General features: G+C 31.6%; 11 protein-coding genes across 34 annotated transcripts; 6 read left to right on the forward strand and 5 right to left on the reverse strand.

Moving 5' to 3' along the window:
* The first annotated feature begins 12,547 nt into the window (after positions 1 to 12,547).
* LOC106772889 (protein mago nashi homolog) lies at positions 12,548 to 16,652 on the forward strand. Its single transcript, XM_014659510.2, has 3 exons — positions 12,548 to 12,892; positions 13,000 to 13,176; positions 16,270 to 16,652. Exons 1-3 carry the CDS (start codon positions 12,674 to 12,676, stop codon positions 16,327 to 16,329), a joined length of 456 nt encoding a protein of 151 aa, XP_014514996.1. The 5' UTR covers positions 12,548 to 12,673; the 3' UTR covers positions 16,330 to 16,652.
* A 2,091-nt stretch (positions 16,653 to 18,743) lies between these two features.
* Positions 18,744 to 26,519, forward strand: LOC106773027 (probable serine/threonine-protein kinase cdc7). 3 transcript variants are annotated; one of them, XM_022786360.1, is made up of 16 exons: positions 18,744 to 19,249; positions 19,340 to 19,401; positions 20,864 to 21,745; positions 21,853 to 21,913; positions 21,997 to 22,059; positions 22,325 to 22,388; positions 22,479 to 22,572; positions 22,864 to 22,947; positions 23,056 to 23,145; positions 23,235 to 23,262; positions 23,653 to 24,165; positions 24,249 to 24,310; positions 24,546 to 24,655; positions 24,732 to 24,819; positions 25,648 to 25,934; positions 26,372 to 26,519. In XM_022786360.1, the coding sequence occupies exons 1-15, from the start codon at positions 18,748 to 18,750 to the stop codon at positions 25,915 to 25,917; spliced, it is 2,973 nt and encodes a 990-aa protein (XP_022642081.1). In that variant the 5' UTR covers positions 18,744 to 18,747; the 3' UTR covers positions 25,918 to 25,934; positions 26,372 to 26,519. The 3 variants fall into 3 exon arrangements, with proteins under 3 accessions (XP_022642081.1, XP_014515188.2, XP_014515189.2); XM_014659702.2 differs by lacking the exon at positions 26,372 to 26,519 and having other exon boundaries at positions 25,648 to 26,086; XM_014659703.2 differs by lacking the exon at positions 26,372 to 26,519 and having other exon boundaries at positions 19,343 to 19,401; positions 25,648 to 26,086.
* A 904-nt stretch (positions 26,520 to 27,423) lies between these two features.
* Positions 27,424 to 31,574, reverse strand: LOC106772960. The gene is made up of 5 exons (XM_014659612.2): positions 31,140 to 31,574; positions 29,279 to 29,692; positions 28,731 to 28,823; positions 28,476 to 28,615; positions 27,424 to 28,021 (listed from the first exon to the last, which is right to left on the reverse strand). Exons 1-5 carry the CDS (start codon positions 31,521 to 31,523, stop codon positions 27,577 to 27,579), a joined length of 1,476 nt encoding a protein of 491 aa, XP_014515098.1. The 5' UTR covers positions 31,524 to 31,574; the 3' UTR covers positions 27,424 to 27,576.
* Positions 31,575 to 36,761: 5,187 nt separating this feature from the next.
* On the reverse strand, positions 36,762 to 40,500 carry LOC106772915 (pentatricopeptide repeat-containing protein At1g02150). Its single transcript, XM_014659548.2, has 2 exons — positions 40,050 to 40,500; positions 36,762 to 38,195 (listed from the first exon to the last, which is right to left on the reverse strand). The coding sequence occupies exons 1-2, from the start codon at positions 40,419 to 40,421 to the stop codon at positions 36,939 to 36,941; spliced, it is 1,629 nt and encodes a 542-aa protein (XP_014515034.1). The 5' UTR covers positions 40,422 to 40,500; the 3' UTR covers positions 36,762 to 36,938.
* Positions 40,501 to 41,894: 1,394 nt separating this feature from the next.
* On the reverse strand, positions 41,895 to 57,433 carry LOC106774197 (dol-P-Man:Man(7)GlcNAc(2)-PP-Dol alpha-1,6-mannosyltransferase). Of its 4 annotated transcripts, none has more exons than XM_014661099.2 (19): positions 57,034 to 57,419; positions 56,900 to 56,941; positions 56,734 to 56,779; positions 55,912 to 55,998; positions 55,293 to 55,348; positions 54,834 to 54,951; positions 53,934 to 53,992; positions 52,454 to 52,525; positions 51,008 to 51,071; positions 50,782 to 50,885; positions 50,215 to 50,286; positions 49,348 to 49,434; positions 49,190 to 49,257; positions 47,396 to 47,464; positions 47,242 to 47,324; positions 44,614 to 44,710; positions 43,101 to 43,166; positions 42,291 to 42,384; positions 41,895 to 42,198 (listed from the first exon to the last, which is right to left on the reverse strand). In XM_014661099.2, the coding sequence occupies exons 1-19, from the start codon at positions 57,160 to 57,162 to the stop codon at positions 42,118 to 42,120; spliced, it is 1,494 nt and encodes a 497-aa protein (XP_014516585.1). In that variant the 5' UTR covers positions 57,163 to 57,419; the 3' UTR covers positions 41,895 to 42,117. The 4 variants fall into 4 exon arrangements, 1 of the variants encoding a protein (XP_014516585.1); XR_002669590.1 differs by lacking the exon at positions 41,895 to 42,198 and adding an exon at positions 44,087 to 44,186 and having other exon boundaries at positions 42,308 to 42,384; positions 57,034 to 57,433; XR_002669589.1 differs by lacking the exon at positions 41,895 to 42,198 and adding an exon at positions 44,034 to 44,186 and having other exon boundaries at positions 42,311 to 42,384; positions 57,034 to 57,433.
* A 304-nt stretch (positions 57,434 to 57,737) lies between these two features.
* Positions 57,738 to 61,043, forward strand: LOC106772978 (pentatricopeptide repeat-containing protein At1g71460, chloroplastic). 5 transcript variants are annotated; one of them, XM_022786172.1, is made up of 3 exons: positions 57,738 to 59,555; positions 59,829 to 59,968; positions 60,074 to 61,043. In XM_022786172.1, exon 1 carries the CDS (start codon positions 57,870 to 57,872, stop codon positions 59,358 to 59,360), a length of 1,491 nt encoding a protein of 496 aa, XP_022641893.1. In that variant the 5' UTR covers positions 57,738 to 57,869; the 3' UTR covers positions 59,361 to 59,555; positions 59,829 to 59,968; positions 60,074 to 61,043. The 5 variants fall into 5 exon arrangements, with proteins under 5 accessions (XP_022641893.1, XP_022641894.1, XP_022641891.1 ...); XM_022786173.1 differs by having other exon boundaries at positions 59,890 to 59,968; XM_022786170.1 differs by having other exon boundaries at positions 59,829 to 61,043.
* A 1,763-nt stretch (positions 61,044 to 62,806) lies between these two features.
* Positions 62,807 to 66,912, forward strand: LOC106774341 (pentatricopeptide repeat-containing protein At1g11290, chloroplastic). Of its 7 annotated transcripts, XM_014661298.2 has the most exons (4): positions 62,807 to 65,519; positions 66,089 to 66,183; positions 66,305 to 66,462; positions 66,587 to 66,912. In XM_014661298.2, exon 1 carries the CDS (start codon positions 63,056 to 63,058, stop codon positions 65,189 to 65,191), a length of 2,136 nt encoding a protein of 711 aa, XP_014516784.1. In that variant the 5' UTR covers positions 62,807 to 63,055; the 3' UTR covers positions 65,192 to 65,519; positions 66,089 to 66,183; positions 66,305 to 66,462; positions 66,587 to 66,912. The 7 variants fall into 7 exon arrangements, with proteins under 7 accessions (XP_014516784.1, XP_022641972.1, XP_014516785.1 ...); XM_022786251.1 differs by having other exon boundaries at positions 62,807 to 66,183; XM_014661299.2 differs by lacking the exon at positions 66,305 to 66,462.
* Positions 66,913 to 68,379: 1,467 nt separating this feature from the next.
* Positions 68,380 to 74,373, forward strand: LOC106773744 (elongator complex protein 4). 7 transcript variants are annotated; one of them, XM_014660488.2, is made up of 9 exons: positions 68,380 to 68,459; positions 69,438 to 69,603; positions 69,733 to 69,953; positions 70,037 to 70,112; positions 71,571 to 71,727; positions 72,743 to 72,821; positions 73,068 to 73,227; positions 73,314 to 73,405; positions 73,820 to 74,372. In XM_014660488.2, the coding sequence occupies exons 2-9, from the start codon at positions 69,474 to 69,476 to the stop codon at positions 73,985 to 73,987; spliced, it is 1,083 nt and encodes a 360-aa protein (XP_014515974.1). In that variant the 5' UTR covers positions 68,380 to 68,459; positions 69,438 to 69,473; the 3' UTR covers positions 73,988 to 74,372. The 7 variants fall into 7 exon arrangements, with proteins under 7 accessions (XP_014515974.1, XP_022642087.1, XP_022642088.1 ...); XM_022786366.1 differs by having other exon boundaries at positions 68,382 to 68,459; positions 69,394 to 69,603; XM_022786367.1 differs by lacking the exon at positions 68,380 to 68,459 and adding an exon at positions 68,471 to 68,557.
* A 1,262-nt stretch (positions 74,374 to 75,635) lies between these two features.
* Positions 75,636 to 79,525, forward strand: LOC106774340 (pentatricopeptide repeat-containing protein At1g15510, chloroplastic). The gene has a single exon (XM_014661297.2). The coding sequence runs from the start codon at positions 75,783 to 75,785 to the stop codon at positions 78,414 to 78,416; it is 2,634 nt and encodes an 877-aa protein (XP_014516783.1). The 5' UTR covers positions 75,636 to 75,782; the 3' UTR covers positions 78,417 to 79,525.
* Positions 79,526 to 80,524: 999 nt separating this feature from the next.
* LOC106774304 (tryptophan--tRNA ligase, cytoplasmic) lies at positions 80,525 to 86,229 on the reverse strand. 2 transcript variants are annotated; one of them, XR_001376731.2, is made up of 12 exons: positions 85,888 to 86,229; positions 85,695 to 85,814; positions 85,201 to 85,386; positions 84,615 to 84,732; positions 84,137 to 84,223; positions 83,775 to 83,867; positions 82,503 to 82,583; positions 82,151 to 82,222; positions 81,804 to 81,872; positions 81,590 to 81,700; positions 80,917 to 81,129; positions 80,525 to 80,735 (listed from the first exon to the last, which is right to left on the reverse strand). XR_001376731.2 is itself a non-coding variant. In XM_014661253.2 (11 exons), exons 1-11 carry the CDS (start codon positions 86,106 to 86,108, stop codon positions 81,079 to 81,081), a joined length of 1,209 nt encoding a protein of 402 aa, XP_014516739.1. In that variant the 5' UTR covers positions 86,109 to 86,229; the 3' UTR covers positions 80,525 to 81,078. The 2 variants fall into 2 exon arrangements, 1 of the variants encoding a protein (XP_014516739.1); XM_014661253.2 differs by having other exon boundaries at positions 80,525 to 81,129.
* Positions 86,230 to 87,766: 1,537 nt separating this feature from the next.
* On the reverse strand, positions 87,767 to 98,173 carry LOC106773016 (lysine--tRNA ligase, chloroplastic/mitochondrial). 2 transcript variants are annotated; one of them, XM_014659678.2, is made up of 14 exons: positions 97,893 to 98,170; positions 97,241 to 97,459; positions 96,673 to 96,784; positions 95,826 to 95,934; positions 95,342 to 95,399; positions 94,281 to 94,349; positions 93,310 to 93,417; positions 92,780 to 92,872; positions 92,250 to 92,354; positions 90,200 to 90,406; positions 89,924 to 90,018; positions 89,550 to 89,640; positions 88,702 to 88,872; positions 87,767 to 88,111 (listed from the first exon to the last, which is right to left on the reverse strand). In XM_014659678.2, exons 1-14 carry the CDS (start codon positions 98,112 to 98,114, stop codon positions 88,019 to 88,021), a joined length of 1,752 nt encoding a protein of 583 aa, XP_014515164.1. In that variant the 5' UTR covers positions 98,115 to 98,170; the 3' UTR covers positions 87,767 to 88,018. The 2 variants fall into 2 exon arrangements, with proteins under 2 accessions (XP_014515164.1, XP_022642022.1); XM_022786301.1 differs by lacking the exons at positions 87,767 to 88,111; positions 88,702 to 88,872 and having other exon boundaries at positions 89,550 to 89,632; positions 97,893 to 98,173.
* Between the last annotated feature and the right edge of the window lie 3,284 nt (positions 98,174 to 101,457).

Consider the following 101,457-nt stretch of genomic DNA (forward strand, 5'->3'; position numbering starts at 1 on the left):
AATGAAAAACAATGTGTAAACCAAAATGGAAAATCTTCTTTATATAATATTCTTATAATACCCCAAATATTTTTATTAATAATTGTTCTTATTAGAACGTGGTCTTCACGACAAGTGAAGAGATCTGAGTGAATCGAAGAATTTGATATGTATTTCTTGAGAGTTAAAACACACGAGAAATTCACCTATAAAAGATTTTTTAATGTTCAAATTAATAAGAAAGTTTGAATATTTATAAGTAATAATAGGTATAAGTTTGAGGATGAGTATATTTGGAAAATATTATATGTATTTATAGGGTCTTTGGACCAAAAAGTCCATGTTGTAAAATCAATAATGTGCTATTAAATAACATCAATAAAATAAAGACTTAATTGAAATATAAGAATAATAATAATAGTAACAATAACTTGGTATCTTACCACAAATAGCAATAATAATATTGTGATATAATTAAACTAGCAAGATTTTTCATGGTTATTGTTAATATGTAAATAGTATTGGATATGTTCCAGACGATGAGACTTATTGGTTCTTATTGAGCTACATTCTTTAACATATCTATTGGGCTGGATAGGTACATAAGCCCCAAAGTCTTGAGAGTTTGGTTAGTGTATAAGAGGTGCTCGTCATGACTGTGATTAACATCTTAGTTGGCCTATGGTCGACTTTTAAGATTTGTAGGTGGATTGGTTGTTTGGCCAGACTATATGAGTGTTACTGACTTAGGCAAGGTTTTATTTCATGTTGCTAGCTTGGGTGGACTTTGCTTCGTGCCATAGGTTTAGGGCAAGTTTTCTTTCATGATGTCACCTTAATGATCACTTTATTGGTGATAATGAAATATTAATGAGGGTTTTCTTTTAAACGTCGCAATGATTGTCCTATTGTGCGAAACGTTGTTTTGCATTAAATGGTTCCGATCAAGGCTAACGTGACTATATCTCAACGTTTAAATTCAGAGAATGAAATGTCGAGAGTTTACACACGAAGGGAAACATGACTGAAATTCATTTCAAACTTCTTGCTTTTGTACTTTATTTGTTGTCTTCATTCTCGTTTCATTTCGAGCATTCTTCACGCTTGTGTTGAACTTGTGTTCCTTGCCTTCTTCTTCAGCTTCTTCAAGTCTACTTGCTTGCTTTAGGTATGTTTTCTTCTTCTCCCAATATTGGTCACGGTCATCTACCTCCATGAATGAGGGTTTTTCTTCTACCTCTTCTGACGAGAAGGTTTCATATAGAACCTCTCATTGTTGCTCTTCCTTTAGCGGTTTCCTCAAATACCACCTTTGGGGCTCTCCAAAGAAAAAGTAAGTGATGTGAGATAAAGATATGATGCTATAGTTTCTATTTGGAGAGGAGTGAAATTATTTAATTTAAAAAAAAATTGAAAACAAAACAAAAATATAGGAATCAAATTGAAACTAAAATAATGATATGTGACATAAAAATAACATCACACTATCATTACCACACATGACACAACATCAATTTAACATATAGTTTTTTTTTTAATTTAAAAAATAAAAATAAAAATAATTAAAAAAATATTTAAAAAAATCATAAAAATTAATACGTGACACTTCTTTAACTGTGTTATAATATTTACGGGAAGAATTTACTTCAATTTTTTTAAATAAGAGGCAAATAAATATGGACCGATTTGCGATTTCATTAAAAAATGATAACTGGTGAAATGATGTAACTGTAATTATTTGATTATAAAAGCTTGATATAATTTTAAATTTTCAAAAGTTAACAAATAAAATAAATTTATAAATAGTATAATAATTTAAGTTCACATGATTAAAATGTGAATTCTAAAGCATACCTACATATATTCTGTATCTCATTTCAAACAACAATAAAAGAACAAATAGCAAAGGTAGTAAGTGTAAACACGAACATCCCAGAACTTTGTTGTTTTTGTCCACACTAATTTGGAACATTCTATTACTTATATATTATATTATATTATATATATATATATATAAGTATATTAATTTTTAAGAAATTTTTAATTGATTTATCTAGGAAGCAATTTTTATAGAAAAAAGTCAATTAAGTATGACTGAAATTTAAACTGAAAAAAAAAGTATTTATTATTATATGTAACATTTTATAAAAGGTAAAAGGATAAAAAATAAATATGTTTTTCCAAACCCACGATGGAAAGAAAAGCTTGATTGTTTTTATATTTAAATTTCAAATATCTTTATCCCTAATTTAGAAAAGAATGAAGTGGAAGACAACTAATATGATCTGTTTGTACATGAAAAACTATCTTTAAAAATTATGAAGTTTAATATATATTATTTCTTACTCATTTTATATTAATAAGTAGTTCTTTAAAATACTAAACTATTAATTTACTTTTAATCTACTAAATACTTAAACGAATATGTTTTTTTCTTGCCAATTACTCTTCTTCAAACTTATTTTTATTTCTATATTATTTATTTATTTATTTATGAATAAGTTGGTTAGGAGACTTTTGAAACACATTATCATTCTATAATTTTAACTTAATTCTACAATTATAGAAATACTATTTGAAGATATTTGTGTTGAAATTTCCAATAAAACTTAAGTTATGAATATTATTTTGAAATATTACTTTGTATAATTAAGTTATATTAATATATATATATATATATATATATATATATATTATTTTATACAAAACTTATCTTTTATATATAACTTTGAAATACTATTTTGTATTAGAAATTTCAACCCAAACAATGCACTATAGGAGGAAAATTTTCCTCCAATAGCACACTCACACACAACTCTGGCTTTCCTTTTTCTGGTTAGAATCCAGAAGATTTTCAAAAATTAAATTTTTTATTTTTTTTTATCCAACTAATATATGGTATCAAATAGTTATCCAAATAAAACGATTTACTATAACATTTTGGAATTCCATCTTCAAGAAATTGAATTTTTGACGTGTAATTTGGTAAAAAAAAATCAGTTCAAAAACTTTTTTCATTTAAAAATGGAACAAGAATTTATACTCTTGAGTGCAAAGAATTATATTATAAAGATCAAGTATAGTTTTATACGTAGTGATAAATGATTGATTTAACAATTTTAATTTTAAAATTTTAAAAAAAATCAAGAAAATTAAAATTTTAAAAAATATAGTGAAAAGTGTTCTATAGAATTTAGAGTATTGATTCGTAAATATTAGATACAATAATTAAAATATTTATAAATGTAATAATTATTTTTTAAAATAATTATTAAAAAATAATAAACTTATAAAATACTTTTTTTACAAAGAAAACTATTTTCTATTTTTTATCCAAGTTTTTATTATCATGTGCATAATTAAAATAAATTTCAAATTTGTATTTAAAAATTGGGTTATAATTATTTGAATATAAAAATTATTTTAACATTTTCCTATTTTTTATTTAGTATTTTTTGTATAAAAAATAAAAAATCTTTTAAAAATACTGTCTATACAAATATTTGAGACAATATTGTTGAAATTATTAACCTTGTGCTCCATTCTCAAATGAAAGGAACTAATTTTAACATGTTTTTTTTTTTTTTTATCTTATTTTGTTATATGTCTTCTTTCACATTAGATATCTCACATTTTTAAGTCTTTCTTCTTCTTCGACATATTATTACTTAAATTTAGTGAATTCAAATATGAATTTTGTTACAAAATATACGTGTGTGATTTCCTATTAGCTAAAGTTTATTGAAAACACATATTTTGATGGATTTTACTTTTTATTTAATAATTTTATTTTTATTTAAATTTTTTATAGATAAAATAAATTTAAAATATATAAATAAATACAAACATTATTTTATAAGTCAATTATTTTTTCTTGTAATGTTCCTATCTACCTATTATCTATTCTGTACATAGTCCAACCATGATTATTTGTCTCAACTATTTTTCATTATATAGTATTATGCTGCCATTGTAACTCCCATCATGGTTTTGGAAGTTCTTGTTTGGCCACTTTGTCTTCTTAGATTCCCAAATCCAAGCATATCAACATTTTTGGATACTTCTATATGTCTCATTATAAGAATTCAACTCAACACAGTTATGGGAAGTGTTTGGTTAAAAAATAACTATGACGGTTTGGAAGAGCTTTTTTGGTTGCATATCTTCCTAGATTGTTTCGTGTAATTAACATGAAATTAAAGCTTATTTTTTAATTTGACATTAGAAGGGTTAAATATGTTTTTAGTCCCTATACTTTAGGATGATTTTGGTTTTAGTCTCTCTTTCAAATTAAGGTATAATTTAGTCCTTCAACTTTAGAAAACTCTGATTTTAGTCATTTTTATCAAATTTTTTTAATTTTATTTGTTGTTTCAAACGCGTTTCTCAGTTAACATTGAAGCAAAAATGTGTCAAACAGTGTAAACAATCCAAATGCTATAATGAAACGTGCTTGAAACAGCAAATAAAGTTAAAAAAATTTGGTAAAAATGACTAAAACTAGAGTTTCCTAAGGTTGAAGGACTAAATTGTACCTTATTTAAAAGAGGGACTAAAATCAAAATCACCTCAAAGTATAGGGACTAAAAACATATTTAACCCATATTAAAATAATAAGTTCAAGTATATAAAAATTCACTAAGTGAAAAAAAAATTATACTTATTAAAAAAAATTATACTTGATAAATTTCAATCGATATAAAAATTGCTATAAAAAAAAGTGCATTTTTTACTAAAATGATTATGTATGGAAAGAAACTAAATTTTATTAGTGTTTTGTTTTCTTTATTATTTTAAACCCTTCAAAAATTATAATTTTTGTTACTTTATGTTAACAATAACAAATGTTTACTTTATTTTAATATTTTTTATTTCTGCACCGTTTGCAAATATTCACCCTGTTTGCTAAGCTAGCTTATAGTCCTAGTCTTTCGGTAGGAGGAATTCAATTAGCAATTCATTTTTTTAATGAGTTAATTTTTAATTTTATCTTGTAATTTCATTCGAATTTTAAAAAAAAATAATAATCATTAGTTTCTTTCAATTTAGTCCTATAATATTTTTAAAATATCAAATTTTTAGTTTTTTAAAAGTATCAAATTTAGTTAATTAATATTTTAAAGACATCTAATTTGATTTTTTTTTACCTAATATAGGTTCTTTAATTTTCAATTAATCATTTACCATTTCTCTTTTCCATTCACCAAAATCTTAAGTTTATTTTTTTACCATATGAAAAATCATGTCTTAGAAGAATTTAAAATGACGACACTTGATTATTTTAATAATAAAAATTTAAAATATAAATAAAATTTTTATAAACGAGTTTCATTATTAAAAATACATAATTTTTTTCTAGATCATTTTTTTTCTAGAGATCTCTCTATTCTCTCTAGATTTTTTCACTCTCAGTTCATCTATTGAAGATTGAAGACTACTAAGGTGATTCTTAAGGTGCGCTCTCCACTTCCATCCGATCAATTTTTCAAATAAAGTGTTTCTTTTCTTGGTTGGTATGTTCTATTTGCGTGCATGTGGACCATCTTGGTTCTCATGTAGTGTTTGAGTCTTTTATAAGAATTTTTGTTGATCACTAGTCGGAATGGTGTGTCATGATCATGTTTGTGTAGTTCATGTGCATTTGGAGGTGCTTATAGAATTCTTAAGTAGTTTAGTCTGTCTTTCAGGTAAAGAAAGTTAATTGCACTGCTTTTAATTTATAGATAACTTGTAATTGTTAATTGCATGCTTGTACAATATTTGGTTTGTATGATTGAAATGTCTAATGAAATATGATGTGCGAAGTTGAGTTAGTATTCAATTTGGCTCAAATGAATTGTACTTTGATATTTGGTATGTTGTATGGTTGATATTGCAATTGAGAAGAATTAAGTTATTGAGTTGTGTATAATTTGATAGTTGGTGTGTTTTGGCATGTGGTTGTTGTTGGACTAATTTGTCGGGCTGGAATGGCATAAATATGTAGAATTATGTTTTATAAAATTATGCAGACTCACAGGATAAGAATATACTTGTTGGAAGTTAAAGTCAGAGATCTATTGACTTAATGGTCGTTGGACAAGAATAATCTCATTGGACGCAACCAAAGTTAGAGAGTTCACTGACTTGACAATTGTTGGACAAGAATAAACTCGTTGGGCGAGTCTAAAGTCAAAGAGCTACTGACTTGGTGGTCGTTGAGTGAGAATAATCTTGTTAGGCACAACCAAAGTCAAAGAACTCATTGACTTTGCACTAGCTAGGCGAGACAACTCTCGCTTGACAACTTTTGTGAGAATTTAATATGTAAGTTCTGGTAATATTATGATTGGACGAGTGTGTTTTTGTGCACTACTTGCTAAACGAGTAGATTTTCTTGTTAAACGAAAGTATTAGAGTTTAACTCAATTTTCATATGTTTTTTATGGTATGTTTAATGTGTGTGACTTTTTTGGATGTTAAAATGATTGTTGTTTTATAATGTATTATGAGAATGGTTTGTACTAATTTAAGGAGGGTTAATGGTGGTTAAAATAGCGTGTGTATTGATATATGAATTATGTATTGAGAGTTATCATATCAATCTAAATAACCATCCAATATTAAGTAGATAAGGGTTCGGTACGTGGTGAGGAGAGCAAGAAGTCCTAGTCTAGGGGTTTATCTTGATTAAAGATATTAATTGACTAACCTTATGTGTGCTAGGGTGAAACTCATTGACAATGCTCTATATAACAGTAAAGATCATTACAAGTGCATAACTCGTCAGAGTTTGATATCAATACACGTATGCAAATCGTCAAGTCTTATACAAGTCTTTTGTATGTGATATGTTTGTGATTATGTGTGATTTATATGTGATAATATCTCTATGCTTGTCTTATGATTTATACTTTTTTACATTAGCTTACTCATTTTTTTGTGCTTATTTTGCCTTTGTTCTCTTTGTTTGTAATGATCATCTTAATGTATGAATAGATGAAGATGTCATAATTGATCAATACATAATGATGGTGATGCAAGAACATAGTTTTAGAATGATTTTGTTTTATATAATTTCCTTCTTTTGACAAATTCTAATTATGTTAGTTTAGTAATATTACTATACAATAAATAAATAAATATATATATATATATATATATATATATATATATATATATATATATATTTGTATGAATGATTCTAATATAATAGTTATAAGTTAGTATTCTCTATTTATTAATTATCATATCTATAATGTTTCATTATCAAACAGAAAACCAAGGAAGAATCAAATTTGATATTTTTAAAACTCTAAAACTAAGAAGCAAATTAGGAATTTCCTTTTCTAATTGTAGTAAAGTTCAAGAAAGATCTCTCAATTTACTTTTGCCTTTCCCTCGTTTTCATTTTTTTTTTTTGTTTTATCTTCTTTCGCTTTTAGTTTTTGTGTGTTTCCGCATGTAAGGTTGAGATTTCTGGGAGCAGAAAACGTGATTCGAGTGTGAGTTATTGATTTGAAATTTCTCCATGTGACCTATTCTTTGCTTTCATCGTAAAACAAAGGTAATTTTCTATTCAACTTAACTATTTTCTACTCAGTATCAAAATTTCTAGTTCCATTGATTTGTCTTATTCTTCCACCAAAACCCTAATCATCCTGGCAACAGTAAAATGTTGTTGTTGTTCTCTGTTTGGGTCTTATTCAGCAAGGTTCTACAAAATAGCTAATAAACCTAATGACATTCCAGCAGTAATATTTGTCATCCCCATGGGAAAGTATTAATCAATTTTTAGTTTTATGGAATTATAATCCTTGTGTAGAGATTAATTAACATTTATCTATCTTCATTAAATGACTACGAAAAACTTCAGTTTAAATCCAAAATTGATCTGGTATGCTTTATTGGAATTTGAAGTTCTTTGTTGTTGGCATTTGGAAATTTTTGGTGTTGTGAAGTAGGTCATGATAATCTCCTTTTGTAGATTGCACATGGTTTTCTCCTCACCAAGACATTTAGTAGCAGCTGGTGCATGCATCTTCATAATGGAGAATGCGTACAACTCTTGCAGGTTTCACAATATGCTGCTTAATATTAGGTCTTGGTATGTTTAGCAGTTCATTTTGAATATTAATACTCTCTTCAAATTTTATTTTTCATTGATTGTTTGTCCAACTGAACTTGGAGCTGATAATTCTTTGTCAAACCTTTCTAAGTTTTTTTATTTTATTTTTATATATTAGGATTGCAATTTGACTTTCAAAGAAACATGTTAGAAATAATCACTTAAACTAGTTAGAAAAATATAACATCATAATTTTAACATCTTACAATTGATAAAATAAAATATTATATGATTGATAAATAAAATCGATTGTCTCAAAACATATAAATATATGATATTAATATAGTTATCAAAATCAATAATCGTATAATAAAATATATCTAAAGCAATTAAGAAAAACTATTAGATGACAAGGAATGATTCATCGCAGTATCACTGTCTTTCACCAGAGATGCTTCAACACCTACTCTTTATTTGCTCATACCAATAAGGAGATAATTACAAAAGAAACAAACAAACACACAAGAAACACCAAAAACAACATGGTAAGTTAATGTGTAAAAGAGTTTTAATAAAAATAAACATAAATATATTATCATACATCACTCATTCAAACAAACAACCATATCAAATATAAAGACTCATACTAAACTCAATTATCTAAATACATATATTGATTTAAGATTCTAGTAAGTTAATTATGTACTTGTGGTGGTGAAACAACTCACTCACCTAAGCTACCACACACAAGGTTGGTGAATTGATTAAGTTTGTTATAATTTGAAAACTGACTTACGCTTGTCATAGTTGCTATAACGATCACATTTTTAAATGTGTTTGACCAAACATTTAATGAGAATCAATTCTATTAATTGAACATTCAATTATGTGTTTTGACTATTGTAATCCTGTTACATGTGTTTAATGTAACCAATTACACTAGTGTAGTAATCGATTGCTTTGCATCATGATTGATATAAACTATATATTGACGCATTGTTTGATTTTCTGTAGAATGATTAAACATACATACATTTTAATATCTGATTGATTTCATCTGAGAGATTTTACAGATTACCAAAAGCTCCAAAGAATCAAGAACGAGAAGAGTTTAATAAATCTTGAAGCATTATTGAGAAGCAATTTGACTGGACTACATAGACTGACCGTTTCTGCACAACTGAAGGTGCATCTTGTTTGATCAGGAGAGAAGACTTGCAATCTTTAATTTGTTGTTCCCTGTACGTGTGGCATCAGGAAGAAGAGTGGTGTACTCTTGACTTTGAGAGGGGATATCTCAAAGGGTTTGCTACGATAAGGATAGGGTAGTTCTGTGTTGGTAGGTTTTATTGTTCTTTATTTGATTGAGAGTTTACGAGGTGTTTACATTTGAGAGTTGCTCTGTAAAGCCTTGGTTGTAATACTCTGATCATTATAGTGAATTACTCTTCAATTTAAGGTTGATTGGGAGAGTGATTGAATGTAGGCATTGAGGCCGAACTAGTATAAAAACTGAGTTTGTTTTTCTTTTCCCTATCTCCTTACATTTGCGCTTATATTTTGCATTGTCATATACGCATACTGTTTCATTGCACACAATTGCTTACTGCACAAGAAAGATTTCAAGAACACTATCATTTGCGAAAAAGATTTGAAAAGTGCTAGTTTTTATAAAACACCAATTCACCCCCCTCTTGTTGTTGAAAAACAAAGTCCGTCAATTCTAACACTTCGGTTCCTCTGCACCCGAGGTAGTAAGGAAGAAAAAAGAAGGGTGGAGGGGTTATTACCATGGTTCAACTAAGGTAATAATGTGGTTCTATGGCAACGGTTGAAGCTAGAATCGATGCCAAAGCGCTTTATTTTATTTTTTTTAAAGAAATCACGTGCACCATATGGCACTGATTGTGGTTGAACCGAAGCCATAGACAGGTTTTCTACATCGGTTTTTGCCACAACCGAGGCCTATACTTCGAGAAATGTTTTTAATAGCGGATCTATTTTTGTGATATCCACTATCACAAGAACAGACCTGCATATCAAATAATATAATAACAACACAGATTTAACACAACAGTCAATAATTACATCATATAAAGTTTAAAGCATAATGTAAAAAGTCTAATAACTAATAACTATAAATCAACTAATGTTCTAATGTATAGGACATGCGTTATGACCCTTGACATATAGGACATGTTTCCTTCCGTGTTTCAATTGACGAGTTGTAGTGTTTTCTTCACATATAAGGCGTGCTTTATCAAACCTATCCATAAACTCCAACGTACATGTTATAGTTATGAAAAATAATTTGTTCAAATTGTCTGATCGGACAATTCGATATTTAATACAAACGATTAAAAGTTTAATCGTTTGTGTTAAATCTCAAACGGGAACTAAGTTTCACTTAATGATTTCATAATATAATCATAATTAACACATCAAACTTAATCAATCATTCATGCATACTCAATAAACAATGTGTAACACAAAAATGACATCACCAACAACCAATATCCATTAACTAAAATTCTTATATTCAAATTCCAATTACATCTCAAAACTAAAATTAACATATAAAATAACTCATAACTAATAACCAATATTCAATATAATATTCTATAACTTAAAACAAATAATCAACCAAAATGTTAACCTTCTTGAACGGTTGAAAATGGAAATCACCAAATGAGAATGAGCACAAGCAATGCAGAATGGGCACAAGCAAGCAATGTAGAATGGGCACAAGTAAGCAATGGAGAGGGAAAACGGTCATCATGGAGGCTCGTGAAATCGTGCACCAGAACTACATCAAAAAGCCAACAAAAACAAATTTTAATTGGTGCAAATGATATTAAACGTAATATAATCGGTGCAAAATAATTTTAATTAGTGAAAAGTGAAAGAAAACGAACCTTGGCGTTAATGGCGAGAGGAAGCAGCGAGCGGAAGAAGATGAACAATAGCAGGGAGTAAAAACGTGAAACTGCTGTTCGTGTTTGTGTTTGGTGTAAAAGTAGAACATCAGATCCCCCCTAGTCGACGTCTAAATAGTTTAACACGTCGGACCCCCTACCCAGCCAACGTTTCAGTTAATAAAAAATTAAATTTTGGCGCTTAAAATGAGGCATTTTTGAGGCTATTTGGCGTCCAATATAAGGGTAGTCGACTTCTATATTGCATTTAGACGTAGGGGGAAGGGAGCGGACGTCTAAGTGCAATGAAACAGTGTCTTTTTGGTTACTTTTGTAGACTATTAGGTGTCCAATGTGGAGGGATCAACATATATATGGCATTTAGACGTCGGGGAGGGGAGCGAATGTCTAAATGCAATGAAACAATGCCTTTTGGGTTACTTTTCGCAGACTATTTGACGACCGATGTGTATATGGCGTTTAGACGTCGGGGGAGGGGAGCGAACGTCTAAACGCAATAAAAAAAGTGTCTTTTGGATTGCTTTATTAGACAATTTGGTGTCCAATGTGGAGAAGTCGACGTCTATATGGTATTAGACGTTGAGGACCCCCTACAGTCGATGTCTAAAGAGTAATTTTATTTACAAAACTGTCATTGATCATTTTTAACATTGAATTTTGTTTGATTAAACATTAAACGTGTGAAATTAGACGATGACGTTAAACGTTATTTCTGAACTATGATTATCTTTTTATATCAAACAAATATTAAAAGGATAATAATAATATAACAAGCTAATAAACAAGTTAATAAAGATAATAATATAACATTCATATTACATAATTAAGAAAAAAATTGAACAAAACTTACGCAGTTAAAATATAAAAAGTTTTAATACTCAATAAATTAAAAGAATTAATACAAACTTAATAAAAAAATAACAAAAGAATGTACATACAAAAGAAAATGTGAAAATTTTTTGTTTCATTAATTTATACAATATCATAACTACTTAATAGAATCACTCAAATTTATCATCATATTAATTCTGTAATATATATATATATATATATATATATATATATATATATATATATATTATAATAAAACCTTTTTAAATTAAAACAATTATTTTACCTTTTTTTAACTGGCATTTTTTAATGTTAACTATTTTTTCAATTTACCCGTCATTTTAAATTTAATTATTTTTAATTAAAAATTACTTACAAAATAAACAAAATTTATTTATAATAGAATTATAAAAATTATTTATTTTTAATTTTAAATTATAATAATTACTATAAAAATAATTTTATTACTTTTTATTGTCATAAAAAAATAATGTATGTATTTTCACTAGTTAAATAAATAAGGTTGACAATTTAAAAAAAAAATATTAAAAGCACATGTTAATTTTACTTTTGTTTATGAAGTTATAATATAATTTAAAAAAAAAGTTAAATATATTTTTAGTGTTTAAAGTTAAATTTAAATATAAGATTAATTTGTAAATTTGTAAAATTTAATACATTTGAATTTATAAATTTTAAAAATTAATTTAAAAAACGTGACAAAAATTGAAATTCATTTGAAATGGTTCAGAAAAGGGGACCCTAAAAAACCCTTCTGCAGTTCTTCTCTTTCTACAGAGACCCTCCGTAGCTTCTGACGCTCACAATTTCTCTGTTCTCCGCGAAACTCAGAGCTTCGTTTCGATTCGCGGTGGTTTCAATGGGGAGCGAAGAGGAGAATAACGAATTCTACCTCCGCTACTACGTCGGTCACAAAGGGAAGTTCGGTCACGAGTTCTTGGAGTTCGAGTTTCGCCCCGACGGGAAGCTTCGCTATGCTAATAACTCCAACTACAAGAACGACACCATCATCCGCAAGGAGGTTTACCTCACTCCCGCCGTTCTACGCGAGTGCCGTCGCATCATCTCCGAAAGCGAGGTAACCCTAATTTACAGGCTCACCAACTACGTTAACCCTTTGTCTTTTTTTTTTTGTGTGTGAATTCGTCGTTGTTTGGTTAGTTTGCTTATTTGTTTGGTGTGTAGATTATGAAGGAAGATGATAACAACTGGCCGGAACCGGACCGGGTGGGGCGACAGGAGCTGGAGATTGTTATGGGGAATGAACACATATCGTTCACGACCTCGAAAATTGGATCTTTGGTGGATGTTCAGAGCAGTGCTGACCCGGAAGGACTTCGTATCTTTTACTACCTTGTTCAGGTGAAATTGTGGTTTTAAGTTTTGATTGATCTATTTAAGGTTTTGAATTGTGCATGCTCAATTTGATGGATAATAATTTGTCGGCCATGGAAAGATGTTCTCACAATTTTCTCACACAATGCCAAGAAGCAGTGGTATTTGGCTTACCTTTTCAGTGAAGAAGCATGAGTACTGAAATTTCCAGTCTTTCTTTTTCTCAGTTCATACTAGTTGTATTCACTACTTGATAAGTTGGACTACTATGTTGAAACAGTTATTTGATGACAGCACGTAAATCCAAATTAAATATGCCAAATAACCGTGATGCTCTGTTTGTTGTGGGGTGAAATGGTCATTGGGGGTGATTGTTGAGAAAAACAAATAGGTGTATCTTCGTTAAGGATCTAAGGAACGAGGTAGTTGTTGAATATATGATTTTATTACATTAAATAGAGAAATATGACTTCATTACTTCAAATGAGGAAATATCTTAGCAAATATTTCCTATTATTAGTTATTATCTTGATTATTTTTACAGTATCTCCTTTTTAACATAAATAAGAGTACTCATTTGTGTACAAGATACACAATTACAAGTAAAATTTTCAATAGCAATCAGGGTTAAAACTATGGATTGGAGACTTCAATTAGGTCATGGAAACTACAGCTGATAGAAGACCCTTATTTGGCCTGGAACAAGTTTAATAAAGTAATACATGGAAATACTATATTAGTGTGTTTCAACAATTTTCTATGAGTGATTGCACAACGGTTCATTGTTTCTTTGGTTGACTTATTCTTCTATAATATTTGATATGTGATTTTCTTATCTTGAAATACATGAATATAATCTACCTAGTTAACTCCAATAAAGAGGTTATTATAGATTTTAGGAATTGTTATTCTTTTTTTCTTGTAAGAGTGCAATGCTCATTTCACACAATACACATGGCAGCAATAGGCCTTAGGTATTGGCCACACATGCCACTGAGACAAGGTTGTATGTTTAATGTTTCAGTTAATAGCATCTTTGTCCGACTTGGAAGAAAAGGATATACGCTGAAGTTTGTTGGGATTATTGCATCCCAATCTCTTCGAAATTGTATAATTCATCATTAAGGTCTTGTTCACTTGAGTGGATTTGGGAGAGAGTAATTGAGAGGATTTGATGATAAATTTTTTTGTTATTTATTTGAATAGATTTGGAGGTAAATGAGAGTGAATTTGGAAGTAAATTTTTTTAATCTGTCATATAAATTAAATCCTACACTAATTCTCACAAATTTTACTTCTAAATCTACTCTCACTTACCTCCAAATTTATTCAAATAAACAAAAAAAAATTACTTTCAAATCCTCTTAATTACTCTCTCCCAAATCTACTCAAGTGAACAAGACCTAAGTGTAACAAAATACCGGATGATGTTGGAACATGGCCTAAACCCTGTACATTAGAATGAGTAACAAAAGTTGATATGACTTAGTTTGACTCTTGTCCTGTCTAAGGAAGCCTGAATGTGCTCTCTAGTTGACATGATTCATACCTTAAGCACTGCAAATTGCATTGCCCAAAACCATTTTTTAGAGCTTTGAATCTTTGACAGATTGGAGTGATCTAGGTGGCTGTGAAGGAGAATAGGAAATTTAGTAGTAGTCCAAACAATGGGTGGTGATGACCTGAAATAATGAAGTCCGCCATACTCATGGCCCTGGGTAAATATGTGTGCCTTGTGGTTTGGGATCAACTTTAGAGCCATTTGCTGAGGCGATAGAATGAGGAAGATTGTTTATTTTGCTAATGCAGGCAGTGGGCCCAACAGAAAACCAATTACACTATAAGTCCGTTTAGCTGCCTTCAAAACCCACTTTCTGAAAGTGCAAAGTGTTGTTTCCCTGATAAAATTTCAGTAATATTCTTGACTGGGTTCATATTGGGCAATACTAACCATATTCTGTAGGAACCAATAAGTGATGTGTCTTGATACTTGAGGCATTGTTGTATGAAATATTAGGAACAACCTCAATAGAGAATATGAATGAAGTATATCTATAATCCCTAATTCATAGGGATACAATGATATCATATCAACTAAGATTTTGAAAACCATACTGCCTTTGTTCAATGTTCTTGAGCTGTTTGATTGTTTCTTATACAGGCCAGTTGTAATTTTATGCAGAAGCAGATAAAACTTATGTCTTCTATTACAATACTTCATCACTTCTAATAATTAATGGTGATAATATCAGAGCATCAGTTACTCTTGATGGTCCTGTTCTTTGTTACATCCTTCCAGAATGCTTTCTAAATTATCCTGAGTAATTACTGTTATTTATTTATTTTTGAGTGAGGAAATATATCATCATGAATCATTCTGAAATGCTGTTCTTGGTCATAGCTTGAATTTTGCATTGGGCCAGTTTTATGATGTGTCCAGTTGAAGGCAAATGAAGGACTCTTCTTTGGTGTTGTGAACTTACTTAAAGTGGTTTTAGGTTAAATAGAAAAACAACTGGCTTGTGGTTACGTAATTTGTTGTATTAAATGGTCAGTATTGAGTTAGAAAATAACTCTCTAGTTATCAAGATGAAATTCTTTTGGCCTTAAAATTATCCTTGTGCTGAAAATGTGTGGTGCATTCTCATGGATCCCTTTTTTGGGTAGGGAGAATTAATATAGAAGTTAAAATTATTCCATTCGTTTGGGAGAAATTTTACATTGACTTGGCTTTTTATAAGCCTATGGAAGAATTTCTTTGCATATAGGTCAGATTTATGACTCCTATTATCATCTTAAAGCCTTTCTAAGTACAGTAATGAGAAATTAAACAGCTTCCTTGACCAGGGTCCATGAAAATTAGAAAAATATTATATAACACTATAAAGAAAAATGAAGACAAAGTGACCTAATAAAGATCACCAGAGAAAGTCGCCAATAATGTAAGAATCTCATTTTCAAAACTCCAATGTTGTTTTAACTGATATTTGAAAATCCCTTTTTCTGATTATACTTCACTAAGTCTTAGGAAGGTTAGTGTTGTGATTATTAGCAGATGTGAATGCCAGATTTTGTCAACGAATGCCTTTTTTTGTTCTGATTTTTATATACTGTTTACAGGATTTGAAGTGCTTTGTCTTCTCTCTCATTTCACTTCACTTCAAGATCAAACCTATCTAAGGTGCTTTCAGTATCATGCTTTCTTCCTCTTGGAGTCTTGCTAATGGAGTTCAACATCTGATAGAGTGACTTTATAATCGTGAGTATGATTTGGTTCTATATGTTCACATGAAATGGAATTTTGGATTCGAGGGTGAAATCCCAGTACTAAAAGTGATGATTGGATTGGATCGGATTTTATGCATGACTAAGTTATTATTCTTTCATCGCCTTGCTTTCACAGTTGAATCATCCCAAATGTTATATTCTGGAATTATTGTCAGCATGAGATGCGTACATGCTACTTTTATGACGATTTCTGAGATGGAAAAATATTTTACTTACACAGTTTATTTCAAAAATGTGAGAAATTTAGGATAAAAAATATTTTGTTGTGGCAATGATAGGAAATAAAATCCTTCAAGTTACAACAAATATGAGAATGAAAAATAGGAAAAATATCTATTGATACGTGCAAAAGTTTAAACTGCCATTTCCTTATATAGTGTTTTTGAGTTTATTCTTTTTGAACATATTTATAATAGTTATTCTTTTTACAATGATTTTTTGTTTTTACAGAAGATGGTTTCGTACTAATAAAGGAAAAAAAAAACAAGCAAATAGTCATCCGTGGACTAAAACAGTTGTTTATAATATTTTACTTCTACACATTAAATTATAACTTTTAAAATAAAAACAAATTAGAATGTGTCTAGGAAAACATGGGTGAACAATTCCTCTGTTCTTTTTTTTCTATATTAAAAAATAATTTAAGTCATTATTAAACTTTATAATTAAAATTATAAGAAAATGTTTTTTAAATATATTTAAATTATTTTTTATGCTTGTTTGATGTAAAATATTGAAAAATAAAAAATAAATCGAGTTACTATATGCTTGAAAATAATTATATTTAAGGATAATTTTAAAGTATCATTATATACACTAAATGAGAATCTTTTTCAAAATATGTTATAAATTATTTGAGAAGATACATATTTTGAAACTATTACTAGTTTGAGACTCGTCGCTAGTTTGTGACTTTTTTTTTTCTTCAAAAACTTGTATTAAAAATTAATATAACTATTATTATATTTTAAAAATATTTACATAATTATGTTTAAATATTAATATTATATAGTTATAGATATAATTTTTAAATAAAGAGTTTCATAATAAAATAAATAAATAATCAATCAATTTTATTGTAACATATATTAAAATATTTAATTATAAATAAACCTGTGAATATTAAAATTTATAATAATAATAATTAAATTGATGTATATACATATGTAATGTTGAAATAAATGGTTAAATATACAAAATATTTGTTCTAATTAGAAATTATATATTTTTGAGATTTAGTATTTACTGTATGTTGAATGTAATATTTGGTATGATAGTTATAGAATTAAAGTTTACAATTAAACTATTGAGTTATATATTATATTAAATTTAAATGTGTATGTATGAATCGTTGTTAAACTAAAAGACATTTCAAGCTTTTATGAATATTATCATATTTAATTTTAATGCTAATTTTTAAAATTTATTATTAATTATAATTAATTTAATACTAAAATGTAAATTATTATTTAATATATTAATAAATATTTTAAACGTGTATATATATATATATATATATATATATACACATTATTTTAGACATAAAAATGGATTAAATGATTCTTTATTATGTTTATTTTAAGGTGATTACATAATTATCTAGTTATTATAAATTTAAATATTTTTATCACTTTAACTATTTTGGTTACGATTTTACATTTTTAGTGTTAAATTAACTATTATTTTCTTAATACCAACACATTTTTAAATAGTTACCATTTAATAACAAATAATAATTAAGACAAGAACTAAAATTACACATATTACCGTTTGAAATAAAAAACATTAATACAAACCTAAATATGTTTTAAAGTAAAAGGTAATTATTTTATTCTGAAGGAATTTGAATTCTAATTTGGTAGTAAAATATTCAATTAATTAATACAAACCTAAATTATCTTAAATTCTTATATTTCTTTATTTGTACATGTAATGTAATTTTTTTGTCTTAGTATTATATACAAATCCAATTATAATTTTTATTTTAATGGAAGAGTAGTAAAATCATTTTTTAATATTTTTTTTGAACTTATCGTAGAAAAGTTGCTTTTAAAACGATAATTAATTTTTAATTTTCATAATTTAGAGTTTTTTTTCTAAAATTTTAGATCTTAAATTTAATATTATGGTACTACAATCTCGATGAAATATTTTATAGAACTCAAATTTAAAACTTATAATCTACTACAATAATTTATTATAATTTTTTGAGAAAGTTGACTAAAACTGAGTAAGCATCTTACTCTTAGTTTATCTTATCATCACTATATCGGTGGTTACGATTTGAGTTACAGGTGTGCCTCAGTTCTCATGGTCTACACAGGATTCTTTCCCAAAAAGAGGCGGGAAACTTGGTCCAAACACAAAACCCCCAATCAAAGAATCCAAAACACTCTTTTCTTTACTTCTCTTCCCGCTTCTCTCTCCCTTTCTCCCTCCAAACCAAACCTTGTTGCACCACATTGCATTGCAAACACGGAGAGATCCGAATCTGGATCCATGGCTGAGTGCGAATTCGAACTCGATCTCGAAGAGAAATCATGGCATCTCTTTGCAGTCCTTCTGCGAATTGGCCACGCAGTCTATCCGTCACGCCTCGCCTCAGAGTGTCGTTTATTTGCTGCCTCGCCGGACTTTGTCTGCTACGTCAGTTCTCTCTCTGGTTCACCACTCTCTGTCACTGACAATGGACTCGTCACGCCCTCTTTTAGTGCGGTTTTTGCACTTGGAAGCTTCTTCTCTGTCCGTCTCTCCCCTGAACCGCAAACGCACCGTTTTAGGAAACGCAAGTTGCTATTAGACTCGGCGGAAGGTGTATTTCTCTAAATGTTTTTCAATTAAGATTTTGATTTACTGTTTAATTTTTATGATTCATTTGATTTGATTGAAATTTTGGTGATAGCAGATGGAATAGAACATAAAAGGTTAGCAATTGGAAATGGAATTCGGGAAATATCGTTCCAGGTATTTCATTCTCATTCTTATTTCATTTTTGTGTGTGAGAAATCTTTTTGGTTGAAACTAATTTTAAAGTGGTTTGAATTATGTTGATTCTGCTAACAAATTAGTATTGCACCCAATAAGGTGAACATTATAAAAAATAGCAAATACCTTATATTTATTTTAATGACATATTTGATAATTTCACGCTCTGTTGACTGTTATATGCACTTGGGACAAGTTATTTTGATTGACTGTTATGTGCCTGTGATATATGAGAGTAGTTTGATCAAGCATGAGATTCATTTTCTTGCACACAGGAGGCATAATAATCAGCTGAAGAAAGTAGAGATACAATACAACCATATAGGCTGAGGGTCAATGATTACTGTGTTCGCCTTTGTATAATAGATTCTCAAAATAGTTGTTTGATAGACATAAATTATTGTTGAATGTTTTTATTTTTATTTTGAAAGTTAGTATATATATAGTTTTTATCAATGCAAAAACTGCTTATACATTACTCAAATCATAACCAAAGTTCGACCCAGGACAAATATGTAATCACATATGATACTCTAACTAAAAATCACCACGTTAGGTTGTATTTCAGTGAGAACTTAGAGGCTCTTATACGAATCTAAAGACACTAATAGTTCTGTTTGTAGATAGTCGTATGCACGTGGAAATGGTAATTTTGATTTCATTTTCTTGCATTTTGAACTATTATTATATAGTCAGGAGAATAAAATAGAAATAGAACCTGTGTTTAGGTCATAATTTGTAATGTTGGTTTTTGGTTAAAATTTATTTTGAAGTAATGTAATTTATGTATGATAGCTACATAAAATTGTTTTAACACGAAAATCAAACATGCTAACATTTTTTAATCAAATTAGGTTAAGTGATATTGTAATGTTATTTGAGATGATTCGGCATTAGTATTGTTGGTAAATTTCAGTTTCTGTGTATATAAATTGGTTCCCTTTAGACTTGTTGCGGGCATGTATGTATATACAGTTTGTTTGAATGATAAATTATACATTGTTAATGTGCTTTAGCTAGTGTGTCTTTGAAATTCAACAGTGACGTTCATTTTCTTGCATTTAGGATGCATTAGAGTCAGGTGATAAAACTATAAAAATAAAAGCTTGTTATTAATTAGTATATAAATATTAACGAAGAAATAGTTTGGTTGTCTTTCGTCTTTTATGAAAAAATAAATCAATTGAAAGATTAAATATCATAATAATCAGAGAAGTCTATTTTTTATTTTAATAAAAAAACTATTTTATACTAATTATATTCCATTTCTCATTAGTTATAAGTAAGTAATAGTAATTACATATTAATAAGAGTTGTTGTTTAAAGAGATTCATCTTTAATCATTCTTATGGAGTGATATATCTTTTATTTAGCAATCATTGTATTTCTTGCTGAATGCTGAATTTGGTGCCAATCTCTGGAAATTTTCATTTGTGTGCAGAGTTTTGCTGATGCTACAAAGACTCTGAAGAGAAGAAACTTCCCTATATTAAAATTTGAATCACAGAATATAGGTAGTGGGAATTTTGTATTCCCCTTGCCGGTTGATAAAATTGAAAAATGTTCAGGTTGTCTAATGCCAAATTTTAAACATAGGCATGGTGTCAGCCCAACCATGTCTAGTGAAGAGGTTTCTAAATCAATTATCAAAGACTTAAACCGTCCAAAGCTAGTTGACGTAAATAGATTCATGGCATGTAATCTCCGTGTTGATCTTGCCATGTTAGAACCCTCAATATGCAAGAACGGCATTGATGTTAAAAGCTTTGGATTTGGAATGAAAATGGATTGTTTTGATGCATTTGGCAGAACTGAACTAAATAGTATTAATCATGTGGCAAGTGGTACGGGTGAAAGTAATGTATGCAAAAATCAACCAGGAAGACCTAATGAAGATGATGAGGTGCGAAATGGTTCAAAGAAGGAGCTTATTGATACTAGTTCAAATAGAGACAAGGAAGATATTACTCAGATGGTCAATGCTGCACTCTGTGGAGAAGAATTAACTAATGGTTTGCAACAAAAGAACCCATGCCTTGCAATAAATTTGGAAATAATGGAGGGTGAGAGAAACATAATAACTTATAAAAGAGCTAATTCCTCTTTAAATCCCAAGCGGTCTTTGAAATCTTCTAGCACATTAAAGGGGGGGCAGAAGAACGGTATAAATCCCAAGTCACAGATTCTTAAAGAGTCACCAGCCAGTAACAAATGTAATAATGTTCCACAAAATGTTGATCAATTTAAAAATGATCAGAAACTTACAACGAGGAAGCAAAGTCATAAAGAGAACAAGGCAGAAAATATTCCTGCCACTACTAAGGTATCCTATAGTTTGACAGCCTGTGCATTTTAGGATCATTTGGACCATTAGATTAGAAATTCATTGTATGTTCACTTTGTGCATTTTGGTTACTTTTTCTGAATCAGGTGGAGAAAAAAGCATATCCATCCTTTGAAGCTTTTATAATAGAGGAAGAAGAAGGTTCAGGTATTTGGACTCTTTATATCTCCTACAGTTCCTTCTTAATGAAAAGAAATATTTAAATTGCTGACAATTTTTTTTACATATAGGTGGTTATGGCACTGTTTACCGTGCTCAAAGAACTACTGATGGAAAACGGGTTGCAATAAAATGTAAATGACACCTGTCCTTTATATTAATTAAGGAAAATGGGGAAGTGTCCTTTATTTGCAGAATACTAGAAAGTGACACTACTTAATTTTCATCAATTCAGTTCATATAACGTTCATTTTCCCACTTATAATAGAAACTGGATGTTATTCTTTTGTATGTAATAATTTCGGTATTACTATACTTATACTATTTTACTATATAATTGGCATAATGGATTTTAATATATTGATATTGATGGTACAATATATGTCTGTGATTTTACAGGTCCTCATAGCAATGCTCATAAAAATCACATAACTACTGAACGGAATATGCTCGAGCGTTTTGGGTAAGTATAAGACACAAGAGTACAATATTTTTTTATATTTAAGCCGCAATGCTTTCTGTTATTTGTTAATATTTCTTTCTCATGTTACAGTGGTAAAAACTTCATAATAAGATATGAAGGTTCTGTAAAAAATGACAACACGGAATGCTTTGTTTTAGAGCATGTTGAGCATGAGAGACCTGAGGTAATTGTTGAAACTTTGTAAAATTTATATTTTCTCGTACAATTTAATTTTTTTTTATGAATTTCTCTTTTAACATTTCCCAACATAAGGTTGATTAGCTTAGCTCGTAAGAAACCTGATTTTTTTTGTAATTCTGCTTTAATAGAGCTTGTTTTTACTTCTTTAGGTTTTGAAAAAATATATGCAACATATTGTGTCCTTTTCGATCTTAATTTAATGGGTTGATTTGAATACTCTAACCTGCTCTACATTCATGTTTAATGGAGATAATTTTTCCTTCTCAATTTGCAGGTTTTGAAAAAAGAAATTGATTTATTCCAGATTCAATGGTACGGTTATTGCCTGTTCAGGGCCCTTTATTGTTTGCACAAAGAGGTATTTTCTCCTTTGCACAATTATTATTTATTTCATGTGACTTTGAAAAGTTTGAAAAGGACTGTAAGTACAATTGTTTTTGAGAAATTCAAACTCTTTAAAATGTAGGGAGTTGTTCACAGAGACGTTAAACCTGGAAACTTCCTTTTCTCTCGAAAGCAAAGCAGAGGTTACCTTATTGATTTCAACCTAGCCATGGTAGGTGCTTCTCTTCTCGCTTCTTGTCTAGAGTATTGACCACGATTCTTTTAATCTTGACACTGATGGATTTCATATTTTTTCTATAGGATTTGAAGCAGAAGAACAAAGTTGGAAGTAAGATTCTTTTTCACTTATCAGTTGCTTATTTTTTGAGCAGTAGAAAAACTGACTGAATATTTGGTTTTCTCGTTATATTTGTAATTTTAATAAAATAAAAGGTTGCGTGATTCATTGGTTACTTGGTTAGTTAATTTCAAGATTAAAGATGACATATTCTTAGATCATAACTAACATTTTTCTTCTTTCCACCCAGTTATATTTGAAGTTTATTTAGATAAATATTCTTATAAGTACTTGTAATAGTATTTTAACTTTTCTGAAGTTAATTCAAATTTGTACAGAAGTTTATCTAAATATAATTTTTTTCTTTCAAATATTCTTTGGTAAGTTTTACTGTCTATGTTCTTCATTATATAATCTGCTTAATTAATTTGCTTATTTCAGGTAAATCAAAACCTAACCTGGTTGCATCATCCCATAATGTTTCTCTTTCTTCTCGTTCTGCTCCTTTGGTCCGAGGCAAGAACCTTGGAGGCAGCAAGTCTTTAACATCCAATAAAAGGGCTTTGGCGGATTATAAGAATTATTCTGAACTTAATAGGCATGTAAAACAAAAGGCTTTTACTGGTCTTCAGAAAAATGGTCCCGACATGATTGGTGGGAGTTTTCCTAGAGCACAAGGAACAGACGGCTCGGGTATAACTTCTGCTAGAGATGCTAGCACTAGGACTGCTTCTGCAGAGAGGCGCAGAGAACCTTTACCTTCCTATGGAAGAAAGGAACTTATCAGCTTTGTTAATACTATGAAATGTACAAACAACAGTTCAACAATAGGTCCTTCTTCTCAAAGGAAAAGGATTACTGCTCCCTCAAGTAGAGTAGATGGCAAGATTTTTCATATTACCCCAATGCCTCTGCATTCATCTACCGCTGGTGCTGTATTATTGAGAAGCAAAGGTATGCCTCTAATTACAACAATTTTTGGTTCCGAGTACTGTTATTGCTCCCCTAAGCATATTAAACGTTGATGTGTTTTTTAGGAGATGGAAAACAGAAAAAAGAAGGTCCGTGTGTTGGAACCAAAGGATTCCGTGCACCGGAGGTAAGATAGTGCTGTCAATTCCGTTGACTTGCATATCTTTTCACCCAATTAGAGGTTCAATTTTATGTTGATCCAATTGTGGATAGTAAGCTGTCATAGGGAGTGCTATTTTCAGTTGCTTATAGGAAAGAAAATATGCAACATAATTAAGTTTGCTTACTTTCTGTATGCTTTGCAATTATGAAAAGTTTTGTTTTTCAGTAAGTTTCTATTAAAGGTTCTATCTTTTCTTCAGGTTTTGTTAAGATCTCAGCATCAGGGACATAAGATTGATATTTGGTCAGCTGGCGTCACTCTACTCTACATGGTGATAGGGAAAACTCCTTTCACTGGCGATCCGGAACAGTAATACTCACCTGTCAAATTCATTTTTTATGATTTTGTTTGTTAGTCTTTTCTTGCTAACTGAGTTTTGTTTCAGAAACATAAAAGAAATTGTAAAATTGCGGGGCAGTGAAGAGTTTTGGGAAGTGGCCAAGCTACATGACCGTGAAGTGTCTTTTCCAGTGGTAATGATCAATAATTAAATTATCCAGTGATATATACATGACCATTGAAATTAGTCTTTTTATTAAATTATCAATAATTAAAAGTAACGAAGAATAATAATAATTAAGAATGGTATATTTTAATAATATTAAAATAAAAATACTTATACAACAAATATTTTTATGAATTATTACAAAGTTATAATTACAGAATATTCTAGTATAATTATTATTTACTATAGTTAGTTTTTTTGAATAATAAAAATAGTAAAATGAGTTATATTTATAAGGATAACATCAGTAATAAATAGAATAAGGAAAAAATTATGAATTATTAGAGAGAAAACCCCTTTACTAATAGTTATGCATTTTAGCTATAGATTATAAATAATTACAAAATGTTTGAAGATAATTATTATTTGCTGTAATTAGATTTTAATAAATAATAAAATTTATAAAATAAATTATATTGATGATGATATAGTAATAAATTGTATACTCTTCATTATTAATAATAGGAAATTAGTTTTTTTATAAATAATAACATCTATAAAATAAATTATATTGATGATAGTAAAATTTATAACAAATTGTAAAATGGTCATAGATAGTAGTATGTTAATAGTGATAGATAAATTTAGAATGAATATATATGATTTACAAATTTTAATTGTATCATAAGTAATATTTTGAAAAGTATTATTTATTATAATTTTTAGTTAAACAAAATAAACATTTATATAATACCATGCACATGCTAAAATACTGGAATCTTATTATGGTAAAGGAAGCAAAATAATTGGGATTGTCTATTACACAACTTAATTGATAATATCCTCTCTATTGCAGGAGTTACTTGACCAGCGATACTTGCAGTCATGGGACTTGGAAGCCTGGTGCAAAACTCACACAAAGAGACCAGAATTTCTTGAACAGATCCCGAAATCGTTGTTTGATTTGATAGGCAAGTGTCTAACAGTTAATCCAAGAAATAGACTTAGTGCTGAAGATGTTCTTAGACATCAATTCTTTGACTCACTAAACGACTCTTTGAGGAAGCAAAGGATGATACAACGTGCTATCAGATCAGAGGCTGCAGCAGCTTCTGCTGCAATCTGACACTTGTTTCATAAAGTGTAAGTAGTTGTTGTTTTAACTTTTTTTTACATGAAGGTGGTTTACCTTAAGAGAATTTCTGTACTTGTTGATGGCTGTATATATTTTTGACATGTTTTTTTTGTATTTATTCTTTTATTACTGTAAAGTCTCCATCATCTTATTTAGCTTATTGTCATCCTCCAGTAGGTTTAGACTATTCTTTATTTATTTTTCTTATCCTTTTTATATGTTTTTTAATCTAAACAACAAAATTTAATGTATTTATATGTTTGTTTTCAAATTATTTAAAAAAGCTGTTTTATTTTTATATTAAATTATAAGTTTGTTTTATTAATGAATTTTTTGGAAGTCATTAAAAACATTTTGTAGACTTTATGTACATTTATTGTTTTTGTGACAGACAATTGACGGTAAATTATAATATTTACGTGCCATTCTACTTTTGAAAATGCAGTATTGTTGTAGAAGCGAGAAACATATAGACAAGGAAAGAGAGAATTAGCTTATGCGTTTTGAAATCAAATGGAGAAAGGTGTGGTACGAAAAATGGAGTAAAAGAGTGCATAAACATAAACATATGATTAATTAGGTTGGTCATAATTTATTATGTTGGCCTGAATTCACATGTACTTTTAAAAATAATTTATTATATCTTTTCAAATAAATAAAAAATCATATTATCATTAACTGTTTTTTTCATTTTCATCCTTGGACAATTGACATGTTCTCTTACTGTACAAAAATATGAAAAGTTAAACATGCACTTAAAAGCATTTTATATATATAATTTTCCATATTAAAGCGTTTTAATCATAAAATTTTCGCAGCTATCAACACTAAAAAAATGTGCATTACAACATTTCATGTATATAAATTTTTATTTTAGATCACTATACGGTCTCTAATTGAAAATATTAAAGTAATAATGTATTTGCAATTTTTTTTTATACTTCACTCAAACATTCTCATTTTTATTTAATATAAGTCTTGTTTCATACCCAAATTCATTTATCACAACTACGTTTTCTTCTTTATTTTTTCCCGTTTTAATTTATCAAATTATCTCTTAATAATACCTTAAATTAATATGTCAGGTCTAAAGCTTGATTAAATCAAAATAAAATAAGTATTGAAATCACACACAAAAAGACCAAAGTAGCTGATTAACTATATTTTAAGTAAATCAAAATTGCATTCATCCTATAATTATTTCTCTAACCCTAACTATATGGTCAACATCTATACTAGCTATAGCCAAATATTGAAGATTTCAATTTGAGTTTGATTAATTTAAGTACTATTAGTTCTTATGCATCAAAAGTCATATTGCATTTAATTTTGGTTTTGTAAGTAACCAAAAGTAGGGAAAAAAATGTATAATTTTTAACCAAGAGAAATGTATAAACCTTTTTCATTTAGCCATGAATATAAACTTACCCATCTTGCTATAATCTAAGATAAACAAACCATTGCAATGAGCTAAGCAAAGCTCACTGAAAAAGAAAATTATCAGAAAAATAGACCAAAATGACAATGGTAAAAATGTACATGCAATCCATTCTCTTGAACATCATTGTACTCAGATTTAGGTATACACCATTGAATTTTCTTTGTATTTCTCATGCAACAAAAAGTTTACAAGCATCTAATTCTAACAGTTTATTCAATGGGAGGAGGACTTGACCACCTTCTCTTCACCTCTGATTTCCATCTCACCTCTTTAAGCTTTCCATCCAAACCATAGTCTCTCTCCATCACAAGATTGATCCCTTCATCTGAATACCAACCAACTCCAATGCAAAGAATGCCATCCTTGTTGATGTCAACATAGCATGTCACACCTCCAGGAAGCCACAGCATGGTCACATCCTGCATGTCAAGCCGCTCCTCTTCGCCGAAGTAGTTCGTGTTCTCAGGGAGGTTCCTTTTCTTCAGATTTTCTGTACAAAGGTACACATACGGTGTCTCGGTACCTTCTTCGGCCATGCTCTCCTCGCCGTACACCGGAGTCGCACTGATCTCAAAGACTTTCCATGACCCTGTCAAATCTGATGGCTTGGTTCGTTTTCTTTGTGACAATGGCTTCACATCCAACTCTATATCACTGCTCCAAATGTAGCAGGTATTAGTTACTTTCTTGAAGACAAAGGAAATGTTGAACTATTATGATCTGTTGTGATGAACTTCACAGTAAGTACTTATAAGAACAGAAAATACAAAGGTAAAATGACTTAATTTTATTCCTTCAACTTTTACAGAAACTCTCTTTAACTTCTCCAGAAACTAATTTTAACTTACGCTTAAGTTAATCTTATTTATCAAAGAAACTTAATTCATTTATCTTTTTTTATGCCTTCTTTGATTTTCTTTTCATCTTACAGCTTATGATTTCTAGTTTCTTATAGATAGGCTGATTGGTAGATTAACAATTTGATTCTAAGTATACACAATAATAGGAAGGAAGAATAACAGATTTCCATGACTACGATTTATGTATTTTCTTGTTAACAAGAAGTGCCATACTCAAACTGGTACACATGTAAACAAAGCACAAATACCTTAAGTCATCGATGGAAGCAGGACTGGACCATTCTTCTTCATACACAGCGACTCTCATTATCTGTATGTCAGAACCACCATTACTGAATTCTATGGTATGGACGATTCGGATTCTTTTGTGACAGCCTTTAACCAAACACTGAAAAAGGTGAAATTGTGGCAAAATTAACAAATGCATGATGAGTGTTAATAGTAACTTAAACGAGGGAAAGATCTATAGATATGATATCTTGTAGGAAGCATGCCAAACTTACTTGTTCAAACTTGAAAGTTGGTGAGATATAGTACTTTGTATCATCGGATTCACCCACTGGAATATCCATAGGACCTCGAGAATAAGACCCATCCTGAAGTTTATAAATCATAGTAACAAATGAAATACAAATGGAGGAACATAAACAAACTATCATGTGATTTAGGATAGTTCATTCATACACATGACTCTAGCAATATTAAACATTATATGGTAAATGTTTCAAAATAGTTGACATATATGTCAGCAAGACCAAACCAATTATTTCTCATCTAGTTTAATAATTTTGAATTGCATCAGAAAACCTAAAGCAACTATACAAAGTTGTTCACAACAGTTACTGTGAATGTAGTCCTATGAGTTATCTAGCTATAGCAAATGACCCAAATGGGAGGAATTGTGAAAAAAAGAAGTGAGAAATGTGAAATATGGACCATAATAGTTCAGTGAGAAAAACTACAAAATAAATACTTCAAAAAGTTATGACATACCTCAAATAATAACTCACTTTCCACGAATCAATTTATACTAGCATGAAAGGAATCTTACTTCAAAGTAAACAAGGCCTGGTTCACAGCCCATGACATCTTCTTCCATTACATCACCCCTTTTAAGGTCAAAGGATTCAAACGTAGGCAAAGCATGATTTGTCACATTTTCGCCGGTTTTGTGCTTTCTTTCTTTGGTTGCATTGATTCCTTTGGTATGCTGTTGTATTTCTCCATAAGGGTTCAAAGTCACCCAGTTAACCTTTCTCTGGATTTGAGACGTTCGATCACCTGAAACTGATGGTACTGCCTCTATACGGGAAAGAGTATAGCAGTCATATAGATTTTCATTCTTGCTACCTATTTCCATTGGTTCCATTTCAGCTGTTATGGGAGAGAACACAGCACCTACGCCCTTCCATATTCCACTGACACTGCTAGCGAATGTATTCCAAACTGGTTTTATCACCGGTTCCTTAAAGATTGTCCACTCTGTCAGTGTAATGTTCATTGCAATTTGAAATAGAATCATGTCTACAGTTTAGCACAGATATAGAAAACATATACATATAAAACAGTATAAGAATAACAATAATAGAAGCAATTTTATTAATAAAATAATTGATGGAATTTATTCTCTCAGAGATTCTTCCACCAAAAAGTTTTGAAATGGAAGAACCATCCATGTCATAAGAGCATTCCTTACTATCAAAACTCAAAATTATTCTGCTACACAGATAAACAGAAGTTCCAAGCAAAACTTTTTGACATGAAATTTGAGCAAAACTAACCACTTATACTAAATAAATGAAAATACTAGACTTCACAAAGCAGAAGTTCTACCACATGATTGTCATCTTCGGTATAGACTTCCTAAAGTACTAAAGCAAGACATCATCATACACAGAACAATACTTTGTAAGATAAAAGCAGAGGAAAGCATCTATAACCACTTTTGTTTCATCCAATTGGTGTGATTCATGTACTGTTAATTATCGCCAGAAACACAGCTAGTTTTATACCATACATCACATTAAATGATTCCTATTAATGCATTTGAATAAATTTACTTGTGTTGGCATATATCCTTTGGACACCATTCACCAAAATCACCCTAGGACCTTGATCTTGTTTTCTTCCCAATCACTTACACCAGAAGAATTGTTCATTCTCAAGTCTCTGTGAGGACTTATTCATTACATTCAATTTAACCCTACTTAATCAATTTCTAGTCCACAGCTACCAGCCTCACACAATGTCGCCATCTTCTATTAAAGTTAGAACAAACACAGTACAAAGGACTAGGAGTAGAGAAAATAACCTATACCTCATGGAAGCACAATAATACGAGTGTATTTTGTCGTAAGACACTGAATCATCAAATTTTTTATTCACCGAGAAGCCACAAGCATAAAATACCAACCGCCATTCATGTTTCTATAATCATATACCATTGTTTGTTCCTTTCATGTTAACGTAAATATCACCATTCGTATACAATCATATTTCATTCAACAGTTCCAGCACAATTTCAGAAAAATAAAAAGTTTCATATTCATCCACGAACCTACCCAATCCCAAATCACTACATCAATTCTCTTCCCTGGACAAAAGGCCTAAAACTTTGCGTCAAAATTTCAAATTCAAAGAGACCCAACGAAGAAAAGGAGTGCCTGAGACTGAAAACATTCTCAACCTCCTCGAATATAACATTGTTAACAAAATCTCAGAATTCATATGCATATACAGACCATTCACAAATTCAATCACAGTTTCAGATAGAACAAAAGGTTCCATTTTCATCGATAAACCTACCCAACTCCAACCCCCCACATCATTTCTCATCCCGAAACAAACCAAAAGCTAACAACTTTACATCAATATTAGAAATTTAAAGAGACCCCAGACAAGGAAAAAGGTACCTGAGTCTGAAGAACAGTCTCAACCTCCACCAACATAGCCCCAGAAACAATGATCCTTCCACCCTTTTCCCCCTTCCTCTTCACCACTCTCCTCTTCCTCCTCTTCTCCTTCTGAGAAGAAGCCACCTTGGCAAGCTCATTGTCAATGCTCCACACATTCTCCTTGTTGCCCCTCACCCTCACACCCCCTTTTGGACCATTCCTCTTGTGATTGTTGGGCTTGTGAGCCTGAGCTGTTATGAGCCTTGTGGAACATGGCTTGAGGAGGGTGGAGGAAAGACAGGAAAGGGAATTGTGGGTGGAAGAGAGGGTGTGGTTGAAGCCAAGGTGGTGGTGTGTGGTGAAGAAGGACTTGCTGAGGTAAAGGGAAGAAGAGGATTGCATGTCTGTGACTTGAGAACGGTACACAAAACCAGTTTTTTTTGGAACTTTCCCTAATCTAAACTAGTACAGTGTCCTGTGTAATTAATTTTGTCCTGAAAATCACGTAATTGATTAATGTCTCCTTTGAATTACTCGGAATGAATGCTTGTTTATATATAATCATAATTAATGATAAATATTATTACATTTATAAATACCATTTCATTATTTTTTATTTCTAGAACTAATTATACTTAAGTCTTTGCTATTATTTAAAGAGAGTTCATCATTTTGTAATTTTATTTGATTCAAATAATTGTTTTTGGTTTATTGAATATTCAATAAATTTATATTTTTAGTGATTGTTAGTTTTTTTTTTGTCGATATACGGTGACTATAAGTGACTGGCGTATTTATTTTCTTTCCATATTATCAATGTTATTTTTGTAACGGTTTTGGTAGGATTTGGAAGTCCCTTGCTCAAAACATTCCATGTTGCTTCTAAGACTAGACGGGCGTAATTTTTATACGTGGCTCAAAGTGGACGGGCATTATTCAAAGTGCTCCAAGTCGAAGACCGGGCAGACCTTTCTCATTGTCTTTAAGACCGGTCGGGTTCGTTGAAGGCTAGACAAGCTCCCTAGTCTTCTTCGTACTCCCAGTTGTATCCATCGTTCTCTCTCCTCCTTCTCCAAGCGGGGTATCTGTCAAAGACACTCCGACACTCAAGTCAGTAAAATGACCAAACGACATTCACAACAAGTGATGTGTGTGGTGTGCATAATGTGCATCATGGTCTAGAAGTCATACCTGAAACTTTTATTTATATTAGTTGTAATGAGTTTTTACCTTTTGTAGGCCTGATGACGACCCAATCACACATAAACCTCCATTAGGGGCTTTAATGAGCTATTATCGCTTATAATCTAACCATGTGGTCGGTCAGGGTGGTTGGCCTAGTGGTCGGTCAGCTTGGGTGGTTGGCCTAGGTGGTCGGCCTGGTGGATAGCCGGGAGACCGTATGGTACAGTAACATTTCATTGTATTTAACTATTATAAGAATTAATCACAAATTCAATAACAAGAAGCAATTCACTCAAAGAAACCTACATCATGTTATTAAAGTTATCCTGGTATAACAATAACACCAAAATATATATACAAAGGTACTTTGGTACTAAGAGTTATATTATATTGAAGTCAAAAGTCCAATAGAGTTTTACAAAAGAGCTAATATGTACATAAAACTAAGCATATTATCCTAGGCTTCTACACCTTTGCCATCCAACATATGATCAACATAAACATTTTCTTCTAGTTACACAATTAAGGCGATCATTGCAAAAGAGAAGGAAAACATACAAAGAAAGAATGGTAAGCTAATTTACCAAAAAGAGAAATCATACAACAAAAACAAAGATATTGACACATATACAATTTATATCAACCAATCCTAAGTTATACAATCATTCATTCTAGACTTGACCATCTAGATACATGTATCGATGTTAAACTTTAGGGGTTATGCACTTGTGATGGTGAAACAACTTGCCAACCCATGCTACCACACACAAGGTTAGTCCGTCAACCATCTATGACTAAGGAAAAACTAATATAGACTAGGATCTCGTGCTACTCTTCACGATATATCTCACCCTTCTCAATTTGAGATTGAATGATTATTAGAATGTCAAGATAATTCTCAATACACAATCCTAACATCAATACATACACTACTTGAAACCATTACAAGAATTTCTCCTTGAAATTCTTATCACATCATATACCATCCATACTCACAACCATGTTTACAATCCATAAAGCATCAACAAATTCCAAATAAGCATGCATGGAATCCATATAAACCACTTCAAAACAAGCAAGAATAAAAAAACCATAGAAAACATGCATTGGCTTCGTACTAGGTAGCGTTTAACGCTAGGTTTAGCACTTAGTGCCTAAATTGTCGCATTGTCTTGCAGAGTGTAAACAACCTCTCACTCAACGAATTAACATAAATTTAGTTCCAGGCCTAAAATGGTAACTGCTTAATGGTGTCCTGTCACCACTCAATGCCAGACCATTTGCATTTGGCCTGCTTAGTGGTGAAACTAAATTTCAATGCCATAGCAAAAAACTTGCAATAGCCCAATTTTGATTTGATGAACTAAAGGCTTATTCAAATGACCAAATTGATATTCTCGACTCAGAGCTTGGTCCAAAAACATGTTTTAATGTCAAACTAAATACCAATTTGCTCAAATGACTATAGACTTAGTTTATCAAGTCAACACCAAACCAAACAAATCAATCACACACAATGATATTACACAACATAAACTTCAACAACCATATTAATCAACTTCAGATTGACATTTTCATCCATACTATACAAATAAAAAATAGGTACATTCACATATCATCCAAACAAAATTTCTCATACCCACTTACGATTCCAAATAAAATACAATATACATCATAGACTAGGTATCAAAGACTTTTAAAATGGGTAATTAGCTTCCCTTACTCGTTAGAAGCTCAATATGCTCTAAGGTACCGAGAATGACTCCCTCAGCTCAAAGAGCTCTATCTGCTCTCTTCTACAAGAATTGATTAGACAGACTTGAAAACCCAACAACAAAGTTTTTTACCTCGAAAATTAGACTTACCATATAACATATGTGGATATGAATTCCTCATATCCTCCTCAATCTCCCACGTAAAGTCACCTATTCTCCCATCTGAGACTACTTTAACTAAATTGATGATCTTTCTCTAAGTTTCTTCATTTTACAATCAACTATACCAATAAGTTGCACCTCTACGAAGAGTTCTTCTCTGACCTACATATCTTTCACTTCCAGCACATGAGAGGGTTCAAGCACATACTTCCTAAGATGTGAGACGTGAAACATCAAATAAAGATTGGACAATTGAGGAGACATAACTATCTCATAAGCTACTGATCCAATGAGTCTCAATACCTGATATGGACCAATAAACCTAGGAGACAATTTCCTTAAGTTAATAACCCTTCTCACACCAATAGTCAGGATTACTCGAAAGAAGACATGATCCCCAACTGCAAACTCCAAAGGTCTTCTCCTCTTATTAACATAAGACTTCTGCCTACTTTAGGAAGCCTTCATCCTCTCTTATATCAACTTCACCAACTATGTGATCTATTGTAACAATTCAAAACCTACTAACACAAATTCTCCATCCTGGTACCAACACAAGGGAGTTATGCATAACTAGCCATATAGAGCCTCATTCGATGTCATACTTATGTTCTCTTGAAAGTTGTTGTTGTAGGTGAATTCTATCAAATGTAAAACTTTATCCTAACCTCCCAAGTGATCCAACACACAGGTTCTCAACAAATTTTCCAAAAACTTTATTGTTCTCTCTGATTGACCATATGTTTGAGGATGATAACCAAAACTCATCCTCAACTTGCTTCACATTGTTTTCTATAATGTTTGCCAAAACCTAAAAGTGAACCATGAATCTCTATCTGACAAAATACTAGAAGGCACGTCGTACACCTCACTATCTCCTTGATTTACAATTCTACCAACTTTTTCATAGATATCTTTAGATACACCATCAACAAATGAGCATTCTTTGTCAATCTATCTACTATAATCCAGATAGGATAATGACTTCTAATTGAATGTGAAAAATGAATAATAAAGTCCATATATATGTTATCTCACGTGCCGAAAACTCAACAAGATGACACAAGAAAGGAACAACTACGTTAGTCACTTAACAACCACATCATTCATTTTATAAAAAATATAAATTTATTGAATATTTAATAGATCGTACAAATTTTTAGAGAATCAATTCAAAGTTCACAAATTTATAAGAGACGCAAAATAATTAAACTTTAAAAAATAACAAAGTAATATGCCATGGTTAATTTTAAAAACAATGTCCTTTGTTTTTGTTCAATTTGATAAAAGTACGAAAATAAAATAAAATTAAAGATTTCAAATTTTTATAATTTCAAAATATGTTCACAAATAAATTTAACAATCATGTTTTTTAAATTCTTATTATATATATATATATATAATAATAATAATAATAATAATAATAATAATAATAATAATAATAATAATAATAATAATAATAATAATAATACACATCCTTCATTTATCAAAATAATTCATACATTGAATAGATATATACATTAATTCACATTTAAGCTAATTATTTTGCCTCCTAAATGCAAGAAATATTTAAATTACAACAATAAATATTTAATTTTAAATAAAAATCAAATTCGTACAATAATACATCCATTGAGACCAAATATACAAATTAGCAAATGCGACAATAGTATTTACAAAATAATTTTCTTACCTTTGAGATAAATAAGTCAAATAGCATTTATACCAATTGTACATATGAAGAAAAATAAGAATTGATTTGTAGAACAAAAAATAAACATGTTTTCATAAACTAAAATTAGTTTATGATATATAGATTTTCGACTTAATTTTTAATTTTAACTTCTACATAAATTAGTTAGTTTTTTCTTATGAAAGAGTTTATTTTATTTTTTACTATTGAAATTCTCTAGACAAATTTGTTTCCAAGAGACCCAAAGAGTGGTTCAAACTCCATCATTCATGATGAAAACATTAAAAAATGAGATTGAAAAAGACAAAAACTAGGTTATTGGTTACTGTTACATAAGAAGAAAAAGAGTGGGATAATGCAGGAGAGGAAAAAGAGATAAAATATGAAAAAAAAAAACTTAGTTCAATTTTTTTTAAGATGTATTTCATGTATTTCGAAAAACTTTGTCAAATGTATTTAATGTGTTTTGAAAAACTCTTTGTAGAACATATTCATGAAGGAGTATTTCGGAAAACTCATTAAAAAAAACATTATATATGTTTCGAAAAGTTTATTCCAGAAATCTCATTCCAGAAAATATATTCCAAAATACATTTCATATAGTTTGAACATTCTGTTCTGAAAACTACAATTTGGAAATCTTATTCTGGAAATTGTGTTCTGAAAATTTCGGTCCAAAAATTCAGAAAAGCTTTTTCCACAGAATTTCCAAAAAGATGTATTTCGAAAGTGACTTTTCCAAAGGGCAAAATGGTCATTTTGAAGATCTGAGGCGATGCGTGATGAAATTGTGGAGGTGTACGAAGTAAAAGCCCAAAAATAATACAGATCACATAAGGCTGACCCCCCAAGATCACATATACCATTGATATCAACATCAATTCGTAAGAAAAGCAAAAACATCACATATCATTTTAGCATAAAAATTCCAAAAGCAGCTACACTTTCTTACAGTTGCAATGAAACAGAGAATCTATGAAACTTTGAGATCATACTCATCAAAATCCCCTGCATGTTCTATCAAGCCATTTTCTAATACTAGAAAGAAAAACAGTTGAAGTATCAAAAGCTACTTTCTAGTTCATTCAACAACAATTCGGAGTCACCATCCATGTTTTCACTGCCATGCATATCATCAGTTCTATCTACTGTATTAATCTTGCTTGATAATTCATCATCAGATGAACCAATGAATGATTCATAAGCTTTATATTTACTAAATTTGGACAGCTTCAACAGTACAGTTAAAGTCTCAGCACTTCCCAAGTCACCTTGCTCTTGGCAAAGCTCTAGGAATGCAGACAAGTTCAAGGGCTTTGGTCTCCAACTCCTTGAATCATTAGCAACCATAAAAGCCTCTTTCAAGCAGGACAAGGCCTCAGAAATCCTCTTATCTGCAATGTAGCCCTCCGAGAGAATCTCCCATGTATTTGAATTTGGAAAACCACCATCCTCCTTCATCTGCTTGAAGAAACTCAGAGCCTTGTGCATATCACCTGCCTCAACATACCAGTCTAGGATAAGGTTTCCTACTCTAGGATCATAACTTAACTTTACTGAAACCCATTCCTTATAAAGTTTTTCTGCACCAGCAATATCATCCACTTTAACCAGAGAAGAAATAACAGCATGGTATCCCAAGTTTGGTGTATTTTTTGGAAAAACTGATTTGTATGTATTCCAAACTCGATAAACTTCGTCTTTGTTTCCAATACGTCCATATAAACTCAGGAGATAATGAAAAGGTATTCTATCACGACCTTTAATTCTATTCTCAACATTTCTTAAGCACTCTTCTGCTTTTTCAGTCTGATCCATCCTAATGTACATTGAAGCCATTGTGCTGAACGTAGACCAGTTAGGGATAATGGTAGGGTCCTTTTCCATCTGTTCAAACACTTGTTCCATCTTCTCTATTGATCCTTGAGATCCACAAGAAGATAACCAGATATTATATGTGTAGATATCTAACTGTATCTTTTTTTCCAACATTTCAGAAACCAGCATATCAACTTTATCATATTCCTTTACGTTCATGTACAGGGTCATCATTACATTAAATGGTAGTGGATGTACTACATACCCTTTACCCCTCATTGTGTCAAATAAAGATTCTGCCTTTTCCTTTGATCTGGAATGCACATATACATTCAAAAGGGCACCGTAAGTTCTCTTATTTTTTAACTGATCTTCCAGACTCAGAAAAAATACTTCTGCACTAGGAAACCCACGAACTTTTGCTATTAGATCTAACTGAATTGCTGCATCACTCTCAGAAACTCTAAACCGCTCTGGTCTATTGTTTATCCAATCATATACCTGCACATTTGTTCGTTGATTTAAAAAATTGTACATGGCTAATATTAAGACCATTGAAGCAAATAAGTAAACATAATCAGAAACAGCAAGATTTTTCATAATTCCACTCATTCCAAGGAAAGCATGTCAATAAATAGAGTGGTGGCCCAAAAATGGTTTCCCAGATTATGCAAAAATTTTACTGACGGTATCTGCAAATATGGAATTAAAAATCAAGAATTTTGTTATTGTATATTTATCCCACAAAACCAAGTGCCGTAAGTAAAGTGTAGAACGGAACATTTCTTATATAGTCACTGGAATAGCACTACCATGGAATCAATCAGGTCTTGCTCTAGTCTCATATAGCTCACTGCTCATCCCTACTCCTTTCTTAGGATTATCTGTTAAACAGACTTCATTTACGCATAGTTTAATGGAAACTTTGCAAGAACAAGATTCTTCATTTTGCTGTTCATGCTCTGGTATACCTCGGAAAGTTTGTGAATAGGAAAAGAAAACATGCACAGACTGACTAGGTCTTCTGTCTACTACATTTATTTTTTACGACATTTGTATTTTTTTAGCAGTTTGGATTTGAATTAGAGTTTTGGTAGTATTTGTGTGTTTAGGAGATCGTGGAACGTGCCAACTGTTGTTTGGTGTTTATATTCCAACTTGAATCACATGCAAAAATGAAATAAAATGGCATCAACAAATTACAAAATCCCTCATTAGGAACAAATGGCAATGCTCTATATTTCAACTCATGCTATGTAAAGCTGGTTATCAACTACTGAACATGAAGAATGCTACCTATATACACAAACAAATCTGTAGAATCGTACTTGGGTAGTGTCACAAGGAAAAACCAAAATTGAACCAAGTGGTTAAGCAATCTCAAGGAGCATGATTTGCCAAAAAAGAATGTTGTGTCACAAACAAATCTGTAAAATCTTACTTGTGTCATGTCACAAGGAAAAAACAAAAGTGAACGTTGTTAACCAATCTCAAGCAGCACGATTTACCAAAAAAAAGAATACCATTTAAACTGGTGAGTTCAATGAATGTCAAACTTCTCAACACAGGAAAGGCTAAACTATGCCTAAAATCTGATGAAACAAACTCAAACAGACAACACTCTAACCTTCCACTAATAACACATTCCACCACTAACAACTACTTACCAAAATCTCTTCAGTAAAAAGCAAAACAACACAAACACACATAGATAAAAGCACCCCACATGAAAAAGTGGATAAAAGATAAAGTTTTAAGCTCGTGTACAATTTAAAACCCTGGACCAAATAGTTAGCTTAACTAAAAAACAAAACCAACAAATCACAATCTCTATAGTAAAACGTAAAAACACACAGATAATAGCACCCAGGTTGGAATATAGAATTTTGACCTCAAGTGAAGGTGCAATTTGAATCCTTAGAACAGACAAAAAAACTATTCAGTAAAAAGAAAAAACAACACAAAAACAGAGACAGTGAAGTATTATAGACCCCAAATGAAAAAGAGGTTGCAAGATAGAGTTTTGACTTCAAGTGAAAGTGCAATTCAGATAACCAGTTTCACAAAATAAAATAAAAAAAATACTATTATCACTATCTCTTCAACCAAATGAAAGAGTAAAAAACACAAACACATAGAGAGCTAGAGCTTAAATCACCCCAAATGAAAAAGAGGTTGGAAGATAGTGTTTTGACTTCAAGTGAAAGTGCAATTCCGATAATTAGTTTCCCAAAAAAACCAAACTAATATCATTCCTCTCCTCAGCAAAATGAAAGAGTAAAAAACACAAACACATAGAGAGTGAGGGATTAAAGCACCCCAAATGAAAAAGATGTAGGAAGATAGAGTTTTGACCTCAAGGGCTCTCCGAAACTTCTTGTACTTCCTCAACTCCTTGACAACTCTGGAGAGCTCCCACTTGGTAAGGTTTCTGCCTTCGTTCTCCCACCGGTTGAGCACCTCGGCGGAGCCCATGTCGGGGTCCGGGTTGAGCGATATCCGGCGGTACAAGTCGTTCCACCGCACAATGGGGCGGCGTTCGTAGTCCACGGTGCCATAGTTGTGGACCTTGGAGACGGAACACGTTACCAAGGGGAGGCACGTGGCGCGCGTGCGAGCGAAGGGGAGAGTGGAAGAAGAGGGCTTGAAGGGGAGAGAGTAAGAGAGCGAAGAAGAGAGAGAAAGGGTTTGGTTGTGAAGAGAAGATTCAACTCTAAGGAGACTCATTTTTCTCTCTTTCAGTCAGTGAAATGAAGTAGTTGCAGGGAAATGGTGGGTTGAAGATAACCGTAAACTGTTCTATATGAGTTTCAATCATCACTATAAATATATATTTAAAATTATTCTTTTTTATAACTATGATTTGCTTTTAATAATCATCCATGTGTCAATTTTAATAGTTCAATCTATTTTATACTAACTAGTGAAAAAAAATATTATTATTATTATAACTATAAAAATAAATATAATAACTTTTATTTGTTTTATAAATATTTTTTATCATAAATAGTTATTTGAAATTTAAAAATATTTAAATTTAAAAAAAAAGATATAAATAAAAAACAATCATTTAAAGATAAAATTAATGAAATAACTATTTTAATTGAAAAAATTTATATATTTAAATATATTTTATTTATTACAAGTTTAACTATAATATACTTATAAATTTAATAATGACAGAGTTGGGTAAAACTGGGTGTGAAACCCTAGCATCAGGAAGGAAAACTTTTTAACCGTTAGATTTACAAAAAAACAAATTCACCAATGTTGAGAAATTTTTTACCTTATTTATTTATTTTTCTTTCTTTTGCTTATTTATCTTTATCTTCCTTGTTAAACCAAAACGCCTTTAAGCTGAGATCACTTTTTTTTTTTAATAATTACTTTTTGATAATTCCCATTTTATATGTAAGCATTGAGTTATGTTAATTATATTACTATCAAATTAAAATAATCATATAAAGAGAAGTGTTAAAATAAATGGTAAATAATTTATATTTTAAATGGATTGTAATTTTGAAGTTTAATTTAACTTACTGGTTATTTTCACTTATTTAAAGAAATATTTCCAAAGACAAAGGAAAGAAATAAAAGGCTTAAGACTAAAGTATATTTTAATAATTAGCAGTATGCATAATTATGTTACTAATGAAAATGTTTTTGTGGCAGCGAATGCTTTCGAAAGTTATTTGTCATTTACTTTAATAATAAGAAATGCTTTGTTAACCAGTCTCATTTAAAAGCTAGATTAATACATTCATTTAAAAGCTAAACAGAATTTAATTTAATTAGCATCATGAATTTTCTGAGACGAATAAACAAATTAATGCCCATCACATGGTCACTGTAAACAGAAAACAATAATTCTCTATTGAAATATTTTACAAAAATAATCTGTTAGAAGAGATCAACCCCTTGAAAGGATCTCAGTATCTTAAAAGAAAAAAGTAGCTTAGAACATTGAATGCCCATAGGATCTATATGTACATGCAAAGGGCTTTTTATTTGCTTTAGCAATAACCAAAATGCATAATGCTTTCTAATTGGAAAAGGAGCTACTAGACTTCAATCCAAATTATACTTCCTTAAATAATATTTAACTGCATTAACTTAAGCCAAAAAGGTTTTCAAGTAATTCCATATCAGACTGTTGAACCAGTATGATCTACTGTAAATGAAAAATCAGATATAGCTACCTCAGAGGAACCAATGTTTGAAATGCTACAAGAAAAATATTATACCCGTATGTACATTCTCATTAGTGCTGAAAAAAACACAACAGTTAGAACGGATCACAATACCAACTTTAGTCAAACTTGCTCCCCACTCTTCCTCTTAGGTAACTAAGAGAAAAAAGGTCAAAAAGGATACCACACCCTTCAAACCTGTCAATCTCAAACAAACTATACTACCAGACAAATTATGAACAGCCAGACAAATTTTGGCTGACAATATTCTGATTTCCTAAACTTCCATGGACATAAACTTTAGGCTCTTTTACCTGCAAAGGGTGAAAACTAGGATCAATAATTCAGGAATGAACAAAGCATTCATTGTTTGAGCTGGCTGCGAATACTAATAGCAACTACCAACCAGTGAAATTGGTGGAAAGCCAGATTTCAAGCGGACTCTTGAGAACCCATCTTCAGTAAATAGGCACTTGAATCCATTGATCACAGGATGTTCACTGTTAAAAGATCAAGAAGGAGGTCATATAAAATGGAAAAATTCTTTCAATCAGCCAATGCACTGAAATCCTGTATAAACTTCCAGTTCAAGATTTCCAAATGAAATGTTCATTTCATTCCTCCCAGTGCCTAATGTTAAATATGACCGAAGTCATCAATAAAATTTATTCATCTAAGTGCCTAGTGTTAAATATTATGTCTCTGAAAGATGTAATACAAAATCATTCATGCATCTTCACATGATAGCTTAAGCTTTTGGGATAGTAGGTCCATAACAGGGTATCAATATTTCCATGACCAAGTGTTACAGATTCCAATCCATGCTGAAACGCTCTTGTAATAAAAAAAATAAATTTCAGCAGTGTTGCTGGGATTTTCAAGCCAAAGGACATGATACACGAGGTGTAATCTAGATGTAATATACAACTATTAACATGTCTTCAAATTATAACAAAAGCTTCAAGGATAGTTTGTTCATGGCAATGACCATTATGAACATAGCATATGCTGAAGTCCTTGACAACACACATACTCTTCATGGGGATCTAATGTATCAAGTTCATCAATTTTATTTGACAAACTTGCTCCCCTGACACTACTATCTTTTGCAACACTTTGTAGGATCTCTCGTCATAAGATATCATGTGCCATACACTTTATGTTTGTCTAGTAAAGTACTGGAAGTAATATAGCAATCTGTTAATATATAACTCACTTTATAAGGAAAGTAAAATTTCTCTGTTGAAATTCTTCCAAACTAATTTGTTCTTCTTTAGAATACCTGCAGCAAGAATTCAAGATAAGCAACTTAGAGTTCGAAAATAGTTGGGAAGCAAAACAGTTTGGTCATCGCAAATTGCAAGCAATCAACAAAGCTATAATGAAATTATTAACACTTAAATCTTCCCCCGTGACTAGGTATTTCATTCATATTTAGTCATATGTATGTCTAGTATTTCCACAATTTTCCATGTGAGCATCATAGATCATGTCAACACCATTACAAACAAAAATCTGCATAATCATCATGAGTTAATGAATGTTAGGAGGAGTCCCCCTCTTAACATTCTAATCCAGAATTGGACTTCTTACAGCAACAAATAGCATAGAAGGCACTCCCAATTAAATGTTTAAAAATGAAAACCCTAGAACAACAATGATGGCTCATTTCAACTATACATAAGGTGCTAACTAATAAACTTGAAATGGTGAGGATAAGGAAAAATAGATCAAGGTCCATTGTGTTTTCATTAGTGCAATGAGAAACACATTCACTAATCATTCTCACTATGCTCAGAAAAAACCTGCAGTCAACTAAATGTCTACATACTTCAGCAACGTTATCAAGGCCTCCATCCATTACATGCCTACGCAACAAGAAATTACATTTCACATACTGGATTACAGTTTCAAGATCTAGAAGCAGCTTGATATCGGGGTCCGCATCAGTATCACTTGGATGACAATCAAGCATACTAGTCTTAGTAAAGATGTCCAATGCATATTTTCTCAAGGAAATGACAACGTCATCATCTATGATGCTGTTATCAACATTCACAATCAGGCAAAGAATGTTTGGAAAAGCAGAATAATTAATCTACAACAACTCATACCAAAATGGACTAAGGTAGAGCTAAAGCGATCAAACCAGGTATTGGGAGACTCTTTCAATTCATATAGAGGGTGACAAAAGTGGCATACAAGGTGAGATCCACCAGAGCTGATGAAACACAGAGGTTGTTACATGTAAACATCTTCTACCAACTCTCCGTGTAAGAAGGAATCCTTATGTAATAGATGCCTACCATTGCAAGAAATAGATGCACGATAGTTGTTTGGCAACAGGGAAAAGATGTTGTTTACAAAGATATAAGTATAGCACTAAGCCACAAAGCAAGTTTTGTGCTAATCAATATTGCCATCTAGTCCAACCTTCAGAGTATACACCTAATTACAACCAACAACAGTCTTCATGGGAGGTAAGGGAACCAACTCCCATGTGCTACATATAGAAACATTTACAGCAATTGTGTTATGAGACACACATGATTCTCTATTTAAAAGGAATAGAACTACACAATGAAAGGAAACAAAAAAAATATAAAACGTAATCCCTAAATAAAATTAATGCTATGCAATATTTCGTATTACATAATATCTTTAATAGGATCCATGCAATTAACTAGATGCATTATTAGTACAGTGCAAAGAAAAGAAACAAGTTATACCTCCATGGCAAATCACTTTCACAAAAGCGAGATATCCCATTCATGGCTGAAAATGTATCAATGTGCACCCACTCTTCATTTGTTTCATGATGAAAATCTGCAACAATTAAAAAAATCGACACACATCATAAGTAATGACAAAGAGCAGTATGACAAGAACAAAAACAAGAAGCTTGTTACACTATCATCCATGTAACATTCAATTGTTCATCTTTTGTTGAAATTTCCTTTTTTTATAATTTAAATGAGGGGGTTTTCTGGATTGGAGTTATTTTAAATCTCCACGACTGCTCGTTTGACTTCTAATTAAGATGAAAGGAGTTATGAGCAAGAAAAGCAATTGTATATATGAAAACAAATCGTGTTACATCAACCAAACACCAGAAAAATATGCTCACATGATACTTTGAATGTAGAAAAAATTAGTTTCTAACACACCTCGTCAGGATAGAGCATTAGCTTATATGCGACAAGAGGTAGTTTAAGAAGATAACACGCAACAACTTGTCAAGTGCCAAGGAACTCTAACAAGACTTGGTGAATATTTGTTTGTCGAGCATTTGGATTGACAAAACAAGTTATGATGTCTTTAGAATGGCTATTTTCTTATAGTGACATTCTACATAATTGTGCTAATTCATACCCTAGAAAACAGGACTGGGAAATGTATCTTTTGGTTATCACAGTAAGCATTACAAACACAGCCTTTGTATTTTCCTTGAGAGAGTGAGAAGGATGAGAGCCAACCAGTATTGCTTCTTGGTCCATAAATAAATTACCAGAAAATAACTCATGATCCAAACACCCAGAGTAGGCATATTTATTGTCACTAGAAATGTTAAATATTTTGCTCAAACCCCAGACCAAAGAACCATACAATTTATTCTAAATATCCTTTTGAAAATTGGGATAGAGATCATTATTTTTTTTTTGGAGTACTGGTAAGAGAAAAAGTCTAAATAAAGCACCTCACATCACTTAATTTAATCTAGAAATGTCACATACAAGTGTACATACTGGAATTGTGTGTCGGATCACACATATGATTCTCCATATTTACTAGTACTATACAATTAGGTTAAAAAAGAAGTACGTAACATAATCCCCAAATTTAAGCAATACAATTTTTCCATATTTACATAATCATAACTTTAACATCATACAAAATGAACAGTACAGTGAATAATTTTTAGAACAATAAACTGTGACCAAAATATGAAGCTCAGTTACCCATATTAAGAAAACGATATTTAGAATATGTTGTTAGATGGATATTAAATGCAATACTAAAAGTTGTTGGCAGAATATTAGATGTGTTACTAGAAGTTGTTAGGAGTTGTTAGAAGTCGTTAAAAGGTTCTAGAGATCTCATGTAATTATTACTTTAGGGTTTGAGTTCTCTATATATATAAAAGTTGATGTACTGTTTCAAATGTACCAATTGAATAAAATCTTATTTCTTACATATTAATTCTTTCAAGTGAATCCAATGAGATCCTATAATCCAACAATATTAACAACTTTTAACAAAACTTTCCATTGTTAATTGTGAAAAATAGAAACTACAACTACAATATTTTACCTGTTAGAATAAAACCAGCAGTTACAGATTTCTAAGGAATTAGGAGCGTAACATTATATGGGAAATTAGGATTATTGATTCCTAATTATTAGGTGTATTTATTATAATTGATTTTGTATTATGCTATAAATACATGGTGTGTAGTCTGCATTAGACACAATTCATTCAGAACATATACAATTCTATATAGTTTAGGTTCGAGATCTGGTTTCTCTTTTCCTTTTCTCTTTTTTTCGTGTGAACAGTACCTCCAGCCACTGTGTGCCCGTCAACCTGACACACCGTGCTCCAACCTGGCAAACAGTGCTCCAACCTGGCGGACTGTGCTTCAACCTGGCGGACTGTGCTTCAACCCGACTACCTCACAGCCTGGCAGTGCAATTGAGTACATTTGTAACATAGCTTGGTACATGACATATATGCTCTAACTTGAAGCGGAATGTGTTAGAGTAAAATCAGTGTTATAATTGATTTTGTATTATGCTATAAATACATGGTATGTAATTTGCATTAGACACAATCATCCAAAACATATACAATTCTATAAGGTATTAGTAGTTTAGGTTCGAGATCTGGTTTCTCTTTTCTTTTCTTTTCCTGTTTTTCCGGTAAACAGAACCTGCAGCCACTGTGTGCCCCTCAACCCGGTATACTGTGCTCCAACCCAATAGACCGTGTTTCAACCCAACTACCTCACACTCTGAGCGGTTAAGTACATTTGTAACAAGATTGGTACATATGACATATATGTTCCAGCTTGAGGAGGAGTATTAAAATAGAATCAATTGTTACTAATTTCTAGGGAATTAGGCATTACATAACCTGGGAAGTTAAGATAATTGATTCCTAATTATTAGGTGTATTTATTATAATTGATTCTGTATTATGCTATAAATACATGTTGTGTGGTACACAATTCATTCAAAACATATACAATTCTATATTACCAAATCAAAGGTCAAACAAGGAACAAGTTTTTCTCTAGGCAAATTCCAGTAAAGTACTTCACAGCCAAGGCATGGATATTTCAAGACTCGTCTACTCACCAATTCCATGCAATTCTTTTAAGGCATATCCACTAGGATAGTTCCAGTATGATGCCATGAAACTTGTGATGGTGCCTGCAAGACTGTAAGATAGACAATGAGTACAAAAAATTATATACCCACTACCAATGAAACAAATGACTAGTGAACCAACCTCACTAAAAGTAATGCCAATAAAGTGAGGAAAAGCAAGTTCCAAATCATCTTTTTCCTATTGTTGTAACTGAAAAATTTGTAGAAGATTAGCAACTGAAAAGGATAAGAAACCAAAAAAACAGGTACAACTATTGAAAGAGTGAAACATCTGAAACTTTCATCTCTGTTTATAGAATGTAAATACAGTTCAGCTCAATCATCACGCTTCAAATCTACCCTGCATTTCTGATTCTGTTTAGGACTCCTCCTTTCATTCTTCAACCAATCTCATCAACAAGGTACACAGATAAGAAAAGCCATGTGATTTACTAATATATTGAACACAAACTTTTGGCACTCAACTCCCAAACTGCAGTAGCTTCAACAGTTTGTCTTGCATAGAAAAATTGACCACCTGTGCTGCATTCTAAATTTTCTCTTTCCTATTCTCCTTTGGTTTCAGAATTCGAGTTTTGTATCTAGTTAACTTTTTTCTCTACAAAAATGGCTAGACGACAATGATCATAATAATGTTACATTATTATGTTGCAGCAACCGCATCGTGCACGCTTCCATTGCGAATCCGTGTCCACTTTCGAAGTGGGAAGTGTGTGGCTCAAAGGCCGTGCCACAACTTCATAGCATATATGTCATATGTGCTCAACTTGCTAAGAATGTGATTGATCCTTGCTCCTCTTAGAGAGATAGTGAATATGTCAGTCACCAGAGTTGACAGATCTAGTAGTGATATCTCCAAGCCTAAGTTTTTCCTTCTGAAATGATAATCTATCTCAATATGTTTGACTCTTTCATGAAAGACAAGAATAGGCAATATATAATGGTGTCCGCTTGTCACAAGATATTAAATTACCTCCAACAAACAAGAACGGAATATCTTGAAGTAGACTGTCTATCACTAAGTGAGCTTGCTCAGTTAGCTTCAAAATGCCCTACAGTTTGAATAGTCCTCTTATCTTCATAAATAAGGCATTTTCTAAGGTCATTCTAATTATATCTTAGGATACATACAACTACATCTTGACAAAGAGAATTAAAAGAAAAACGACTTGCTTCACTCATTGCAAAGGCAATGTCATGACAAGTCACATTGAGATAATTTAGCTTACCAACTAACCCTCTGTATATCATAGGATATAAGGTTCTCCCTAGTCTAGTACTAGTTTGACACTTCAATTCATTGGTGTGTCTACTGGTTTAGTATTTAACATCACTCTTTCTTCTAAAATATCTCGAGCCTATTTCCAATGTAATGGTGTCTGGTTGTCACAACATTTAAAGATATGATTCTGACTTCTGTAATTATCAGACTCGTGTTGAATTTGAAACTAAATTACCTATATGCAAAATGAAATTTCACACATAGATGACCTCAACCCACCTAATGTTATAAGTGCCATCGAAATGTCAAATTCTTTTGGATCATTCAATGATGTTACTTGTCTTGTTACATTCACTTGGTAGCTAAAAAAATGAATAAATATCTATATTGTATGATTCGAACACTACCGATATTGTATTGTTGAAGGACTATCTGTGAAGCACAAACACGGCTCAAAACATACACTTTCGCCATGTAGTGTCTGAACTCATGCTACATAGAGCGATATACCAAGCCTAGTCCCAAAGAACCAACATATATAGAGAGGAGTGAGGAAGATGCTTTGTAAATTGGAATAACTTGCTCCAATATATTCTAGCAATTGCTAGCTATTCAATGCAATAAGTTTAGAAAATAAAAATAGAACCCAATTCAATTTTAAAGACATGTATAATGCTCATAAAGAGAACTTACATTCTGTTAGAAGCAATTGAAGCGGAGACATTAAATATTGGAACTGAACTAATGATAAAACGAAGCTCCTGCAATATCAGTCGGAATAACACTGAATACATGCATCGGGTTTAAGACAGACAAATTAAGCATCAGATTTCTCGTTACAATTATAGTACCTTGTGAGGAAGCTTAGAATAAAGCAAAATGAAGGCAAGAACTGGAAAAGTGAAAGATCGTACCCTTCTGTCTAAAAAAAGGCCAAACTGCAAACAAGAACAGCATGTCAAGAAACTCAAATTAGGATGTAAGAGAGGCTTTCTTCTTTTTCTTTTCCCAATTTTTTTTCTTTTTATTGTTTCAATTTGAGGAAGGTAGAAAAAGTGGTCTTTTCTGAAGGGCGAGTGATATCTGTAAATAGGGAAACTTGTAATTAGGATATTTGTCAGATTTTCTTCATGTATTCTTATTTTCCTATGATTATAAATAAAGATTTAATGTGTGTAGCAATCATACAATTGTAGTCATTCTTTTTTACACACCTAAAGCACTCTTTTAAGGCTACCTCTGATTGGGTTTCAAATATTCTCTAAACTAAAGAAAATAAAATCTCAATATTGTTCCAAGTAACATAAGAAACTCAGAAGATATTATAACCCAAAGATAATTAAAATCTAAGTTATATATAAAATCCTAGCTATATACAAATGAAATATTAATTTCCTAAAATGTTAAATCCTAATCTAACAAAATTAAATAAGAAATTTTAAAAAGACAATACTTAGTTAAGAACAAGTAACTTGGAGATAAAATCCCTAAAATAGAAATCTCTCAAATAAAAGAAAAAATTAGCCTTTATGAGAATAACATAAAAAACTAAATATAATCAACATTGTTCCATTCTGCATCAACAAACTAATTGAAAAATAATTAAAAGCATTTTCCTTAACATAACAATGAAAGTAGAAGAAACCACTATGTCAAGCTTAAAATCTACATAAGTAAAAATTCAATCATTAGAGGATATTGGACAATCCAAGACTTACCAGTGAAAGTGGATATGCAGCAAGTAGTGAACGAGGAAGAGCTGAAGTGAAGTACCAATGGAAAGCATTTGTCTAACAATAATTGTCAAGGAACGTAATAATTTATGAACTACAAATGAGACAGTGTTATCAAAGGAAGCAAACAGCATGCAGATTTTATGTGATGATGAACTCATTATGCGTTGTCCCAAGGAAAAAACAGAGAAAATTCACAATGATCAATGAACATCAAAAGCATTAGCCACTGAACATCCAAACATCCAAACCCTAATCCCTATACACCAAATTCCTCCATCTCATATAGAAGATAGAAAAAAAGGCCTTCTTGGTAAAAATGTTTTATGCAAGAAATAGTGAAAATGGGCTTTTGTTCTCATTTTTCCTGTAGAAACAAATCTTTCCAAAAAGAAAAGAAAGTGAAAACAAGGTGACCATTTTGTAATTATTCCTGAAAACAAAAAATGGTTTTTCAAACCAAACAGAAGCAGAAGAAAATTGAAAATACCCTGGTCATGAAATATGTATAAACATATATTTCCCATATTGAATAAACTTGGTGAAGGATACTCCCCATTCAGAGCTTTTGTTTAGTACAGAATTAAACCAAAAGACTTCAAATTCAGGCCACAATAATCGTTTCCACATAACTGAATCAACTAATATGGTTAGACCTGTATTCAGAAGACCATAATGTTAGAATCAAATTTTAACCGCACAGCATCCTAGCATTCATAATTTTATTTTTATTTAAGTTACATGTTAAATTTAAAATAAAAAAATGTACGTCACCAACCTATGCAGGAGAGGGCCATCCCAGTGCAGTGTTTCAGAGCACCCCATACTGAAATTTGTTTTGTCTTCCCTTCAAGAGACGAATTTTATTAGACACAAACCATGATCATGTTACCATGAGATTGGAATTGTCAAAATGAAAATTTCAATTTTATAATAACTCAACCAAAATAGCAAGGTCAGAAAAAGAGGATAGAAAATTCATCAAACAGAACAATTAACTTCAAATGCCAAATATAATAAACACTGTTCTCAAAAACATTGATAACCGAAGCATGGTTAACCAATTAAGTTAAGTAATTAAATGTTAAATGAACATTAAATAATGTATTGCAGACTGGACTCAGAAGAACCTAACTTCACTCTACAAAAAAGGCTAATAAGGTTAGAGCTGTACAAGCTTTATAAGCTATATTTAAGTAATCTCTAGTAAATGTGGGATTAAGTACATCCCAAGGCTGCAGCTACGGCAGCCCAAAGAGGCCACAAATAAGGCAGGCCGGGAGTGACTACAATTAAGGCATTTCCCAACATAGGAATTATATGGTGACCCAAGTGAACATTTCAAACACCTTGCTGATTATGAAATAACCTTTAAGACAGTGAAAAAGCAACAGAATTCCTCACAAATTGGAAGCCTTAAAATTGAAATACTTAATAAGATAAAAATCCAAATCAGATTTAATTTAAATTGTGCTTGGAAATGTTGACATCAATATTAGAGCTGTTGCCAGGACAACTCATGGATTACATTCCTAACTATTAGTAATTAAGGAATCTGCTTCCCATTATTTGCTCTATTTCATCCAATGCTACTCAATATTTCCTAACTATTAATTAATTCTTATATCTATTTCCAACTAACTATTAGGCCCATAAATTTAGAGAGCAATTTTAAGACATATATTATGTATATATTAAAGTGACATAAAAAATATAAATCAATAGAATTTGTTCTCTATTTTTAGAGGAAATGAGATTGTTTCATTATCAAGATATTGACATTAGAAGTTCAGAGATAATGTGTTAAGAAGTGAACTTTAAGCCTAATTCAATCCTACAAAACTAGATTGTAAAGTAAAATTTGCACTCACTTATATATTATAAATTGTTCTTATCTCTATCCCAATACCATGGAAATATTTTCTTCAGTTGTTAAATTTAAAGCATTATGAAAAGCAAGACAAAGACTAGGATGCAACAGAAAATAATGAACATAGCCAGACTTTTTCCTTCCTTTTTTTTAAATATATAGAAGAAAGTTTGACATAAAAACAACTGTATAAGTAACATGAAGCATCATAACTCATTGGATATCCTTCAAACCAAACAAATTTAAAAAATTGACCGATATCTCTTACATGGAGGTTAAGCACAATGGAAACTTGACAAGATCTATATCAGTAGCTCAAGCATTTAAGGAGAAAAAAAGCAAAAGCCAACATACCAAAAGAAGTTGCATCCCAATGGAACAAAGAAGTAACAGCATGTCACATCTGAATACAGTTGTAGCAAAGATCTGATAATCCGAAAGTGCAAAGAGATTATTCTTAGACAAGGCAAAGTATATCAAGCATAAAGTAATATTTAGAATTAAAAGGGGCAGCCAGAGAAAATATTCTAGGCATCAAAAATCAATGGTAAAAGGATTACATTCCCTCCTGTTCCACTGTGCGTGAATGCATACATGAAAAGATGATAAATTAAACTAGTAATAATATGAAAAAATATATTACCATTTTCATAAAATGAGTTAATTTCATAAACAGTGGAAACAAAAATGGTCCTAAATAATAATAACATAAATAATGTAAATAATAAATGAGCTATTTAACATATCATAAAAGCTTGATCACTTGAATCAAAGCATGTTTCCAGAATTTGCATAAACTTTGTGGAGGGTTATAATCACTGATAATTCTCATGTTTCAGCTAAATATGCATTTAGAGAGAAGGAGGGACGTGGGTTTTGTTTCATTCTTGAAATGGAACATATAGAGACATCATAGATCATTCATTATCAATTACCCCTCAACCCTAATCACACACCACTGCCACTGCGCTACTGTCTTCTCACCACAACTTGTACTGCTCTAACAACCCTCCGTCTTCAGCAACACGATTTTTTTCTCTCAAAGTTGATTAGGGAAAGAATAGCATACATAAATATATTCTCACAAGATATTTGTTGCCTTATTTTTAGAAAAATGTAAGACCCATGTACATTCACTTTTACCAACCATAAAAATATTATAAAATTGTTGATAAAGTGTATGCTTCCCTCTACTCTGGTCAAAATGGACCAAGAACATCTCATTCTCACCTTAACTGTTCCTTCACTCCTTTCTTTCTATTTTCCCTTTCCTGTAAAAAGTTTGGGCTAAGAATTTGCATATATTTATATGCTGAAGAAATTAATTCCAAAACTCTTTTATCAAATTATAAGAAAGAGATCCATAACAAAAATAATCAAGGGCACTTAACTTGTTTCTTTTAATCAAAAAATGACAAACATACATGTCCATGGAATTTCCATGTGTTATTACATGAGCAACACATTCTCATACACATACAAACGAGAAATAAGAAATCCCCTCATAATAACATAATAGGTTCAAAATCCATTATTAGGCCCATAATAGGTTCATAAAGAAATAACATCTATGTAATTGGTCCGTTTAATAAAAAATAAAAATACAAAAATAAATAAAACTCTTTTTGCAAACTTGATAACAAGAGAAGTTGAAATTTTCTCTTTGAAAAGAGCAATTTTACAGTGAGACTGGTTCAAGAAAATGATTCTGGCATCTAGCATGGCAAAAGATGTATATGATAAAAACTGGAAAAAATAATACAGTGGAGCTCATAATATTCAAAAGAAAAATATTGTATAGAGATGAACCTTATAAAAACAACAGTATACATACCAGAGAGTTTAGAGCTGCATAAACGCGTCCTTCAAACCAGTATCCATATGCCAAATTCACTGCAAAAGTAAATCCAGAGAAAGTCAAGCACCATGACATGACTAGCAAGCAAGAAAAATCCTTCATAAAAATTCTATATGTAAGACAGAAAATTAGAATAGGGTACAAAATAAAAAATTCACTGAATTAATTGAAAAGTTGTCTTTAGTAATTTATAGAATTTTCTCACTGTCCTTCTAATTTACTTCCCTGTCATGTTATAAAAATTTCTTATTAAATTATTGAAAAATCAATCTAATTTTTTAAAAATACACATCAATATTTTGCATATTTGAAAAAAAAAGTTCTTATTAGGGTCATTTGTACCTGTTAGAGTACATCAACGTGATGTCAAAGATTAATCAAAGTGTACTCTGTTAGTCCTTGGTTTTACCATCTTTCTGTTTGTATTAAGTTAGGATTATTTTTTTATTATGATTCAGTTACATTAGTCGTGTAACCAACTGCGGAGTCAACAGCTGGATAATCCCTGGGCAACATTTATCAGAATTTACAGTTTATAATTCTCTCTTTCTCAGCTCAGAATCTATCCTCTCTCTGCTTTCCACTAGAATTGTAACAATGTTGTGCACTTCAACTTTATTCCATTCTATATTGTATATATCATTTTTTCTTTGATTGAAACAGAAAATTCTCTGTAGAACCATTATGCCCTTTTCTAAAATTAGATAGCGACCAAGGCAATGATTCCCTTCCTTTCTGAGCTAAAGCTCCCCATATATAAATCCAGCATTCTGGGTCTGCCCCCTGGTGTTATCTATTTTCACACTGTCTTTCATCATTAAAAACAAGAAAAACACTATCAGGAATATAAAGAAGCAAGGCAGGCTAAGTACTTACCTAGGCCCAATGCAAGAATGTTAGGAAGTGGACGGGTACAATAGAACAGAAAATGAAACTGAATAGCAGTAAATATTACAAAGAAGGCTTCTACTTGATGCCCAAATTTATTCCTTATCTGCATAGCAAGATTATTATTAGAATATTGAAGTACTGGTGAAGTTTTGGAAACACATTTCATAATTTTAATTTTGTAAATATTACATGCCAAATAAACTGAGCTAAATTATCTCTACATTTGAATTAATTTTTTACTTGATCAATAGTTAAAACACTTTAGTACATCCATGCACCAATTATACAATGGTGCATGATAGAAGAAGTCATGAAACTGGAACTTCAATTACATATATATCAGAACGTTGAATAAACACTAGATCATAAATAAATTAACCTTTCTGGACTCTTATTTATTGATCATGATAAGAGGTCAATAGAAAAGAGCCCAAAGGTACATACCTGACGTCGGAAGAATCTTAGTGTGTATAGTGTGATGCACCCTAGGGCCATTCGAACTAGACATCAACAATAAGATACATTAATGTACTTCCCACCACATACTCAATAAACAGAGTGTGAGAATGACAATTGAAGGCATTTTGAGAAATTTGAGCATTTTGAGATTACAAATGATAATAGACTCAGCAAAGAACTCCAAATTAATTTATTTGATATGTCAACTCAATTATGCACATATAACACACAGATTCGTCTGTAATAAATGCTCATAGACTAACAAAATTATGCTCTGAAATGAGAATTTTATCAGAACTACTTTTCAAGCTTCTATTTTCCAGCTATAGATAGTGTTTTATACTTCAAATTCTTGTAGTGTGTTTGTTTTCTCATCCACTCAATTTCCAGGCGTCCAAACAGAAAACTAATAACTAATTGCTTCTTCGCAAACACACTTAATGCACTTCCCAGTAGGAATCAGTACAAGTCTATTTCAATTTAAACCAAAAGGAGGGCAAAATTCAGAGAAAAGGAAAAAGATAAACAGCATTCACCAAAATGAGGAAAAGTATGATGAACAAAAATCATAACGCAGTGATTGTCATGTATGAAAGAAGGATACCAATGACAAGAGCATAAAACTTTGGCAAATGAAGCAAACTTGCAGTCAACACAAAAGGAGCTGCAACGATTGACACAAGCAAAGCACCTAAAACAAAATAACAATAATAACATCAATATCAGATAACATATAATATTATAATAAAAAGACATCTACACTAGTAGAAACCAGTTTATACTCACAAGGCATGGCCACTGCAAAAACTCATTTCAAACAATCCAACTCAAAATCGGAACTGTTAAATTTCCACAGCTAAAACTAAACAAACTTCAATGGCGTTCACAACTCATAGCAAATGCCATTCACAGTCTCAGATTATTAAATGGAACCATTCTCATTAGGCACACAGCCAATGCAACTGTATAAACAAGTCCTTAATTCTCATTTGTTTAATTCTACATAAGAATATTATTATCTTCCATGATAAACCACAAATAAATGGCTAGTGTTAAGGGTCTCCTTCGACAAGATTCTCCATTAACTAAAACTAACTTATGTGCAAGAAAATTTGTCTAAAAAATTAAAAAATTAAATAGGTGTTTCCATAAGTTAAAATTAGTTTACGTGTAATATAAGCTAATTTATACAAATTCTCTGAAATAGTTTCTCTAAATTTTTATTTTTAACATGGACATGAGCTAAACTTAGCCTGTGAAGAAGTTCAATACTCATTTCATTTTTTTCTATCTTAAAAATGTTTATGAAAAAATTTGTACAAACAGAGCCTAAATGTGAAAGCATAAACGAAAAATCTTTATGAACAAGTAAACAATACACATATTTTGAAAGAAATTGCCAGAAAATGGAAAAAAAAAAAATTACCAAGGAAAGTGCGAGGAACCACCCCAGGGAATTCCAGATGATCATACTATTATCAGAAACGATAAAAAAAAAATATATATCAATTGAGTCCAATAATATACTAATTAAAAAATTTTACGAAGTTAACAAAAAAATTTACGAAGTTAACAACACAAAATAAACTCACATTGTCTAGGTTAGTCCGGTGATAGAGAATATCGTGCATTGCCTTAAAGAAACACAGATAAGTAATAAATAAATAAAAATAATCAAACAATAAACAAAATAAGCAAACAAATTGAGGAAGAAGAAGAAAGAGACCTGAACATTGAAACTCTCTTCGACCTTTGTGTAAGGAACGGTGAGAACGTATAAAGCAGCTATTGATGCCAACAGCAAATCGTAACCATATCGCTGTAGAAAAGTCTCCGATTTCGAATTGGAAGCCATTGTTGTTCGGTTCGTTGCAGAGTGAATGCTCTATACCAGAGACTAGAAGAACACGAAATGGGTTTGTGGGCCTTTCATAAGAAATATGCTCGCTGCTCCTACAACTAAGCTATTTCTTCCTGTACTCCCACAATTACTAATTGCACCCATAACAGTAAAAGACTCACCACCTCAACATGTTACCGCACCACTTCACCACCGCCAAAATGTCCACTTCACCTCAGTATCAGCATGCATATTATAAAACAAACTTCCAAAGAAAATGAAAATAAGTAATGAGTTAAATATGTTTTTCATTTTCAAAAATTGTTTTGTCCCTCTATTTTATATAAATCATGTAAAATATCTTTCAAGTGAACGACACGTAAAATATTTACTATATGACAAATAAAATTATATAATAAATTATAGTATAATCTTTACATATTTGTTGAGAATAATATTTCACGTGACTTTTATAAAATGTAGAGACAAGATAAATATATATTTCAAGATGAAATATAATTTTGAAAATAACTTAAAACAAAAAATATATTTAATCCATAATCCATAATTTTTTTTCTTTTTAATTGGGTTTATTAGGAAAATAAAATTTCACATGGAATATCTGACCTAATATATATAATATATTTTTTTTTTCAAACAAAACAAGGCTAAATATTTGCAGCCATTGTTGGTCTTAACAAGGTTGACCCAAAAACGCGACAATGTTCAGCGCGCGTCTAACCAACGCGGCGACGTCTCCATGCTTCAAACATTCTTCTGAAATTCAATCCTCCGTTTCACTCCCTCTCTCTCTTCACCCTCACTCGTTCATTCTAAACTCCGCCACGCGCCACACTCTCTCACTCTCCACGCCACAAAACCACGCGCTTCCCTTGCAGCCGCCGCGTTCGGATGACGCCCCTCCCAACGAGACGCGTCTGAACAAGCTATACCTCAACCGCAGGAAAACCGAGTTCTCACGCCAAGTGTTTGATAAAATTCCCAAACGAGACGTCAAGGCATGGAAGTTTAGTATTATGATTGCCAGGTTTGCGCGCAATGGCATGATAAAAGAAGTTTTGGACTATACTAGGTTGATGTTGGTGGAAGGAATAAACCCAAATTTGTTTTTAATGACAGTTATTCTTGACGGTATAGGGAAAGTTGGTGCACGGAACTTAGGTAGAGAAGCACATGGCTTTGTGGTGAAGAATATGTATTACAAGGAATTGTCGATTCTATCAGCATTGATCGATATGTATCGCAAGTGTGGCGATGTTGGGTCGGGGAGCCTAGTTTTGTTTAGTGTGATGGAGAGGAAGGGAGATTTTTGGATTGGATTGGTTTCCGGGAGACTTGAGATTCAAATGAGGTCCGTGATTCGGTTGAAGAGGTTCCGGCCAGGTGCTGCTGCGGTTGCCTCTTTACTTCCCATTTGTGCACAGTTGAGGGCTCTGAAGCAAGGGAAGGAGATTCATGCTTATTCTTTGAGACATTGGCTTCTGCCTAATGTGCCGATAGTGTCTTCTTTGATGGTGTTGTACTCTAAGTGCGGTGTGATTGAGTATTCCATCAAACTTTTTGATGAAATGGAGAGGAAGAATGTGGTTTCTTGGACTGCCATGATTGATTCATACATTGAGAATGGGCGTGTGTGTGAAACTCTTGGAGTGATGAGGTCAATGGCATGGACGACGGAGCATAAGCCGGATACTGTCACCATGGCTAGGATGCTACATGTGTGTGGGGAGCTGAAAGTTTTAAAGCTTGGGAAGGAAGTTCATGGACAAGTGTTGAAAAGGGGTTTTGCATCAGTCCATTATGTTGCTGCTGGAGTCATTGATATGTATGGGATTTGTGGAGATGTTGATAAAGCAAAGTTGGTATTTAGTCTGGTTCCTGATAAAGGTTCAACGGCATGGAGTGCTCTTATTAGGGCCTATGGGCATAAGGAATGGTATCAGGAGGCAATAGATATTTTTGATGACATGATTTCAAATGGTTGCTCTCCGAACCGCTTCACTTTTGAAGCTGTTCTATCTATATGTGATAGGGCTGGGTATGTTGAAGATTCTTTTAGGATCTTTGATTTGATGTCGAGGTATAAAATTGAAGCATCCAAAGAACACTGCACTTGCATGATCCGACTCCTTACCCGCTATGGTAAACTAGATGAGGCTCAAAGATATTTAGAAATGAGTTCTTCCTTATAGCCGAGGACAAGAGATAATAGGACTTTCTGTGAATGTTTCTATAGATTGTTAACATTTTTAGGCTATGCTTATTATTGACTTACCTAACAGCTGTTATCTCGGCAAAACCTGTTTAATATAAGCAATGACCACAAATGCGGGGAGTACTTGAATACCTTCCATCAGAAAGGGAGTCCTCTTTCCCGCAGCAGGCAGGTACTTGCAAAAGAGATTTTAGTGCATATATATATATATATATATATATATATATATATATATATATATATATATATATATATATATATATATATATATATATATATATATAATGTTTCTAATTAGATAAATAAAAATATTGTTAATTTTATATATTAGGTTACTCAATTACAATCTATATTTAAAATTAATTTAATTTGTATAGTGTTCATCGTTCTGTTTTCTCATCCATCATTTGTCGTGGTTCTATCTGTGCATTGGGTACAAGTGCAGTGCACTCCTTCGTTAGCTCTTCCTCGTGCACTCTGATCTCGATGTTTTAGCTTTGTTGCAGAAACTGTTCAGAATTTTGGGTTCAAGTAACAACCACCAAAAGGGGTCTTTATAGCTTCTCTCAAAGAAATTACCAACGGGTGATTATCTTTCGGAGCACTGCTTTCTTTCATTTACCTAACTTTTGTTGAGTTTGGGATCTTACGATGTTGTATAATTTGCTGGCCTGACATTTTCATGCTCAGGATGCAAGCTGCCACTTCTGACGATTGATTTTTTGTCCGTTGATGGACTTCTCAATGCTATTACCTGTTAACTAATTCGCTCTGGCTTTCGAATCTCAGCAATATAAGTGTAGTTTTTCAAGTCATGGTGTTCGAATTTGAAGTTTAGCTCTCGCCAGCAGGATCATACGGCGCAATATAGTGTAGACGATCTTATGATCATATGGAGCGTCATGGTAACAGTGCTATGCATCAACATACAGATGGCAGAATTGGTTATTTTGTTATATTGCAAGGATATTTTCTGCTATTCACCAATACTATTCAATTTTGGACCATTGGTGAGAAATGATCATATCTAAGCGACTCTTGTGTTTCCATGTCCACTAGGATGGTGAGAAATGAGAATATGCTACCCTTGTGTTCTATCTCCACAAGACCTTTTATTTTTGGAATTTACATGCAAATGAGTTGCTTCATTCATTGTATCGGCTTATTGTAATACTACACAAAGAGGCAAATTCCCAAATTCATTCACGATTTAGGACCATTCCCAAATTCCCAATCGTGTTGAAAGTTATGACTCTGGACCATATCCAACATTTAGGTTCTCCATTATTTCATGTTCTGTAGAACAATAACTTATGCAACTTGATGAATTTTAATTAATGCAGTGTAAGTTAGCGTTTGCCCCTGTTTGTCTCCTTAAAACCAGCACTATATAGGATTTTATTAACCCTAAAGACCACATTATATTATTAGTCAAAGCTAACGGTTAAAGCAATAGTATTTTACGAACCCAAACAACTCAGCAAAAACTCAGAAACAGAGTTGACCTAAAAACCTCTTATAATCAATCAAAACAACACTCCCACAAAGCCACCCATTTTATCTCAACACAAAATCCAAAAGAAATTGAAACAAAGATGCATCTTTATGTAGATTAAACCCGAAAAATTGAAAACCAGATGCATGTGCACATGTAAACTAACCCACAAAAAGAAAAAGAAGCATGTGTAAGTGAAAACAAGTCGAAATTAGCAGCAACCAACCATGATTAAAATTTGACTAGAAATAAAAGGCCTAACACTAGTGGGTAAGCAGTAACATAGCATTTGCAGTGATTGATTACACACCAAAGAAAAAGCCCTTCTTTCTTGGATCCCTGGTTTCATACCACCAAAGGGTTTCGTAAAGCTGTTGGAGTTGTGTCATTCATGAGTCCTTGGAGGAAGGCGTGACCTGATCGGAGGACTTGGTGGTGGCGTTGACGGTGGCGGGAGGAGGAGGATCGCGGCGGAAGCGGGTGGCCAAGATGTTTATGAGACTGTAGAAGTGGTAGAACAGCTGCGCACTAACCAGCAGCACCAAGATAAAAACGATGAAGTCCATTTTCGAACAAGAGGAACAAGAATATGCTACTATCGATGGAAGACGAAAGGAAACAGAGGACGAAGATGGTATGGAAAAGCACGAAGCTTCCTCCTGTAAGCTTTTTTTATTTGTGAAATTACATAATGGGGACTCTTTTTCTTATAATATTTCTTCGTCTAGTAAGTAAAATCCATGGTGCTTTTTTTAATTTAACAATTAAAATAAAAGTAATTAAAAATTTAATTATGGTATGGGTTAAATATATTTTTTATTTTTTAACTTTAAGTAGAAATTATATTCTTTAAAATTTTAATTTAATTTATTTTTTTAATTTTAAAAATATGTAAATTTAATTTTTTTAATTAAATTTGGTTAAATTTATGTGACATTTTTAAAATATTTTATAATATATGAATTATTTATAGTGTTTGATAATTATTTTTAATATTAATTAAAAAACACATTTAAAACTTCAAATAAATTTAATAAAAATTAATTAAAAAACTAAATTTACATACTTTAAAATTAAGAAATTAAATTAATTAAACATTTAGAAAATAAACTAATTTTAATTTTCATCCTATATAATTTATCTAATTAAAATTTAATTAATTAATGTAAAACTGATCCGTTTTTACAAATTAAAAAATATCAAGCTAAAATAGACTAATTTTATGTCACTTTCATTTCTAAAATAATTCTTAATTATTATATTTAAATATTATTCTAATTTTATTACGATTACATAAATAATTACATTATAATTAATTAAAGAGCTTTATTCAATCAAGAAATTAGTGAGGAGGAAATGTAAACTTAAGATTGAAAAATAGTTTCTTTTTTTTATTAGTAACTTAATTCTATTTAAGATTTATGATCTTAATTTTTTTTTTTAATTTTCTTATAGCATTGTAGAATGATTTAAAAGAGGTGCTTTATATATTAAAGCTTTAAATTTACAATCTTGACTATAATTTTTGCATTAAAAATTTCCTTTAAGTAATTCAATGACAATATATCTTTCATCTTCATTTCAGAAAAAAAAAATCTTAATTATCATACTATTAGTTTTTTCCACACCTTTATTTCCACCAAAGATAATACTATTTTGGTATTGTTCATTGAGATTTTAATAAAATGTTTCGCAATCACACAGTAATAAAAGTATTTTCCAAAATCATCTTGTTCTAAGGCAAAAAGTGAAACCAAATTTAAAAAGACTGTAAAACGAAATATGTTTTTATAACTACTAAATTAATTCAAGAGAATTTTCCAAATTTAAAAAGAGAAATATCAAACCTTAACAAAATTATATAATATTATCTACATGATGTCACATAAGAAGTGTTTATCCTTCCTTCCTTATCTGTTACATAACATGATAACAACCACATGAATGAACCTATGAACCAAACACTGATTCTTCACTCTGTGTTACTACAACTCTCTCTTTTTCATCTTCTCCTTTGGCCTCCTTCAAACTCCCTTATTGAACCAACTCCACCAAGCATCTTCTGTAGTAAAGTTTAGCTCTTTCAGCAGATTGTTCTATAGGGTGAATGTTCATATGAAGCTTAAGTTTCAGTGTTCAGTGAAAGCAATATGCAAAAACCGAAGGGTTAAACTGAGATGGCTACAAGCAATTCCTACCCCCCTAGTGCTCCTTCTTCTCTTCTTCCAATCTCAATTCACAAGTTCCAAATCACTCAACTCAGACCAAAACCAAATGTGTCTTCCATCAAACAGCACATCAACCTCAGTGAAACACAACAACTCCAAGGTCACTTCATCAAAACCAGTTCCAGTTGGAGTTTTAGAGTCCCTTTTGCAGCACTGGAAAGTCATTCTAGCAATGAAGCAATTTACAGTTTTCTAATTTCATCTTACATAAAAAACAACAGCCCTGCAGATGCTGCAAAAATCTATGCCTATATGCGTAGAACAGACACTGAAGTTGACAATTTTATCATACCCTCGGTTCTCAAAGCATGCTGCCTTATCCCTTCAACTTTGCTAGGACAAGAGTTGCATGGTTTTGTGGTGAAAAATGGTTTTCATAGGGATGTTTTTGTGTGTAATGCTTTAATCATGATGTACAGTGAGGTTGGAAGATTGGCATCGGCACGGTTGTTATTTGATAAGATTGAGAACAAAGATGCTGTTTCTTGGAGTACTATGATTAGGAACTATGAAAGGAGTGGTTTGTTTGATGAAGCATTGGACCTTTTGAGAGATATGTTTGTAATGGGAGTGAGGCCTAGTGAAACTGCAATGTTAAGCATCACACATGTCTTGGCAGAACTTGCTGAATTGAAATTGGGAAAAGCCATGCATGGTTATGTGATAAGGAATGTGAAGTTTGGGAAATCAGAAGTTCCTCTAAGTACTGGTTTGATTGATATGTACGTTAAGTGTGGAAATTTAGGTTATGCAAAAAGAATTTTTGATGGCTTGTCTGAGACTAGTATCATTTCATGGACTGCTATGATTGCAGGCTACATTCATTGCAATAACTTGAATGAAGGTGTAAGACTCTTTGTCAAAATGCTTGAAGAGGGTATGTTTCCAAATGAGATTACAATCCTTAGTTTGGTCAAAGAATGTGGCATGGCAGGTGCTCTAGAACTAGGAAAGTGGCTGCATGCTTTCACATTAAGAACTGGGTTTACCATGTCTTTGGTTCTTGCCACTGCTTTTATTCACATGTATGGCAAATGTGGTGATGCTAGAAGTGCAAGATCTCTGTTTAACAGCTTCAAGAGCAAAGATTTAATGATGTGGAGTGCCATGATTTCAGCTTATGCACAAAACAATTGTATAGATGAAGCCTTTGATGTCTTTGTGCACATGACAGGTTATGGAATAAGGCCAAATGAGATGACCATGGTTACCCTCCTTAAGGTATGTGCAAAAGCTGGATCACTTGAAATGGGAAAGTGGATCCATTCTTACATAGATAAACAAGGAATTAAAGAAGATATGATTCTTAGAACAGCTTTGGTGGACATGTATGCCAAATGTGGAGACATAGATATAGCTCACAGATTGTTTGATGCAGCAATGAATCGTGACGTTTCAATGTGGAATGCCATGATATCAGGTCTTGCAGTGCATGGTCATGGTGAGGCAGCATTGAAACTGTTTGAAGAAATGCAAGCATTGGAGGTTCTCCCTAATGATATTACATTCATTGGTGCTCTTCATGCTTGTAGTCACTCAGGATTGTTGCAAGAAGGGAAGAGGCTGTTTGACAGAATGGTTCATGAATTTGGACTTGTCCCAAAAGTTGAACACTATGGTTGTATGGTGGATCTTCTTGGTAGAGCTGGAATGCTTGATGAAGCACAAGAATTGATTAAGAACATGCCTATGAGGCCAAGCATGGCTGTGTTTGGATCTCTTCTTTCTGCATGCAGGCTTCACAAAAATCTAAAAGTAGGAGAATGGGCAGCAGAACAGTTTCTCTCATTGGAACCTGACAAAAGTGGGTATAACGTTCTGATGTCAAACATATATGCATCAGAAAGCAGATGGGGTGATGTTGCATACATAAGGAAAGGTATGAAGGATGAGGGAATTGTTAAAGTTGCGGGTGTTAGTTCCATTGAAGTGAATGGATCACTTCATGAATTCATAATGGGAGATAGGGATCACCCAGATGCTGAGAAAATTTATGAAATGATCGATGAGATGATTGAAAAACGGAAAGATGTTGGATACACCCCAGATGAATCGTCTCCTCGTGTCCGACATATAGGACAATAACACGCTTATAATACTCGTATGATACTAATAAGTGAATAAGTGAAGTGTCTCCTTTGAAAGACATTTTCTTTTGTCTCTGCAGCATAATTCTACTCCAACACAATCTTAATAACCACAAATACTAGAATTTTTTAATGATCCATAAACTTATAATCTTATCACTTTTGTAACATCTTAATTATTCAATATTCAACCATCATGAGATTTCCCACATCTTCGATATCACAAAACAGTCAACAGGCTCACTCCTTTATACTCAATGATGGGGATGGACATAAATTACATCTCCACTCCAGGCTATGATGGTGGAAACCGAAGTGGGAGACTGGTAATAGCCATTTCCATTCCCTCGAATAAATCAATGCTTTGTCATTTTTTAAGTTTTTATATCTTCAAGAATTGAATTCCTGACATAGGCCTACTTTAATTGCAATACTTATGTCAATGACAATTTTTCCATGTTTGATAATTCCATACTTTAATTCTGCAGAAAGTTGTTTTCTTTTTTATTTCTTAGGTAATCCAATTTTACAAAGATTTTGGTTATTACCATTTTGATTGAATCGAATGCAAAAAATTTAATCTAGCCTAACACGTTTGTTTGTTCAGGCCAAGGTTGATGGATTTCTTCCTGGTAAACATCATCATTTGTACATATATATTCATATTTACTAAATCTAGTAAACATCATCATTTGTACATATGCTTCTCTGCAAAAGGCCAATCTTTTTGTTTAGTATTTTAAAATGGAATCATTAAATTTAACAGTATATTCAATATTGAAAATGGTTAACTTTTTGTTATATATTATGTGCACTTTTAATAAACAGTTGATGCTAAAACTTGATTCTATTTTTGTGCATGTTGAATGGGGGTGTGATGCTGCTGTGATGCTAGCAACAAGCCACACATCTGAGAAGGATAATCCTATAAATCTTTCACTAGCTGGTGATAGATTTGACACAGATCAAAGCCAAGGCTGCCAGAATAAGGTTTCCTGTTCTGACATTTTGGCAATGGCAACTAGGGATGTCATAGCTCTAGTAATTATAATAAGCTATATCTTTTGCAATACAACTTCTGATCAAAATTCATAAATTGTCTATACAATAGGTAACAGTACTATATAAAGGTCACTAGAGACATAGTAAGAAGAGTTTATTACATTGTATAAAGGAAGAGAGGGAGATTCAAGAGGGCAATTATTGTTACTTTTGGGATTGAATTAGACAAGCATTTTGAAAGATTGGGATCCCTGCATAATCCATAGAGTATGATATTTTCTTTAAATTGTCTTAATAGTTCTTTTTTGGTTACGTGGAAAATGATGTTTGACATTTTATTCCTTGTACAATTAGCTGAACAGAAAATGAACATTCACTTGGTTTCAAGCAGGAGGACCATCTTATGCAGTAGAGCTGGGAAGGCTAGATAGGAGAGTTTCAACAAAAGGAAGTGTTAGACACCATATACCTCATCCTGATTTCTAAGACCATATTCATGGTGATGGAGTGCAACAAGATCAACGCCCAGATGAACAAAATCCTTAGTGATTGAGTATTAGAAAACTCTAGACTTATCATTCTATGTTGTTTGACATCTTATGAATTGTAAAATTTATTTTGTTTGGCATCTTAGGAACAATACAATCTATTTGTGAATATTAGACATTTTGTAAACATATTTTGACAATGATTTTTATGTAATATATATCTATTTTAAACGTGAAGTGTTTGATATGGTTTTGAAAAAATGTTATTATGATATGCATATTACAAGTTTGTGATTAATGTATGTAAGTGCTGAATAATTTTTTTTTTCTGTAAACAATGTTATACGGATTTTTCTATATATAATTATATATACTTTTTTATTAATTATATATAAATTTTAAATTATTATAATTTTTAAAATATCATTTTCTAAATCTTTACAACTTTAAAAAAAATCCTTTTTTTATTGTAAATATTAGTATAAGAAAAGAATGTACAAAATATCACATAGATTGTTTTTTTGACGAAATACACTAATAAGAAAACTTAATATCCATGTATATGATTTCAACTTATACTAAAAAAATATACTATTTTTCAATCTAAAAAAGTAAATTTATAAACTTTTTTTCTTTATAAATTGTTCAACCTTTCTTCGTTGTAAACTTATATTCACCTTTTGAATTTTTAATTTATACATTCTAAATTAAAAGTGATGTTATAATCTTTTGTATAGATTATGTCATGAGCTTGAGTATAATCATCCCAATATAATAAAATTTAAGCATTCCACAAGAGGTTTTATTAAAGATCTTATTCTCATACTTATACTTCACCAAAATAAAATTATCAACAACTCACAATAGGGGATACTTGTGCAACAAGAGTACACTTTTTCTCATAAATTATGCCACATTAATTCTTAATCCAAATATCATGAAATTTTAAATATATATTAACCTTTTTTTTTCATAATATAAAAAAATTAGGAGCATGAATAAGTAGCTGCCATTGGCCATGAAGCAATTCCTTTAATTTTTGTGAGTATAATCATTTTCATTTTTTCTAATATTAGTCTAAGCAAAATGAAAAGAGTGGTCTTGGATTTACCTTAAGCTACTAAGTATTTATATTAATTACTACTTTAACAAGTTGTATTGATTATTTTACTTTTAGAATTGATTATCATTTTGGTTTTAGGTATTATTTTTGGTTATAAGTAAACCGATAAAGTTAAATAAGTAACTATCAAACATTGAATATCAATTTAATTTTAAATTGATATACTTTACTAGTGTTTAAGAACTGCTTATTTCTAATAGTGGAAGATTATTTATGTGAATATTTTTTATTCCAGAAAATTTTTAATTATTTTTTTTTTCTGAAATTTGAAGTACATTTAGCTCTCCAATTTAAATAAATAGTTCTTTAAAAAAGTAAAAATGTTTAGTCTTTATGTATTAATTTTGATATATTAAAAAGGTATATATATATATATATATATATATATATATATATATATATATATTTTTTTTTTTTTCAAATTTAAAGAATTTAAATAATTTTGTTTTCAATTTGAAGATCAAAATTGAGTTAACCTATAATTTTAGTTAATAGAAACTTAATCAACCCTTAATTAAAGATGATGAAATGAAATTATTGGTTTATTATTACATATAAAGAGTGTTAGCGATTCTGTTAGAGTGAGACCCAACGAAGCCAGAAACTCCTTGGCGTTGAACAAAAGCGCGAACTCATTGCTTTCAAAATTTAAAGTCTCTCTCTCTCTCTGTCTCTCTCTCTCTCTCTCTCCATCTTTTACGTTTCATCATTACTTAATGATTAGTCTGTGTTGCGATTCTTCAACTGCTTGGTATTTGTATGTTTGTGTATATCTGAATTGAGAAATATAGATTAGTGTGCTACGTGTAGGTAAAACTGAAGTGTATGTTGCTTGCGCGCCACGTGTTTGATAATATGCCTGCACAAAGCTTCAACTCGTAGCTTTTGAATTTTTTGTTTCTGAAGTTACGTCTGACTTGGAAGTTGTTGGATATGTCTGTCCATTTGAACTTACGTGGAATTGCTTCCTCACATTTCTTTCGTGTTGTAAGATGTGGATACTACTGCTAGTGCTTGTAATAAATAATAGTGTCTGTATACTGTTTGTTATATGGTTTAGGAGGGCTTTTGTTTACTTTTTTGACTGTTGTTGATTATTTGTTGTATTCAGGGTTAAATGGGTTTTTGTGGTTCCTTCTAAATGTTACTGTTCATTTTTCTTTTTATCTGTAATTTTTGAAAATGTTGTAATCTAGGATCGGGAAAAAAAAGAATCTTTCGCATATAGTCCTTTTGTAAGAAATGCATCCCGTAGGTTAAAGTTTCCCTAATCTTGCTTGGACAAAAGCACTATTGAGTTTGGTCCCTTTTCGTGATTGCAATTTGGAGGCTTCAATTTCTTATGTGTGGTTTAGATTAGAATTTTGGTTTTGATAGAAATTGAAATTCTAAGCAAGCTCACTTGTGCATTTAATATTTTTAATTGAGTTTGAGCCTTCATATTAGTTCCACTTGTTTTTTTTTTGTTTTTTTTTTCGGGTTAATATATTTGTTTGATTTCCTTTGTTGCATTATAAATCACAATTTTTATGATGTTTGCAATTTGCTCATGTGGTCTTCGGAAACCTCTTTTGACATGAGTTGCAGCCTACTCAGTGCACTCACGTAAACACGTACCCTTTCTTCCTCAGGTCTCAGAGTGGCATATTATAAAGTTTTGAGGCAGAATGGCTACAACCAGAGCTCGAGTTAGTAGCTTCTCTCGCAATGTATCAACAGTGACATCTCAGAATCCTGGACTTAAGCATGGCCCTAATGGAACAATGCTCATTTCATCTGGGATTCCCGATCTTGACAGTAATTATCCCTTTGACTTGCTTTTAAGTGGCTGTTAGTGAATGAAGGAGTTATATTGTTTTATTTGATTCATGTGGAGTGTCTTTTCAGAGAAGACTCTCATGCTTGCTTTTTCCCACTTTTGAGTAGAGATTTTAGGTGGTGGTTTTCCATTGGGTAGCCTTGTCATGGTTATGGAAGATGAAGAAGCACCTCATCATATGCTTTTATTGAGAAATTTTATGTCTCAAGGACTTGTACAAAAGCAACCACTCTTGTATGCTAGTGCATACAGAGATCCTAAAAGATTTCTTGGTACTTTGCCTAGTCCAGCATCGTCCAAAGGGGACAAATCTTCAGATCTTAGCCATGTACTTTTGTTCATCCTTTGCTATTTGTGTTATAATGACTATTTTATGATAATTTGTTTTATTTATTGCTCTTATAATTACAGGAGAAGGATATAAGAATTGCTTGGCAATACAAGAAGTACTTTGGTGAGCCTCAGCTGAATCTCAACACCAATAATGGTACGTTTATTATATTCCTTATCTGTTTCTCTATTCTCAACATGGTACTAGAGTGGTACCATCCTTTATGTTATGTATCCTTGTGTCATGGTATCAAAGCCTGACAAGAAGGCAACCCTAATCTGAGTTTTCATAGGTGTAATTTTTATTCTCAAAACTGTGTACATTTCTGGTTCTTTTTCTTACACTATTCATCATTCGTGTTATTGTTCACCATTGATGTTTTCCTGGGGAGTTATTTTTTATGAGATCTTTCTGGTCCACGACAGCCTCTACTAACATTTCCTAGTTGTGCAGTGACCATCTTTTGCTTTTCAACTGTCAGTGTCCTTTGACCATTTTTTTCCAGCAACTTCCTTGTCCTTTGTGCAATTTTTTTGCTTTCCGGTAACCACTGTGCCCTCTGATCATTTTTGCTCTCCAGCAGCCATAGCAGTATTGAAGAAGCTTTTTTCTCGACAACAACAATTGACATTTGTAGCAAGCTTGACTCATATACTCCAACATGAAGGGGAATGTTAAATATATTGTTTTTCATCAATCATTTCAACATGGAATCAGAGCCTAACAAGAAGGGTACCCTGATCTGAGTTATCCCTGTGGACCCACTGCTGCTGGGTGTAATTCTTTTAGAAACTGTGTATATTTTTGGTTTCTGTCTTTTAGAAATTGTTTAAGTTTCTCTTTTTCACTATCCAGTATCGGTGTTACTGTTCATTGTCGACATTTTACCAGTTATTTTTTTTTTAGGTGTGATTTTTCTTGTCAGTGACCACCATCATTGACATTGCCTAGCTTTGCAGTGACCATTTTTTTTGCTTTTCACCAGTTGCTGTACCATTTAACCATTTTTGCTTTCCAACAGCCTCCTCCTTTTCTGTTTTTGCTATTCAGTAACTTTCATGTCCTCAGATCATTTTTTCTCTTTGGCCGCTCATGCTCCAACTTGTGGGGATTTGTCATTATTTACTTTATCACCTCCAACAAACAACCAATTGGACGACATGATTCTCTCCAGGGTTCTTGTGTTAATGACATTTATAACAAGCTTGTCTCAGATGGTAGCTCTCTCCCAACTCAAGGCGGATAGTTAGAGATATGATTTGATTACATTAAATTGGGAGATTTGATGGGGGTATATCTTATCAAATATTTTCCATCACTAGATATTGACTTTGTTTCTTATTATTGTATCTCTTCTTCATTACCAATAAGAATACTCATGTATGTACATAACGTACAAAATTCATTTTATTCCTTCTTGGTTTCTCATTTCTCAACATGGTACCAGAGCAGTACCATTCTCCTTGCCCTCTTTTGTCATTAATTCTTTCAACAATTAATATGTATTTGTGATCAAATTTTATAGCATCTTATGAGAAGGGAGCAATTTGCAAATTGATGAATATGCCAATCATGTAATGTTAATTACTGAGTTGAATCTTACTTACATTTTAGGTGGTCAGCAGGAATACTGTAATGATTTTGATTTGAGAAAGCCCCTGGATCGGCATTTTTTTAGTGGCAGCAATGTAGATTGTGTTTGCTTCAAAGATTCTCCAAACCTTAGTGCTCTTCAAGACCGTTGTGCTGAATTTCTAGCTAAACTCTCAAGGTGAAGTGATCTACACCCACTATGTTAGAAATGTATTCTTAAAAATATAAGATGATTCCTCCTAGGACTCCACCTAATAGCTACAGATTTTAGGAGAACAGGATCTTGACAGTATTGAACTGTTTTTTCATATTGCCGAACCTGGTTGAATCAAGTTTTTCTGAATAGAATAAAATAAAAAGAGATTATAATGCTCCTTCTAGGCAAAGGTTTATTAAATCTTTTGATAGATATTTTTTAGCACAAGCACTTTAAGATTTGATAGAATACACTGGTGTCATTTGGCCAAATAGAATAAAATAAAAAGAGATTATAATGCTCCTTCTAGGCAAAAGTTTGTTAAATCTTTTGATAGATATTTTTTAGCACATGCACTTTAAGATTTGATAGAATACACTGATGTCATTTCGCCAAGGTTGCTGTCTCCTGCCAGTGGGTAAGGGCCTTACTAGTTGTGTGCAATTTAGAACTTATTTTCTCTATTTTTATGCTATAGTTGGAAATAGTTATTATGATTGGATGGTCTTACGTAGCTAGCTGTGAGTTATTATTATTTTTTATTTTGATGGACACGTAGTAATGATAAATACAATATAGGGATTACGCATCTCGGACGCAAGCAGTGGTTGCGAGTTTTGCAAATGCATGCAATTGTCATAATTGGCTTTGAAGAATATATATATATTTTTATCACTATACCACAAACTCCTGCAATCTCATTATTTTGAATGCTGGATTAAAAGGGATGATTAAGATTGCTGTATTGTTTATTTTGAACTATATTTGTTGTTGCTTCTGGAACCTTACATTACATTAGAAACTTTGGCGCATGATCAAGGTAATTAGAGTTTGGCTATTTCTTTAGGAACTTTCTTAATTCCCTCCGAATTTCTTGTTTTGTATCGATTAGGTTGCGATAAAGATTGTGTTGATGATTTCTTATGAATTTTTTCTTAAAGATATTCTTCTTTCTGCCCACTTTTTCATTTACAAACATTATGGATGTCATCAACAGAAATGAAGGCAACATTTCCTCTGCTGGTCGTATTGCTATTCAATCATTATGTTCTCCACAGTGCAAGTATTCAAATGATGTGAGTTAATATATTTCCTCTGGTTTTTCTCATATTATTTTGAAATAAGTTTCTCCTTTGTCTTTGAGCTGGAGACGTTTCTTTATGACTTTTATATAGCCTTCCCTCTATGAATTAGGAAACAGTTTACCTGCTTGCAGATACTATCTTGCGATCCTAGTTGAATCTCAGACATTGATACCGTTCTTCATTCTATGAAAGTTTAACATTTTTCTAATAAGAAATGTGTTCATATCTTTATTGTAGGAGTGGCATATGCTTTCCTTTATTAGGTCCCTAAAGAGCATGACTCAATCTTCAAACGCTGTTGTTGTTGTAACCTTTCCACCTTCACTTCTTTCTCCATCTTGTTCACTAAGATTGCAGCATATGGCAGACACCTTGCTTTCTGTCAGAGCCATTCCAGGTTTATTGTCCATTCTCAGGTCTTGTATTTCATGCGTTTATTTATGAATTATCTCAAATTTCAGTACTAGACTATATTTGTTTCAGATGAGGACAAGGAACTGGCAAAACTCCTCACTGGTTACCAGGATATGATAGGGCTTATAAACATACACAAAGCTGCACGGTTAAATACACAGGTTATATTCATACTTCTTTTTTCATTTATCTTTGAATTACTTCTTTTGTGCATCCATAGTTCCCAATATGACATGCATACAACTGTTCACATCCGTTTATACAATTTTTAATAAATGTGTGCTTGAGTTTAAATGGAAAACCTGCATAAGTCTATCTTTTCAATTCAATTGCACTAAATCAGAGAAGCTTCTTCTGGGAGCTGCTTTTAAATTTGAGAGTATGTGAATTTGATCAGAAGACGAAGTAATTCGTTTGATAACTATTATTTTTTGGCACATGCTTTAGATCTTGCCCGTCTCCTTGTAAAGTTCATTGGATAGAAAATTTCATGGGAGGAACAATGAATTTCTAGAAGCTACTTTTTTCTTTCATGCACATCTGCCTTTGCCAATTGTGTGATTTTCATCATGCAGGTTCCAGTGATTCTGGAGGCTACAACGTTCTCAATCAAATTGCAAAAGCGGAGGTTTTTGGTCTTAGAATGTCTAAATCAAGCCCCAGTTGATGGATCAAGTGGAAGTTCATATGGTACATCTGGCGGTTGTTCTGGGTCATCTAAAGTTGGGACACTTGATTTTTAGATCATACCTTATTTATAACTGAACACTTGTAACAACCAAACAGGTGCTAGCAGTAGTGATTCAGGCTCAATCTTTTTCTTAGTGCTTGAAATGTCTTCAAATTTTTTTGTAACTTATATCTTTTTGTTCTTTAGATAATCAAATGGTTTCACTATTGGTTCGTCTGCAATGTACAGGTTTAAAAGATAGTGTACAATTGAAAATGGTGAGTGTTAAGGAGAAAAATAGCAGACTGTACTTTTTTTATATTTTTTTAATTTGGTTGCAAAGAAATAGTAACTCTGCATTTTCATGCTTTTTTGTACTGTTTTAACTTCATATTAGGAATCATGGATGCTTTTTACGAACAGGAATAAGAATAATGCTCTCAGTACTGACCATCTAGTTTAAATTATCAGAAATTATTCTCTCAAAAAGTTAATTTTTTCGTTATTTTCAAATGGGTTAAATATGTTTTTCGTCCTCCAACTATTGGTCGTTTTTGTGTTTAGTCCCTCTTTCAAACTATAATACAATTTAGTCCTTCAATTTTAGAAAACTATGGTTTTAGTCTTTTTTACCAAATTTTTTAAACTTTATTTACTGTTTCAAGCACGTTACATTATAACATTTGGATTGTTTACACTGTTTGACACATTTTTGCTTCAATGTTAACTGAAAAATGTATTTGAAACAGCAAATAAAGTTAAAAAAATTTGGTAAAAAGGACTAAAACCAGAATTTTCTAAAGTTGAAGGATTAAATTGTACTATAATTTGAAAGAGGGACTAAACACAAAAACGGCCAATGCGAAACAAAAAAACATATTTAACCCTTTCCAAATTTCAGATTCGCATATCAGGCCAAAAGTGTTAAATTAATTATCAGAGTTGAACCAAACATCATTAATTAATTTTAAACCTTAGTCTTTAGTGGAAAGATAACTTATCTGCATCCTATTTTTGTTACATAGGTTGCAAAATAACTATATTCCTGAGGAAATTAAATAAAATGTTTGAAGAACAAGATCATTATAAAATTAACTCGATCTACTTATATTTACATCAGTTATCGTAACAACCTTTTACTACATTATAAGACAGTTAATTTCCATTATTAATATAACAATTGAGTTGCAACTTGCAGGCATGGAGATCGCAAAAAATTCTGAATGTATCTCAACCATAAGAAAAATGATACTATGAAAAATATAAATTTTTTATATTCATTTGATATAATATTTTCTTACTTTTTACTTTTTTTTCTTAAAAAAATACAAAAGTTCATTATTTAATAATTATTTTCTTATTATATTTAAAAAAAATGTATTATCCTACCATTACTTTTAAAATAATAAGTTAATTTTTTTTCACTTTTATAGAGTAATTTATTTTTTTATTTTTATTTAATGTAAAACTTAAATTACATTTACATTCCCAATATTTTTATCCTCATTTAATACTTTCTTTTAAAAATAAAAAATTAATTTCGTTAAAATTATTTTAATCTTTATAAAAGTTTATCAAATGGAGTGACATATTTTCAAATATCTTTTTCCTTTTACCAATATTGAAAGGAGATGTTAAAGTCTATTTGAAAAATGTGATGAATTATATAATAAACATAAGAGTAGATTGTGTCTGAAGAAAAAACAACAGAAGATATTAAACTAAGATTTAGCGAAAGATGTTATGGATAAGACGGTGGTTATGGTTGCCAATGGCAAAGACAACACAACACAACACAGTTTAACATTTTCGTGTCGTGTTGAGTTTGGTTTTAACGATAAACCCTCCTTCATGTTCTGTAACTCCCAATGGCGGCGTTTGCTAAACCCTCTCAACTTCATGCTCAATTGGGCAATCTCCTTCTTCCTCCTTCTATTTCGACCAACTTCAACCTCAAAACTCTCACTTTTACGCACACCCTTCATTCCCCTCTTAGAAAAGATAAACATGTTTATGTTTCAAGTTCTTCCACTGCCGCTACCTCCCTCAGCAACGACCACAGCAGCCATAGCGCAAACTCTGATATTTCCCAACTGTGCCTTCTTGGGAACTTGGACCGTAGCATGAGCTACTTAGACTCAATGCACGAGCTTCGAATTCCCGTTGAAGATGATACTTATATTGCCTTGGTACGACTGTGTGAGTGGAAGGGAGCAAGGAAGGAAGGGTCTCGTGTTTATTCATATGTTTCCAAGTCCATGACCCTTTTGAGTCTTCAACTGGGGAACACGCTTTTGAGTATGTTTGTGAGGTTTGGGAACTTGGTGGATGCTTGGTATGTTTTTGGGAGAATGGAGAAAAGGAATTTGTTCTCTTGGAATGTTTTGGTTGGTGGGTATGCTAAAGCTGGCTTCTTTGATGAGGCTCTGGACCTCTATCATAGAATGTTGTGGGTTGGTGAGAGGCCTGATGTTTACACTTTCCCTTGCGTTTTGAGGACTTGTGGTGGCATGCCTAACTTAATGAGGGGTAGAGAGATTCATGTGCATGTTTTAAGATACGGGTTTGAGTCAGATGTGGATGTGCTTAATGCATTGATAACTATGTATGTGAAATGTGGAGATGTCGGTACTGCCAGGTTGGTGTTCGACAAAATGTCTAATAGAGATAGGATTTCGTGGAATGCCATGATTTCCGGGTATTTTGAAAATGGGGAGTGTCTGCAGGGATTAAGATTGTTCTGCATGATGATAGAATATCCTGTTGATCCAGATTTGATGACCATGACCAGTGTGATTACTGCATGTGAGCTTCTGGGTGATGAGAGATTGGGGAGGGAAATTCATGGTTATGTTCTGAGATTGGGGTTCGGGAGTGACCCTTCAGTTCATAATTCGTTAATTCAGATGTACTCTTCAGTTGGGCATATTCAGGAAGCGGAAACAGTTTTCTCTCGAGCAGAATGCAAAGATGTGGTGTCATGGACTGCAATGATATCAGGCTACGAGAATTGTTTGATGCCTCAGAAAGCACTTGAGACATATAAAATGATGGAAGCAGAAGGTATCATGCCAGATGAAATCACCATTGCCATTGCACTATCTGCTTGTTCTTATATATGCAATTTAGACATGGGGACAGACCTGCATGAGACAGCCAAACAGACTGGGCTCATCTCTCATCTGATAGTTGGAAACGCACTCATTGACATGTATTCAAAGTGTAAATCCATTGACAAGGCTTTGGAGGTTTTCCACTCTACTCTTGACAAGAATGTAGTATCTTGGACATCAATCATCCTAGGTCTTAGGATCAACAACCGGTGTTTTGAAGCTTTATTTTACTTCAGGAACATGATTCTTAGACTGAAGCCAAACTGTGTTACTTTAGTTTGTATTCTGTCTGCATGTGCTGGAATAGGAGCTTTGACATGTGGAAAAGAGATTCATGCCCATGCATTGAGAACTGGAGTAAGTTTTGATGGCTTTATGCCTAATGCAATTTTGGACATGTATGTGAGGTGTGGAAGAATGGGATATGCGGGGAAACAATTTTTCTCAGTTGATCATGATGTTACTGCATGGAACATTTTGCTTACAGGATATGCTGAGCGTGGGAAAGGAGCACTTGCTTCTGAAGTTTTTCAGAGAATGGTAGAATCAAACATCAATCCTAATGAAATAACATTTATTTCCATATTATGTGCTTGCAGCAGATCAGGTATGGTAGCCGAAGGCTTAGAATATTTTAACAGCATGAAGTATAAGTACTCTATCACACCTAATCTGAAACACCATGCATGTGTGGTTGATTTACTTGGCCGTTCTGGGAAATTGGAGGAAGCTTATGAATACATACAGAAAATGCCACTGAAACCAGACGCAGCAATCTGGGGAGCTTTATTAAATGCATGCAGGATTCACCATCATGTTGAACTTGGGGAGCTTGCTGCAGAGAATATCTTTCAATACGATACAACAAGTGTTGGATACTACATTCTTCTCTCTAATCTTTATGCTGACAATGGTAAATGGGACAAGGTTGCAGAAGTAAGAAAAATTATGAGACAGAATGGGCTAATAGTAGATGCTGGATGCAGCTGGGTGGAAGTCAAGGGCACAGTGCATGCTTTCCTCAGTGGTGATAACTTTCACCCTCAAATAATGGAAATAAATGCACTTTTAGAGCGGTTTTATAAGAAGATGAAGGAAGCTGGTGTTGAAGGGCCAGAAAGCAGTAATATGAACATAATGGAAGCTTCTAAGGCTGACTTATTTTGTGGGCACAGTGAGAGACTGGCCATTGTGTTTGGACTTATGAATTCTGGTCCTGGGGTGCCTATTTTGGTGACAAAGAATCTGTACATGTGCCAAAATTGCCACAACATTGTGAAATTTATCTCTAGGGAGGTTCGCAGAGAGATTTCTGTGAGGGATGCTGAACAATTGCACCATTTCAGGGGAGGCATCTGCTCTTGCATGAATGAAGGATACAGGAGTTAACCTGATTACCTAGAAAACTGTAAGATATGTAGCATCATGGTGAGAAATTAGAATTGAAAGAAATTGCTTCAATATCCATGCATATAAGATTTGAACATGTCTTCACATATATGGCAGGGTTTATTCCCATCAAGTACCAAAATGTCTTTGACATTTAGTTAAATGAGACGAATGTTCATTATTTTGTAAAAACACGATAAAGAACTTTCAGATATGTAGAAAGACGAATGCCTTTTTTACGAGAACTTTCAGATATCTAGCACAAGGCAAAAATGGAAAGTAGAGAAATTGGCTTTTTGCTGTAAAAATGAGCTGCTTTCTCATATTTGACAGGTAAATAACCTTGTAAGCAAATTGAATAATATAATGCATGTATTCTACACACCCATTCCCTCTCTCATTTTTATTATCTTCAAAAGAAAATTTTCAGTCCATCATCCAGCATCAGTTAATATTGTAGAAGTGTCCAAAAAACTCTTAAGATATCTGTTCATAATTTCACTACTTTCTTGAAGTTGATTGGCTTGATAGATGATAGATGAAACCAGTTGTTGTTGGATTGAGCGTTTGTCACTAGGCCAAAAGTTATAACTATTAGTCAAAATGCAATTCTTTCTATTTAAGAGCGTATTAGTTCAAGCATTACGATTCAATTGTGACTCGGTTCACTTGATTTCGATCACATGACAATTGATGCCATTTACAACACTTAAGCTTCCTAGCTACTTTCTCAAGACACATAATTTTTTTGTCATCTTATAGATCAGATGGATTTCTGTACCTGTTATCATGGTTTACTGTCTAGTGATCCGCATTTGTTTTCTATGAAAGATAGAAGTCATCTCAGTGTACTGTAATCTGTATTTCTCTCTTTCTTGCATGCCCTTCATTGGGTTTCTGGTGATAAAGATCAAGAACTTGGTACGGACTTTGCTTGGTTTCGGGCTTCATGAGTTGTTTGCAGCCAACAAGAATGCTATATACAAATTATTGCATGAAGAGAAGACAAGAAATATACGTGCATATGAACAAGCTTGATATTACATTGTCTCTCTTTCTTTATATCATCTAACACTTTTGTTTAAAGAGAAAAATTTTCCAAGTCTTTCAGATTTCTTTTGTATTGAAAACTTATCAAATTTGTATCTTGTTAAAAACATTTTTGGTTGTTTTGTAAATTTATAAGTGAATTAAAACATTATGTGTTTAGTTAAGTTGAGTTAAATGATCCAGTCAATTGACTAGTATTGAGACCAAGAGTAGTTGATACTCTTTGTAAACCAGAAATGATAAAACTTGTGTAATCTTTATTAAAGATTAATAAAATCCCTTAAAAGGTCTTAAGCAAAAACTAAAAAAAACTAGATAATCAATATAAAAATGTGTTATTATTTTGCCTTATAAACATTTTTCTAAACACTCTTTAAAAGACACAAGTGCAACTATTAGACACTGTCTAACTCCAGCAAAAATCATTTACAAAAGTCATCCTCCTTTCTAATATTTTGCCGTGATTCAACATTAACATTTTAGTAAATAATTTGATTTGCGTTATATTTTAAAAATAATGTTTTATTTAATTTTATATTTATTTAAAGTAATTTTATTTAAAATTAATATAATATATATATATATATATATATATAAATATAAATACTCAGTTTTTTCTATACCTGTAAACACACAGAGGATGTTTATATATATATATAATATATACATCCTATGTGTATTTACAGATATAAAAAAAACCGAATATTTTTTTATTGACCTCCAAAAAGTAATGAGACAAGTAATAAAACAAATTTTTCTTTTATAGATCTTATACATATTCAATCCCTTCTCATCTCTACATTTAATTTATTTATCCTGTATCAACTAAAATGTCAATTTAAAACTTTTATAAACAAATTACATTGTTAAGTTAAAAAAATTATATCTATTCATTTTTAAATTTTAAAAACAAAATTATATCATAGTTTGAAATACAAATAAATTCTAATTTTCTATTGAAATTTAAAAACTACAGACATATTTATCTTATTCAAATTAACTTAAATTTATCGATCATAACCCTAATCTACTTGCATCTAAATCTACTTACATATAAATCCATGAATCGTAACTTTATTTCACTTAAATTTGAATCGAGAAAGTGTGAATCAAAATCAAAATATTATACAGACACATTGTAACGATGGGGATACAAGAAACAAAATCAATCTTTTACTGGTGGGATCATAAAAAGTTCCGAATGCATCTTGTATCCATAAAACTGTGCTGTGGTCTTCGACTCTAAATTCACGAACACTTTTCAATCGTCTTGCAGTTATAACAGAAAAGATAATGTTAATTACAAAATCTATTATGACATTTTATAGAACTTCATTCATACGTTAACCAACTCGAACCCAATTAAACTGCAAACTCGTGATGACAAAGGTTTTCCAATGCTAATCAATTTTTTTCCTTTCATATAACTTAAAAGAACCAAGTTCCTTACCATTTTAATTGTCAGATGGTAGTAAAAAATGGTACAAATTTTGATGATAGCAAGTCTATGCAACAAAATCGTAGTAGAAAACCCCTTTTCATGGTGAGAAAAAGCCCCGGTTGGCAAACAAGTGGATCTCAGCAATTTTGGGCAAACAAATGCAGGATGACTTCAGTCAAACATGTGGGGAAGTGGTCTGACAGCCATAAATGCATCCACCATCTGAAAGAATTATGGAAAAAGAGAATATGTAAGTTTTGCACCATATACATGAATACAGCCAACCATGTTTTCGTAAAACAATTCCACCCAACCAAATATGTAGTGCGAATATTGACCATATTCCGTCAAAATTTTGAACACTAATAAATGCTACTTTTTCAACTGTGAACACCCAGACACAAATACACACATATATTGGTGGAATGGAGGCATTTTTTCAGTAAACAAAATCTAATCTAAGAGTAAACAAGTTTCAGGTGTTCTAGCAATATTCAACAGTAAGGGTTTTCTTAATTCCACCCAAGACTTTCCTCTCACCCAGGTTAATAATTGGTTTAGGCAATACTCAAGATTATGCAATTAACAATCGAAATGTCAACTTATTTTTCCCTTGTATTATTATTTCACTCTTGTAGCATAGGCATCTATGCAATGACATCCATTATTGTTGAATGCATACCTCTTCAGTCACAGAAGCCCGAGCCCTACGATGTCTCTCCACTATTTCAGTCAAGACTTGAATTAGCCGTTGCTTTACCTCACCCGTTAGCATGCGCCCTTCTCCATATTCCTACAAGAGAATAACAGAACAAGTTAGGGGAAAAAAATCAAAGGGTTCCTCCTTGTGCTATTTGTATTATTAAACAAATTGGGGAAAATGATAGAAACCGGACCTTTTTAATGTGTTCAAGTTCAGCATCATCTTCTAAGAAAAAAGTTAGGTATTTGATTGGTATATCTACCTGAATCATGCTACAAAAGGTCAAAATTCTTGGACTGTAACAGGATGTAAAGACGGGAGCACTAAAAGAAAGGCAAAACAATTTATTAGACAAAAAAGAGTTTAATCTTTCGTTTCAATTTTACTAGGAATATTATAATACTCGTGCCTTCTTAATCCTTCTTCATTCTATCACTTTTCATAATTTAGGTAAGGGGGAAAACATTAAATAAACGATGAGGTTTATACATCTAATACATGTAAACTGCATTATTTATGAACCGGCAATAATTCCGTTACCTCAAGATTTGCCCCCAATTGCCTATGTTTCTCAACCGAATCTTGCCCACCAGAAAATGCATGCTTGTTTACCTGAAGAGAGCGACACATACACTTGGTGAAAATAACCAAACGAGGGCAGAAAAAATCACACAGATGTTGCTTAGAAAAATTATACACAATACACAAACACCAATGTCAACAAGTAGATTTACCTTGTCACCCAAGATTCCTCAACAAAACAAGCAATTAAAGAAAGAAGAACCTACTGCTAACTTTTGTCACAATGAACAAATAAATCTACAAGACTTGTATATAAGCAACAAAATTAACAGATAAAAAAAAACTTTAAATAGAGTAATTTCAGTAGCACCTTGTTCTTTATATCTTTTGCAGAATCAGTCACATATATTGCAGAATTGGGATCACTGGCAGACATTTTTCCTGTTTCCCCCTGAAAATAATTATATTTTAAAGATGTGAGATCATGGTTGACAGAACAAAATCCCAACCCATCATGCAGAATATTATATGATTCTGGCTCCCCTCTCCATACTCGTTCATGAACAAAGACACCATGGGGCATTGTGGGAGCAATGTCTCTTTTTTGTGTTAGCATACGTTTATGTTATTAGATAGTTTTGGGGTTTTGAACTCCAAATGACCCAAAAGTCACAACTAAATTTAGGCTCCTTCCTACTCCCGTGGACTGTGTGTAAACACCAAAACATCCCTTTGCCCAAATACAAAACTAAATAAACCCTATTCTCTTTGCTGTCTACACCTCCGTACACATTGCAGTCCAAGCTTGTGCCATATGCATTAACCCTTCTGACCACCATTGCCTATTTTGGTCCAATCAGTGCCACCTCCAGAAACATGGAAGAGATAATAAGCTTCTGTGCATCGTGAATTCTTGTTGTTTTGGTTTTGTCGAGAGACACTCCAGATTGCTCAATCTTAAAATACATTCCAGATTGTGTAATCTAAGATTAGAAAAATAAATTGAAGGTTTTGAATAGGGTTTTGTAATCTGGAAAATTACTCCGTGTATTTTTAATGTTTTAATTACCTGCATTGAGTGCTTTTCCTAATATGCTTGTCTTTCTTATATGTGCAAATTGATATGACTAGGACAAGCGATGGTGGTTCTCAATTCAATGAACGCCAAAGACCTGCTGCCTGACCTAGTAACTCCAGTCATGAAAGATTATGAGAATGTGCATGCAGAGATGCACAAGCACGGTAGGTAAGCGTTGACAAAGCCTAGGGACCCGAAGATAACTGTTTGTTGACAATGTAAACACATCAAGTTGCGAGATGTAGTAGTAAAAACTTATATTTCGTAAATTTATGTTAGCATAATGTTATATTTTGAGTTTGTTTGCAAGAAGGTATTTATTGTGGGCATCTGAAGTTGGTGTCCCATAGGCCAGAGAATGTGCATTGTAAAAGTTAGCCAAGAATGCTTATGGCAGCAGAGTACTTAACCCAACAGCTTAGGCTTTTGTAAAACACAGTTCATAATAAAACAAAGCAAAAATTGACTGGAGAGAATTAAGAGCTCAATTAGGTTAGTAGAATGATGAATATCAGCAGCTCTCTTAATCAATTTGATAAAGTAGCATGTTTTGCAACGCAATACCTGTAATGCAGGGAAGAATAAAGATTCTATCAAGGCTGGCTTGTTGAAACCCATTCGAGGAGCAACATCACGTGTCATTCTAAAATAGGGATCCTGAATATGTCATAAAAAATGCTATTACAAAGAATAAGATGAACACTAGAAAGAAAATAACAGACCGAGATGTTCACATGCATTTGAGAAATGTTATATGCTTTAAGTTGGAACAGATCCTTTTTATGACATTTTTCTTTAAATATTTACAGGAATGAAGAGAATTTGGACAAGAATAAATTTTCACAGTAATCACATCTGACCATTGCCATACACGTTAATCTTCAGCCAAATCAACTAGCATATATTTGCATTGATGTCCAACTGACCTGGTCAATCGCACAAGGAATTAAACAACGGAGATTCTCTTTTCCAGAAAATAGGTGAGGAAATGAACTGGGAAATGATGGAACGGCCTACATAGACAAAAGAAGCACATACAGTCATCACCATGTAGAAAATTCAAAATATGTACTATTATTAAATTAAATGGATTCAATTATAACTAGGAAAAACAAACTTACACAGCATTATACGCACAGAAGAATATATATAGTTTCATCATCATGATGTTAAAGTTCCATTGTCAATAGATCACAAATATGTTCAAATTATTGTTAAGGACAAACTTTCATGAACCTATTAAGAACAAAATATGAATAGTGCCGCTATTGCATGTAATTGATAACAGTACATTATGTATCAGCAAATAAGAGAAATGACTCAGGAAGCCAACTAATAGCCCAACTACAGTAACCAAAATGTAAAGTTAGGGATCATTCTGTAAAGAGAAGACATGGACCATACCTGCACAGGAGGAAAACTAACTTTTCCAATATGATCTTCCCCAGCAAAACCAAAGATACCAACAGCCTGGTTATAAGTCACACGTGATGCAACCTCACACATGTTCTTGTAAAAGGAACTGAAAAGGAAAATTATCCTTATACGACAGAAGATTTACTTTACGTAATTCAAAGTAAAACAGTAAAAGAGATTGGGAAATTTCTCACGCGACAGTTTATTCCAAAACATAAAATATTTACTCAGTATTTTCTCTTTTAATTATGGTATGATAAAAGCTCCAAATTAGTTTAAACAGTCATTCACTTTTAAATATAAGAATGAGACTCAAAAACATTAAAAATGCTCGCACATTAAAGGTTTCTGAACTTAAAATTTCTATGAGAAAACTTCATCTTGGAAAGAAATTCTGTGCAGTGTTCTGGATAAACTGGAGAACTTTTTGCTGAATAAGAGAAAACCATGCCTGAGATTCAACTAATTCTAATAATGTATAACTAAACATTCTCAATAAAATCCCTTAAACTTTAACTAATCCATGATTTAATAAATCGGCATATATCAGGGAAATACTGCATTTATCACTCACCCGCCAACATAATTAAAATCAGAGAAGATGAACGTCTTTGAAATGTCAAAACCACAAGCAATGATGTCCTTTGCATTCTCCCTTGCAAGTCTTCGGCACTCCTCTACAGTAAGATTTTTCCAGAAGAACTTTTCATCATCAGTGAGCTGTATAACCAGAGGAACCTTAAACACATCTTGCAAATACCTACATACCATTTTCCGCCAAATCAAAAAAACATCCAGAGCAATCACAAGAATTGAGAATTCACCTCCCTTTTCAAGCTTGACCCACAACTTAAACATCTAGTTTCAATCAATTATCATGGTAAAACTCTCTTAACCTATCGTTTATGAAAATGACTACATCAATACAAAAAGCAAACTACACTAACACGGAAATTCTAATAGATATTGCCTACACAATATATTTACAATCTTTCGTCAAATTTCCACTTAAATAAAAAAAATGAAACCCAGTCAACCTATAAAAAAATGACAGGCGAACTCACTCACTTAGTGAACATGAAGGGAATCAAATGTCCCAAGTGCAACGATTCGGAGGAAGGTCCGCGCCCAGTGTATAAGTAAAACTTATCGCCTCTCTCGTACGCATCCAGAATCTCCGCGAAATCGCTGCAACACTTAAACGATACTCTCAAATCACCGTTTAAGCAAATGAAGGAGTGAACGAAGGAAATGGAGGTACCGGTGGGCGAAGAAAACGCGGCGTCGTAGAAAAACGTGAGGCGTGCGCGAGGTGAGGCGTTCGAGACGCGAAATGAGAGCGTCGTCGAGCTTCTGGCAACCAAAACGGTCGATGAGTTTGTCGTAGTCGATTTTGCCTTTTGAAGAAACCTCCCATGGATTAACGACTTGTTCGGCCTCCTCTTCTAGATTCTTCTTCTCAACCTCTGTCGTTGCTGCCATTGAATTTCTTCTTCTTCTCTCTCTTTGGAAATGGAAATGCAGTGCCTCTGCAAAGACTTAAACAGTGTGTGTGTGCGGTAGGGTTTTGATCTTTCAGACCTTTCTTGTTTAGTTTATCCTTAGAAGGTTTTACTTGTCTTGTCCTTGACAATTAGATTCATACAGTATTGTATTATTTTGAAATATTAAAAAAAAAAATCATGATAAATTTAGTTGTATATATAGTTTGTAGAAAAAATCATGATAAATTTAGTTGTATATATAGTTTGTAGAAGCATAAGTAAAAATATGGGTTAAATATGGGTTAAATATGTTTTTAGTCTCTATATTTTTGGGACGATTTTGGTTCTAGTCTCGTACAATTTAGTCCTTCAACTTTAGAAAACTCTGATTTTAAAAATGACTAAAATCAGAGTTTTCTAAAGTTGAAGGACTAAATTATAACTTAATTTGAAAAAAAAGACTAAAACCAAAATCGTCCAAAATATAAAGACTAAAAACATATTTAACCCTAAAAATATTTAAATAAATATATTGAATTTTTTTTTAGTGTGTAACTCAATTAAGTAATGTGATGTAATTTACTTTTCTCAATTATGAAATCTCAATATATTAAGAATACTAAACTTTATATTATTTTATTAAATAATTATTATTTTTGTCCTTAAGTTATTACTCACATAAGATAATTATATAATATTGAATAATAAATTATATTTTTTTATAATTTGTATGAAAAAAATAGCAAAATTAATTTAATATAATATGGAAAAAAAAGTATTTTTTATATTATTTTTTAATTACTTAATGATCATAAATGAAAAAAGCAACGGTTATTGTTTTATATTACATATGAATTTTAATAATATTATAATAAATAGTGCTTAATTTTTTGTCTTTGGATGAAATCATTCATATTGTAGGAAGATATACCTAAATGTTTATTTTCACATACTTTTTTTTATTGACATTTAGTACTTTTAAAAAATAATTTTAATTAAAAATTAAAAATAAAAGTGAAGTAGAAAGTTAGAAAGAATGCACTAGTAAGATATAAATGTTTGCTTTTAAATCGGATTGTACTTAAAATGTCATTTAATTAACAAATTAAAATAGCTAGAAGTTCAATTAAAATTGGATTCTCTTTTTTTCTTAGAAACAATTTATCCAAACAAATAAAGAACGATTCGAATTGGATGATTCATTTTTTATTTACAAATCCTTAAAAAATTAAAATACTAGATCCATTTTCGGCAATTATTCAAAAAATAAAATACAGAAAATGTAAAAAAAAATAAAATCGTGAAATATAAAATTTAAAATGTATAAATTAATTAATGATAAAAAATTTAATATGATAAATTTATTTTTCTTTTAATATATGAAATTCAAAGTACAAAATGATTTTCTTAAAAAAAATATGAATTTTTTCATATAAAAATCATGGATTTTTTTTTTTATAATATTCATCTCTTAAGAATATATTTAACTTTCAATATACAATCAGGTGAAAATCATTCACACTCTCCATTCTCTGTTTTTCTTTTTCATGGTCACCTGTATTTACAGGCTAAAATTTGGTACTGTTATTTGTAATTCTTTTAATCAAATTCTGTATTTGATGTCCTTTATAATAATTTTCTTCACACATAAAATACATTACAATCAACTTAACTTTCTTCTAGAAAACAATAATAATGATATTGTAGGAGAAGAATTACTAATCCTTTTTTTATATTCCAAGTGACATATTTTGCCTTACCAGAAATCAAAACTCCCAAACAGGTAATTTGAGGGAATAATAAATAACTTGATCTTGTTACATGTTCTACAAATGATTTCATATATAATTAAGGCCACTCAACACTAACATTTAGGAAAGAGCAAAAAGTGAACTCACAAAGCTATCACTATTGCTGCAGCTTGAGTACTGGGAAGGCGATAACATCTCGAATACTGGGAGAATTTGTCAAAAGCATCACGAGCCTATCAATTCCAAGTCCCTGGATTTGTAAATGGCAATTAAAAGACTACAACAGGAAAGGAAAACCAATTTGCTATTCTAACACTTTGTGGTTCAAACAATGCTGACAAAGATTGTTAACATCACAATTCAGAGAAGTGAAAGCATTAGCTTGCATACACCATGGTTGTTGCCTATTACACTAATTATATCACTCATACACAAGCATTGGAATTCCAGTAATAGCTTATAATTCATTTATTTCTAATACATATGTTCTTCAATATGAAATTCAATAAACTATTGAAACATAAATTTGAAGATGAAAAGTAAACATGAGAATATACACGACGAAAATCATAAAGGACCTTTACAACACTGTATTTAGTAAAGTAACATTTTAAAATAAAGAATGGTTATGATTAAATTGAACATGATGATTTTGCTCTTAAAAATTGACACTATCAGGAAAATAATCTATTATTAAGTTGATCTCAAGCCAAGATAATTGTTGATTGCATTGGACAGAATCAGTGCCTTCAATACGTGACCATGTGAATACCACAAGAAAAAATAAAGGGTAAGTTCCACAACTATAGAAAGATACACAATGCAGACTAGTTACCATACCATTCCCGAAGCTGGAGGCATTCCGTATTCCAAAGCTGTGAGAAAGTCATCATCAAGAGTTACTTCATACGAGTCATCTTCATCATCCTTTCCTTCCTTTTTATCATCATTTGCCGAAATAGCTGACCTCTTCTTTTCATGCTGTTTAATTTGATCTTCCAAGCGCCCCCTCTACCAAGTTCAGAGAAGAAACCATAATTAAATTGAGACAGTTAATTAAGTTCAGAGAAGAAACCATTAGAGTTCATTCTTTTTCCAAACAGGTGGGGCAAAGTCATTTTCTATTTCTGGTGGTATCTGGAACAGATTAACGAACCATTCAAGTTTCTCTTTATTTTTGGTTCCAAATACCTAACTTGGTTATCCATGTGAAGTTGAAGAAGAGTAGCTGTGAAATTAAAATTGGATGTGAAAAAAATAGTGAACTTAAATTTGGATGTGAAAAAAAAAGGAGAAATCGCATGCAGTTAATGCACAAAGCACCAATTTGATTATGATGCAGCACCAAGTTTGACTTGTTTTCCTGTTGGTATGTCATCAAATTTTCATAAATGATACTGAACTTATTATCCAATATGTCATCTATCTTGTTAAGGTAATTGCAGAAAAAGAATAAGGAAAAGATAAATAAACTCCTCTGAACTAACAACCGCAAGAACCTAAACCTACTTCTAAAATAACAGAGAATAGTATTTTCTTATATTTTACCAGGATCTTATTTTCCCCTTTTCAAGTGGTTGAATATGAGAAACAGATGATGACAAACACCTTATATATAGTGTACGATAAGCAAAATCTACACAAGCTATGCAACTTGGATCTGAAAAGTTTGAAAACTTGAATCTTACCTGATCTATGGGATCAGTCAATTCGGAGAATGCATTCCCCAACTCACGGCCACAAATGAAAAGTTCAAACCTCTCAGTCAAACCTGTGTATCTAATGTCGGATCATGTGTAAGATAGAAGCTACTATCTAGAAACAGAAACTGTGCATCACTTTCTTATTGAGATTGGCCAGGATGCCTTTTTAAAATAAATGTAATCACTGCATGCCAGAAAGTAAGTAGTACAACATTCCCGAGTTCATATTCCCGGGGATGAGTTTTAATCAATGAAACAAATATTCTAAGTTCGAAAAGATTAATATTTCATAGTATGTAGAATAAAAATACCTTTAATAACAGCAAATAACATTATTTGATATTTTGAGATGTTTCTACCTTCTGTGTGGTTTGGCAAGGGGAGATATCTCAATCGGATAGTCTAGAACAAAAGTAGGTTGGATGAGCTTTGGTTCTACAAAAATCTCAAAAACCTAAATAAACAAAACAAAACCAATTTGGTTAGTGTGTGCAAATCAATTTGACAATATAATAAATGCAAAAAGTGCAAAAGAAAGGAATATCAATATAAAAGGAGAAAAAATGTAATTGCAAAAAAGAACTAAATTTATCAAATGAAAAGAATAAAAACTGGATGCTCTGAATAAAATCTACCTCATTAAGAAGGTGGCCAATGGATCGGCATGCTTCAATGGAACCTTTATCCTTGTTATCAAGATTCTTTCCAAGGGTATCCAGAGTAACACGCTTTGCAACCTCAATATCATCTCCAAATTCATTGAAATCGATCCCAGCAATTTCTTTAACAAGATTGTGCATAGTCTCCCTCCTCCAAGGCCTTTCCAGACATATCTCAACTCCCTGTATGGAATCATTACACTACCTTCAATAAATTTGTTATGAGGAAATAAATTTCAGTATGATGTCATCATTAATCAAACAAAAGCTGACCTTTAAATTTTTTTAGTTAATGCTAAGCTATCATTGAGGGAACTACATCAGAGAAAATGTCTAGAATATATAAAAAAACTTCATTTTAAGTTTTAAAGCAATATAGTAAACATGATATCCTCTGTTGACAGTATGAGAACAGAAGGGCTGCAAGGAAGAATGAGCAAATTTGAAGATAAATATATAAAATTGGTAGTAGGTTTAATTAAGATTAGATAAATAAAAAGGGATATTTGAAAGTAATTCATAATATGAAAGTTGCACTTAAATAAGGGATGTATCAAATGATACTATTTTGAAAAATAAAAACTAAAAATTTGGACTATAAAACTACGCATGGTTGGTCAAGATTAAAAGTTAGGGAGTGGACACATGACCACTCAATGCATCCACCGGCTGTATCTTGGCCATAAAAATACAATTCTTGACCATACAATATATCTAATGTTTATATTTTATAGTTCTTATTTCTCATTTTAACAAAAGTTCTCAGATGGTACATTACCTATATGCATACACATGCACATACATATATATACACACCCCATATGTTTGTGTGTATGTATAAACACTCTCTGTAGTTATATAATGGCTGGATAAACTACTACAAATATATGAAGATTAGAGTTTTCTGAGTTGTATAATTGATAGAATGAAAAGAAGCTTCCTCTTATATTCTAAGAATTTCAAAATCTACCTTTAACTGTGAATTGTTTTCCTTGGGTGAACTACAAATGAAGTTTTGGGTTTCCAATTTATTTTACAGAAGTTGCTTAATACGAAAAAGGTGACAAAACTTAAGTGAAGAGAAAATAAATGGCCTGTTTGATTTTGACATAACACAATCACACTCAAGGTGGTTTTATCAATGTAACCAATTCACTTGTTGCGAAACGGCTTTGGAGGTCTTTTTGGTTGTACGAGAAAATAAAAGAAAAATGTATACTTGTATCCAATGTAAAAAAGAAAAAAAAAAAACTGAATAAATTAAACAAAATTGAGAACTTATTTGCCTTTTTAATAAAATTATAAATAAACAAACTTTTAAAGAAAAAAACAGGTGTATAATTGTGGGATTCATTCAAGTTGTGATCTCGTTTACGATTAATTTTTTTATTTTTGGCTTTAGAGCCATTATTTAATATTTCTTTTATATTGAGTACTAATTATTATATTGCTAAAAAGGTAACATAACATACTATTATAAATTTTGATGATATTGTAAAATTTGAATAACATTTTTATTAAATTTGAATAAGGAATTTTCTATTATGCATGAAGGCACAGCATAAGAAGTTAAAATAGAAAGGTGTTGTTGGAAAAGAAAGTATTTATATTGTCAAAAACACAAAAAATATACCATAATCGTTTTTCAAGTGACTTAAATAAAGTATTTACAGATGTGTCTGTTGTACTCTTATTATGTGCCAATAGACAGCCCCGTTGATTAATAATATGTTTACTTAAATTAAGCAATCAGAACCTAGAATATTTTTTGTCAAATTGAACATCCATATATCTAAATATTATAATTATAATATGGTGGTAATCCTAACCCTCCCTTACAGCTCAAAGTCCGAACATTTGCTCCGATAATTGGGGATCAATCAAGGGGGGACTACACCTTCCTATTAAAACACTGAACAATAAACAATACAGTAACATGTTTTATCCGTTCTAAAGGCTTAGGCATCTCTTCTGTCATATCTACCCAATTCAATTCTAGATTACATTTAGTAAGAACAGCGTCTACCTGATAATCAACTGTAAGCTTCCCATGAACTGCAAGAGCACATCGAGTGACAATCTCCTCTGCCAAACTCATCATACTTTGATAATCCGTGTATGCTTCATACATCTAAAGTTTAACTAATATCAGAATTTAATGGAATGCAATTCAATATATAGTGAAAAAGGTCATGTGCAAATTGAAATATCAAACGATCACTGTTAAAACAATTTGAAAGCCAACAAATGAGAAATGTTATGTATGTTCACATAAAGTACCAAAACTAACTAAATAGTACTATGAAAACCTCACCGGAAAAAGTGAACAAAAACTAAAACAGACCATCGCCAAGCTAATGCCACCAAATTTTCCATATCCCCCCCCACAACTCAATTTTCCACTTCCTGTCCTCTTCAGCTATTCTTCTTTTTCTCCTCTCATATTAACAGCTAGTTGTTATTGTTATTGGATCCAGGTTTTCCGCTTCTGCTATAGAACTGCAGTTCCTATGTAACGGAAGATTAAAAATTCACCTCCAGAATCTAAACACTTACCTCTATAGTTGTAAATTCAGGATTATGTCGAGTTGAAATTCCTTCATTCCTAAATATTCGACCAATCTCGTATACTTTTTCAAAGCCACCCACCTACCATAAAGAAAAAGATTAAAATGGTTAATGACTTCACTAGAAAAATAACATCCATATTAATCAAGCCACTTTCAAATTTATAGCTTGAAGAATATATGCCATATTCTAGATGAAAACATTTAATTTTTTTTTTGCAGCTAATACGAATGAAAATATCCTTAAAAGAACAGACAACGTTTTCTAATTGTTAGTATTGTCAAGAGTAAAATTTCAGTATTCCCACGGCAATTTAAAAATTTGATAAAAAGAAACAACATTTTGACCAGTAATTTTATTCATTTGCGTGACATTCAGAATGAATACTTGATGTATTTTCCTTTATTAAACAAATAATTGCACCCCTGCTGGGTGAACCCCTCGATACTTCCTTCCTGTTCAAAAAAGAATGCTTCTCTGAGCAAGACTTCAGAAATAACAAATATGTCAAATCTCACCAGCATTCTCTTAAGATGTAATTCAGTAGCAATTCTCAGATATAAGTCTCTTCCAAGAGAATTATGGTATGTTATAAAAGGTCTGGCTTCTGCTCCCCCAGCTGCTCCCTAGTCAATGAACTTAATCAGTTTCAGGACAAAAAAAACTTCCATGTACAAATGCCACACTCCTATGTATCATAATTAATAAAATTACAATAAAATGCCTTTCAGAGAGTAATTACATCATTTATCACTTAGCAGTTGTATTGAGAGTTGAGACTGAAAGAGCATATGGTACAATCCATAGAAAAGGTCCAAAATTTGAATGGTACCTTAATTACTATTTTGAAATTTTTCATATAATTTCATTACTGTATTTAAGGCACAAAAATACTCAAAATAATAAATAATAGAAGAAAAGGAGTTGGTGAATTGGAAAAGAAGCCAAACATGAAAGCGTAAGACATAAATACAATTAAACATGATGACAAAATAAATTTCTAAAAACAAATGGCTATTAGATAAAAAAACTAGCAATAGCACCACTATAGTTATCATCAAATGTTTGGTACTTCGTCTTGATTGATAATGAAGGATTGAAACAAATTCAGGAGACAAGCAAAACTGAAAAGAGGTGACTTGGAGTTGCAGTTAGCCCAAATAGTTAGATGCGTGAAAACAAAGCCAACAATGGCATAATAACAGTACAAATTTGACAGGTTCCCCTATGCCATTTAATTGAAATCTTATAACCCCTATATCAATCTGACTTTCATGAGATCCAGTACAATGCATAAATATGAAATAACCAAACTAGAAAGATCATGTATCAAGCTAGCCTGTTAGATCAAAAGTTCTAAAAGATCCATGATCTTTGCATAAATATAAACAGCATATATCAAACAGCTAGTAGAGTCCCCAACATTTGAAGATGCACTTCTATGTAAATAAAAATATGCAGCCAGGGTAGGTACATTAAAATCACAAACCTGCAAAACTGGAGTTTCAACTTCAACAAAACCTAAAGAATCCATTGTCCTCCGTATCTCTGATACAACCTATTTGAATGAAATTGATTAGAAGATCGATTTCGATCAAGTTACTTGCTCAGGAAATACATAAGAGAAGTTTGTTAATCAGTCTAAACGGACAGAAATTGAGCCTATGATCCCTGAAACCAAAATTCTAAATCTTCATTCAAATCAAATTCAATCAAATATATAATTAAGGCAAAAATAAAAAAGTATCATTACACTTACAGCAACAAGATTTTAAGAAAAAGAAATGTAAACATATTTTATAATGTATTACAACCCAAAGTAGACATACTGAACATCATTCTTTTACCAATAGTAAGGAAAATTATGTACCACAACGCCAGAGGGCTCCTTGCTATGAGATGTTATGGGGGAGGGTCATTACGCATATGCAAAAAGACTTTTTTTCTGGATTCAAACCCATTACGCAAGACCAAGCTGGTCACTGAGGTTGAACTTTACCATCATAGGTTTATCAAAATTCTACACCGAACAACATGATGACCATAATTCTTTTACTCTCTTAGTCTAGTTTCTTTTGGAGAAGAAAAATGTTAAAAGTGTAAGACATTCTCGGGCTGAACACACTCCCCTCAGAACTCAAAATGCAATTATAACCTAATTGTCTTTGTTATTCACGTATTCCACTGAGTTCAATTCCTAGACTCCTTTCACTTTTGCTCAAGAATTGTAGTTTTGACCCTTGACATCCTCCCATGAATTTATAGAATAAATTGTTCAGCTTGATCTGTTTCTATAGTCCACTTATCTATAGAAAAGAACAATAGAAAATAGGCACAGCACAAGAAGGTGAGAATAAGATATCTCAATTAACTCAATAAGAAACACGGAAACAAAAAAAAGTTATGGCTCAATTAGGAGACATGAGAACCTGATTGAGGATAAACTTAATGCGTCTACAACTTTACAATTATTTAATGTCAAATTTAAAACAGTTGAATGCCATTGGGTTTAAACTCTTAAGAGATAAAAAAGTTTGGTAGATGAACCACCTTTGCTCTTTTACGGAATACATCGGCTACCTCTGGATTTGCGATCATATCTACGTACCTAACCACAAGTCCACAATAAACAGTGAAGAAACATTTTAATCATAGCTAATCAATTGATAGTCCAAAAGTGCGAGGGATAATTAGAGAAGACGTGGAACAGAGAAGTAATAAGAAATAAATGCACAAAAATAAAAAGAAAGAATAAGATATTATATAAGTCATACTTCAAAAAATAAGAAATAAATAAAAAATATAATCCATTAAAAGATTTGAAAGATGAAGATAATTTACAGAGATGAGAAACAAGAAAGAACAGGAGTAGATGTAGATATCCTATTACAAAATTAGAATGAACTAGATAAAGGAAAAAAAATAATTGTATAGAAGAATTATAATCATAGTCACTAATAAAATAACAAATGTAGTAGTATATAACAGTGATTTCAATAGGTAAGGAAATAAACACATTAAAGTATGAGCTTACCTCTGTCGATAACGTTTATCTATATCAGTTAGTCCATGATATTTGTCAGGAAGTGGAAGCAGAGATTTTGTAAGGATTGCAAAAGATTGGACACACACAGAAAGTTCTCCTGAAGTAAGACCAGAAAAAAACATGAGAAGATGTTCAAATGTTTCATAACAATCAGGCTATCATCTGGCATTTGTCAAAGAGCATATTTGATCCAGCAGAGAAAGGTTATCAATCTCAGGAATTAACTATTTCTCAGTCTGCAGTTATCCTTACCAATCCTTAGCAACTTGAAAGAGTAATTACAGGTATGACATATACTAGAAATCTTCAGTAGATAGACACTCATAAGACAAAAAATCATATATGAAATCAAAGAAGGCTGAGAAAACTCCAGTATAACATAATACAACAACTTTCAGCAAATATTTTAAAACATAATATCTCTAGGTTTAATCCACCTAGAGATAGCTCGAGACTTCCAATTTGGGTAAACATGTTGTTTACATTTGTAACCTCTTTTACCTTTAAAGAGAAAACCTTCTTGTAAATTTAATCATGTCCCCTGAACTCTCATATTTTCTAACATACTAGAATTTGTGTATGTATCACATCAGCAGAAAACTTTCAGTATCTCAATTTTTATATAATCTTAGAAAGGGCATATGCATGGGAATTCAAAAACATACAAAAGTCATAGAATTACTGCAAGTTCTTACCTTTATTTACTCTAAGATAACATCTGGGATAAATTATAAATTATGGGCACAAGATATAGCATGTTGCAAGTGCAAGCCATGTCAATTTACTAAAAGCATACTTTTAGCCTAATCATTTAATAAGATGATTAGTTAAATACCTTTTTCTGTGCGTTTTATTGTTCCTCTTACACCTAATATATCACCAATATCAACATGTGCCTTTAACTGTTCAAACTGATCCCCTATGAGTCTCTCCTTATCACAATAGAGCTGAAATCATAGATTTTAAAAACTTCAGTTAGCCGCTCTATATACCATTCACTTTACAGAAGGACAGTAATTTCAATCTCTAGATGAATAAAATATGCATCTAAAAATTAAAACTGCAATAACAACAAAGAAACATGATAACATACCATAAGCTTACAAAAGCCCTACATGTCTTAGTTTAAAGTCACTTTTAGAGATTACGTAAATATCCTATTCAGGGTTTGTCTCTTTAAAAGATTTAGACAGCATGCTGAGAAAGTGAGAGAACAAGGGAACATATTCGTGTGTTTAAATTACACAATGGGGGCTCTTATTCATAATATGCTTCATAACTATAACGAAAAATGGTTTCCTAATTTACATAAATACAGGCAGCTCACAATAGCTTATAAATGTCCCCACTTACAATATTTACATACTCACTACCTTGAATGTACAAAAAGAGTTAAACAAAACCTGAATTGACCCAGAATCATCTCTTAGTGTGAGAAATGCAAGCTTTCCAAATGCCCTCCTGGCCACAATTCTTCCCGCAACAGATACGTGGTCACTCTCACTATTTTTTTCCTCACCATTTGCCAAATCTATGTAGATATCTTGCAGCTGACTAGCACCGTGAGTTTTGTCCCATTCATAAGCATACGGATCAAGCCCCTTGCTTCTCAATTCTTCAACCTACAAATAACCACAAAGAAGGATTGTCAAAAATGATAATCCTTTCTACAAACATTAAGACAATCTAAAAATAAAGACCCTTAGTTTGTTAGTTATCCGGCAAACACTACATCTCAACCAAAATCTTTACATTGTCCGAACCATGCATTCAATTTTGCATTCTATCCCCAGCAGAAAAAAAGCCGCTAAGTAAAATTAGTCTTAAACTATTCCTTTTTTACACACATGATATTCTCATTTTGCTAGAACTGTCAATAAGCCGGGAGAACAGATAAGTTTTTTATCACAAAATTAACTACAAGGCAATTGATATCATTCCAGCATTGAAGTTCAACGAAAAACCACACAACGCACAATTTTCCAATTCAAAACACAGCAATTAGAAGAAAACGGAAGAACACGACACCGTTGCAAGTGAGCGAGAGCCACGTACCTTCTTCAAGCGTATGGCTCGAATGGCGTCCCTATCGGAAGTCGAAGTTGTAGACGACGACGCCGAGTTCCGGCGATTGCGACCGGCAGCCCTGGTATCAGCGGTGGTGGAAGATGAGCAGGCGCGGAAAACGAGCGTTCGAGGTGTTCGACGAAATGCGTGAGAGTGAAAGAAGTGCTTCAGTGGGTTCCATGTTAGAGTGCACAGTCTTAGCGCTTCCATTCTCTCTTTCACCACTGGGTCGTACCACAGTCTGTTTATTATCTTTCTAGTTTCGGATGTAGTTACTACACAGCAGTTTGAACGGCTACAATATCTAAATTATTATATTTTAATAAAATATATTTCGTTAATATCGAACTTAAGATTGAGTTTACATAACCAAATAAATTATAGACAATTTGATGTAGTTAAAAAAATTAATATAAGTTATTTTTACATTTCAAAGTCTATCCATCATTTATCATTCCGTGAATATTTATTAAAAAAATAATAAAAATATGAGAGGCCACATTAAATTCATGATTACATTTTATGAAACATACATAAATTATACCTATTATAATATATATATATATATATATATATATATATATATTAGCTAATTTATCATAATGATTTTCTTTAGGAAAAAACATTAGAAGTTTAGAACTACATTGTTCCAAAAAAAAAAACATAGAAAACTAAGTAAGAATCATTATTTAACCAAAGCTTCTGAAAGTCATATCTCTAAGCATGCTCCAAAGCATTAATAACCTTTATAAACTTAGCATAAATAGAAGTTTGTATTCCTATAAAAGCTTAAAAACTACTCATATATTCACTCTGGCTTCCTCTAAAAATATTAGCACATGAACCACACAAGATAGACCATTCAACAGTGAGCAATCCCCGTGTTTTTGTGTATCTCGAATCCAAACAAATTTTTGAATTCATTTTTCCATTTCAAGAAAAAACTTAATAAGTCATTTGTAAACCTAAAAGCTATAACAATTACCGAATTTATTAATTGAATTATGTCCATCATACTAAGCAACTTTCCTTTTTAAAAGACAAGTTTATTATTAATCTTATCTACTAAAGATTGAAAAAATCATACCTTAGGAGCCTCCACAAAAGTTGGCACACTTAAATATGTAAAAGGAAGATATATTTGATTTCAAGAGAGAACTCTCTTAAGAAGAAATGAAGAAGCATCAATAGTATATAAGTAACTTTTACCAGGACTTATCCATTAACCAGAGAAAGTGTCATATTCATACAAGAAATATTTCAAATGTTGTAGGGTTCTAGCATCTCTTTTATAAAAAACTTTAACAAATATATCATCATCATCTAGAGAATATGACAAAGAAATTGTATTCCCGAGGACCAACCATAGAAAGCATAAGTTTTTAGAAATAATTTATAAGACACCCTTACTCAAAACCTCCTCATCAAAACAAAAACGCAAAGAAGAGAGACAATTTCGTTGTCTAACACCTTTATCACGAGTGAAGTAACCAACTAAACCACCATTAATCTGGATAAAAAGATAAACATATTACGATATATGAAAAATCTACGTCAAAAAGCCTTTATGTAAACCAAAACAACACAATACTTGAATTAAGAAATTCTAATTAATGATATAAAAACCTTTCTTATATCTTAGTAGTTATATTAACACTCTTGACCTTTTTAGATAAAAAATTAATAATTTCAAAAATAATACAAATACAGTCTTAAACATCTGTCTTAAGAAAAATAATTCAATTAACAATCACCTCAACTTTATAAGCTAAATTTTTTGTAATCATTTTGAAACGGAAATCAATCATTAGATCGAAATTCAATTATACATTTTATAACATTAAAATAAAAGAAAAAATATTCAAATTCGTTACCAGAGAGAATCTTAGCAAAAGAATTATCGGTCATTCAATCACAAATTATTTTATAACTTAATAATCACAAAACATTTAAAAATTACTTTGTCAATATTAAAGAAAGTTTATATTTCATCATATTAGTTCAACTCTTTATGGAAAGCATGTACAATTTCCCAATAAGAGTTTCTATTGTTTAATTTAGTTAAACTAATATTAAGAATTTCTTTTAAAGTAAGGTATTTGTATAAACGAATGTGATGCAATTAATACCGAATGAAAGAAATATAACAATTGCTAATTATTTTTTATATGATTATTATCGGAAAATATATATATATATATATTAAAATTTGTTTAATAATTAATAGTAACAAGATACTTATAGCTGACCAGTAAAAAGTTTGTTTGAATTTGGGAGCTTGGGTAATATAGAACCACCCGGTTAGCTAAACACTCGACAACGGACATCCAATAAAAAAATCGATCTGAAAATTAATCTGAACAATAACAACTATAAAAATGGACAATTAACGAAAATAATAGTCATTAATTGATAATTAATATGAATAATACTATTTATTTGTAATAAAATGGATTAGAAAACTCAAAATAGTATTTATAAATATATGTCTGAAATCAGAGATGAAATAACTCATTCTAAATACTCAATATAGTATTTATAAATATATGTTTAAAAGAGAAAGTCTTATATTCATTTCTATTAAACATTATTATGCAAAATCATTAATTTGAGTGAACAAGGAACCTCAACACCTTACTCTCAAAACAATTATATATATATATATATATAATAACATTTGATATGTATAACTATAAAGTAAATTTAAGTAAGATTTCATACAGTGAGTTAATGAAAATATTTACAACTTAATTATAAAATTGAAACAAATCAATTAAGATGAGTCATGGGCTTGGATTTTTCTTTAATAGAAAACTCTATAAATTGGTACAGCATAGGAGTAAAAGAAGAAAAAGAGTAGAGAAATCTGGAAATTACAAGAAAAGAGGAAAAATAGTTGTTACGGTAATATTAAGAACTTTTCTTTTATGTATCTTCTCTAATGTAGTCTTATACATTTTTTATAAATTATTTTTTTATTGTATATCGTTTTATTTGAAAATAAAATAATTAGATATTATAAATACGTACAACATAAATTTAATTGTAGGTACTAGGTACATCATTACTTTTTTTTTTATCTATGTGAGAGTCTTCTTATTATATTTTAGTTTCTTTTTTTATTTATTTTTATTTTGCTTTGCTCTTTTTTTTTGTTGCTTTTCTGATTATTTTTTATATGTATATATTGACATCCTCCATTGTGATTCTAAAATATTAATAAAAGTAAAGTATAAAAATTTTAGAATTTTAGATTATTATATTCTTGCTGTAGTTATGTTTTATCACATTTTTCTGAAGATTGCAGTGTTGGTTTACTATTATTTTATTTGTTAGTTTTTTAACATTCAAGTGTTATTTCTGTCTATTTTATATTCTGTTTCGAATTTATATTATTAACATGCATTTATTTCTTCACATTCTAATAAAAATACTGACTATTTTCTTAAACGTTTACACTAATTGTTTTTATTTTATTTTCATGCACTTTATATTTGTTTCAAATTTATACTTGTATTATTAATATATATATATATATATATATATATATATA

This window comes from Vigna radiata, chromosome 9 (genome assembly GCF_000741045.1).
Source record: "Vigna radiata var. radiata cultivar VC1973A chromosome 9, Vradiata_ver6, whole genome shotgun sequence".
Lineage (NCBI taxonomy): Eukaryota > Viridiplantae > Streptophyta > Magnoliopsida > Fabales > Fabaceae > Vigna > Vigna radiata.

What these genes read in the sequence shown, in the direction of transcription:
- LOC106772960 (XM_014659612.2), bottom strand. Translation starts at nt 31,523, where the DNA reads ATGCAATCCTCTTCTTCCCTTTACCTCAGCAAGTCCTTCTTCACCACA. An exon ending in AGACTGTTCTTCAGACTCAG is followed by an intron (nt 29,693 to 31,139) that starts GTACCTTTTTCC and finishes ACAATCTTTAAG; the next exon opens with GAACCGGTGATAAAACCAGT. An exon ending in GCTTCCATCGATGACTTAAG is followed by an intron (nt 28,022 to 28,475) that starts GTATTTGTGCTT and finishes CATTTGGAGCAG; the next exon opens with TGATATAGAGTTGGATGTGA.
- LOC106773027 (XM_022786360.1), top strand. Translation starts at nt 18,748, where the DNA reads ATGGTCTACACAGGATTCTTTCCCAAAAAGAGGCGGGAAACTTGGTCC. An exon ending in TGTATTATTGAGAAGCAAAG is followed by an intron (nt 24,166 to 24,248) that starts GTATGCCTCTAA and finishes TGTGTTTTTTAG; the next exon opens with GAGATGGAAAACAGAAAAAA. An exon ending in TTCACTGGCGATCCGGAACA is followed by an intron (nt 24,656 to 24,731) that starts GTAATACTCACC and finishes GTTTTGTTTCAG; the next exon opens with AAACATAAAAGAAATTGTAA.
- LOC106773016 (XM_014659678.2), bottom strand. Translation starts at nt 98,114, where the DNA reads ATGGAAGCGCTAAGACTGTGCACTCTAACATGGAACCCACTGAAGCAC. An exon ending in AATAAAACGCACAGAAAAAG is followed by an intron (nt 95,935 to 96,672) that starts GTATTTAACTAA and finishes GTCTTACTTCAG; the next exon opens with GAGAACTTTCTGTGTGTGTC. An exon ending in TATTCCGTAAAAGAGCAAAG is followed by an intron (nt 94,350 to 95,341) that starts GTGGTTCATCTA and finishes TCATTCAAATAG; the next exon opens with GTTGTATCAGAGATACGGAG.
- LOC106774340 (XM_014661297.2), top strand. Translation starts at nt 75,783, where the DNA reads ATGGCGGCGTTTGCTAAACCCTCTCAACTTCATGCTCAATTGGGCAAT.
- LOC106772915 (XM_014659548.2), bottom strand. Translation starts at nt 40,421, where the DNA reads ATGAGTCTCCTTAGAGTTGAATCTTCTCTTCACAACCAAACCCTTTCT. An exon ending in AGTTTCGGAGAGCCCTTGAG is followed by an intron (nt 38,196 to 40,049) that starts GTCAAAACTCTA and finishes ACAAATGTGCAG; the next exon opens with GTATATGATTGGATAAACAA.
- LOC106774304 (XM_014661253.2), bottom strand. Translation starts at nt 86,108, where the DNA reads ATGGCAGCAACGACAGAGGTTGAGAAGAAGAATCTAGAAGAGGAGGCC. An exon ending in ATTCCCTTCATGTTCACTAA is followed by an intron (nt 85,387 to 85,694) that starts GTGAGTGAGTTC and finishes AATGGTATGTAG; the next exon opens with GTATTTGCAAGATGTGTTTA. An exon ending in TTAGTTTTCCTCCTGTGCAG is followed by an intron (nt 84,224 to 84,614) that starts GTATGGTCCATG and finishes TTGTCTATGTAG; the next exon opens with GCCGTTCCATCATTTCCCAG.
- LOC106772978 (XM_022786170.1), top strand. Translation starts at nt 57,870, where the DNA reads ATGTTCAGCGCGCGTCTAACCAACGCGGCGACGTCTCCATGCTTCAAA.
- LOC106772889 (XM_014659510.2), top strand. Translation starts at nt 12,674, where the DNA reads ATGGGGAGCGAAGAGGAGAATAACGAATTCTACCTCCGCTACTACGTC. An exon ending in GCATCATCTCCGAAAGCGAG is followed by an intron (nt 12,893 to 12,999) that starts GTAACCCTAATT and finishes TTTGGTGTGTAG; the next exon opens with ATTATGAAGGAAGATGATAA. An exon ending in TCTTTTACTACCTTGTTCAG is followed by an intron (nt 13,177 to 16,269) that starts GTGAAATTGTGG and finishes TACTGTTTACAG; the next exon opens with GATTTGAAGTGCTTTGTCTT.
- LOC106774197 (XM_014661099.2), bottom strand. Translation starts at nt 57,162, where the DNA reads ATGGCTTCCAATTCGAAATCGGAGACTTTTCTACAGCGATATGGTTAC. An exon ending in GATGGCCCTCTCCTGCATAG is followed by an intron (nt 50,886 to 51,007) that starts GTTGGTGACGTA and finishes TTCTGAATACAG; the next exon opens with GTCTAACCATATTAGTTGAT. An exon ending in ACAAAAGCTCTGAATGGGGA is followed by an intron (nt 50,287 to 50,781) that starts GTATCCTTCACC and finishes AATTATTGTTAG; the next exon opens with ACAAATGCTTTCCATTGGTA.
- LOC106774341 (XM_022786252.1), top strand. Translation starts at nt 63,056, where the DNA reads ATGGCTACAAGCAATTCCTACCCCCCTAGTGCTCCTTCTTCTCTTCTT.
- LOC106773744 (XM_014660488.2), top strand. Translation starts at nt 69,474, where the DNA reads ATGGCTACAACCAGAGCTCGAGTTAGTAGCTTCTCTCGCAATGTATCA. An exon ending in TGGGATTCCCGATCTTGACA is followed by an intron (nt 69,604 to 69,732) that starts GTAATTATCCCT and finishes ACTTTTGAGTAG; the next exon opens with AGATTTTAGGTGGTGGTTTT. An exon ending in AGTGCAAGTATTCAAATGAT is followed by an intron (nt 72,822 to 73,067) that starts GTGAGTTAATAT and finishes TCTTTATTGTAG; the next exon opens with GAGTGGCATATGCTTTCCTT.